The sequence below is a fragment of the Schistocerca piceifrons genome, chromosome 6 (assembly GCF_021461385.2).
Source record: "Schistocerca piceifrons isolate TAMUIC-IGC-003096 chromosome 6, iqSchPice1.1, whole genome shotgun sequence".
NCBI lineage: Eukaryota > Metazoa > Arthropoda > Insecta > Orthoptera > Acrididae > Schistocerca > Schistocerca piceifrons.
This window is the reverse complement of record NC_060143.1, coordinates 107,014,608-107,158,786: the sequence shown is the minus strand read 5'-3', so window position 1 is coordinate 107,158,786 and position 144,179 is coordinate 107,014,608.

The window sequence follows — 144,179 nt, the reverse complement described above, 5'->3', positions numbered from 1 at the left end:
TGGACGAGTGTGTCAGCACTACTAACAGCGACGCGAAGTTTAACTGCAAGACATTTGACTGTGATCCGTCGATCACCTTCAATGAGAGTGTCTGCACGTTCCAATATTGCAGGTGTCACAGCTGTGTGCGGGCGGCAGCCATGCGGGAGATCGGACAGCTTTGCACGACCTTTTGCGATGATGGCAGACGTCTCGCCCAACGACTCACCGTGTTTTTGTTCACTGCCAGGTCGTCGATGACATTATGCAAGCGCCTAAGATCATCTGCGATGCTCTGCTTTTCCACCAAAATAAACTCAGTCACATCTCTCCATTTGGAAACGCCTTCGTTACAGACGTAACTTTGAAGCCTACGTATAGCGCGGTTATCGTTCGGAACTTTGTGAAACTATGGGGGCTGAAAAGGGAGTATTCCACAACAAATGCCCCATTTTTCAACCGAAATTGGCCTAGAAAAATATGTGTTGCATTGGTTATTAAACAGTCCTCGTTTGTCTAGGAAGAATATGTGAGAATGCTTCTTTGGAAGATACCGATTTCTCTTTGTATGTGGCGAGAACTTACACGCGGATTTATTGCAGCAGCTGCAGTAATCACTACGTCTATTTTTCCATTGGCGGAGAACTCCAGTCTCTCAAATGTATTGGATGGTGTTAACGAGGGTGGAAGGAAATGAACTGCAACTATTTCGAAACGTTGTACATAGAGCTCTGCTGCTCTTGATACATTTTCAAAATTAAGTGCACTAGTAAATGGCATTGTACCCCGAAAATAGTTTATCCACCGCCAATAGTTCGACTATGTTGACTTTTTTACAAACGACACACCGTAAATTAATTACAGAATTCGTTATGACAAACCTGTTCCATGTAGACAGTGGTTTCACTGCAAATGAGACCAGACGAGATGGCTGAGTGGTTAACACACTAGACTCGAAGCTGAGAGGATGACGGTTCAAATGCGACTCCGACCATCCAGATTAAGCGTTTTCTTATTTCCTTAAATCGCTCCAATCAAATGCCAGCAAGGTTTCTTTGAAAAGGGCACGGCCTATTACCCTCACCGTCCTTAAACGTTCCAAGCTTGTGCTCCGTCTGTAATGACCTCGATGCCGACGGGACGATAAGGTGGATTTGAATCTGTTGTTGTGGTGTGATAATCGTGTGATATAAAGATAGCACGCAGGTTGTTCACGTACGATTCTGACGTCACATAGTTTCATCTGCATCGTTGGTTCACCGGCAAAGCTGTTCCCTAACACTCCACTATTGTACTGCTTAATATGACACTGTTTTTGGTATATTTTCACTGCACAAACTTTTCCCCATAAACGGAAACAGTATAGCTTAAATATAACAAGGCGGTCTTGCAGCGTGTGGATGAGTATCGATTATCGTTTGTTTCCAGCGATATTGGCGATACTGCCAGGCTCCCAATCCTTTGGGCCGGCCGGAGTGGTCGAGCGGTTACAGACGCTACAGTCTGGAACCGCACGACCGCTACGGTCGCAGGTTCGAATCCTGCCTCGGGCATGGATGTGTGTGATTTCCTTAGGTTACTTAGGTTTAAGTAGCTCTAAGTTCTAGGGAACTTATGACCACAGCAGTTGAGTCCCATAGGGCTCAGAGCCATTTGAACCATTCGAACCCAATCCTTTGTTTCACACTGGCACATCTGAAATCTGTTGCATTTGTTCTGGTTTAAGGCTACTGAAGAATTCTGAGTTTTTGAGTTCATTTATCTCATAGAGCTTATTATCACTATTTTTTTGCATTATGAATGAAAATCTCCGTCTGTTCCAAGATATCCGTAATTTTACTTTCCCCGATTCTCTGCAAAACCTGAAGGTTGTTTGCGGTGTCCAAAGGGTTTTCGTTTCTTTAATGTGTGTTTTACTGGTGATTTGTTATATTTCTCCAGTGTGTCGTAGTTTATTTGTTACTCAAATTTAATTCTAAAATTCCTGCAGGTAAATTTTTGAATCACAGAAGCGGCAAGATCTGTGTATGACGGTTTATATTGTCAACAGAGTCCCTCATTGATTGCTGATGATGCTGAAATTGCTTCTTACATTTGTGTTTTTGAATGACCTATCTAATTTATTAGACATTATACCAAGATAATGCATATTTACACATTCCACTGTAGGGGTACTGTGTAGTTAATTGTTGTTTCTTCAGTTTACTCTATCTGTTGTGACACAGTATTAATGAGCAAAGGATCATATACATTGTTTACTGCAGTACAGTTTACGGTTTCTACTTCTTGCTGGCGTTCTGTTTGTTAAAGTGGAAATCTGTCGGTTCTCGCATTCACTCCTGAAGATATTTCGATTTGTGTATATTACATTAAACCAGATAAGCATCTAGGTTTTAATGGCACATAACCAGAGTTTCTCCTGCACTGTGGCAAATATGCTAAAACATGGTGAGCCCGATTCTTCTCCAGCATTCTGCAAACACTATCCATTTCACGACTTACAAAATAGACGAAGATCATTGGGATGTTAAAACCAGGAAAAACCACCAACGAACCTCAGAGCTATCAACCTATTGTCCTTCTCAGTATGACGTTCAAATTACCTGACAGACTACGGGATACGTGTATAAAGTTGGAAAGAATCCTTTTGACCAAGCCAGATTCAGACCAAACCATAGCTATCTGGATCAAGGAATTTCATTGACAACTTACATAGATACTATTTTCCTGAAACAAGTCTGTCATATTTATTCACTCGTCTGCACCTTATGACAGCTTGTGGAGCGAGTGTGCTGTAATCTATCCGTTGCTCCGTGCACTAGCCTGGTGCAGAATAGCACAAACTCTTAACAATATGCTGACTGACAGACCATTTCAGATAATTACAGGCAGCAACACTATTGACCTGAAGACCCTCTACAATGGCCTACCTCAACGTTCAGTACTAGTTCGCCACTATTTAGCTTGTATACTGCAGATGAGCAAGCCACTCAGGCCAGCCTGTTCAATTACGCTGATGATGGAATGAAAGCAATACAACACAAACAAATCGACGTCACTGAGGATATATTAAAGAAAGACTTACATAAGATGGGACAATACTTTCGTGAATGGTGACTTCAATCGAACCCTAACATAACTGAATCCACTTGCTTTCATCTGAGTAACATCCTAGGCAACCGAGAACTTGACATGTTTTTAGATGGTGACTACCAGAGCCATAAGAAACATCCACGGTACCTTGGAGTTATACTTGACAGAAAGCTGTGATTGAAATACCATCCACCGGCCGCTGTGGCCGAGCGATTCTAGGCGCTTCAGTCTGGAACCGCTTGACCGCTACTGTCACAGGTTCGAATCCTACCTCGGGCGTGGATGTGTGTGACGTCTTCAGGTTAGTTAGCTTTAACTAGTTATAAGTCCTAGGGGACTGATGACCTCAGATGTTAAGTCCCATATTGCTCAGAGCCATTTGAACCATTTTTTTAAATACCATCCACCAAAGATTGCAGCTAAACTGATACCAAGAAACAATATTCTCCAAAACTTATGTGGTGCGAAAGGGGGTTCATCAGCTTCGACCTTACGACCATCCGCCCTCGATCTTATCCACTCAGCGGCAGTGTGTCCAGCCCTGTATGGATAAACAGTGAGCCGTGCCTTCCCGTTCGTGTTTGAACTGTCCGCCTCGTCATTGGTGACTTCGAGGTTCGTGGAAAGCGTTGCTGGGTTAGGGGGCGCTGTGGCCGTGTTGTGGACTGAAGTGCGTAGGGGGGGGGGGGGGGGGGGGAGTTCCAGGAACGCCGGCGCTTTGGACGGAGGGCGCCGGAGGTCCGGGCGAGAAGTGCAGATGTAATCCTGTCACGTCTTGTACTGAATTTTCCGCAGCTACCAGGCGCGCGGGTTGGTGTGGGTGCACTTGAACTTACGATTTTCTCTTGGCGACAGAGTTATTGGTTTTGCCTGGCGAGTTTTTCTGCCTCGGCGATAAACTTGTAAGCATGCGAATGTGAGACCTTAACAGTGTCAGACCGATTCGTATTGTTTATTTGGAACCATTGGCTCATCTCTTTGATGACCCTAATAATGACTACCAAGACAAGGATCTTAGTAGTTTGTTGTATGGTTGTGCCAGAGATATTACAGTTTTCCGTGATATTATTTAAAGGCTGTTAGGAAGTTATTGCAACGAGGCGAAGTGCCCGTGCTGTTATTGGAAGAATAGATTACGTTTTCAGTTCAGTGACTGATGGTTTATGTTACGGAAATAACTTATATGACTGTCGTTATTCGCAGTAGTTCTGAGCAGGGTTCAGTGAAAATTGTGCCGAAATCGGTTGATGAGCATTATGTGCTACAACCTGGGAACCAGGTCGTTGGGAATGTTGGTGTCCCTCCACCTGACGGCTAAAACTTTGCGCCGTTTTTGTCGCGCCAAAAGTTTCGAAGCATCTCTTCTGCGCATTTTTTTCGACGTTACCGTCATGGCGTCTTTGTGGCACTTAGTGGGACGGAAATACGAGAGGTGTTCAGTGAGTAATGAGTTACATACATTTCTCGACCAACTTTGGCTGAAAAACAACGCAATTTGTTGTGGAACGTTGTAGCTTCAGCCTCTACAGATTCATGAAGTTCAGATACGTAACCTTCAAACTGGCATCTGTAACGGAGGTGCGTTCCAAGCAGAGAGTTGTTATTATTAAGTTTCATTAGTAGAAAATGAGAGCATCACAGATATTCATAGGCGCTTGCTGAATGTCTTTGGAGACCAGTCAGTGAACAAACGCACGGCGAGTTGTTGGGCGACGTCTGTCGTCTCTGCAACAAGGTCGTGCAAACCTATCCGAGCTTCCGCGCACCGGATGATAATAAACAGCTGTGACTGCCGCAGCATTGGAACGTACGGACACTGTCATTTGAGGTGATCGACTGCCTATGCGTCGTAAAATTTCATAATCAAGTGACGTCGATGAGCGAACTATAAGGTTCTAAATGATTTGGTTGTTGAAAGCGGCGAGTCTTCACTAAGCTTTTGAAGATTCGACACTCAGATACGCTACTGCAACATCTGGTCTAAAAGTTGGCCAAAGTCGCCCAGATGCAGATTGTACCTCTTGCTGAAGCATGTATTGGCTTCTTCACGGAAGTCCAAAAAATGAGAACCACTGGTCGCTTTGGATGCCATTTGAAAACTCGGTCTCTAAAGAAAAGAGTCGACAGATGGAAGTGAACTAGTATTTTGAGGGCAGCCTGTGTCTTTTGCACAAGTACTATAAGAGCCAATCTGAAACCGTAAGTTGCCAGTATCTGGCGTCTCAAAACAGCCAGCAACAGCTTGCAGTCGTACCCTAATGCGTGTAAACATTGAAGATCGTAAAACAGTTTCAACGGAAATAGCTGTCTTGGTAATCATTATTAGGGTCATCAAAGAGAAATCAGTCGGAGGCTGTAAAACGATAACCTCTGAAGGGCCGATAATGCTATTGCCTACGGAAGATGATGTCGTCCCTATAAGAGAGCTGGGGCCCTCAAAATCGATGCTAGAGAAACATGAGTATCCACTCATGTGACGACAAGCGAGCATGTGCACGCGTCTAACGTCCACTTTACTCAGTGGTGCTGTAAACAGAGAAGCGGAAGACTCCAAAGAAGAGCAAAGAGGTTTAGTATGTTCCCTTAGAACTGATGGAGTGCGGAGAATTGATATTCACTGAAGAATGGTTCAAGTGTACGGAATGCACTGCACGTGCGTTGTATGCGCCAAGACGTGGAGCAAACGATTCAAGGAAACATGATTGGCAGATATAAGGAAATAAGAAAACGCTTAATCTGGATGGTCGGAGTCGCATTTGGCAGATGACGCAGCATCTGGGACACCACACCGCAACCATTGTCCAGCACGCTGGTGTCGTCATTGCTGAGGTCTGGAGAGTTGCGGTGGCAGCCATTTTCCGAGAGGTCGATATGAGCGCCGGAATTGCAGCGAACGTTCCCTGTTCTCCGTACACGTGGGTCAATGTGCGATTAGTCTTCGTACCCCGCACTACTTATGTAAGTAGGCTGTTTAGGTTTTTTTATTGGTAACGCCACCTCTGTATAAAAATTACTGACTGTGCTGTGTGAAGTCTGTGTCTAGTTTGCATTGTTGTCTGCCATTGTAGTGTTGGGCAGCGGCAGCTGGATGTGAACAGCGCGTAGCGTTGCCCAGTTGGAGGTGAGCCGCCAGCAGTGGTGGATGTGGGAAGAGAGATGGCGGAGTTTTGTAATTTGTCATGAACTGCTATATATATTATGACTATTAAGGTAAATACATTGTTTTCTTCTCTATTAAAATCTTTCATTTGCTAACTATGCCTATCAGTAGTTAGTGCCTTCAGTAGTTTGAATCTTTTATTTAGCTGGCAGTAGTGTCGCTCGCTTCATTGCAGTAGCTCGAGTAACCAAGATTTTTGTGAGGTAGGTCATTTGTGAAATGTATAGGTTAATGTTAGTCGGGGCCATTCTTTTGTATGGATTTTTGAAAGTCAGATTGCGTTGCGCTAAAAAAAATATTGTGTGTCAGTTTAAGCACAGTCTTGTACAATTTTTCAAAGGGGACGTTTCACTTACACTATCTGGTAATGTAATACACCCCTTTGTACTAGTTATTATTTGAGTCGGCTGTCTTATGACTGGTTTTATGCTGCCCGTCACGAATTCTTTTCCTATGGCAATCACTCCATCTCAAAGTAGCAGCTGCAGCCTTCGTCCTCAATATTTTGCTGGATGTACGTACTCCAATTTCTGTCTTCATTTAAAGTTTTTATTTTCTACAGTTCTCTCTAATACCATGGAAGCTACAACCAGATGTCTTAACATACGTCCTATCATCCTGCCCCTTCTTCTTGTCAGTGTTTTCCATATACTCCGTTCCTCGCCGATTCTGTGAAGAACCTCCCCATTCCCTGCTTTATCAGCGCACCTTATTTTCAGCATTCTTCCGTAGCACCACAGTCCGAGGCGGCGCAGTGGTTAGCACACTGGACTCGTATTCGGGAATACGATGGCTCAAACATGGGCCCCGCCATCCTGCTTTAGGTTTTCCGTGAATTCCGTAAATCGCTTAAGGCTAATTCTGGGATGGTACCTTTCAAAGAGCACGGCCGATTTCCTTCCCCCATTCTTCCCTCAACCGATGCGACCGATGACCTCGCTGTTTGGTTCTGTCCCCCAAATCAATCAACCAACTCAATTGCTTTGATTCTCTTCTGTTTCGGTTTTCCCAGAGACCATGTTTTACTGCCACACAATGCTGTGCTCCAAACGCACATTCTCAGAAATTTCTTCTTGAAATTAATGCGTATGTTTGATACGAGTAGACTTCTCTTGGCCAGGAATCCTCTTTTTGCCAGTGTTAGTCTGCTTTTTATGTCCTCCTTGCTCTGTCCCACATGGTTTATTTTGGTGGTTAGCTAACAGAATTCCGTAGTTTCATCTACTTCGTCATCAACAATTCTTACGTTGAGTTTCTCGTTGTTTCGATTTCTACTACTTCCATTACTTTCTCTTTCCTCTATTTACTCTCAATCCATATTGCATACTGATTACACTGTTCATTCCGTTCAAAAGATCCTGTAATTTATTTTCGCTTTCACTTAGTATACCAATGTTATCAGCAAATCTCACCATTGATACCCTTTCATTTTAATTATAATTCCATTCTTGAGCTTTCCTTTTGTTTCTGCCATTGCTTCTTCGTTTTGTAAATAATACATGAGGGGCGATAGACTCCACCCCTTTCTTCACCATTCTTCGTTTTTGGTCTTCTAGTTTTATTCTCTCTTGGTTTTTATACATACTGCCTACTACCCGTCTTTCGGTATACCTTACCTCTCTTTTTCTATGAATTCCGAACACTTCTTTCCAGGTCGACAGATCTTGTGAGCATGTCTTGATTTTCGTCGGTCTTGGTTCCATCCTCAATCGCAACATCAGGTCTCTCTGGTGCCCTTACCTTTCCTAAAGCCGAAATGATCATCTGACAAATCTCCGCCTCTCTTTTCCATCCTTCTGTATATTACTCCCGTCAGGAACTGCAATGCATGAGGTCTTAAGCTGATTGTTCGATAATTCTCGCACTTGTCAGCTCTTGCAAACTTCGAAATTGTGTGTATGATGTTTTTCCTGAAGTCTGACGGTATATCGCTTAATTTCTCAGTTTTGTGCCCGACTGACCGGAGTGTCCCTCCAGCGGCGACATTTGGGCATTCCCGCTCGTATAGCGACCACACCTTTTTCCTTAGGTAACGGCATTATAACTCCTTCAGCGGTTTTCATGGACATTCTGTGGCTCGATTGTTTTTGGATGAACTTAATAGTAAGATTTTTAAACAATATGGCATCAACGTGAAAACTTCCTGTATCTTATGCATCATCATCTTTGTATTTTCTTCGTATGCGAATTTGGCCTCCGTTCGGTTACTGAAGTTTCTGAACTAATTACTAGGTTGAAGAGCTTCCTTGGCCTAACTGATTCTAAAGTTTTATCGTCATACTTCGAAGGTGTGCCATCGCAACTAACGAGTACAACTTCTGAGCAAATTAAGTTCCCTAGTTGGTAATACTGCGTGGAACATTGGTTCTGCGTACTGTTTAACTGTGTAAAACACGTCAGTCTGCTCCGCTCCATCGACACTGATCTGGCTGCTCACAAACGTCGGTGTGGAATAGATTCCTCTTCGTACAGGTGTATGTGTGCGTTTATCCCCCTGGAGTTCGCAGTCCACTCAGTGTCCTGTGTGCTAATGCTCTGCACAGTGTTCTCCTCCGCCCCCCTTTCCTCTCCCTGGTAGCCGTGTGGGCTGCGGATTGCGATCGCCCCACGGGAACGCTATCCGCCGCCCCCGTCGCCCCCGCCTCTGCGGTCTGTCGAACAAGACAGCGACAGCTGCAGCTGCAGCCGCCAACTTGCTGACCCCTGCCGTCGCCGCTGCGGCCGCCGCCTGTTGTTTTGTTGTTGTTCGGCGGGTAAGTTGTCGCTCGTAGCCGCGCGCTGGCTGCCTCGGGGGACTGTGGCGATAACCCGCAAGCGTTTCCAGGGAACCTCCTGTTTTCTCGGAAACGACTCGGCCGTACCTTTCTTCTACAGCGCCCAAACCGGCACTGTAATCTCTGTCATATGCCAGCCCAAGCGTTTCTCTTTGAACGATACTCTGCCCCTCAACACTGCCACGGAGCTTTTCATTACTCAACTAGCATGCTTTGCTGTAGCTCAGTCTGCTGAAATGGAAAAGAAAAAAATAGAAAGAGTCCTCGTTTCTAAAACATACGGAAACTCCCTCGTCTCCTTAATCTTCCTTGCTCCCTTCTTTGATCATCTCCTCCTCTTTCCTCTCTCTCTGTCCGCCGCTTCCTCCCCCTGTGTCCACCTTCTTCTGCCCGACTTCTTCTCCATCTGCTCCAACCCTTTCTCTCTCCCCTTTTCTATCACCTACTCCTCCCCTTCTTTATCTGTCTTCTCTCTCTCTCTTCATCTCCTCCTTCACGCTTTCTATGTCCATTTTCTCCCATGTCTCTGTCCATCTCCTCCCCCCCCCTCCCTCTCTCAGACTCAGATTCTGTAATAATATCCTAATCACAAACCAATAACCCATAAATACAGCTATTCTCTTTGCAGGCAAAGTTTCACTATATTCTGTATTTGTCTAAAAGTTTATTACAGTAACATGTACAAATTCGAAGTAAATTGGAAAGATACACTTTGATATTTTTGGTTGGTTGGTTGATTCGTGGGAAGGAACCAAACAAAGATGTCATAGGTCCCATCGGATTAACGAAGGATGAGAAAGGAAGTCGGCCGCGTCCATTTAAAGAAACCATTCCGGCATCTGCCTGAAGCGAATGAGGGGAATCACGGTAAAGTCTAAATCTGAGATTTTTGTTAACAATGTTTTTCATTTATATGTTACTCTTCCACAATTAGATACTTTCTGTATTCAGAATATAAGTATATTAAGAAATTAGGCACCTCAAAACACTGACGTATTAGAATTTAACGTTGTGTAAAAATTTCAAAGCAATCGGTCAATAAGTTTTATGCGACACAGAGATCACTTCAATGCTAGGTTTAGGTTTGAAGCAATATATATTTTCTCAGCCGCTGGCTTGCTAGGCCTAACACTGGTGAGGATCTTCTTTCAGGGTTTACTCCCTCAGCCTCTGAAGATCCCTCTTCTCCACAAGGCAGTGGTGTCTTTATCTAATTATGCCCAGGGAGGAAGGGTTGCCTCACCCACCATCTCGACCATTCCGAAGATCTCCTTGTCTGCCGAAGGTGCTGTTAACCGCCAAGCTCTTCGCTGTAAACCCAGACGTGCGTTTCACATTCTGCCGCGTGAAGCTGGGTCCCTGCCTGAACTTAGCCATCCTTTCACACCGGCCTACTGATGTGGAGGATGCGCGCCCCCGCAGAATGGATGCACCAGGCAATAATTACGCATGTGGTTGATAGGAAAGGTGCCCTGTCTCCCATGAGCCGGGTTAATGGTTCTGTGTGATGCCACAACCACACCTTTTTCGTACCAATCCTAACATATGATTTAGAAACATGTATCCTACTAAACAAAGACCTCAGCAGTGTTCAAGTAACGGAAATGAGATTCATTAGAACTGTGAATCAAACAACTGAAAAAGACAAAATCAGGAATGAAGTGAATAGGAAAGTATCTGGTATAGATGGTCCTGTTACCAGTGTCATAAAAAAACGCAGGCTTCAGTGGTGTGGGCACATAATGAGAACGAGCAGTCAGTGATCAACCACAAGGTAATTCAACCCGAACCTCGTAGGAAGGAGACCATCAGGAAGACCCAGAGAACGCTGGATAGAGACTGTCAGATCAGATGTGGAGGAAAAAGGACACAAATGGGAAACTCTTCTGGAACAGAAGATGTATGAAGACAGAAGGAGATTGCGAGCGTTTGTACACCACACCCGGGAAACTGGAGTTGGAAAACGACGATGGTGGTGATACTGAAGATCAGGAGTTCATCAATTTAAGTCTGAGAGCTCAGCATACACGCGCATTTAGTATTATCAGAAAATATTGCCAGAAAACATTTCAGTGTTTCATTATAATGAAGCAGCTGGTAATTACAAAAAGTGAAAACTACAAGGAAAACATATCATTTAGGAAATAAATTCCCCATACCAACAAAACCTGCAGTTAATAATGTTTTATTCTGCCGAAACAATCTTCCCCGTGGCATAATTGTCTGCCGGATGTTATAATTCGTTGTTGTGTAAACCTCCTTTCCATGTATACAATGTACATGACGTACAGAACTCCACCAACAAACTTTCAAAGATAGTAGTACGGACCAAAAACAAGAATAAAATATATAGTAAACATGCTCTCTAAAATGCATACCTTAAGAGCTATGAGCACATACCGAATCTTCACTGCTATGAGACACATCCATCCGAGGCTCTTTGCTTTCCATATTAGTACGGAACGAGAAGAAGCAAATGAGTCCAGTAAACATGGGCTCTACCGTGAGGTGACGAAAGTTGGACGGTAGCCATATTCACATGGCGGTAGTATCTCGTACACGAGGTATAAAAGGGCAGTGCACTGGCGGAGCTGTCGTTTACACTCAGCTGGTTCATGGGAAAAGATCTACGACCTGTTTGTGGCGGGAATCAACAGACGCTGAGCGCGGGACGATAGCTGGAGCCGCAAATTCAGTATTCCGCGATCCACAGAGTCAAGAGTGAGTCGAGAATACCAAATCTCAAGCATTACCTCTCACTATGGACAACCTTGTGGCCGACGGCCTTCACTTAACGAGCGAAAGCAACGCTCTTTGCGTGAGTTTGTTAGTGTTAGCAGACAAGCAAAACTGAGTGAAATAATTCCAGAAATCAATGTGGGACGTTCGACGAACGTATGCTTTAGGACAGTGCGGCGAAATCTGGCGTTAATGCGCTATGCCAGCAAACGACTGACGCGCGTGCCTTCGCTAATAGCACGTCATCTACGGTTCTCGCTGTCCTTAGCTCGTGACCTTATAGGTTGGATCCCAGAGTATTGCAAAACCTTTTCCTGACGAGTCCCGATTTCTGTTAGTAAGAGTTGATAGTATGGTTTGAGTGTGATACAGACCCGACGAACCCATGGACCCAAGTTGTCAGTGAGGCTCTTTCCAAGCTGGTGGTGGCTCGTCTCCTGGAATGCACTGGGTCCTCTGGTCCAACTAAACCGATCATGAACTTCGTGTTCCCAAACAATCCTGGAATTTTTGTGGGTGACCATGTGCGTGTGACAAAAATTGGTTCAAATGGACCTGAGCACTATGGGACTTAATTTCTGAGGTCACCAGTCCCTTAGAACTTAGAACTACTTAAATCTAACTAACCTAAGGACATCACACACATCCATGCCAGAGGTAGGATTCGAACCTGCTACCGGATCGGTCACGCGGTTCCAGACTGTAGCGCCTAGAACCGCTTGGCCACCCCGGCCGGCAGCATGTGACACATTCGTGACTGGTCTGAAGAACATTCGAGAAAACTCGAGTGAATGATTCGCCAACACAGATCGCCCGACTTAAATCCCATCGAATATACATGGGGCATAATCGAGAGTCAGTTCGTGCACAAAATCCTGCACTGACAACACTTTCGCTATTATGGAAAGGTATAAAGGTAGCATGGCTCAATACTTCAGCCGGGGGGGGGGGGGAGGGGGGGGTTTGAACGACTTGTTAAATACATGTCACGTCGAAATGCTGCGCTACTCCGGGCAAAAGGAGGTCCGAGATAATTTAGGAGGTATCCCATTACTTTTATCACCCAGTGTAAAGTGCATAGCGTATGCACTATGGGCACTTCTACATCAGTGCTCGCATCTGACTATCGTGTTTAGGGTTTCCTGTGATTTCCCTAAATAGCTAAAGGCAAAAGCCGGGAAGGTTACTTTGAAAGGCACGGCCGACAACTTTCCCCATCCTTCCCATTTCCGATGGAAGCGATAATCTCACGTTTGGTCCTCTCTACCAAAACAACCAATCATCAGTGCTACTATGAAACACATCTTACCTATTCAACAACCGCCCACACCGCTTAAGGTATGCATTTTAGAGCTCGTGTTTGGTCCATACTACTTCCTCCCAAAACATGGAAAGCAAAGAGCTTGCACTAGAACATACGTTTTTCACTGTATGGAACCTTTACGTTGACTTACAAGACACCTGGACTCAATCACACATCTTCCTTTGGAAGTACATGATAAACGAATTATATTTTAACCCTGTAGACTCATGGGAAGAATTTTATGCAAGAATTCTTGCGGTGGCCATTCGTATTCACATCTCACACATATTTTATCAAACACAAGACGCCCTGTGCTCATGTTAATGGTGTTCGTTTAAAACATTTATTGTAACATTGATGAGAACAACATCTTATTGATACACAGTTGCATTGTTTTATTCTGAAGTGCACCCAGTTACCTCCTGACTACATCGTACTCACTAATTATGTGTTTCCAATATTTATTTGCTTAACGGCCTTTCTGACACTTGACTGCTTGACGAAATATATTTGTTGTCTGTGTCATCGTATCCGTCAATCTGGACACTGAATTTTTTAACACCCTGTGTATATGGTACATTGTAATCTTGAATACGTGGTTGAGCTTTAAAATATGCCAGATGGTGATGCTGTATTGAAACAGGTCCCAATAGAATGTATTTGATAGTAAGATTTGGTGGTATAATGATAATCTTCACAGAGCATATTGAAGCTGTGGAGAATAACTTAAAGACGATCTTTTGGAAACATTTCAGTTGGCGTTTGAGGAGTATCATTTTAGACAAAATGAAGATATACGACAGGTACTGTGATTCTGACAGATTGAGACTTGCTCTTAAAAACATCTTAACTCGGTAAAAATTTGAGAAAAAACCCTGAAACAGCTTTCGAGGCTTAATAAAATACCCGTCTTTCAGTTCAGTCTCACTTTCTGCCTACTTCTGAAATTATGCAATGATCTGCTGAATCACCTATATCACTCGCTTTGGACACAAAGTTGAATGACACCAGAGTGCACTCTGCAACACAGATATTGTTGTAGTCTGTTGCCGAAATATCATAAAATAAAGACGAGACAACAATTAATGTAACCACAGCTATCTTCCAAAGCTATAATTTTCCCATTTTTCCCAAATACGCAACCTCTGTTCTAAGACATAAGTAGAAAAAAAACCGGCCAAGTGCGAGCAGGACGAGCGCACTACAATAGGAATATAATTAGCACACTGAGGATTTCGTATAAACTTAATTACGTATACAGATAGTTCATCCATCCCCGAAATCAAGATTTTCGACTATTTTTTCCTGTTATCGGTGTCAATATTAGCAAGGTATCAGTCCTGGGAATTCCAAGAACGTATCGAAATCTGTACAGTACTTCCTGAGACTAGCCCGGACACACGAAAAGAGGCGAGCCAGAACATTATGGCCACCTACCTATTGTCAATATAACCACATCAAGGCGAGGAATAACTGCTAGTCAGACACACGCACGGTGCATGTAGTATCAGTGAGCATGCTGTCCGTGTTAGAATGAGTGGGGCGCGCAATCTGTTTGTATTTGACCGAGGGTAGATTGTGATGGTCCGTAGGCTACGTAAGAGCATTTCGGAAACTGCACGACTCTTTGGGCGTTTGGGGAGTGCTGTGGTGAGTGTCTTCTACACGTGGTGAGACCAAGATAAAACGACGTTCAGGGTTGGTGGGGTTGGATGGTCACCTCTCAGCACAGATGTCGGACGTCGTAGCCTGGGCAGACTGGTAAAACAGGACAAGCGGCAAACTGTGGTGAAACTAACATCAGGATTTACTGTTGGGCAGAAAACAAGTATGTCTGAACAGACGGTGGACCGAACACTCCTAACGATGGGCCTCAGCAGCCGACGACCCGTGCAAAGTGCCAATGTTAACACGACGACATCGGCAACTACGACTGAAATGGGCACGTGATCATAGGCACTGGACGTTGGCACAGTTGCAGAGCGTTGATTTGATTAATCCCGATACGTTCTTCTCCATGTCGATGGGAGGGCACGAATCCGTTGTCACTCAAGGGAAACAGCTCCATGACACCTGTACTGCGGGACAGAGACAAGCTGGTGGCGGCCCCATTATCCTCTGGGCAACATTCGCGTGGGAATCCAAGGATCCAGTGGAGCTCGTGCAAGGTACCTTGACAACCAAGCAGTATCGTACACTGGTTGTAGACCACGTACACACCTCCATGACGAACATGTTTCCCGAAGCGAGTGTCATTTTTCAAGAAGATAATGCACTATGTTACAAAGCCAGGAGTGTGATGGGAGGAACACATGGCGGATTCCAGTTGATGTGCTGGCCCTTCATCTCGCAAGATCTAAACGTGATCGAACACTTCTGGGATGTGATTGAGTGGCGTCTGAGCTCATGGTCCTCTCCACCGAATTTACGGGAATTAGGCGACTTGTGTGCGCAGGTGTAGTGCCAACTCCCCCCAGCGACCTACCGAGGCGTCATCACTTCAATGCCAAGACGAGTCTCCGGTGTCATCCCTGAGGAAGGTGGACGTACAGGCTAATAGGTAGGCGGTCATAATGTTCTGGCTGATCCGTGTATGTACCGAAAGGAGATTTAGTAAAATATGTTTCATTTACTTACTAAAACATGATTACAACTTACATTTAATGATTGCATGCAGTAATAGTTTTCTATTACGCTTTTGACTGATAATGAATCGAAAGTAAGTTGTAATATGGTTTTAATGCGATATAACAGTTTTGAGATTTTTTCCCTTTATTTTTACTGTGTAACCCTGCTTCTAGACAAAATTCATAACTTCAGGTCAATGGGAAATTCCCTACAAGTTTTTATGACTGAGTCTGTGAGTGCCAAAATGGTGAGATAAATGGCGGTGTGTTCTGATTGCATTGACTTAGAACCTTTAATGCTTTACACAGCCAAAGGGCCGTAGACATTAGCATGTGACATAAATTTCAATTTCATTCGGCTATATGTTCCTGAAAAAGAGGGTTCTTAACAGTCGGACGGATATAATGGTGATAAAGCTAAAACAGTTCCTGGACTTAGGACTTTTAATAGTAGGGTTCTCATTGCCTATCATACCTTTCAGATTGGAGAGCTATATAACAGAGATATGGCTAAATCCTATTTTGTGTCTACACTGCCATTGATATTAAGAACCAGGAATCCTAATAAACGTGATTTTCAACATTTCATGATTACTGCAGTGCACTATTGTAACAAAGATGCACACCGTCTTCGGGCCACAACTGGCCCATCGGGACCATCCGACCGCCGTGTCATCCTCATTTGAGGATGCAGATGGGAGGGGCGTGTGGTCAGCACATCGCACTCCCGGTCGTTATGATGGTTTTCTGTGACCGGAGCCGCTACTATTCGATCGAGTAGGACCTGACGGGAATCGGTGTATCCACTGCGTCAAGGCCGTTGCCAGTGTAACAAAAGTACACCGATAAACAAACAGCACAGCTTGATATGATAAGAAAGCTATGTCCGAAATTCATTAATAATGTGTGACGTCGTGATTGCGCTTGAAGCTAGTCGCAGAAGCACTACCCACTGCACAAGTGAGTACTTAGTCACTAAACAACGACCGACGCCCCCGATCAGTGACGAGAACAATAACGATTATAGAGAAAACATTCACACGCGAAGCCAAGCCATCGCCAGCAGACCGCTCGCCGTCGCCCCCCCCCCCCCCCCCCCCCCGCTCTCTCTCTCTCTCGCTCTCTCTCTCTTTATCTCCAGCCAGCCATCTGCCACGATCTGCTCCAGTGTCGTATAAATCTTCCCACTCCGCTACTGCGGTGTCGCCACGTGTCCAGACAGGCCTGCGAGCAGTGGGTACAGGATCATCGGTCGTCGCCCCGCCACGGCTTGAATGGTGGGAGAACACAGTCGCTGCACCTACAGCAGGGATGGTGGTTACTGCTGAAACAACTGGTTTTCCGCTATATCGTTTTATTCGAGCCAGTTTAACATGACTCTTAAAACCGGTTAAAATAACTGGCTTCTAAAAAGAACTGATTTACCGGTTTTTTGCCGGCCGGTGTGGCAGAGCGGTTCTAGGCGCTTCAGTCAGGGAGCGCGCGCCCGTTACGGACGCAGGTCCGAATCCTGCCTCGGGCATGGATGTGTGTGATGTCCTTAGGTTAGTTAGGTTTAAGTGGTTCTAAGTTCTAGGGGACTGATGACCTCAGATGTTAAGTCCCATAGTGCTCAGAGCCATTTGAACCATTTTGAACCGCTTTTTATTCCTATTAATTCCTGTAATAAACATAGAAATCGAACAGAGATTGAAAAATTTTGAGTCCCTTGGTTTCAAGATAAATAGTATTAAAATATAAAATTAAATGGGAAAATAAAATTTAGTCCATAAACTGTTTGCTGCTTTTCTCCAAAAGTGATTAATGGTTGGAGGCTGTAAAAAATTGCTGGTATTCTCCTATTGATTCCAAGATTTTTGAAACTCTGCTCAAAAATCATGTCATAATTGCGGATCATACCACTATTGAAGCATTACGAATAGTCAGTGCCGAAGGGTGAAAATGTACGTTGGAGGACGCAGTTTTTCCTGTTAATCTATCCGTTTTCATGGGGTGCAGGCAGATAAAGGCATATTATATAGATACAGGCAGCAGATCAACTCCTTCATGTTTTTATTGTATACTATAAATCAATCGTTAAGTTTATAATTTTATTATTGCTATGTGATAGAACTGCACTAGGTCCACAATGGGAATACAGCGGGAATGCAATGACAGAAGAAATGCGCATATCTTCAGTGATGCGTTAGACGTGATACAATTAAAATATAATTTTCATTGGAATACAGAGTGAACATAATGACAGATAGAATAGCCTTGGCAAACAAGCTTTCCAAAATAAAAGGAATTTACTAGCAGACAATCATATAAGCCTAGAAAGTAGAAACAAGTTTGCCAAAACTTTTGTCTGGAGTGTCTTAACATACGGATGTGAAGCGTGGAGTCCGGGAAAGACAGAGGAAAACAGACTGGAAGCAATGGAAATATCGATATGGAGAAGAACAACGAAAACAATCTGGGTAAATAGAAAAAGTAATGAATAGGTCTTAAGAGAAGTGAATGAAAACAGAACGCTGCTAAATTATATAGGAAGAAAAAAATAAAAAATAATAGGGCACATAATGAGGCACAACCAAACCCTAAAGAATGTATTTGAAGGAAAAGTTTTAGGGAAAAAACCAAGAGGCATGCCAAGAGCAACGTATTTTAATAACATCAAAGAAGCTATGGGGATAAAATCGTATGAAGAATTAAAGAGGATGACAATCGACAAGGCACTGCCTTTAGTTTATGATAATGACCATAATTTCCTTTTTCTTTTATTGTTTCGTAGAAATCATAGCCCAATCTTAAATCTTTTGAAGAATTGAATCATTGTACTTCATTGCACCCCCACGTAGTAATAATATTTCTGGACTAGGATCGGTGCGATTCTGCAATACAGCGAATGTCCGACGACAATAGTAAGTGTTACACATTGCACTTACACAAGTACCATAGGCTACAATTAGTACCAACAGGGACGTTATGTCCCAGCAATGCTGTATCAGTTCTTACCCCATGTGTTTGTTGGTAGTTTCTAGCGGCAATGTTATTAAAATTGCTCTGATCGCTATTCTCATTTTCTGTAACAATGCAGTATTTCAAGCTAATGCAAACGTTACGAATAAAAATTACTCCATTTTTAAAGAAAGGTTTACATACAAACGAAAAATTTTAGCTCTTCTGCTATGGCTAATTGATATTTCCGTTTTTTCCTCTGTTATTAGTAAATAATAACAAACGCCTTTCAATACCGAGATCAAATACCGAAAAATAATGGTTAATTAGAACTAAAACTCAGACACTGGTTTTAACCGGCCTGTTTTTCCCATCCTTAAACTACAGGCGGCACGTCTTTATTCACTCTATCTGCCGGAAGCACCACACGCATACCTAATAGAGAAGATCAGTATCTAAAGCATACAAAAAGTTCTACCCCAGTTTACGGGCGGGAAATACTTACCGGTTAAAACCAATACCATTATTTTACTTATGAATAACTAGTATTTTCGACATTTCTTTTCCATTGCTTCTAACAAGTATTTTTATTTGTTACTGCTAACCGCGTTTAAAACCGATGAGCCAGTTAGGACTTTTGATACTTTTAAAGATACCGGGACCTCGATATATCGATATTTAAAAAGAATATCACTATCAGCGTTCGATATATCAAAAACGTATGGATATATAGACCGAAAAAATATCGAGGTCCGGCCTATACAAGTATCTCCTGCACATTGTAAACAGGCTGCCGGTTTTAGAGCTGTATATTTAAGTAAGCAGCCTGATTGTCCCCCTTAGAGCAAGCACTGAAAGGAAAACGATGCACATTAACGCTTGGCAGTAACCGCTTTGCTAGCAATGGTAACTGCATGTAAGGGTCACAGTAAAAGGTGTCCGATTGTTCCGTCGTTCAGTTTCGTCACACATCAGATTTGACTGGAACGCTTCATGTCAAATTTCCAGTTTTTTCATTTCTACAAACGCCAGCGGCCTAGCAGTTGTAGTGTCAAAATAGGATGGTGAAGATAAACGTTGCAGGTTCTGTTAGTAGTGCCGAGCGCCGATTACGTCAGCATTTTCCCTCACAGTCTCCACCAACCGCAATGACCGGTCTTGTCACTTAGATTTATATTCGTAATTTTCACCAAATATTTTTAAAAACGCCAATGTGAAGAAGTAGCACACTAGTTACGTTAAAACTGTGGGCTATTCCTTCACATCGGAAATCTTGTTATTCCATTCACGCCGCCACCCCCCAATGCAATCACACTTCTTCTTTGTGCCACCTATTCTTGCCTTACACAGTGAAAGAGAAAGAATGGACTTGATAGAAGCTCATTAAGTGGTAAGACTCCTTCACACAGAAAAAATAAAATTATGTTGTAATACTATTTCAAATATATACCATACATTGGAAAAGTTATGTAATACAGAATGAAAATATCGGTATATCGAAACTCGATATCCATATATGCATATAGAATATCGGGAAAGAAAGTATCGCCGATAGTTACTGAATTTTTTGGGAAAGATATCGATATATTGATGTTTTATCAACAGCCTAGTACCAATTCGCAATAGCGGTGGCGTTAAAATTTTTGGTTTTTTAATATTTTTGCCAAATGAGTTGTGTAGAAACTTCAGTTGATTCTGAAAGATTAGTATCGTCTTTGAATGATACTCACGAAAAGATTCAACTTACACATCAGTACGTTATAGAAGGAGCTTTATGAATAGATTGGCCTGTAAATATTGGCCAATGCTTCAACTCATTATTGGAATTTTAAACATTTTCATATAACTATTCCTGGTAAATGCTGTATATTGTCTACAACCTAAATTGTTCATTTGAATATTTTGGAAGAGCATGTTTCGTTTTGTCAACAAGAATTATATTCTAATTGATATTAAAAGTAAAGATAAATATCTGACTACAAACTGGGTTTTCATACAAAATAATTGAAGAAAAAGAATGTTACAAATATTGGACAAAAGCTTATTGTTTATCTGTCATTTCCATGAAATAATAAAAGAGAAAGGGAGTTACGAATCCGTTAATAAATTAAATACCTCACAATTCGTTCATAGTTAAGAACAGAAATAGAAAGTACAGATCTGCTACCTGTGTTGGCATAATATGCTTTTATCTGCTTCTAACCCATGGAAACGGCAAACTTAACACGAAATTTCTGATTTTGGAAATAAGACGACGTCCACCGACCTGAATAAAAATCCTAAGAGATTGCGCTCGTATGTAAAATCAGGGAGTGGGTTAAAATCATCTATTCAATCTCTCAGCGACCACATCGGCACCGATAATTCATTTGATCTATAAAGGGAAAAGGAGGAACGTACGTGAAAATGTGGGAACGGCATGTGTCGTCTTCATATGGCCTGCATCTTTGAGAAATTAGAATTTTTATCTTGAGACAACGAAATACCTCGAAAACTACTCATCGGGTTACGAAAAACGGAAAAATATGTTTTCAATATTTTTGAAAAATGCTGTCTCGCGATACTAGTGTTGACGCCTCTGGCCCAACCCCAAGGTGGTGGGTCGAAGCTCAACTTTGTAATTTTAAATAGGAAGGCCCCATTATCGTTGCAGAATCTTATTCTGCGCAAAAAATTACGTAACCTTTGTATGTGTTACTTTTGTCGTTGTGCAATAGATTTCACGTTACTCTACAAATAACATAACTGAGCTCTAAACAGTCGTTATCTCGAGACAAATGGGGTTGATGTAGAAAGATCCACCAGATGTGTTCAGTAATTGTGAAAAAAGCTAGTCTGGCGTATGTCCTCTTGCCTCTTGCTAACAGGGTACTCGTGTGAGGTACGTCCTGTCACCTACCACCAGCAGGGTGCTGGTCTGTTAGAATTATCTCACAGAAAGTTCTCAAAAATATCGCCGCTCATTTCGATCTACTTATTTACCCGCAAATGGGGTGATTAGATACAACGGAGTAATGTCTCCGATATAATCAGCTCACATGCAATGGTGATTAGCAGTATCATGTTATCGCGTTTTGGTGGCACTTCATTATGAACTTCACTCTAGAAGTAACTGCACAAACAAAAGTTAAAGTAAGATCCGGCGATGCTGCAGGCAAAGAGACAGAACCGCCTCTCCTGATTAACCGACGATTGTACATGCGATGTAAGGTTGGCGATGTTTTACAGAAGCTCGAAATTTAGAGCGAACTTCAGTGCGAGATGCTTTTCACAGTTTCCACAACGAAACTCTGTCTCCAAAGCTGTCAGAAAATGAGAAGAGGCTATGGTCGTATATGAACTACAGAAAATACACCGACGGCATGACAGAATCATTTCCTTCACTGCGGAATAGCGAAATTAGTAAATACAGTTTTCTGCAATCCCTACACCAAAGAAGATGAATTCGAATCGAGAATTTCTCCCACCATAACTAACTTAGAAGGAGATATCTGCGGTGTAGAAAAGCAGCTTAAATCTCTTAATGAAGGCAGGTTCCCAGGTCCAGATTGTATATCCCTTTCTAGAGTATGCTGGTACAATAGCTCCGTACTTAACAGTCGCGCACAATCGCTTGCTCGACAAAACATCCTTGCCTAATGTGAATAAAGTTGAACAGGTCATATAAATGCTCGAGAAATGAAATAGGAGTAATCCGATGAATTAGAGGCCCGTACCGCTAATGTAGATTTGCAGTAGGATTTTTGTAAGGTAATGCCGTGTGAAAATATTACGAATTATCTCTAGAAAAACGATCCGTTGACACGCAGTCTGCACGGATTCAGGAAATATCGTTCTTGTGAGCCACAGCTAGCTCTTCTTTCTAACGAAGTAATGAGTGCTATCGACACGTGATCTCAGACTGATTCCATATTTCTATATTTACAAACAGCTTTTGATACCGTTCCTCACAGGCGCCTTCTAATGGAATTGCGTGCCTGCGGAGTATCGTTTCATTTGTGCGACTAGATTCGCGTTTTCCTGTCAGAAAGGTCACAGTTCGTAGTAATTGACGGAAAGTCATCGAGTGAAACAGACGTGATACCAGGCGTTCCCCAAGGAAGTGTTATTGGCCCTTTGCTGTTCCTATATTATATAAAAGATATAGGAGACGATCTGAGCAGCCATCTTTAACTGTTTTCAAATGATACTGTTATTTACCGTCGAGTAAAGTAATCAGAAGATCAAAAACTATTGCAAAATGATTTAGGCAAGATGTCCGTATCGTGCGAAAAGTGACAATAGACCCTAAATAATGAAAAGTGTGAGGTCATCCACATGAATACCACAACGAATCCGTTATATATCGGTTACATGGTAAATCACACAAATATAAAGCCTGTCAATTGAAATAAATATCTAGGAATTACTCTTACAAACATTTTACATTGGAACGATCACATCGATAATGTTGTGGGAAAGAGAAACCAAGACTGCGTTTTATTGACAGAACACTTAGAAGATGCAGCAGGTCCGCTGTAGAGACTGTGTACTTCGCGCACGTCCATCCTCTGCTAGAGTACAGCTGTTCAGTGGGAACTGAAGAAGGACATCGACAAAGCTCAGAGAGAGAGGCAACTCATTTTCTGTTATCGGGAAATGGGGGTGAGAGTGTCACAGAAATGATATGCGAGCTGGAGTGGCAATAATTAAAACAAAGGCGTTTTCAGTTGCGGCGACATCTGTTCACGAAATTTCTATCTCCATCGTTCTCCGCTAAATGCAAAAAAAAGAATAAAAATGGTGACACACAACTATATAGAGAGAAATGAAGAGTGTAATCAGAGCTCTTATGGAAAAACTGAAGAGGTCATTTTTCTCACGCGCTGTTAGATAATGGAGCGCTAGAGGAATAGCGAGAAAGCGATTCGCTTAACCCCCTGCCAGGCACTTAAGTGTGAATTGCAGAGTATTTGTGTAGGTGTGGGTATAATATCCTCTGATCTATTACAGAGTATTTGTGTAGGTGTAGGTATAATATCTTCTGATCTATTACAGAATGATGAGCTAGATGAATGAGATTTTCACTCTGCAGCGGAGTGTGCGCTGATATGAAACTTCCTGGCAGATTAAAACTGTGTGCCCGACCAAGAATCGAACTCGGGACCTTTGCCTTTCGCGGGCAAGTACTCTGCCATCTGAGCTACCGAAGCACGACTCACGCCCGGTACTCACAGCTTTACTTCTGCCAGTATCTCGTCTCCTACCTTCCAAACTTTACAGAAGTTCTCCTGCGAACCTGTTCGCAGGAGAACTTCTGTAAATTTTGGAAGGTAGGAGACGAGATACTGGCAGAAGTAAAGCTGTGAGTACCGCGCGTGAGTCGTGGTTCGGTAGCTCAGATGGCAGAGTACTTGCCCGCGAAAGGCAAAGGTCCCGAGTTCGAGTCTTCGTCGGGCACACAGTTTTAATCTGCCAGGAAGTTTCACTGTGCTAGATAGTCATCATGTTGAAACCTCAGCGGGTGTCGAAGAGAGATCTGCAACCATAACTGGTAGACAGTCCTTCAAGTTTGTTCGATATTTATCACTATTTAAGGAGTAGTCGATAAAGAATGGGCCAATTGGTTTGTCACCAATTATTCCACACCAAACACTCACATATTACAGACGCTCATATTCAACTTAACGTGACAAATATGAATTTTCCACATTCTAATGATTCCTGCTGTATCGATTAATCGTACCGTCGTTCGTGAAAGCCAACCTGTAGAAAATAATGCTCGAGCAAAGAAGCTACGGTCTGTCACTATGTGCTGAAGCGAACAGTGAAAAAATGTTATTCGGGTCTGTAGATCATTGCTATGAAGCTCCTGATGGTGAGAAATATAAAGCTGATGATATTTTCTATGGGAAACATAGACTGTCTAATTCGCCATTCACAAGTTAACTGCCGAGTGTTATTGTGGGGGTAATGATTCACTGGGGCTCATATAGCAGCTTCGGTATTCAAAAATGGTTCAAATGGCTCTGAGCACTATGGGACTTAACATCTGAGGTCATCAGTCCCCTAGAACTTAGAACCACTTAAACATAACTAACCTAAGGACATCACACACATCCATGCCCGAGGCAGGATTCGAACTTGCGACCGTAGCGGTCGCGCGGTTCCAGATTGTAGCGCCTAGAACCGCTCGGCCACCCCGGCCGGCGCTTCGTTATTCCGCACAGCAACTGTTTTTCAAAGGTTCTTTATTCGTGGTTGTTTTGCTCCTTCGATTGAGAACTGTCGAATAAACCGACAAAAATAAGCGCATGATCGCATCCTATATGGGGAACGTTGAGCGTAAAGGGTTACGGCATTATCGATATTTCTGCGATTTTCCTCACAGATGTAAACAATTTCAGTTTCCTCTTTCATACCAACGGCATGCATTCAAACTAATAATGCAATCAGGTTGTGATAGAACTTATTTAAGTGAAGAGGGCGACATGCAGGCAATGTATTAAGCACGACTTCGTACACAACGGTGACGAGAGGTGGGCTACAGTGTGGTGTGTAACTGTCCCCATAGGAAAGCTGGCCAGTAGCAGAAACAAGTTAACACAACGAATTGAAGGGAACGAAGACGCATTACAAGTAACGCAGCAAGAAACAGAGTCCAGCTATCACAATGTCATCCAGGAAGAGGGTCACTATACGAAGCACAAATGATGGTGTCGGTTCGACGAGGCTCCAAGTGCAATCAGGTTGAGTGGCTGCCGTTGGCTATTCTACATCGAAGAGGCTAATATCGTGTAGGGCCCCCGCGAGTACTCAGAAATGCCACAACACGTCGTGGCATCGACCCGACTAATGTCTGAAGTAGTGATGGAGGTAATTGACACCATAAATCGGGCAGGGCTGTCCGTAAATCCGTAAGCGTACGAGGGGGTGGAGATCCCTTTCTAGACAGCACGTTGCAAGGCATCCCACATGTGCTCAATAATGTTCACGTGTGGAGAGTTTGGTGGCTAGCTGAAGTGCTTAAACTGACAATAGTGTAATTACTATTAAAAACAGTCTTGATCACGATTTATTTAACAAGGTGACCGGTTTCGACCACTATTGTGGTCATCTTCAGACCATTGAGTAGGAACCTCTTTCTGTTGGAGAATCACTACTAGTGATTCTCCAACAGAAAGAGTAGTGGTTCTCCAACAGAAAGAGGTTCCTACTCAATGGTCTGAAGATGACCACAGTAGTGGTCGAAACCGGTCACCTTGTTAAATAAATCGTGATCAAGACTGTTTTTAATAGTAATTTTTTATAAGACATTGATCACTGCTGTTCCCGTAATGCATTCAAAAGTAATTGAGAATAGTGTGCCTGGAATCACTCTGTATCAATGCTAGAAGTGTGAGGTGTCGCTTTCTCTTCAGTCGTCGTTGGTCCCGTTCTTCCAAGGTCTTACTCCGGCCATAGCGATGTCGGAGATTTGATGTTTCACCGGATTCCTGATATTCACAGTACACTCGTCAAATGGTCATACGGGAAAGTCCCCACTTCATCGCTACCTCGGAGACACTGTGTCCCATCGCTCGTGCGCCGACTGTAACACCACGCTCAAAGTCAAACTGCCATTGTAACAGCAGTAACCGATCTAACAACTGCGCCAGACACGTTTTGTCTTATATAGGCGTTGCCACCCGCAGAGCCGTATTCTGCCTGTTTTCATATCTCTGTGTTTGAATGCGGATGCCTATACCAGTTTATTTGACACTTCAGTGTATGTCGTGGTGGCAGAGGGCACTAATAATCCAGAGACGCTGGAGTCATGGTTAAGTGGGCGCACACACACACAAAAAAAAGTTCAAATGTGTGTGAAATCTTATGGGACAGTCCCTAAGCTTACACACTCCTTAACCTAAACTATCCTTATGACAAACACACATACCCATGCCCGAGAGAGGACTCGAACCTCCGCCGGAACGAGCCGCAAAGTCCATGACTGCAGCGCCCGAGACCTTTCGGCTAATCCCGAGCGGCAGGACGCACACATTTGGGGCCCCAGATCCCGCACGACCGCAACCGGTGCTAGCAATTCTCCTACATGAGGACTGTGGGGGGGTATCGATACGTGGTACCACATCCATCACTCCTCTGTATCCTCACTGTTGTTGTGTAGATGAGCGAGTGACGATGGTGGGGGGGGGGGGGGGGGGAGTAAGCTGGATGCAAGTGAGAATGATGAGGAGACGGGAGCCGAAACTGAGGTCCGGGCAGAGCTCCCGCCAGTACCCCGGCGTATACCCCGATCCTGCGCGGGAACCCCAGCGAAAACAACCGGTAAAAGGGCTCGCACCCGCGTCCAGAAGCGGATCAGCAAACGAAGACGAAGGCATCTCTATGGCAGCAGAGGCATCAGCTGCAACACATGTGACTATACCCGGGAAGCGAGGGCGATCCCCAGACAATGGTGGATGTGGAGATGGCGACGAACGTGACAGGGCGTCGACTTCCACCAGCTCTGGGGCAGGTGTCGACGACGCAAAGCCCGCAGGAGCCGGACACAGTGAGGATTGCTGCGTCCAGGCAGGCACGGAATCTGAAACCACAAAGCCTGTGGCAGCATCACATAATTCGCATGGACAAACTTGGTTCTGTTGACATCTCAGCAATCCTCTCAGTCCCTGCAGGAGAAACATAGGCCATACAAGCAAATGTACAATGTCACCTCGCTCCCAGCGCCTGCATCTGCCATACAATCTGTAGAAGACTGAATCGTTGGTGTGGTACTTCCCCTGTATGGGCAGAGTGGGCGCTGCCTGCTGGGCAGGTGCAGCAACTGAAGAAAAGTGCGCTGGCACTTCCCATGTAACAGCTCCACTGGTGAAGGTCCCTCATGTGGGTGGGAGCAATAGGAAGAGAAGAAGAGCAACAGGGCCCGATCCTGCGTGTGGGAGACATGAAATTTGTCCATCTGTTGCCTAGATGTTCGTACAAAGCATTCATCTTCGTCGCTGTATTACGGGTGAAATGGGGCACTGGTGATTTGGGCGATGCTGGAGACGGCGTAAAACCGTTCAAACTCTCTGGCAACAAATTGAGGCCTGTTGTCAATCTCTTCAGGCAAATCCTCGAGACAAAACATCGACGACAAGGCTTCGATTGTGAAACGAGCCATATTAGACTGCATAGGAGACAAGCAGGAAAATTTGCTGTAACTGTCAATGAAGATGAGCCAACGTGAATTCCACTAAGGACCTGTAAAATCCAGGTCAAAACTTTACCAAAGTGCTTGAGGTTGAGGCATTCAAATAACATCTAAGGAGGGACTGAGTGATGTTCAGCACAGGCTTGGCATTGAGAAGTCAACTGTTCTGTTTGCACATCCAGACTGTGCCAAGAGCAATTACTTCACGCCAAGTACTTGGTGAGAACGATGCTCCAGTGTCCTTAATGTAGAAAACGAAACATGTCAGGCTGCAGAGACTGGGGTACTAGTACCCGTGTCTGGTCATTATTGGTGCGAAGCAAAATGACACCTTGCTGATCTGCAAGGGCCTGCCGATAGGCAAAATTGGCGAGCCACAGAGCTGAGAATCTGTCTGGATGAATGTGGCCAACCATTGTAGATGTAATTCAACAGAATCTGCAGATCACAGTCCGCTGCAGTGGCCTGGTAAATTTTCAAGTGATTAAGCGGTAAGCTATGGAGAGATCTGTGTCTTGTGCATAACTGTAGCAACAATGGAAGGTAACTCTGTTGGGAGCATTAAATTGATTGAGAATGTTGCCAAAAAATTAGTGTACTAACGACATTTATTTTTCTAAACAAAACATAAATTATATTAAATAAGTTATACATTGCACATCCCAAACAACTAACTGGTTATTTAATATTACAGTGGGTGGATCCCAGGTGGCAAAGGCTGTTTAACTAGGTGATAAGTGAACCAAGTACTCTGGCTCTAAAGATGTGGATAACGCAAGATGAATCGAGCTGACGCTGCGCAGACTTTGACTAATCAAATCTACTGAAGTTTTTCTGCATAGGTGCAGCTGAGAGCAAGTGGTGATGGAGATCTGTACGCCCTGTCAATGCCGGAGCGGTAATAACTTACCCTGTTTGCTTCGTGCGGCGACGTGACATGCAGCTGGTGAGATGTGTGCAACAGAGGTGAGCCGTGGAGGCGGTACCTGTGAATCGATCGCAGCCACGAAATAAATGCAAAAATCTCATGGCCTAGCAATCAGGCACACGGATTGCAATTTACTCTCTACCAGAGCCCTGAAATCACAATAGATTTCACTGTGTGTCATATCAGTTCGCTGGTCGCACCAATGACCAATTTGGCTCACTTATAAGACAGAGCGCACAAGGTTACCAAACGTCAATACTGGTAAACCAAACCCGAATAAGTGTGCCCTCGGCACACGAGAGGTCCAAGACGTTTGAAATCACACTGTCGGTACAGTAAGATCTCCACCACAGGCTCTCCAGTCCAAACTACTCACAAGTTAAATCAGTCTCAGGAGGGGTCCTAAGTACCAACGACACATGCCAGAGCTTCGACTAGAAGCGTTTACCAGACCAAAGTCCCACACTCGAGTGCTTTGCATCTCTCCAGCAAAAAAAATCCGTTTTCCCACAAAGCTCACGAACGACACCGCCCTCACACCGCCTTGAGACACTCTGAGAGCTCTAGAGGCGCTAAATCTCCCCTCCCATACAAAAGTACATGTGTCGAATCAGGGCAAGAGTTAAGAAATCTGTATCTCTGAAAAAAAAAGAAACAGCCAATTACTGACACTTTTAAGTTTTCACAGAGAGGAAATAGACAATTTTCTCGTAAGTCGTGTCGCTTCCGACAGCCACAAGTAAAGAGGTATAATCTCAAAGATCTTTATCCAACTCGCCTGTGCCTTGGAGCTTGTTAGTCCTAGCTAATCTCTATCTCTAAACGTTTATCGGACGCCGGAGTATCTTACAACCGAGGCAGCCGATGGAAGTGGTTTACTGGTGTATTTGCACTGTCGTCAAACATGAGAACATGTGAATTTCTATTAAACGTGGCTATGCACACAATGCCTGGTTTATGACTCCACTGCGTAGATGCATTCCTTCAGACCATGACCCCAGCCCATACCTCTGCTGGCGCTGCGGTAGGTAGTTCCTCTCTCAATAAATGGCCACCCTGTCTGCCCTGTATGGCTATTGGCTGGTCCGGCAAGATTTACTAAGGGATGGGCTCGCCGCCAATTGTTTTCAACTCCCAACAAGCCGTTTCTACAAGTTAAGAATCATAAAAATACCTCATGCTGTTAGTGCCCTACCAGGCTCCATCAGTGGCTGCTCAGGCCGTTAACTTCCTGGAGTCTTGCTCAAGGTGCGAGAGGTTTTAATGAAATCTGTAATAAATTTCGATATGCGAAAAATAGGTGAGAGAGTAACTTGTCCTCTCTCACTTCCCCCTATCTGCTGTTTGATTTCTGCGTGGGTAGTGTCTCACCTCAATATTGTTTGGTGTGGCACAAACCAGAGGAAATCATTGGAAATAGTAGGAGAATCTCATCCTGATAACCGATATACATGTGACAAACGTAACTCTGACAATCAGGATTGCCCATGGCTAGAACTCATCACAGCTTGAATTCTTCTAGTACAGAGGTCATTCTCTGTTATGAAACTGGAAGCCAGCAAGAGTACAGGTAAACATTGCTGTGAGTAGTATGAAGTACATTAGACCCAGGGGTCAATGCTACATCACAGATTTCCGTTAAACATTTGATATGTAGTTAAAAGGTCTTGCAGCAAGGAAATGTACCCATTCACGTCATACCCTGAGGTCAGAGATGTCTGATGTCCTATCATTTACAGTGTCATGAAGTATGAACTGTTATCTGCTCATTTATTTACCCCTGCTCTATCACTCATTTGGTCTCAAACATCAAACACATACATTCTCAAATTCTCTATGAACGAGGAAATCACGTGTGTAATCAATTTGTATCATTAACTAAGTTGTTAGAATTTGTGTACTGTTTTCTACAACATGAAAACAAATACAGGCACATAATCAGTGTCGAGAGCATTAATAAATGTGCAAAATAACGTGGACCTCACAATCAAGACAGTTCAATTGATACATACAAAAACGCTAAAAGGTGTTACATAATGATATTACAGAAAGGTATCATATCGCTCCCTCCACAAGGGTCCCTGGGGAGACAAATTTTACGGTTGAAAATGTCACACGAATTGAGAACATGGCAGTTATGCACATGTACAAACCATGACTGGTAGGACTGAAGAGCGTCAGTTGGCTCCAGAGTGGAATGGCCTCTCACTCAAGCATGACACAGTATAAGTGGCGGCAGATGTATCTGGCGTTCCCTCTTGTCTCTGCAGCATCCGGCATCTTCGGTAGCTTACAGTCTGCAGCTGGACCTTTGGCCTCATCCTGGTGAGACCGCAGTCAGCTGTCAGGGACTGGCATTACAGCATTGTATTTGACATGCAACGCACCCTCTGGCGTAGAAATCCGTTCAGTGTTAATGAGATATGGGACAGCCTACTCTTCCCATTCGTCTCTGCATCGGAACGCGCGCCTGCTGGAGCAGGACGTCGGATTAGTTCGCCTTTTGTCGATGGGACACGTCACTCCCGGCACCCCGCTGAGTCGGTTAGTCACAGAGTCGACTGTGGTGCCATGCGACTCGCTTGTCCCTCGACTAGCAGTCTGGCGGGTCGTTGGCCACTAGGGGGTTGTCGTCGGTGTGCAGTGGTGTCGCATTCTCTGCACTGACTTGAGACGTGTCTCCTCCACTGGGGGTGGATGACATAAGCGCATCAGCTGGCAGTGGCCGGTTCTGTCGCAGCGGGTGGTCCCCCACACCTGGGTTGCTACAGCTGACTCATTATGATGGCGTACTACATTCGCCCCTCGCTGGTTGGCATGGGTCGTGACGTCCAGTCTGCAGTGTTAGTTCCGGAGTCTGCACAATCCTCAAGTGTGGTCAACTGCCGTATTCTCTCACAAATGTCATTACATCGATATAATCAATTTACAGAAAAAATAATGAAGAGTTAAATATTGCCCTTGCTAATTCCCCATACACAATATTTTGCCGACGACACTCACACAGCGCTGGCAAAATTCCACCACGAGGCAGGCTACACTGCACGACAGGTGATGGCTCTTATCACACCTTGTCTTAGTTTCGACACGCGCCCAGAGCGTGGACCGCTAACACCATACGAAACACATCCGAAAATCGAGATGCACATGCTCTATGACACGATTTACCATCTTGACACCACAAAAAACACAAAGTGACGTACATCCGTCCCTTGGTAAATATACAAGAAACCACAGAAAGTAAACAAACAATTTCATTGTCCGTGGTGATACTTGTGAAAGCTCTTCAGCGAGAATGCTACGACAGAGTACAATGCTCAATTGCGGTCAAATTACGACAGATATCCTCGCTCTCCTGGGAGTGGAAATAGGACAACAATTGTGAGGTCTAAAGAAATAATAGCAGTACTCAGTCGTTTTGGGTACTCAGTATTGCAACGTCCCTGGTTTGGCATGCCAAAAAGTGCCAGTGGTTGATGAGATATAACTTGCAATGACATTTTAATTCAATTTGCCACCTAACAATGAATGTGGGCGTCTTGATGTCACAAATACACATCTTGTTTGACCATGTTCAACAAGAACTCATTCTGAAAGCTAATGAAAATGACAAACAAAATAACACCGAAATAGTACAAATGGAAAATTACGCTAAGCAACACAATATCAACATAAAATTACGTTAAACAGTTCATCCATGGAGACTATTTACATATTGCACCTTCTCTTCCCGTGGCAGTTCTGTTGTATCTTCGTACTCTAACAGGTTAATATCGCTCGTTCCGATAGCTTCTATTACGTTGTTTTGAGATGAGTCCGCAGCGGCTGTGTGTCAATTCTGCGATGGGTTAGGCGACCTCATTCCCACATATTCGCTACATTGATCATTCCGTTGACCTTGACCGTTGTATGTCCTGCTATTGCTTTGATATTGGTCCCTAGAATCCTCTTAGCCCTAGTTCGAGTTCTGTAGCTCTTTCCAGTTTCCGTTTCGTTGGTAGTTGTTCTTGTTGTTGTGATTATAATTTTCTCGTCTTCTTCTATTTTCCCATGATGACTGGTTATTCCCATTGAAGTTTGAATTTTGTTTCTATTCGATCGATGTTTTCCCTCATTTCGTCCATCGTCATTCATCTCTGGCGAATCTGGCCAGTTATGATCAATATTTCTACTTCTTTCCTGCGAGTTGTGAATTTCATTCAAGTAATCGAGTCCGCACAGCACACTCTTGAAAGCTTCGACTGAATCGTTGCATCTGCCGATGAACAGTTGCCGGTAACGTAAAGTTAATTTAATGTGGCAGTCCCTTATAATTTCCTTGGGACGGGACGGTTGATCCAAGAATCAGTTCTTCTGATCTGGGATTCGAAGAATTTGACAGAACTGCAGATTCATGACGCTTCTAAGTCCTTTCCTAACATGATACCCTGTTTTATCCTTTCCTGTGTGTCTTGCGACCAGAATGTGCTAAGGAATACGTCCTTAAACTCTTGGTAGGAGTGACAACTCTTCGCAACTCCGCGCATATGTTTTGCAATCGAGCCTTCCAAGAAACCACAGATAAACTGGAGTTTTGTACTTCAGTGACCAAGATTCTGGCAGCACGTGATCGTAGTATGCCATCCAGGTCTTTGAATGTATTGCGTTGTTTGCCTCCTTATAGACTTGAAAATTCTGGATGGTCAAGAGAAGTTTGTGGTCGAAAGGTTCGACGTATCCGCAGTACGAATTTCCCCTCTCGGCTGCATGTGTCCATGCCCAAACGAGCCTCGTGCACTGTTGTGGTATCCCCTCGTGTTCTTGTAATAACGTTGCTGACCTTCGTAGATGTGTACAATTGTTTTCCGGCTCGGTCTCTGACATGTTATGTGTTACCGATGGAGCGTGTACTCGTATTACAAATTTCGCCGCGCTAGGAGGATATTCCTGTTGCATTCGCCCATGTGGAAGTCGTGTCTCCTCATATAGCGGTTCCGAGAGTAGGAAAACATTTTCTTCACTTCTGTAATGCTCTCTATGGTGCTCTACCAGACGAGAATGTGTGTACAATCGCGCCACCCGCTCATGTGCCTGCCGAACGTCGTTAGCCAAATCGATTTGTTGCGCGGCGTCTCGGGTCTGCTGATCTTTAACTACAGAAATTTCGGCCTGTTTGATTTCTATTTGTTTGATTCGCTTGCCAGTCTCACTCATTTTTTCCTGCTTTTCTTGAACTGTTTTTTTTTCTTTTGGAGAGTTTCAAGTGTCTGATTTGTCTTACACACCTCGGTTCTTGCCAGTTTTACTTGTTCTTTTGCCACGGATGCGTTCTTTCGTGCTAGTTGTGCTACCAATCGCGCAATTTTGGCATCGCGCTTCCCCTGGTCCACGACCTCTCACGTTTCTGTTGTCCTTTTCTTGCAATTCTCTAGCTCTTCTTGGATTCCTACGATCTCATTCTTGAGCCCGTATATACCGTCTTTTACCGCTCTTATGACTAATTTTTGTCTTTCCTCCTTTTCCTCCTGTCTCTTTTTCGCTGCCTCTTGTCTCTTCCTGTCTGCCTCTTGTATGAATTGCATGAGAGCCTCAGACTGAGATCCACCGCTAACACCTCCAGGACTAGATGAGCAAGAGTCCATCATTCTGTGACGTTTCGTTCGTGATTCTGGTCTGCTAGTCTCACTGACGGCGTGTCTCGTACCAGCAGCGCCTACATTTCGTTCTGCTGTGGTCTCCCGTTCAATTTCATCACCTGACTGAGACATGTCGTCATACTCTGCAGGTTCTACCTTCGACATTTCTGCCTGATCTGCAACTGCATTTACTTGAGAATCCAGTGTAATATCTGCCTGGTTACCGCTAATAATCTGACATGGATTCAAGGTTACCAAAACACAATTCCTTCCGTTACTCTGTAGTAAACGTTCAAAAATGGTTCAAAAGGCTCTGAGCACTATGAGACTTAACTGCTGAGGTCATCAGTCCCGTAGAACTTAGAAATACTTAAACCTAACTAACCTAAGGACATCACACACATCCATGCCCGAGGCAGGATTCGAACCTGCGACCGTAGCGGTCGTGCGGTTCCAGACTGTAGCGCCTAGAACCGTGTAGCTTTGCTTCTTGTAAGCATGCACTCTAATTATGACCCAAACGAATTTAAACACTACACATTCCTACGCCACACAGACTCTACTCTAAATTACGCTCCTGTGAGGTACTGATTCGTAGTTCATTTTTGGCTCTGAGCACTATGGGACTTAACATCTATGGTCATCAGTCCCCTAGAACTTAGAACTACTTAAACCTAACTAACCTAAGGACAGCACACAACACCCAGCCATCACGAGGCAGAGAAAATCCCTGACCCCGCCGGGAATCGAACCCGGGAACCCGGGCGTGGGAAGCGAGAACGCTACCGCACGACCACGAGATGCGGGCGTAGTTCCTGACAACGAATTCAAATAATAGCACACCTGTATACGCTAACAAACAAAAAACTCATTCTATCGTAACAAATCAGCACAACAACGTTCGCCATCAGAAACAATCAAGTGACACAGAAGTCGCAACCACAACATGGAAATACACACATACAATAATTAAGTATTAGTACTATGTCTTAGAGCCAGCAACGCGAATCTACTCTAACGAGTGCGCCACATTAAACATGGCGAACAGAAGCTTCACTAGGCAACACTATCTACAATCTAATGGTCACAGAAGGTGCCATAAATTTAAAATTCTGCGCAAGGCATGTCAAACTGAATAACTACTCTAGATAACGCGATCTGACAGTCACAGAAGGTAGCATCAATCCGAGATCATGGCATGGGGCGCCACAATGAAAAGAAACTCTGGTGGGACTATTTACTTGACTGAGAATGTTGGAAAAAAGTTTAGAGTACTAACAACATTTATTTTTTTAAACAAGACATAAATTATGTTAAGTAAGTTATACATTGCATACTCGAAACAACTGACAGATTATCTAACACTACACTGGGTGGATACCAGGTGGCAATAGCAGTTTAACTAGGTGATAAGTGAGTCAAGTACTCTGGCCCTAAAAATGTGGATAACGCAAGCTGATTCGATCTGACGCTGAGCAGACTTTGATTAATCAAATCTACTGAAGTTTTCCTACATAGGTGCAGCTGAGAGCAAGTGGTGATTGAGATCTGTACGCCCTGACGGTGCCGGCGCGGCGGTACCTTACCCTGTTTGTATCGTGTGGCGACGTGACTTGCAGTTGGCGAGATGAGTGCGGCGGAGGTGAGACGAGGAGGCGTCATCTGTGAATCGATCGCGGCCACGAAAGAAATGCAAAAATCTCACTGCCTAGCGATCAGGCAGACGGATCGCAATTTACTCCTACCTGAGCCCTGAAATCACGGTAGTAGTGTGTGATACACCTGTTCGCTGGTCGTACCAAGGACCAATTTGGCTCACTTATATGAAAGAGCGCACAAGTGTACCAAACGTCAAGTCTGGTACACCAAAACCGAATAAGTGTGCCCTCGGTAGACGAGTAGAAGTCACACTGTCGGTACAGTACGAACTTCACCACAGGCTCTTCAGTCCAAACTACTTGCATATGATGTCAGTCTCAGGAAATGTCCTAAGTACCAACCACACATGCCAGAGCTTCGAGTAGAAGTGCTTACCAGACCAAAGCCCCACACCTGAGTGCTTTGCACCTCTCCAGAAAAAATATTCCGTTTTCCCACAAAGCTCACGAACGACACCGCCTTCACACCACCTTGAGCCAACAACAGAGCTCTAGAGGCGCTAAATCTCGCCTGCCACACGGCAGCATATACTCATGTCGAATCAGAGAAAGAGTAAGAAACCTGAGTCTCTGAAAAATATAAATAAAAAGAAACTGCCAGTTACTGGCTCTTTTAAGTTTTCACAGAGAGAGACTAGACAATTTTCTCAAAAGTCTTGTCGTTTTAGACAGCAACAAGCAGACAGGTACAATCTCAAAGATCTTTATCTAAATCGCCTGTGTCTTGGGGCTTTTTAGTCCTAGCTCTGAGGTGTAATAAAAATTCTATCTCTAAGCGTTTCTTAGACGCCGGAGTGTCTTACAACCGAGGCAGCCAAGGGAAGTGTTTCACTGGCATATTTGTACTGTCGTCAAAGATGGAAACATGCTAATTTGTATTACACGTGGCTCTGCACACAAAGCCTGGTTTATAAGTCCACTGTGTAGATGCATTCATTCAGACCATCACCCCTGCCCAGGATTGTGCTGGCGCTGTGGCAGGTAGCGTGGCATTGTTCTGCTGGAGACCTGTCTCAAGAAGTGGCCACCCTGTCTGCCCTGTACAGCTATGGGCCTGTCCGTCAAGATTTATTGAGGGATGGGCTCGCCGCCAATTGTTTTCAACTCCCAACAAGCCGTTTCTACAAGTTAAGAATCATAAAAATACTTCATGCTTTAAGCACCCTATCAAGCTCCATGAACGTCTGCTCTAGGTGCATCAGGTTGTAATGAAATCTATAATAATTTTTAGTATGTGATAAATAGGTGAGAGAGTAGCTTGTCCTCTCTCTTCAAAAGGCAATTCATTCGCCAAATGCCAGGCAAGAAGGAAGTGAGGATGGCCATCCATGTTGGCCTGCTTAGAAGTGGGCTGGTACACAATCTGATACTGACTACTCGACAAGAGACCCCCACCCCGCGCAGCTCTCGCGCCGTGCGAGTTGGGATTGACTGAGAAGGGCTCAACTTTAGAGCCTTATGATCAGCCACCAAGTAAAATTTACTGCCACAAACGTACTGGTGGAATTTAGAGAGTCAATAGACACTTTCGACAGCCCCCTTTCCAGTTTATGAATAGTTACACTAAACTTTGTTGATCTTCGAAGCAAAAGGAATCAGCATGTCGACATAACCAAATTTATGTGACAAAACGCAACCAGTGATGTAAGAGGAACCATACACAGCCAAGCCCACAGGATGGGCTGAATCATAATGAACAAGTCACCGATCACTAAGCAAAATATGTTTCAACCTTCGGAAAGCAGACTGACATTCTTGCGACCAAACAAAAGGAACGTGCTTCCTGCACGGGAGATACAATAAGGCAGCAGTACGATTGGCGTTAGGAATAAATTTCATATTAAAATAATCGTTCATACAGGACAATCGTACAAACATACTGTCATTTGCCCTTCAGACAGGCTCTTGTACGGACGACGTAGTAACAAGCATTCCTGCTTAAGAGAAACAAGGAAGAGATTTAAAAGCAAACAAAGCACCAGGTGCGCATGGAATTCCAATTCGGTTTTACAACTAGTTATCTACGGCATTTTTCCTTACTTATGCTGCATTTATCGTGAATCTCTCGCCCAGCACTAATTCCCAAGTCACTGGGAAAAATCTCACGTGCTCCAGTACATAGGTAGGGTAAAAGGAGGAACCTACAAAATTATAGACCAATATCCATAACTTCGGTTTTCATGCAGAATTCTTGACAAAAATATCAGTTCGAATGTACTCGTAATAACCTTTTTTGAGCTTGAGAACCTTATATCCACGAATCTGCATTGTTTTAGAAAGCATCCATCGTGCAAAACTCGATTTCCCTTTTTCTCACATGATACATTGAGAACTATGGATGAAGAGCAATAGGCTGATTCCATATTTCCAGATTTCAAGGAAGCGTTTGACACAGTGCCCAATTGCAGGCTGTTAATGGAGGTGAGAGACTATAGGGAATAAGTTCACAGATATGTGAGTGGCTTGAAAACTTTTTGAGTAATAGAACCCAGTATGTTGTCCTCGACCGCGAGTGTCCATCAGAGACAAGAGTATCGTCAAGAGCGCCCCAGGGAACCGTGATGGGACCGCCGTTGTTCCCTGTATACAGGGATAGAGTTGGCAGCAGTTTGCAGTTGTTTGCTGATGATAGCGTGGCGTACAGTAAGGTGTTGAAGTTGAGTGACTGTAGAACATACAAGACGACTTACACTAAACTTCCAATTATTGTGATGAATGGCTGATAGCTCTAAACGTGAAAAAATGTAAGTTAACATAGTTGAGTAGGAAGGACAAACCTGTAATGTTGGGATACAGCATTGCTAGTGTCCAGCTTGACACAGTCAAGTCGTTTAAATATCTGGGCATAATGTTGTAAAGCGATATCAAATGGAACGATCATTTGAGATATCTGATAGGGAAGGCGAATGGTCGACTTCGGTTTATTGGGAGAATCTTAGGAAAGAATGTTTCAGGTGTAAAGGAAGCTGATGCGACCGATTCTTGAGTATTGTTTGGGATCCGTATCAGTTCAGATAGAAAGGAGACATCGAAGCAGTTCACTGGCTAATAGATTTGTTACCGATAAGTGCGAACAACACGTAAGTGTTACGGAGATGCTTCGGGAACTCAAATGGGAATGCCTGAAGGAAAGGCGACGTTCTTTGCGAAGAACACTATTGAGAAAATTTAGAGGATCGGCATTTGAAGCTGTCTGGGAATGATTCTGCTGCAGACAATATATATAGCGCGCAAGGACCACATAGATAAGATGTGAGAAATTAGGGCTCATATGGAGGCCTTATAGACAGTCGCTTCTCCCTTGCTCTATTTCAGGAAAGGAAATGGCTAGTACTGGTAGAGGGTATCTTTCACCTCGCACACTGCGGTAGCTTGCGGCGTATATACGTAGCGGTAGATGTAGATATAGTACGTGAGCTGCCTTAAAACGGACTGCAATTCCCGCATGTTGCGTGATGGTGGGAAGTTACGGATACCAAGGAAATGACTGCTGCGAGTGAACAACCTGGGTATTAATGACATCTCCTAAGTGCTCAAGTTCAGTCTGAAACAGTACACATTTGTCACTGTTACAATTTGAGACCAGATACGGACAACACTTGAAACAGAGTGCAAATATTGCTAATGTGTTCTTCAGGAGTGTGAACTGAGTCGACAATGTCATCTAAAAAATTCGAGCAAAAAGGAACTTATGCAGTCAGCTGCTCCAGAAATATGGCGGATGTGGAAGCAGTGCCAAGCGGCAATCTCGAAAATTTTAATAGGCCAAGATGAGTGTTAACGATAAAGACCTCTTGCGACTGCTCATCTCGAGAGATTTGCGAGTAAGCGACGCGCAAATTAATTTTGGAACCAAGTTTTCCTAAAATCGGAACACAACCGGAGTCTGCCGGATGGCTTCTTTAGTATAACAAGAGGAGGCAGTAACGGGTGCTGTGACCCAACAGTCTTGCAAAGCAGTACGTTCTTGAGCTATCTGTTCTCGAAGAGCCTGAGAGACAGGGCGAGCTTAGCAAAACATTGCTGTGTGTTGCCCTTTACTACAACATGGGTAGCCAAACTACCCTCAGAAAACAAATCCTGAAATTCTGCACGTAACTTAGCAAAATTGACCCAAGGAACAAAGGAAGAAACAGGAAGTTAATTGTACTGAATTCTTAACACAAACAAATCAAAAGTGTCTACACCAAAATCATTAATGCAGTCGTGGGACGGAATCCCTATAAAGGCCACTGTGTTCGTCAAATTTCAGAAAGTTGCAGAAAGACTATAGGCTGAACTTATCCATTATGGATATTTTAGAACATAATGCTGTATACTGGCGAAGTTTCTCTGTCACAGTGTAAATACACTAACAGAAAAAGCCGCCCATACTGTCGCAAATCAGCACCCATCATTATGCTAGAAATAGTGGTGTAACTTCCAGAAAGCCATCTGCCAATTGACCTGAGAGGGTTCAAAAACCGGTTTATGGAATAATAATACCAATTCAAACGAGCGACTGGTTGAAGTTTCATGTATATACAGGGCTGCAGGTGGCTGAGACAGAAATGTCTTGGCCGTTATACATTGTCGGCATATGACGCGATGTGTTCATCTTCGGTTTGCTAAGCAGTTCGTAAGTGTTACGGTGGAGCAAAGTCACTGAAGCTCCAGTGTCAGGGTGCAAATAGACTGACTCTGTAGTTACAGACAGAGACACTAACAAATTTTTGTCCTCACGTAGCAGTGCAGGTGAACTGGCAGCCTTGAACCGCTATTACACTGTTGTTTCGCACTAACGACACTGTGGGGCTTTAAAATTACTTTACACACTGATGTGTGATATGTTTTCCCGGCGTACAGAAATCTTGAAGAAAAAAAATGGGACTCAACATCTTAGGTCATAAGTCCCCTAGAACTTAGAACTATTTAAACCTAACTAACCTAAGGACATCACACACACCCATGCCCGAGGCAGGATTCGAACCTGCGACCGTAGCAGTCCCGCGGTTCCGGACTGCAGCGCCAGAACCGCTAGACCACCGCGGCCGGACAAATCTTGAAGATTTCTTGGGTATTCGGCCGGGTGGGGTTGTCCAAAAGGCGCGATATTTCGGCAAGCCGACTTCTGTTCCAAAATGCTAGAACCACCTACATTGTGGGCGATGGCAAAGCGAATCATTGCATCACTGTAGTATTTGCCACACTCGCAACAGAATCTACATTGTCTAGTAAGGCCTTACGTATCACTCACCCACTGACGATACGTCTGATCTTATTGCTTATGTAACCTCAAGAACTTTTAATGAGCAGCGGCCACTTACACCCCGTCCTCGTAATACTTTGTAAGCGCTTGTAAGAGACGATACTTAGCCACTCCCGCAACGACGAAGATATAAGAATTTACTTTATAAGTGATGCACTGTGATGTGCGCGTTGAACTGTGCGAGAAGCTCTTTCCAGTCCTCCTTCACTCACAAAATGACGGCACATACGTAGGCGGTGCAAGCGGCGGTGTTGCGGTTGGGTCCAGCATCTTGTGTGAAGTCATCTGTGCCGTCATGAAGTGATTCATCACTTCAAGCAGTTGCGTCATTTGTTGACTATGAAACTGAATAAACTGAGTTAAATCAACTGCTAGTGGAACAGTAGGCGATTCCGGGTTAGTATGAAGCAGTGCACCAACACGAACAGCGAAAACCAAATACAGCATAGAAAGAGCAAAAAAGGGCTGCAATAACGTAGAACATAAAGAGCACAAGCAAGGCATACACTTTGTACCCACTAAAGATAACCAACCGAAAACAAAGCCAATCATTAACAGCAGAAACCAGGCAAAAGACTGCAGAACAGGAAGAAAACTAATCGGAGACTGCCAAACACCGGCTCGCAGTGTAAGTCGTCCACGACTTCATCTACAACGGTAAGAAGAAGCGAGCTACAAAGAGGTGCGGCAACTGTCATCGTAGGGAAGCTAGACACGAGCTGAAATAATAAGCGAACAAGTTATCACAACCAATAGAAAAGTTACTTAACTTGTATTTCTCCAAGCGGACGAAGATGTGTTACGAACAATATGGCAAGAAACGGAGTCCACATATCACAGTGTTAACCAGGAAGAGGTTCGCTGTACGAAGCACGAGTGACGGAGTCGACTCGAAGAGGCTCCAAGAGCAAGTGGGTTGAGTAGCTGCCGCCGTGCTATATTGCAGCGTAATCCAGAACCCCCGGAGGCATGGCAGTGGGCGCACACCATTGGGTCCACCAGATCCTGCATGACCACTATCGGCGCCAGGCGAAACTTGCTGTTCCGTAGCCACGAGGCTATGGGGTGCTACTGATATGTGATACCATACAACGATATTAATTCAGTAATATGTAAATGAATGTTTCAAAACAGCTACATGTAGAAAACTGCAAAACAGTGAGTCATTTGCCACAAACGTTTGTGTTTATGTTTATAATCCAACGCAATTTTCTCGAGATAATGCCAGTTTAATAAGTAAAGGTTGCAAAATACTAACACGAACGGATAAAATGGTAGAAGCCGACCTCGGGGAGGATCGGTTTGTATTCCGTAGAAATGTTGGAACACGTGAGACAATAGTGACCATACGACTTATCTTAGAATATAGATTAAGGAGAGGCAAACATACGTTTCTAGCATTTTTAGTCTTAGAAAAGTCTTTTGACAATGCTGACTGGAATACTCTCTATTTACAATGTGTGCAGAAAGCAGATGGCAGTTACACGAATCGAGGGGCATGAAAGAGAAGCAGTGGCTGTTAAGGGAGTGAGACAAGGTTGTACCCTATCCCCCATGTTCTTCAATCTGTATATTGAGCACGCAAAGGTACCAAAATGAGTTGGAGTAGGAATTAAAATCCATGGACAAGAAATAAAAACTTTGTGGTTTTCCTATGACATTCTAATCCTGTCAGAGACAGCAATGGATCTCGAAGAGCAGTTGAACGGAATGGACAGTGTCTTGAAAGGGGGATAAAAGATGAACATCAACAAAAGCAAAACGAGGATAATGGAATGTAGTCGAGTTAAATCAGGTGATGCTGTGGGAATTAGATTAGGAAATAAGACGCTTAAAGTAGTAAATGAGACCAAAATAACTGATGATGGTCGAACTATGGAGGGTATAAAATGTAGACTGGCAATGGCAAGAAAAGCGTTTCTGTGGAGTGTAGCCATGTATGAAAGTGAAACATGGACGATAAATAGTTTCGACAGGAAGAGAATACAAGCTTTCGAAATGTGGTGCTACAGAAGGATGCTGAAGATTATATGATTAGATCACGTAACTAACGAGGACGTACGGAATAGAATTGGGGAGAAGAGAAATTTATGGAACAACTTGACTAAAAGAAGGGATCTGTTGGTAGGATATTTTCTGAGGCATCAAGGGATCACCATTTTAGTACCGGAGGGCAGAGTGGAGGGTAAAAATCGTAGAGGGAGACCAAGAGACGAATACATTTAGCAGATTCAGAAGGATGTAGGTTGCAATAGGTACTTGGAGATGAAAAAGCTTGCTACCGATAGAGTAGCATGGAGAGCTGCATCAATCTAGTCTTTGGACTGAAGATCATAACAATACCGCCTTGGAGCCCTGCTCTGTTATTTGTCTATTACAGCCAACGGCAGAAGTATAACGCACAAAAGCTACGTATTTTTTCGTGTAGAATCAGATTCTATAACAAAAATTGGATGTTCCTATTGAAGATGATCATCCCATCGCCTTGAGGTGGTTAGAATTGGTAATGCCGCGTACCATGTTTACAAATAATGAACAGGTATTTTTTGTTTCTTAATCTGATGCATGATTTGTGAGATATGTTGTTGTTTCAAGTTTAAATCGCACCCTGTATATTTATCTTATCAGAATGGCGCCAAGTACACAACTGACGCATGAAGGTAGGATACGTACAAAAACAGTCAGCAAACTGTAGAAACGGCAAGTGGGCATACAAGCGAGGTTTGGACCACCTCAGATGATGACTGAGGTATGCATATGTCGATTAAGCAGAAGTATCTGCTGGTCAACCGTTCACTACGCGAGGATGTGTGCAACGGAACCGGCCTCTGACGTGTAGAGAATTGTCTCAGTTTGTGACAAAGTATATAAATACGTAAAAGAATACACTCTGAAAAAAAGTGTCTGTTACTCCCATTGGTAACTGCATACCGAGTCGCGCGCTCCAGCCGAAACTCCACCAGCCACGACCTACCCCAAAGTAGATGACGTCACAGCCCTGCCTGTGTGAAGCTATAGCACTCTGTGACCATTCTCTCCCTCTCTCTCTCTCTCTCTCTCTCTCGCTCTCTCTCTCTCTTTCTGTCTCTCTCCACTTGGCGGATCAGCGGCCCTGACCTGCCGTATAGTTCTGTGCAGTTAGAAGCAATATGTTACCCGTGTTGCACTTGTGTGGAAATTTGTGTCTTTATAGTTTACAAGCGAATAACTGAAACAATAGGCAGACGCCGGTCCAGAGTGGGTGGAGCATTGTACCTAACGGATAGCATACCTAATAACATACGATGTTCTGTGGTCAGTACTTCAGTCTTGTTGGCTGATTTTAGAATCACTTGTAGAAATATGCACTAAATGAATTTCTGCCATTTTCTGCCGTTTTTGTGGTTGCTAGAATTGAGGTATTTGCGTTGAGCAGGGTTTGCAAAAGTTTTTTGTTGTGCGTATTTAAGCACTGTATAATATATTAAAGCTACTTTGAATACATAGTTAATTCATCAAGCGTAGAATTTCATGTTGAGTTAAGTTCAGTATACCTTTAGAATTATTTATATTGGATGGACAAGAACTAAACCGACAAAGTTTCAGGGGTGGCAGCGTGCATCAAAACAAGACAAAAGGTCTCGTTAACATGGGCTCTATAACGCACACTTTAAGACGTAAGAGCACTTGTCTAGTAGCGAAGAATTACAAGTGCTCGTAGCTCTTAAGGAATGCACTTAAGAGCCCTTACTTACTGAACTATTTTTTCTTGTTTTTGGCCTTAGTACCACCTCTGAAAGTTTGTCAATGGAGCTCTTGTTCAGCCTCTATAATACGTAGACATAATGAATGCAGGTAAAATGAGTTACAAGACAGCTGTAGGTGGTGATTTCTTCAGTCTCACAGCAGGTATCACTGCATTAAAACAGCTTCCTTGAGTGAATTACATAGAAGGAAAGGATCCCATGGGAAAATAAAGAAAAAAAAGAAACTGGAAATTTGTGGTAAGTTCCTATGGGACCAAACTGCTGAGGTCGTCGGTCCCTTGGCTTACACACTACTTGATCTAACTTAAACTAACTTACCCTAAGGACAACACACACACCCATGCCCGAGGGAGGACTCGAACCTCCGACGGGGGCAGCCGCGCGGACCCTGGCTAGGCGCTTAAGACCACGCGGCTACCCCGTGCGGCCATGTAAAACATACGATGAAAATACTATAACAACAGAATATTTAAAAGTCTTTTGAATTTTTCTGACATATTGAAGAAAAAATTGTCTAAATGTGCAAAATATTCAAACATGTAGAAAGAAATCTAAATTCAAACGTACTTAAAGCAATGTCATACTATTGCACTAAGTCGCCCTCAACATTCGTTGTCAAAAATCAAACCCCTGAAGAGGGTGAACAACGCTATGCCAATCTACCGATTATGACATTAAAGAAATCACCAATTACAGATGTCTTACTGTTCTTTTACTTCCATTCATTATGAAGTGTAACACTTATGGCAGTGGGAGTTACAAATGTCTGTGCGAACACGTGGATAGTTAAGCAATACTTTGTCGGTTACGAAAAATCTTGTACCTTGACAGGTGAAACACTCAAGGTTGTTTAGGATAGTATTATTCAGCGAGTGGGAGTCTAATAAGTGAGTTACATTGACCGTCTCATAAGGATAAGGGGCTGATTGGCTAATACTGCTGTGGGAGTTGTTTCGTATTAGTGTTTCAGCTGCTGAATAATGAATTAGCGCAGTGAATAATGCTCTGTGGCAATAATACTCACTACGGTGTTCCGGTGTAATTAATTCTTGATTTTACACGAATGTCAGGCAGTTACTCCATTCGCCTTGCAATTTCGTGATAATTGCACTTATCACAGGCCACTCTTTGATATCTTCACACGCTTTTGCATTAATTTTCACATACACATAACAATCCTCATCACAAACCAGTTGTGGGTGGAACGCGTAATCACTGTACGATGTAGGTACCCCACTAAAAATGCTTCACAATAATCTCTTTTATCGCGATTGACAAATTGCTAATGGTCAGTCCGTGAGGTCGGGACATGCTCAGTCCACGTTAAATATTACAGGCGGCCTTCCGCAGTTACACCACGTCCTGCCCGCAAAGAGCGCTCTTAGCGACTTCTGCCCCTGCACACTGCCTGCACTCCACTAATTACTGGCGTATCTCTCTGGCTCTCGTGGCTCTCAGCTATCGATATGTGGCCCACCTGGACCAGTGTGAAGCAGAACTACATTTATGCTTACGTAAGGGGCTCCGGACTTACAAAATGAAGATTTCTTATCATGGAACATGCTATACTTGGAAATGAACTGAGTTCATATAAGAGCAGATGTAGAGTAAAATTGCGAAAAAGAAAAGATTTTTTTGTGTAATCTATTAGACTGATTTTTTAAGAATAACATTGCACAGTTCCAAAATCAGAATAAGGCTAGAATTATGTTTTAGGAAGGTCTGTTTTGGCGTCTGCACCTGCCACGCAACCTCTTTCTGTGCTGAGATACACACCTTCGCTACGCTAAAAATGTTTCGGGCGTTAATTTCTCATTTACACAATCCAAACCAACTGCGGAGAGCTCATAAGGCTGAGAGAAAGATTGTCTTCGTTTGTTCCTTTGTTCACAGCGTTGTTTTCTTGAATAGTACGTGCTACAAACTTATTTCAGTTTTTAGTTTTGCATATAACAACCTGTTTTTCTGGAAATGGGTCGTAACAGTGGAGGTATATTCAAAATAGTGGGGAAATGTCGAATTTCAAGTGTAAGAAGCACAGCAAATTTAAAAACCTGTATTAAGGATGCTGCTTCTAAGTGAGCAGAGCAATTTTCGGTGAAGTCACTGACTTCATCGGAGAAGAAAATTGGAGAAGGAATTGATGATGCTGTGTACACCCACAAACGCTGTTTGACACTTGCTGTTTTAGATGTTATAAAACAAACTTTCAGGTAGATGGCCAATCGTGAACTGCTGAAAAGGCGTGTACATAGGAAAACACAGCTACAATCACCTTATATGGATATGTTGTCAAAAACAGTATTTGCATCCTCAGTTGTTGTGAAGATAGCTGCATGTGATGCCCGTCTAGTGTTCAAATGTGTGTGAATTCCTATCAGATCAAACTGCTGAAGTCATTGGTCCGTTGACTTACACACAACTTAAACTAACTTATGCTAAGAGCAACACACACACACACACCCATGCCCGAGGGAGGATTCGAACCTTCGGCGGAAGAGGCCGTGCAATCAGTGACATGGCGTTTCTAGCCAGGCGGTCATTCCACGCGGATGTCTAGTGTTCAGTAGTGGAAATGTAGGTAGGATTAAGTGCCTGCAGAGACTAGGCTTACACCCAGGTGCATTTACACTGAAGACACTCTGAAGCATCGATGATGCGCGGTTCTAGGCGCTTCAGTCTGGAACCGCGCGACCGCTACGATCGCAGTTTCGAATCCTGCCTCGGGCATGGGTGTGTGTGCTGTCCTTAGGTTAGTTAGGTTTAAGTAGTCGTAAGTTCTAGGGGACTGATGTCCTTAGATGTTAAGTCCCTTAATGCTCAGAGCCATTTTTTTCTTTTTCTTTTTTTTTAATGATGCGCGATTGGACAAAGCTCAGGCAGGAGAGGAAAAAATGAAAAGTTGGCTACGTAATAGAGCCAGCGAAGATGAGGAAGAGAATAAAGACTATGGATATGGACACCATTAGTCACTAGAGGTACAGCAGTATTGTCGAAAATTGAAATAAAAACTGCAAATGCGAATTGCTGTAAACGGACTTCTTTGAGCTGTAATGTACCGTTTCTCAGGAACTACAAAAGTTAACATCCTGAAATTTGGTGGTAGCTCTTAAGAATTACTTATTAACAATCCTGTGCAGCACTAACTATCAAATTCCACTTTCATTGGTTGATTAGTTTACGAGCAAAGGTACATTAGAGAAACGAAGGTAATCCAAACTACAGGTTCATCTAAAATGCATGTCGATGCGCAGTTTCAAACAAAAATTGCACAGAATATCAAGCGCTATGCTGTTCAAAGTAGCCTCAAGTTTTACTACTTTATCTCTAATGTTTTATGAGATATATCTGTTTAAGTAGAAGAATAAGGAAACTACTGCAGCACATAAAAAGTGAACCCATCATTTAAAAGTGGAATAACTAACTGTAGTAAAATTCCATTACGGAACAGGCTTCAGGAAAAAGTGTGAAAAGTGTTCCAATGTGCGACACTTACCCCTACAGAACTGAACAATTTTAGAGTGAGCAGTTGGATGGTCTAAAATTTAGTGCCATCTCTGTCTCTCAGGGCGCCTGAACTAACGCTAAAAATAGTGTTAATGCATCACCAGCTATTCAGCACACATTCGTAGAGATTTCTTTGGCGATTGCAGGAGCCCTACGTATTGGACAATTTTCGCCAAAGCCGGCAATATATTTTTTTCTTTTTTCTCCATTCATGAAATGCACTGCGGCGGGCCAGCTTGTTCTTCGATCTTTATTCCCTTGTTCAGCAATGGCGCTGGCTGCGGGAGAACAGTGTGGGCGTGGGGAGGTGGTGGTGGGGGGTTGAGTGGGGCAAGGTTGTTGGCGGAGTCATAAATTGTAGAACAGTTGGAGGCCCGAGGCACTACCAACAAGTAGTTCGCCCTTTTTTTTGCGCTGTCTGACGCACGGCCCCGGCGTAATGGAGCGAGAGGGGCGTATCCACAGGCCGGCAAATGCGGTGCCGATTAACTTTGCAGCGGGCAGCGCGGGGCATACGGAACCAGAGCCACCGGCTGCCGCACCGACTCAACTTTACGGGACCTCCCATTTGGGTGGCGGTGCTCTGAAAGAGAAAAGAAGAGGGGGACTGATGGTGGGGAGGCTGGGCGAAGGCTGTGGCGTGGACGTAGGGGGCGGAAAAGAGGGACAGCGAGAGGCGGGACGGAAAAATTCAACTTTAGAAGAAAGAAATATATACGTGTGAGTGTGTGGGTGGCGGCACGTTGCGGAGCGGGCTGCCGCGCCAGTTGCGGGGGTTAAGTAACGCTCTCACGGCGCCGGCCATTATCGCCGTGAGTTATGGTGGACGCAGTCGGCGTTTCGAGGGCCATTACAAGGCGAGGAACAGTCGTCGCGCAGACGCCAGTCCCTCCCTCTTTCGCAGGCCCTCTGACACCCTTCCTGCACAACGCCTTGACACCCACGCCGAAATCGCGACCGGCTGTCTAAACTCGATAATCTCCTACCTCGCGTCAAGTGAGAAACTTGCAGGAGAGGAAGTTTCTGTATCACTCTGCTCTCTGGCCACTTCGCCTTTCGTCAGTTGAGCACAATAGCAAACTTGCACTTGCCGTTTTTTTCTACCATTTTTATAACTGCCCTCTTTTACCCCCATCCCATCACCAACACCCTCCCGCCAACGTGTTTCTCTCTGCGTATACCTGCTCCGTACCAAGCCATAAGAATTGTCACCACTCTTCCTTTGTTATGACATTTCCTCTTTGTGATATTACACTACTGGCCATTAAAATTGCTACTCCACGAAGATGACTTGCTACAGACGTGAAATTTAAGCGACAGGAAGAAGCAGCTGTGATATGCAAATGATTAGATTTTCAGAGCATTCACACAGGGTTGGTGCCGGTGGCGACACCTACAACGTGCTGATATGAGGAAAGTTTCCAACTGATTTCTCATACACAAACACCAGTTGACCGGTGTTGCCTGGTGAAACGTTGTTGTGATGCCTTGTGTAAGGAGGAGAAATGTTTACCATCACGTTTCCGACTTTGATAAAGGTCGGATTGTAGCCTATCGCGATTGCGGTTTATCGTATCGCGACATTGCTGCTCACGTTGGTCGAGATCCAATGACTGTTAGCAGAATATGTAATCGGTGGGTTCAGGAGGGTAATACGGAACGCCGTGCTGGATCCCAGCGGCCTCGTATCCCTAGCAGTCGAGATGACAGCCATCTTATCCGCATGGCTGTAACTGATCGTGCAGCCACGTCTCGATCCCTGAGTCAACAGATGGGGACGTTTGCAAGACAACAACCATCTGCACGAACAGTTCGACGACGTTTGCAGCAGCATGGAGTATCATCTCGGAGACCATGGCTGCGGTTACCCTTGACGCTATCACAGACAGGAGCGCCTGCGATGGTGTACTCAACGACGAACCTGGGTGCACGAATGGCAAAACGTCATTTTTTGTATCAATCCAGATCCTGTTCACAGCATCATGATGGTCGCATCCGCGTTTGGCGATATCGCGGTGAACACACATTGGAAGCGTTTATGCGTCATCGCCATACTGCTGTATCACCCGGCGTGACGGTGTGGGGTGCCATTGGTTACACGTCTCGGTCACCTCTTGTTCGCATTGACGGCACTTTGAACAGTGGAAGTTACATTTCAGATGTGTTACGACCCGTGGCTCTACCTTTCATTCGATCCCTACGAAACCCTACATTCCAGCAGGATAATGCACGACCGCTTGTTGCTGGTCCTGTACGGGCCTTTCTGGATACAGAAAATATTATACTGCTGCCCTGGTCAGCACATTCTCCATATCTCTCACCAATTGAAAACGTCTGGTCAATGGTGGCCGAGCAACTGGCTCGTCACAATACGCCAGTCACTACTCTTTATGAACTGTGGTATTGTGTTGAGGCTGCGTGGGCAGCTGTACCTGTACACGCCATCCAAGCTCTGTTTGACTCAATGCCCAGGCGTATCAAGGCCGTTATTACGGCCAGAGGTGGGTGTTCTGGGTACTGATTTCTCAGGATCTATGCACCCAAATTGCGCGAAAATGTAATCACATGTCAGTTGTAGTATAGTATATTTGTCCAATGAATACCCGTTTATCATCTGCATTTCTTCTTGGTGTAGCAATTTTAATGGCCAGTAGATTAATTGTGCATCGGCTCACACGAGAGGACTTTCTTTTGTTTTTCTCTACTTTTTGTAAGACATGTGTTACCTAATTATTACGTTCGGAAGGCCACGCTCTCATTTTATTGGCAGTTGGCTATCTCCATAGAGAAACCAACCACATACACAAAGCAATCAAGCAAGCGTTTTGCCGTCCTCTGCAAGCGATTAGAACCGAAGGAACTTTAGTATGTGGCACAGTGGGTAGGACTGTGGCATCGTCCAAAGAACCCGGTGCCATACCAGAGTCGGCAACTCTCATCGATACTGCATCGACGAATGGGAGGCGGTGGCGAAGCCAAATCATCTTTCTGAGCTCCACAGCGCCACCTCATGGAGGCCGATATATCAGAGAAAGCTGAGCCCCAGTTCATGACCTTTGATAAGCAGACACCATCAATTAGTTAGGAGACAAGAGTGACTCACGTTCCTGATGGAACTGCCCTTTTGAACACGGAGAACTTTCTAAATGTGCCGTACAAGTGGCTTTAATATTCAAAGACAATTCTAGATGTTAGGCATATCCTACATCTTGATCTTCATCATTACTCTGTAATCCACAATCAAGAGCCATCGACCCACCTAGAGGTATCACTTCTGTACAGTTCAGTACAGTTCCGTACAGAGCACTGGAAAAATGATCACTTAAATGTTACTGTGCGAGTTCCGATTTCTCTTGTCTTATTGTTACGATAATTTCTCCCTACGTAGATGGTGGCCGACCAAATACTTTCACACTCTGAGGAAAAAGTTGGTGATTGAAATTTCATGACAAGGCCCTACCACAGTGAAAAACGCCTTTGTTGCAGTGAATGCCACCCAACTCACGTATCACAACAGTGGCACTCTCTCCTGTATTTCGCGATAATACAAAACAAGTTGCTCTTGTTTGAACTTTTTCGATGTCCTCCGTCAATCCTATCTCATGTGGATCCCTAACTGCCCAGCAGTACTCCGGGAGAGGGCAGAAAAACGAAGTGTAAGCTGTCTCACTAGTAAATCTGTTGCATCCCCTAAGTGTTATGATAATAAATTGCCGTCTTCGGTTTGCTTTCCCCACAGCATTATCTGTGTGGTCGTTCCAACTGAAGTCAATCTAATTACACTTCCGAGGTACTTAGTTAACTTTACAGGCCTTAGATCTGTGTGATTTATCGTGTAACTTAAAATGTAGCGGAATCCTTTTACTGTTCATATGAATGGCTTCGCACTTTTCATGGTTAGGAGTCAACTACCCCCTTTAGCATCATGTTTCTTGTCTAAATTATTTTGCAATTCGTTTTGATCATCTGATCACTTTTCATAACGTTAAATGACAACATCATCTGCGACAATCTTATAGGGCTGCTGAGATTATCTCCAAAGTCGTTTATGTGGATCAGGAACAGCAGAGGGTCTATAATACTTCCTTTGGGAACGCAAGATATTACTTCTGTTTTACTCGATGACTTTCCGTCAGTTTCTACGAACTGTGACCTTTCGGGAGGAAAAAATCACACAACCAGTCATACAACTGAGACGATTCCTGTGGTTGTAAATTGTATAAAGTTAAGTAAATCTTTTTATCATTCTTATAATATACAGACCTAATACTTCATATGTTGTAGTTCCGATCGGCCATACAGCAATAAAAGAATGGACAGTTATGACTGTAAGTTTCAGTTTCATCAGAACCTCGACCATGCTCTTCACAGTGGTTTCCAGAGTTTGTATAGAGATGGAGATGTTGCTACAATAAATGATCGTATGGCACCGATGGCTGGGAGTCGCCACCTGGTGAAGTTCGACCGCCGAGATGCAAGCGTTTCCAGTGGACGCCACACTGGGCAACTTGCACGTCGGTGGTGATGAGGACAACACAACATACACTCCGCGATCGGAGAAAAATCTCCGACCCAGCCGGGAATCAAAGCTGAGCCCACTGCACAGCAGTGTGATGGGCTGATCTCTGAGCTAATTCTCTGTACGTACAGTTACACATTCATGGTGTGGGATATTTAAGGAGCAGTTCTCTCCACAACGGCAGTGATAGAGTGACAAGGAAACAATCACAAATCAAGTTTCGGGATAGGTGGCAATGGTCGCAGCGCGGAACTCAAACAGGCTCGATATCTTCGTCTAGCCAGGATCGTGGAGAGTAGAGGAGCCAACAACGATGCTGCGAGTTGAATGTGCAGGTGAGGCTCGGAGCGCTTCTTTCACTGTCGCTGAGTCGTGCCGGGGGCTGTGCGAACGGCGAGGTTGCAGCATAGATGCACTCGAACTCAGCAGTGCACTTAAATATGGAAGACACAGATCCACTGACACACATTTATGTAATTCCTTGAAGCGTTTATTAACTATTCTGCCAACAGTTACAGTACTTACATTCGGCGACTAATTTCTAAAATTACAGGTTCATTCTCAATCCTGGCCTACTTGAGGCTCGCACACAGTGTCTGATCCTAACAACAGACGTCGAACTGGCAACAGATGCTTTATAAATGTTTGCAGCACGAATGTCACAAACCACACGTGCCTCTTAGCAAGCCAATATCAAACTGACAGTTTGATTTTGACTTGTTAAGAGCCGTGTATGGATTGTGGAATTCATGCTGCAAACGTTTATAAGGCATGTGTTGCCACGTTGATTTTTATTAGAATGGAGAAACAACTCCAAGATGCAAATTGTTACTTTTTATTCATTCGATGACTAGTTTCGGGCCGATACCCGTTTTAGATTATCATAACAAAGTGTAAAATGACGTTACAGTGCATACAGGTAACTCCGAGGTATTCCTATGCACTGTAAATGTTCTTAAAAAAATTTTGACATCTTCGGAAATGTCGTTTTCGACTATGTTGTGATGATTTGAAAATGGGTCTCGGCCCGAAACTAGTCATCGAATGAATAAAAAGGAAAAATTTACAACTTGGACTTGTTGGAATAAAAGAAGTTGGTGACCCAAGGTACTCCAGCATGCTGGACTTTGATGTTTGTTGTTAAGATCAGACGTAGTGTGCCAGGCCTGAAAATAAACCTGTAAGGGTTCGAAACTAGTCGCGTAATATAAATACTGCAACTGTTGACAGAATCATTAATAAACGCTTTAAGGAATTTAAAAAACGTTGCTGGTTCTCTGTCACAAAAGGTTACAATTGGAGAATTTACATAGTAAAATATAAAAGCGTAGGAGGAGAAGTGTTCGAATAGGTGATAGGGTATGCTCTGTTTAAGAAATTATGTTTGTATGCGCCGCTAGCGTGTGGGGAGACAATGCAGTTGCAGACGTAAGAGGTCCATCATTCGCTGTTGTGGATAACAGAAGAGTACGCGGAGCAGACTAACTAACTTCACACTGCTGCAGACCTATATACTGTTAAAGTGCGCGTCATATATCTTGGCGGCCGAGTTTAGGTTCGTTCTGCGCATCTGACGTCACAAAACACAGTCAGCCAATGAACGAAGAACGACGTTGCCAGATCTCGACTGCAGTGCAGAGCACGGACGAGTGTCTTCAGTTTTACAAACGTTCAGTCATAAATAAAGTAATAGAACAAAAGCAATGTCTTGATAGCAGACTTTCTTTTATAGAAAGTTTGGAAAAAGCATTCTTTATACCAATTGCTTCATATTCTACTAATTAATTAAACCAAACAAGCAATAAGACTCCTAATTCAGGCGATAGCAAGGAAACGTGTTTGTTTCAATCTCACGAACTGCTTTTTCGCAATAAAGACGAGCGGTAATTGTTTATTTCCTATTGTACTTCGACGAAGCGTGAGTAATTCATAGTCATACCAGCAGTGTTTATAAGTAGTTGCGTGAGGTGTTAGAGTCCTTATGGAGTTACTCTGTCCCATGAGCTGAGATAGCAGAACGGTTAAGGTGTTGGGCTGCGAAGTGAAAGGTTATGTGTTCAAACCTTGTGCAGTGCTTAGTATTTTCTTTATTTAAAAACAATATTGGAGTGCCTTACTTCACGAATTTTATTCGTTTGAATGAAATTTCTAGTGCTTTGCCTCTTCATTAACTTTTTCGCTGCTGCAGACACGTGCTCCCCGCATTCCGTGCTGTGCGCGATTTTGTCATCACTGCACTTCTCGCCTGTGCAGTCACATGGTGTTCCCACTGCTTTGACACAAAAAAACTATTTGGCCAAAATATTTGATTTTTACACGTCTTCTTGACTGATACCTTACTCCCATAAATGACTTTATTTTGTTTTGATGTGCAGCATTAAATGTAGTAAACCATTGCACGAAATTTTGAAGAGTTTGCAGAGGTAAAAGTTCATAGCATATACTTTTCGTATGGTCGATTTTAGTTGCCACAATGTTCAGAATGAAATGTGGACAAGATACCTAAATTTCATATAATATTTACTGTATAACAGTATCTCATTTAATTTAAGTACCATATAGGTGTCGTATGTAATATTGAGAAATATTCCGTCTTTCGCGACTGTAATAAAAGTTTTATTTAAACAGGGCGCGTTTGGCTTTATTTTAAAGCACTTCCATCGATGAAAGGTATGGCACATACACAATGGTATTCATGTTCAATTTCTTGTTTTTGTTCCACAGTCGCAGTTTTACCAATGGTATTGAAATATATCCCTCTTCTGCAACTGTAATAAGCGACTTATTTAGACCAGACGCGTTTCTCTCTTTTGAAGCATCATAAGAGGACTGTATTTTGTGTCCTCCATTGCCAAGCCACCTTTCGTAGTTTTGTGCTGCGGTAGCACAATATTTCAACGTTTGTGTTGGCTCATCAGTGTTTTAGAAAAATAAATGCTGTTTGTGTGTGCCACACACAAAATTATATTTGACATATCTCTGAGCACTTCACTGACAGACGGTATATTCAAGTCCTAATGTTTTTGTAAGTCCACAGTTTTCTTTAATGTGTTTTGTCTACTTCCTTTTGATTGATTGAACTGCTTTAAAATAAAGCCAAACGTGCCCAGTGTAAGTAAAACTTTTGTTACAGTCGCGAAAGGTGGAATATTTATCAATATTACATACGACACTTATGTGGTACTTAAATTAAATGAAATATATAGGTATCTTGTCCACATTTCATTCTCAACATTGTGGCAACTAAAATAGACCAATCGGAACGTATACTCTATGGACTTTACCTCTGCAAACTCCTCAAAATTTCGTGCAATGGTTTACTGTATTTAATGCTGCATAATAACTGCGTTGAACATCGAAACAAAATTAAGTCATTTATGGGGGGAAGGTATCAGTCAAGAAGATAGGTAAAAATCTAATTTTTGAGCCAAATAGTTTTTGTGGAATCGAATGATAAAGAGTGTCAAAGCAGTCGGAACACAATGTGTCTGCACAGGCGAGCAGTGCAGTGACAAAATCGCCCACAGCGCGGAATGCAGAGAGCACGTCTTTGTAGCAGCGAAAGGGTTAATGCGGCCGTGGTGGCTTTACTTCATGAACTGCGCGCTCCCCCCTAAACGCAAGCTTGCGAACTATGCTATACTATGGCGCTGCTTCTCTTGGCGCGTGCGTCGTGTGCAACTGGCAACGCAGCAATCTCCCGCGTCTAGGCGGGCATGCGCGAGCCGCCAAGATAAAAGAATTGAACTATAGGTGACTACGTCTTTGGAGGCCCCACATGTCACGTCGCGTCGGTATTAACGTGCAGATGATGTATGCGCAAATGCGTTCCTAAATTCACCCCTGAATTCGCTGCCCCTTTGATGTAGCTGTCTGGTTGTAAAAGGACCGTAAAGATAAGAAATTTTCCAGAAGAGTACTGAAATTCTCTGACGATAATGTGAAAGGTTCGTGCTTTGTTGCTGCAAAGCCGTGCGTGTTGTCACATGATCAAAGCTTGCGACGCAAGTGGACGGACGCGGTGGAAGGGATGTCAAATCAGTGTGAGGCGGAAGATAGCAGTGGAGGGATGATCTCAGAATGCGTGCCAAGTACTGAGAAAATTAACATTTGGGGCAGCATGTAGATGGTGCAAGAAAGGCGCACCAATATCACACGTAAAATATTTAAACGAGAACAGGGTGAGTCAAAAAGGATTTTACAGTTTTAGAACGACACGGAAATTTATTGAGATAACAGAATCGGGAGATGTAAAGGTGACATTTTGCAGCAGACATCCTCAAGTTTGCTTCACGTAGTGCATCCGTACCCCATTTCGCCTCCACGAGCGACAGCGTATTGCACAGGTAAAACGGCTACTTTAGTGGTATCGTGCATCTGGGTACGCTTGAAAACTATTTCCACATATCGGTAAAGATGATCGACATGAGATGGGTCACTACCATCAAGACGGTGCACCACCTCATTCTCTCACGGAAGTTCGAGGCTTCCCCGATAATCGGCCTCCGGCTCGCTGGACTGGCCGTGAAGCACCAATCGCATGGCCACCTCGCTCCCCAGACTTGCCACCACTGGATTTCATTCTCTGGGGCACCATTAACAACCATGTGAATATTCCTGCCCCATCAAAAACTTCAGCTGACATGAAAACCCGAATCTACGATGCCGTTGCACAAGTTACACCCGATTTGCTGCAACGATTGTGAGAAGGAATTAATCACCATTGAGATGTTTGCCACTTCACCAATAGTAATCACATCGAACCAAAGTGACACTCAGCATTTTTATGTAAAACTTGAGGTTGTTTGCTACAAACACATATACCAATTCTGGGAGTTATCTCAATAAATTTCTATATCATTCCAAAACTGTAAGGTCCTTGTTAACTCACTAGCATTGATGTCAGTGAACGGTAAAATGTTTAACACGATTGATCAAAGGTCTTCAGTAGGCACTAGTATTGCTTATGAATAGATGGTGCTGTACAACTCAAAACGACTAGCTGTGCACTTCATTAATTTAATCATCTTCCATCAAAACCTCAACCACGAAGGGAGAAACGCACTGACACAGGCATCACCGCCATGTTGCAGTAAAACAGAGTGCATCGCTGCCACGATATCTTCTAGTACAGAAGGTGACTCAGGACACACTTTTTAACACAAATTCTGCGGGATTCAGGGCTCAAGAATGAACACTGTATGTCATAGATTTTCTCGGTAACATTTCGTTTTGTAGTCTGATTAGATCACAGAAAAATAAAGCACTGCAAAAATACAAAGACAAAAAAGTTGTCATAAACGTTAATATTCGGTTCTTATAATACAGAATAACATTTAGAAATGACGCAGTTGATTATCTGTACAACAAATTGTACTAACAAAGACAATTGACCCCCCACATAAACGAATGAAACGTATTGCGGATAAATAAGCATGAACACTATTGTTTTATGATTACATGATTTCATAAAAATCACTGAAGTTAGTCGCATCCATAAAATATACAGGAGTATGCGTATGGAGCGATGTAAAGTGGTACGATCACATAAAACTAATCGCAGATTGTGCACATTCCAGACTGAGAATCATTCGAAGAATCTTGGAGGATTATAGTCCATCGACAAAGAAGGTAGCTCAAAAACCCCTCGTTCGACCAATACTTGAATATCGTCGTCAATCTTGGATCTTTACCAGAAAGGATTAATAAAGGAAATAGGAAAGATGCAAAGTAAGCAGCAAGTTCCGTCACAGGTTACTCCAGTGACTGAACTGCCAGAGAGCCCTTTTGCCCCACAGTGTTATTTTCTGTTAAAGTGCAGAGGGCGTAGGTTACTAGAAAGGTCCACCAATATATTTTCCCCCCACGTGTATCTCGTGAAAAGTCCATGAAGGTAAAAGACTCGAACTCACACCAAGATGACCAGCAATCGTTCTTTCCCTGAACGATTCACCACTGGGACTGTAAAATGGGAAAGTGATATGGTACGCAAAGCACCCTCCGCTATTGCAAAGTGGCTCGTGGCGTATAGGCGTAGATGTAGAAGTACAAGTTCACATTTCGGAACTGCATGAGGGTCTTCTAGGGATCGCCTTAAAGTATGTTCTTCATCTTCCTACGTTCCTTCCTTTAATTAGAATATTCCCACAAGGTCCCAGTTGCTCTTGTAGTTTTCTTTCCAGCTTTTATTACTGCCTCCCTCCTCACATCTCCCCCCACCCTTTCGAACGCAGAACGTACTTTTCCTTGTATACACCCCATCATTACCTTCCTATGTCAAACCTGCCGTAACATTTATCGTACATGGGCATCACAACAGGATTTTTCATTCTTCTTCTTCTTATTTTTGCAATAAGGCCTTCTGGGCATCGCGTTAAAATGTTTCTTCGTTTTACAATGTTCTTTTCTTTCACGTAGTTTTTTTTTCCATGTTTCTCTACGTGAAGTTTTTCTTTCTTCACCCTATTTTGTGTTTTTTTTTAAATTTCTGCCTAAACATTTGTTTCCAGTACTTGCTCTCTTAATTTGTTTTTTTAAAATATTTCTTGATCTCCTAAATAGAGGTAGCTGTTGTCTCCTTTTCCCCAAACACTTTAGCAGATCTTTTTGATGTGCCTATTGTTATTGTCATCCATTCTGTAAATACATCCCAAGAGTAGATACATCCCCAGTCTTGTTATATATATATATATATATATATATATATATATATATATATATATATATATATATATATATGTGTGTGTGTGTGTGTGTGTGTGTGTGTGTGTGTGTGTGTCTCACCACGTACTGTAACACATATGCATTTGTGGAAATGCTTTAAATTGCTTAAAGTTACCTAACGACAACAACAAACATAAGCAAGTTATGAGGCGACTACCTCTTTGTTACATATATTTCTCGCGTAAATCTTGTACTGGTTATGAAAAACTACACACGAAGTTACGATGCAAGTAACACAAATTCATTATGTTTCAAACACCGCCAACATTAAAAAACATTGCTTTGAGATGCGTCTGTCTTTCTATTGTTAGTTGAATTTTCGTGACTCAATATGTTTTCGAAGCCAAGCACAAATTTCAGCTTATAGAGTGGCCCCTAGTATTGGAACCACCCTTCGATCGCATATAGGACGCTGGTGCCACCTATTCTTGAGTACTGCTCGAGTGTTTGGGATCCATACTAGGTCGGACTGAAGGAAGACTTCGAAGTAATTTAGAGGCGGGCTCCTAGATTTGTTACCAGTAGCTTCGAACAACAGGCAGGTGTTAAAGAGATTCTTCGGGAACTCAAATGCGAAGCTCTGCAGGAAGTCATCGTGCTTTTCGAGGAACGGTATTGAGGAAATTTAGAGAACCGCCGTTTGAAGCTGACTGCAGAGCTATTCTGCTGCCACCAACGTACATTCGCGTAAGGTCCACCAAGATAAGAGAAATTATGGCTCATACGGAGGCATACACGTAGTTGTTTTTCCCTCGCTGTATTTGCGAGTGGAACAGGAAACGAAATGACCAGTAGGGATACAGGGTACCCTCCGCCAAGCACCGTACGGTGGCTATCTGACTAGCTGAGTATGTAAGTAAATGTAAATTGCGTAGGACAGTGACCAGACAAACCTCTCTCCCTTACAGCAGATACTGCAGTATCTACCAACCGGCCAACGATTCGTGCATTACCAGCTGTGCTCTTGCGCCATTGAAACAGTGCTGAGGCTGTGGCGCAGTCCGGAAGCGGCCGTTGCGTTGCTTGCATGGTCACTACTGGATCTACGTTTTTGGCCGCCACTCGCGGCGAAGTGTGATGGCGCAAGCTGCCGCCAGCACACTATTCGGCAAAGATGTAGCGCGAAGATCGACAGTACGCGCTGGATGAAGCGCCCCTATCACGAGAGAGGCCAGAGACACACCGACAAGCAACATGCCGCCAACGCTCTCTCGACAACAAGTATTTAGGCCGCCGCCGCTGACCGGACGGCCTTGCTCGACTCACTGTTCCAGTTTGGCGTCTGTCAGTCACCTCGCGGAGTGTGTACTCGTATAGTTGATTTCAGGTTACAACAGTACATAGCAACCAGGTTAGTGACCATAGCGGGACCAGCATGGAGACTAAAGTTTTTAATAGCAGGATTACCGATACTGTCTGCAAGAGGACTATTACTGATAATCTTGTAACATAGCACGTGGACTCTGGTCCAGTTAAGTAAATGTTCATGTGAATAGAGAACCGTATTAATCCACTCGCGGATTTGTGTTGCAGATAAAGGATACCGGCCACTCATAACAACATCCTCTCCATTGCTTCCTTACGGTACAAGACGACGCCACTACACGAAGCACAGCACTGAGACTGCCAGCAGCTTCACCGTCCATTAGTTCTGGCTGCGTGAGGAATCGCTTGAATACCCGCAGCATTCGCCATCTGCGACGCCGCTGAGAAGCGTTGTTAATTTGCTACGTCTGAATGGAGCTAGAGGCGGGTTTCCGCCACATTTCCCGTACCTAAGATTTATCGAACGCTGGAAGGAATTCCGTGGACAATTTTCCCACTTCGGTTGATGATCCTCCTTCCGGACGCCCACCATTTCGCTTTGTGATGTGGCACCAGCGCTTTCCGAGGTGACCTCGGAAGTAGCTGCTTGCGCGGCGATTGCAGGCTGGCGCGTGGAGAACAGCTTTTCCGGCCCCGCGTAGCGACTTTCGCATCTGCCCTCGCGTTTTCCTGCCAGAGAGACGTGACTGCGCGCGCAGCCGCGGAAAGGTCAGTAGAGATCGCGGCCGGGGCGAAATGGCACGGCCGCCCCGGAATTCTTTGTGGAGTGGACTGACATTAAAGAGTCATGCGCCCACCAGCGGCTGCGGCGCTCCGAGGCTACAGGGGCAGCGCACACCGCAGCAGTGTTTTATGTAAGTGGACGTGGCAAGTGGAGAGGCTTTTAAAGGTCTTACTTAAGGGGCTTTCTCAGGGGACACACTTCACAGCAGTACATGGGCACTATAGTGGTATTTTCCTCATCTATATAAACGATTTGGGAGACAATCTGAGCAGCCGTCGTAGGTTATTTTCAGATGACACTGTCGTTTATCGGTTAATAAAGTCATCAGAAGATCAAAACAAATTGCAAAACGATTTAGAAAAGATACCTGTATGGTGCCAAAATTGGCAATTTACCCTAAATAATGAAAAGTGTTACAGCACTCGCATGAGTGCTAAAAGGAATCCGTCATTACACGATAACTCAGTGAAATCTAAAGTCCGTAAATTCACCTAAATAACTAGGAATTACAATTACGAACAACTTAAGTTGGAAGGGACACATAGAAAATGTTATGGGGAAGGCTAACTAAAGATTGCGTTTTATTGGGAAGATACTTCGAAAATGTAACAGATCTACTAAGGAGACTGCCTACACTACGCTTGTCCGTCCTCTTTTAGAATACTACTGCGCCTTGTGGGATCCTTACCAGATAGAATTGATGGACGTATCGAAAAATTTCAAAGCAGGGCAGCAAGTTTTGTGTTATCACGAAATAGGGGAGTGAGTGTCACCGAAATTATACAGGATTTGGGGTACACATCATTAAAACAAATGCGCTTTTCGTTACGTCGTAATCTTGTCACGAAATTTCAATCGCCAACTTTCTCCTCCGAATGCGAAAATATTTTGTTGACACTGACCTACATAGGGAGAAACGATTACCATGATAAAATAAGGGAAATCAGAGCTCGCACGAAAATACACTACTGGCCATTAAAATTGCTACACCAAGAAGTAATGCAGATGATAAACGGGTATTCATTGGACAAATATATTATACTACAACTGACATGTGATTACATTTTCACGCAGTTTGGGTGCATAGATCCTGAGAAACCAGTATCCAGAACAACCGCCTCTGACCGCAATAACGGCCTTGACACGCCTGGGCATTGAGTCAAACACAGCTTGAATGGCGTGTACAGGTACAGCTGCCCATGCAGCTTCAACACGGTACCACAGTTCATCAAGAGCAGTGACTGGCGTATTGTGACGAGCCAGTTGCTCAGCCACGACTGACCAGACGCTTTCAGTTGGTGAGAGATCTAGAGAATGTGCTGGCCAGGGCAGCAGTCGAACATTTACTATATCCAGAAAGACCCGTACAGTACCTGCAAAATGCGGTCGTGCATTATCCTGCTGAAATGTACGATTTCGCAGGGATCGAATGAAGGGTAGAGCCACGGGTCGTAGCACATCTGAAATGTAACGTCCACTGTTCAAAGTGCCGTCAATGCGAAAAGAGGTGACCGAACCGTCTAACCAATGGCATCATCCCATACCATCACGCCGGGTGATACGCCAGTATGGCGAGGACGAATACACGCTTCCAATGTGCGTTCACCGCGATGTCACCAAACACGGATGCGACCATCATGATATTGTAAACAGAAACTGGATTCATCCGAAACAATGACGTTTTGCCATTCGTGCACCCAGGTTCGTTGTTGGGTACACCATCGCAGGCGCTCCTGTCTTTGATGCAGCGTCAAGGGCAACCGCAGCCATAGTCTCCGAGATGATACTCCATGCTGCTGCAAACGTCCTCCAACTGTTCGTGCAGATGGTTGTTGTCTTGCAAACGACCCCATCTGTTGACTCAGGGATCGAGACATGGCTGCACGATCCGTTACAGCCATGGGGATAAGTTGCTGTCATCTCGACTGCTAGTGATACGAGGCAGTTGGGATCCATCACGGTGTTCCGTATTACCCTCCTGAACCCACCGACTCCATATTCTTCTAACAGTCATTGGATCTCGACCAACGCGAGCAGCAATGTCGCGACATGATAAACCGCAATCGCGATAGGCTACAATCCGACCTTTATCAAAGTCGAAACGTGATAGTACGCATCTCTCCTCCTTACACGAGGCACCACAACAACGTTTCACCAGGCAACGCCGGTCAACTGGTGTTTGTGTATGAGAAATCGGTTGGAAACTTTCCTCGTGTCAACACGTTGTAGGTGTCGCCACCGGCGCCAACCTTGTGTGAATGCTCTGAAAAGCTAATCATTTGCATATGACAGCATCTTCTTCCTGTCAGTTAAATTTCGTGTCTGTAGCACGTCATGTTCGTGTGGTGTAGCAATTTTAATTGCCAGTGTACAAGATATTCTGATGATATGTTAGTAATGGCAGCAAATGAAAAAACTGTAAATTAAATGCTAAAAGACGAGAATGACGCTTGTATGGAATATGGTGAAAGAATTAATACAAGTAATAGCATGAGACTGGGTATCGGCACGGAAATAAGACCAGCAAGTACTGTGATAGGACAAGTTATAATTAGCCAACAGTCATTCAAATACACTCCTGAAAATTGAAATAAGAACACCGTGAATTCATTGTCCCAGGAAGGGGAAACTTTATTGACACATTCCTGGGGTCAGATACATCACATGATCACACTGACAGAACCACAGGCACATAGACACAGGCAACAGAGCATGCACAATGTCGGCACTAGTATAGTGTATATCCACCTTTCGCAGCAATGCAGGCTGCTATTCTCCCATGGAGACGATCGTAGAGATGCTGGATGTAGTTCTGTGGAACGGCTTGCCATGCCATTTCCACCTGGCGCCTCAGTTGGACCAGCGTTCGTGCTGGACGTGCAGACCGCGTGAGACGACGCTTCATCCAGTCCCAAACATGCTCAATGGGGGACAGATCCGGAGATCTTGCTGGCCAGGGTAGTTGACTTACACCTTCTAGAGCACGTTGGGTGGCACGGGATACATGCGGACGTGCATTGTCCTGTTGGAACAGCAAGTTCCCTTGCCGGTCTAGGAATGGTAGAACGATGGGTTCGATGACGGTTTGGATGTACCGTGCACTATTCAGTGTCCCCTCGACGATCACCAGTGGTGTACGGCCAGTGTAGGAGATCGCTCTCCACACCATGATGCCGGGTGTTGGCCCTGTGTGCCTCGGTCGTATGCAGTCCTGATTGTGGCGCTCACTTGCACGGCGCCAAACACGCATACGACCATCATTGGCACCAAGGCAGAAGCGACTCTCATCGCTGAAGACGACACGTCTCCATTCGTCCCTCCATTCACGCCTGTCGCGGCACCACTGGAGGCGGGCTGCACGATGTTGGGGCGTGAGCGGAAGACGGCCTAACGGTGTGCGGGACCGTAGCCCAGCTTCATGGAGACGGTTGCGAATGGTCCTCGCCGATACCCCAGGAGCAACAGTGTCCCTAATTTGCTGGGAAGTGTCGGTGCGGTCCCCTACGGCACTGCGTAGGATCCTACGGTCTTGGCGTGCATCCGTCCGTCGCTGCGGTCCGGTCCCAGGTCGACGGGCACGTGCACCTTCCGCCGACCACTGGCGACAACATCGATGTACTGTGGAGACCTCACGCCCCACGTGTTGAGCAATTCGGCGGTACGTCCACCCGGCCTCCCGCATGCCCACTATACGCCCTCGCTCAAAGTCCGTTAACTGCACATACGGTTCACGTCCACGCTGTCGCGGCATGCTACCAGTGTTAAAGACTGCGATGGAGCTCCGTATGCCACGGCAAACTGGCTGACACTGACGGCGGCGGTGCACAAATGCTGCGCAGCTAGCGCCATTCGACGGCCAACACCACGGTTCCTGGTGTGTCCGCTGTGCCGTGCGTGTGATCATTTCTTGTACAGCCCTCTCGCAGTGTCCGGAGCAAGTATGGTGGGTCTGACACACCGGTGTCAATGTGTTCTTTTTTCCATTTCCAGGAGTGTACATTGGATGCGCGATCAATGAAGGCATGAGATGTCACCAGGAGGCGGAAACGTGGATTACTTTAGCTAAATTTAGTAGGAGGAGATTGCTATGTGGTAAACTACATAAAGGTGTGAGGAGTCACAGACTCTGAGGCGAGGGGTTGAAAACAGGCTAGAAGCATTTGAGTCTTTGACGTGGTGGTTAATGGAGAGAATAACCTGGATGGAAAGAGTGTGTAGCGAAAGAGCGTTGCAAACGTCAGCTGATGGAGAAGCCTGTAGCAGATTACAAGAGAAAGGACGAACTGGATGGGACATTCGTTGAGAAGGGAGTGATTCCTAACAGATGCTTTGGACAGATTAGTTTTGTGAGAGGTAGTTCAGAGGAAGGAGGAGACACAAGACGATAGACGACATAAAGGGAAGCGGAAATTACGCGGACCTGCACAGGAACGCGGGAGACAGGACAACATAGAGAGTTACCGTGTGTAAACCTGCCTTTTGGCAGAACAGTAATGATGATGCTGATAAGACTGTCCTGTATGGCTCCCTCTCTTGGGATTGATATAAATCTATCAACAGAGACCTTCCATCGTTGTGTGGCTAGTGTCCTCGGAGTGAAGAGCAGAGAGTGCAGGAAGACATCTAGGCACGTCGTGTCCTCTGAGACGACGAAGGAGCAGCCTCCTTAAACTTAGTATGCAAAGCCATCAGCTGCAGAAAGACGGACGTGTCAGCGGCAGGTCGACGGAGACGCCGGCTTAATTAAGAGGCGCCGGTTCCAGGCAGAGGCGGCGGCGGCGGCGGCAGTGGATGCGGCGGCCGGGCAGTACAGTGCGGGGCAATGTGCGCCGAAGGGGCGGGACAGGACCCACCGTGCCGGAGCGACCTTAAATCTCACCTTGTTATGCAGATGAGCGCCGCACAATGGGCGCCGGCACAATGAACACGAAACAAACACGGTAATTGGGTAATCTGCAGGGAAATGTCTGCGCCGGATAAGGGCCGCTCCGACGCGACGTGCAGGCCACGCCCCCGCCCCTCCTCGTCTAGGCTGCAGACCAGGTAGGGCGCTCCACCCCCGCCTCTGACGCTGGGAGGCGCACCTACGGGCACTGCACAGTCCACTCGTTGGCAGACCGCAAGTGGTCTACCAACTGAGCCACTCAAGTACGACTCATGGCTTAGCCATGTCTCCGCAATATCCTTTCTTTCAGGAGTGCTAGTTCTGCAAGGTTCGCAGGAGAGACTGTAAAGTTTGAAAGGTAGGAGGTGAGGTACTGGCGGAAGTAGAGTTGTGAGGACGGGCGTGAGTCGTGCTTGGGTAGCTCAGTTGGTAGAGCACTTGCCCGCGAACGGCAAAGGTCCCGAGTTCGAGTCTCGGTCCGGCACACAGTTTTAATCTGCCAGGGAGTTTGAAAACATCTGCAGTAACTGTGCTCCTCGCCACTATAATTGCAACACCAGGAATGCGGCATGCAACGACCGTCAAATTGGGAGTATACTACACTCTTTGATACTAGCAGTTCGCTGCAACCACACAGAGCAGATACTGGTAGTGACATCTCTGTTCAGTTGGGAATGGTAGTGGAAAGCGAACACGGCGGGAAAAGTGGCCACTGATTATTACACAGGGAGAAGCGGAGACACCTCTGCGTCAAGTCAGGATTACTCTTGGGAACCTGCGAAGCAACAACGACGCCCGTGAAAATTATTAGACGTCAATTACACTCATCAGCCAAAACATTTTGACAACCTTCTTAATTACTTGTTTTTCCATCGCTGCAACGAAATACATCACTAATTCTGCGTATCATGGATACGATATTTTGTTGGTAGGTTTGTGCAGGTATGTGCCGTTAGACGTATACGCACAGGTCATTTAAGTCACGTAAATAACGGGCCGTTGATCTGCGTACACGGTGATCGCGCCCGATAGAGTCTCAGATAGGTTCCATAGCATTAACGCCAGCCGAATCTGGTCTTAGAGACATCGACGTGAGTTCACTATAATGCTCCTCAAACTACTGTAGCACGTGTCTGGCTCCGAAATACTGACTGACGACATTATCGTCGGGATAGACATCAAGCGCGAAGGGTTGCAAGGGGTTCGCAACTGTCAGCGTTTCTTTGATTGCTACCGCGGGTCGCAAGCAACCGCAGAAGCATTTGTCCCGTAGCGTGACACTGCTCCTACCAGGTTGCGTCCGTGTCGCAACGTTCGTTTTGAGCCACGGTTCAGTTCGATGACGGTCTTTGTGGAGTTGAACATCGACCTAGTGTCGCAAAAATGTGATTCACCCGAAGAACCGACATATTTCCAATGATCGATAGTCGAATTACGATGGTCCCGTGCCCACTGCAATCATAAATGTGATGTCGTTCGGGCAACATGTGAACACGCAGATATGGGCTGCTGTGGAGCTTCTTGTTCAGTGTTCTGCAACTTACGATGAAAGGTGTGTGCCGAAACACTTCTGCTTGCACCACAATTGTGCTCTTTCGCCAGAGATGCTTAAGATAACCATTTATTCTCCTTCACAGAGCAGATAAGCCTCTGAACAAAAATGGCTCTGAGCACTATGGGACTTAACAGCTGAGGTCATCAGTCCCCTAGAACTTAGAACTACTTAAACCTGGCTAACCTAAGGACATCACACACATCCATGCCCGAGGCAGGATTCGAACCTGCGACCGTAGCGGTCACGCGGTTCCAGACTAAAGCGCCTAGAACCGCTCGGCCACACAGGCCGGCTGAGCCTCTGAACTCCATGTCCTGTGAAGCGTCGTGGCCATCCAACCATTTAGCGCCTAGTTGTTGTTTCACTGTGCTATCTCTTTCCGCAGATGCTCACAACAGTAGCACGTAAATATTGAACGAGATTCACCGTTTTCGAGATACTCGTTCGGAGCCTCTGCGTAATAATACCTTTGTCAAAGTCGCTTATCTCAATGGATTTCCCCATTTGCAGCCCATATTTTAGCTAGTGTCTGCTCTGCTTACATACTTTTGTTTCCGCTTCATGGGCAAGCAACGCCACCGAGTGGCATCCAACGTCGCGGTGGGCAGTGGTCATGAGGTTTTAGCTGATCAGTGTATTTATTCGCAATGTTTACAAGTCGCTGCTTTTCTGCAGCAGCCTCAGCTGTTGATAATTCAGCTGCGTGCTGGATACTAGCTGACGTCCTTCGAGTCACCTCGGCGTTTCAACGTCCAGGGGATAATGTCAGCGGTCAGGGTGGCGCGATGGGTGCCGGCCAGCTGGTTGGCGGCTGCCCAGCGCGAAGTGGTTCTGCTGAGTGCGCTTAGTCTCACTCCGAATTCTATGATGACCCTTGATGACCCATCCGCGGTCTACAGGGTGTCAGTAATCCTTCGGACGGTTGATCCCCTCCCTACCACTGATAGGTTTCAACACCCGAAGGCGCCTGAATGTTGATCTGGAACGTGGATCCCAGGAGGCGCTGTTGCTAGCTCCCGCGTTGAAGTCTGGTATTGGTGGCACTCTGAGATGAAGTGTCTGCGGAAGACAGTCAATTTCTCCATCAGTAAACAGTAGGTGGCGAGCGGCATTAAGTTCATTTGGTGACGGTCGTCATCTTATATCGGTTACTTCTGTTACAATGGCAGGTTATCTAGATTTAAGTCACTTTGAACGTGGGGTTATAGTCGACGCACGAGCAATCCGAGACAGCATCTCCAAGATAATGATGACGTAAGGATTTTCCCGTACGACCATTTCACGAGTGTACCGTGAATAACAGGAATCCGATAAAACATTAAATTTCTGACATCGCTGCAGCCAGAAAAAGATCCTGCAAGAAGGGGACCAACGCTGACTGAATAGAATCGTTCAACGTGACGGAAGTGCAACCCTTCCGCAAATTGCTGCAGATTTCAGTGTTGGGCCGTCAACAAGTGTCAGCGCGGAAACCATTCAACGAAACATCATCGATGTCTGCTTTCCTAGCCGAAGACTCACTCGTCTACCCTCGATGACTACACGACACAAAGCATTACTACTCGCCTGGGCCCATCAGCACCGACAGTGGGCTGTGGGCTGACTGGAAACGTGTTGCCTCGTTGGTCGAGTCTCGATTCAAATTGTATCGAGCGGATGTACGTATACGGGTGTGGAGATAACCTCACGAATCCGTGGATCCTGCATATCAGCATAAGACTGTTCAAGATGGTGGAGGCTGTGTAATGGTGTGGGTTGTATGCACTTGGAATGATATGGGAGATTGATACGTCTAGCTACGACTCTGACTGGTGAAACGTACGTAAGCATTGTGTCTGATGACCTGTATCCATTCATGTCCATTGTGCATTCCGACGGATTTGCGATACCTCACACTTTTGAAATTGCTACAGAGTGGCTCCAGGGAAACTCTTCGGAGTTGAAACACTTCCGCCGGCCACCAAACTCCCATTATCTGGGATGCCTTGCAACGTGCTGTTCAAAAGAGATGTTCACCCCCTCGTACTCTCACGGATCTATGGACAGCCCTGCAGGATTAAGTGTGTCAACTCCCTCCAGCGCTACTTCAGACATTAGTTGAGTCCATGCCACGTCGTGTTGCGGCAATTATGGGCTATCGCTGGGACCCTACAAGATATTAGCCATGTGTATCAGTTTCTTTTGCTCTTCGGTGTACATTCACTACAGTAGCATAATCATGTTATCGTGTGTTGTTACAGTGAATGTCATCGATCCCAATGATTAGCTCATCACAAGAGCTGGAGAGCTAGAGTATCAGAAGGGACGAATGTGAGGCTATGACACAAACCTCGATTTGTAATGACCGAATCTGTCCTTCTTTGCTACATTCTCTTAAGAGGATGTCAACTGTTGTGTGCTCTTATGAAAACGATATAGCTTCTTGCAACATGACTCAAGAGCTCTCCAATATGCTCCTCTCGCATCCTTTGGTTTTGCGCCCTCTTACTCGGCAGACACTGTGATTGACCTGACCCAATCGCGGCATAAAGCCTCGCTCCCTGTTTCCTCCTCTGTTTCTACCGTGACCTGAATCTTCCTGACGCAAGTGAGTGAATTTCAATAGTTTTTTCTAATTTCCACCCCTTACTATTCTGTACCATAATAGTAGGTTTTATCGCGAACACTGCGCCCATCGAGAGGAGGTCGAAGCAGTTGTAAAATACAGGGCCATTGTTGTCAGTGGGTTTCAATGAGGAAGCTTGTTCCTTTTTTTCTAATAAAAAATGTTCTGGTTTCATATCGTCGGATGTAAGGTTGTCATTTACATTATTTTTCTTAACTCTTTTACATATAGAACAACACTTCTTTACAATATCAGTGCTTTAGTCTGTAGTTCCTTGTCGTTTCTTTTGCTGCGTTAGTATCTTCTGTGAATCAGTAATGCTAACATGGTGTCCGACTGAGGAAAGTGGTCACATCACTTCTCGGAAAAAGTGACGAAGATGTCAATTTTTCCCAAGAACCTTACTTTTAATCTGTTTACTCCCATAGAGGCTACTCCCATGTAGGACACACAATACTACTGTCTGACAGCCACATCCTTCTACATCCAAAGCTAACTTCCGTCATTCCACCCCTTCGCATTTTCAGTTAAATAACCATTGTTATTTAAAATCATTTATATTCTCTTATAGCTGGCCGGTGTGGCCGTGCGGTTCTAGGCGCTACAGTCTGGAACCGCGTGACCGCTACGGTCGCGGGTTCGAATCCTGCCTCGGGCATGGATGTGTGTGATGTGATGTCCTTAGGTTAGTTAGGTTTAAGTAGTTCTTAGTTCTAGGTGACTGATGACCACAGATGTTAAGTCCCATAAAGCTCAGAGCCATTTGAACCATTATTCTCTTATACTTAGCGTAATATCAAACTCCGAAAGAAATCGGTGTGCTGCAGCCACTTGCTATTTATTCAGATACTAGGGCGTAAAGATACCTACAAAATATGTCCATAAATCAGACCAATAAATTTCGGACCCCGTTGCGCTGTAAAATACGATTGACGCTGTACAGAACGAAATGATGCTTTCTTCCACAGCAGCAAAGCAATTTCATCTTCCGCGTGATACGCTGGAAAGTAAATTTCTGGGGGAAAAATTGACATGCAGTTGATGGTAAAAAGGTTATGGTAAGCTTATGGAGTCTGTTTGATAAAGAAAGATAACAAGAAACACTTGATGCATTTTTGAAATGGAAAACCGATTTTACGGAATTACAGTGAACGATTTGTGGAGATTACATTCCATTCGGCGGAGTGGAATAAAATACCGCGTTGTTTTAACAAGCAATTGAATACGGCACGAAAATACAGCACCCTAATATTACTTTTAGGATGCCTACCACAATGGCTGGAAGACAGGTTTTTAACAAACTCAAGGTAAACTCGTTTTTTTATATCCTTAAAACAGTGCAAGAAAAATAATTTCATCCTGCTCATCGTATTTATAAGGTGTTTGATGCTATTGACAGTTTAATCCAAGAGAATAAAATAGTTTGTTCTTAAAGGAGACGCCAAGCCGCTGGCGTTACATCAGTCAAAAGAGGCTTGCTGTTTTCTTTCAAAGTATCTTTATCGACACTGGCTGATTTACAAAATTAGATTGGGGAAAGTGGCCAGTATGTAATGCCTCGGAAACTGAATACTTCTCTTATTCATTGTATACTTTTTCGCTTGTAAGTATTCATCGTGGTAGTTGTAAAAGACTCAAAGATAACAAAAACGCCGCATCAGGAAGGAATTATCGGAATGGGACGGAAATCGGTACATATTCAGAGAAACAAATGATTGCACTTTCAGAAAAATTGGATGGAAAACATCCACGAATGGAGTAAGTCAATAACGCATTGGTCCACCTTTCGCCGTTATGCATCCAGGTATTCGGCTTGACATTGATTAATACAGTTGGCGATTGACCCCAGGACGGTATCGATTGACCCCAGGACGGTATCGTGCCCTATTATGTCCAGTTGGTGCGTTAGATCATGAAAATTCCAAGTTCTATGGAGGGCCGTGCTCATAATGCTGAAACGTTCTCAGCTAGAGAAAGATCAGGTTACCTTGTTGGCTGAGGTAGGATTTGAAAAGCACGAAGAAAAGCATCAGAAATTCTCGCCATATGTGGGCTGGCATTATCTTGCTGACAAACTGCTTATTGGCTTCTGTCTCGGGTTCTTCGGCCGACGTTCTTCTGATGATTTTCCTGACGTTTCGCCAACACGAGTGGCTGGCATTGTCAAAACTTCAGCCTCCATTGCCGGTGGCCAACTGGAGCCGAGTTCGCTGCAGCAGGCTATATGTACCTGGCGCGCCAACGTCCGAGGGCTTCTCCGCCGTCATTTACGGTGCGGTTCTCCTCTTGCTACCTGCGACGGTCGTTCGCTGCAGTACGGGAAACCAAGACCCGTTTACCTTAAGGCTTTCCTCTTTCTTGTAGAAGCTGTTCGCGTATTTTTGTATTTCTACAGCTTCTCTGAACAAGCGGGTGTGATAGTGCTTCTCTACAGCCAGAACTTCCGTGTCGATGAATTTTATTACGTGGTCGGTCTCACTCAGTGCCTGCTCTGCCACGGCCGATTTCTCCACCTGCCCCAACCTGCAATGTCGCTTATGTTCTTTGATCCTGGTGTTGATTGATCGTCCAGTCACTCCGACATAAGCTTTTCCGCATGTGCAAGGTATACGGTATATTCACGACATTGCAAGTGGGTCCCTTTTCTCCTTTGCCGATCTAAGTCGCTCTTTGATCTTTCTTGTCGGTTTGAAAATCGTCTTTACGCCCTGTTTGCGCAATATACGGCCGATTCTGTCCGTCACTGTGGGAATGTATGGCAGGATGTCCGTACCCGACATTTATTTTTCTGATTCCTTCCTTCGCCTAGTGTTTGGCTCTGTTATACTTGTAATATAATTTTTGGAGTACCAATTGCTTCTCAGAACACTTTACAAGTGTTGCATTTCGCGTCTGAGGTGCTGCGGCTCACATATTCGTCCTGTTCGCATTACGAGCGTATTAATCATGCCTCTTTTGTGGCTCGGGTGATGGTCACAAGGGATGGCGAAAACCTGGGACACAGCGTGTATCGAAAACCGACACACACGGACCGGTACCGGCACTAACTATCATACCAGCTTTGACAATGCCTGCCACTCGTGCTGGCGAAACGTCAGGAAAATCATCAGTTGAACGTCTGCCGAAGAACCCGAGACAGAAGCGAATAGGCAGTTTGTCAACAAGTGGCCAAGAAAGTCTTAACAATTTTGTATTATCTTGCTGGTACGTAAACCTAAGGTGGCTTGCTATGAAGGGCAATAAAACGCCGGGTAGAATATTGTCGAAGTGTATTGTGCTTAAGGGAGTTGCGTATGACAACCAAAAGGGTCCTGCTATAAGAAGAATTGGCATTCCAGACCATGACACTTGGTTGATTGACAGTGAGGGCGTCTCCAGACGCGTCTTTGTCCTGAAACTGCATTGCCTGGAGTGGAATTGTCTTCAGTGATGAGCCCCTCCGAACTGAGCCGCGAGGACAGTGGAAGACGTGTCTGGAGACTCTCCTTACAGCAGTGGGGTACCAGCCTGACTGACTGTACTGACTGGACTGAATTTGTCACGATATCCCTTAGGTGGAGGTCCAGCAACTCTATCAATTAATTATCAACCGAATAACTTCTTTCATAAGGGTCACAGATGGTAGAACGTGTTATTGACTTTTCCATTTTGTGAAGATCTTTCTCTTGAATAAATCATCCAACTTTTCTAAAATTGTATAATTATTTGTTTGTCGTTTCATGTACATAACATCCACCGAATTCCGTCCCATTCATCCAATCATATAATTCCTTTGCGGTGCATCCGTTTCTTCCTTCCCCCCTCCCCCCCCCCCTCCCCTTTGCTCGTGGCAAGTGACGCCACCGGCAGTAGCTGCTAAAAATGGTAGGGCAAACCAGGCAGAGAATTTGCCATGGAGACCTATGCAGAAAGGCCATAGAGATTGTAAAACAGCCCAGGAATTTCAGTAGGAAGAAAGATGGCGTGAAATTAAATAAAATCTTAATTCCGGTGCTGAAGAAGATGTGTTTCTGCCTCCCACCATAGGGCGATGGCAAGGACAGACGACGACAGTCGACAACGGGCACTTGCGCTCGGGTATTCAAAACATGTGACGTGACGGGGAAGCACGTCGGAAATTTGTTCCACTTGGTAGCAGGCCAGGGTGTGGATCTGACACTTAAAAAAGCTACGATCCAACTTGAAAATGTCCTTCTCGGACCGGGACGAACATTGGGTTTTAATCTTAAATCCTTTCGACCACGGCTCAGTAACCCGGAACGTATTGTTAATTGTGATGCCACTACTCGTCTTTCAGGGTCAACCGACACAACATATGCATATAGAAAGGATCTATGTAAAACTGTCGAATAAGCCCGGTATTCGGAGAAAGTCACGTCTTCTGTACGGAGTCCAATAAGACAGTCTATGGAGACCTCATCCTCGCAGAGAGAACGGACAGTGGAATCTCCTATCTCTACGTGCTGCCATTGTGCTTCGAGCCACAACTTGAAAATGGTAGCAGCGATTTCATCTTCCAACATAGTGATGCCTCTACACATTTCCGAAATAGTCCAACAAATTACTTCATTCAGACGCTGCCACGTCGTTGGACATGGCCGTTGACCTGGCGCTACTCGGGTGGCGAACACGGTCGCCGGACATGACAATTGCGGTATTTTCTTGTGGCGCTACATCAAGGCTGGTGTTTATGCTCCACCTCTAGCACGAACCTCGAAGTCTTGCGAGACTTCATCACAGCTGCTGTTCTTACAGTCAGCCTTGATACGCTGGGTCGGGCATGAACAAGATTGGGCTACCGATCAGATGTGTTCCATGAGAGAGGGTGGACACATAGAAGATTTATCAACATTATATAAAACTTTGAGAGTTTGTATTCCTGGTACTATCCTGTTTGTTACACGATTCTTGGTCACTTTCGTGCATTTCTCTTTTTTTTTTTTAGTTTTAAATGGGCTTAATTAACTTTTGTATGAGAATCAGGAGTACATGAATGCATTAAGACTGCAGTGTGGGCTAATAACCGTAGGCAAATTAATCAGTTAATTGGAGATAGGAGAAGCAGTCAAGCATGAATATCTTAGAAACTTCTGCAACGCAACAGAATTGAAAAGATTCCAGTTACCGTAATTCCATCGGAAAAATGTAGGAATTATTGTGGGAACCTGTTTACTGAAAACCGTCCAGAAGTTCAAAATGGTTCAAATGGCTCTGAGCACTATGGGACTCAACTGCTGAGGTCATTAGTCCCCTAGAACTTAGAACTAGTTAGACCGAACTAATCTAAGGACATCACAAACAGCCACGCCCGAGGCAGGATTCGAACCTGCGACCGTAGCGGTCTTGCGGTTCCAGACTGCAGCGCCTTTAACCGCACGGCCACTTCGCGTCCAGAAGTATTTGATAAAAACGACGACGCGTTGTCTATCTTGGATGGATCTTATGAAAAGAACGAAATAACTATGCCTTTAGCGCTTATGACTGTGAAGAATGGACGAACGTCAGGTCTAAGTGGATGGCCCACCGAATTATTCGAAAGAGGACCAGTTACATTTCCGGATTTAATGGTCTGCTTCCTAAGGGGTGAAACAGAGGAATGAGAAACATCATACATATCCAACATACACAAACAGAGTGGCTTGAAACAATACTCAAACTACAGAGTGGTAAATGTAATAAATTTAATCTGTAGGTTACATGGAAAAATTGTGAATCGAATCACAGATTTTGGATGAAAAAGAACAACTTTCGGAAAAGGACCATCTAGTATCTGTATTTCTGTATGGTTTTCACAGATCGTCGGAAAGCCAATGACAGCATTCCCCCCGTAAATTTTTAACTGCAATTTTAGAGAATGGAGTTTGTCGTTTACAAGTTGAAGCTGTTAGTGCTTTATACCAGGTGCTTCAAAAACGCTTTTAAAAATTTTGGGGGAAGGTTCCTTACTCAAAAACAAAGAATAAGTTCAGATACACGTATGTCCGAGAATCCTTCGTTTTCGAGTTATTAAAGAAATATTACAAGTTAATTAATTGGAGTTCATCAAGACACAAACTCATAATAAATGCTGGAAATACCCTCCTCGAGCTTCTAGACACGCGTGCACTCATCGAATCATGGACTTTCGCACGCTTTCAGACACTCTCTGACCGTTTCGAAAGGCATCGCAGCCTACCATGACACATCAATGAAGAGTGTCTGCATCCTGGTGGTCAGCTGCATGGAAGAATTGTTTAAGATGTCCCCAGTAATAATAATCCAAAGGACTGAAGTAAGGGGAATTTGAAGGCCATGGATCAGTTCCTCCTCTAACTATCCATCTCTCACGGTAGGTACCAGTCTCTGCATTTCGAACACTGACACTGATATGTTCTTGAGCTGGATCATACACAAACCACACGTTTCTTTTTTTCTGTTGGTGGGGGTTCAATTTCAAGTAGGTCTACAAGGGTTTGGACAGCCACTGTAGGACACCCCGGGGGAACGTATGGCCCTACCAGACAATCACCTGTTATTCCACCGCATATATTAAACTGATACTAACGTATAGCTTGTACTGTAGCCTGAGTACTGCGATCGCCCCATATGTTTTGGTTGTGGAAATCTGTTACTCTGTCTCTTCCAAGCGTTGCCTCGTCTGTGAGCAAAACGGAAGAGACAAACAACGGACTGGAAGTTTGTGCAACAACCCTTCGGCGAAAGTTCTCTCCTTCTGCGTGGCCGGGCAGACATAACGCGTTGCACACGTTGAACATGGCACCGTGGCGTGAGCTCCTGGCGAAGTACCCTCCATGCTGAATTTGGCAATGTACCAAATGGGCTGATACCTGTATTTTCCTTAACAGCTACATCTACATATCTACATATATACTCCGCTAGCCACCAAGCGGTGTATGGCGGAGGGCACAATTCGCGCCAAAGTCATATTTCCCCCCCTCTGTTCCACTCGCGGATCGCGCGGGGAAAAACGACTGTCTGAACGCCTCAGTACGAGCTCTAATTTCTCTTATATTTGAATGGTGATCATTGAGCGCTTTGGAAGTTGGTGGCAATAATATACGCTCTACATCCTCGGTGAAGACCGGATTTCGGAATTTAGTGAGTAGCCCCTTCCGTTTAGCGCGCCGTCTGTCTGCAAATGTGTCCCACTTCAAACTTTCTATGAGATTTGTAACGCACTAGCGATGGCTAAATGTACCAATCACGAATCTTGCCGCTCTTCTTTGGACCTTCTCAATCTCTTGAATCGTATCCAACTGGTAAGGGTACCATCCAGAAGAGCCATACTTTAAGATTGGACGAAATAACTTATTGTAAGATATTTCCTTTGTTGAAGGACTGCATCGCTTCAGGATTCCACCAATAACCCGCTATCTAGAGTTCGCCTTACCCGTTACTTGTGTAATCTGATCATTCCATTTGAGATCATTTCGAATAGTCACACCCAGATACTCGACGGATGTTACAACTTCCAAGGACTGGGCATTTAGTTTGTACCAGTTCATTGATGGGGATTTTCGCCTTGTTATACGCAGATGGTTACACTTACTAATATTGAGAGATAACTTCCAATCATTACACCACGCATTTATTTTCAGCAAATCCTCATTGATTAGTTCACAACTTTCGTGTGATTCTACTTTCCTGTAGACTACAGCATCATCGGCAAACAGTATAATGCCGCTGTCAATACCTTCAACCAGATCGTTTATGTAAATCGTAAAAAGCAGCGGACCTATTACGTGCCCTGGGGCACACCTGAACAGCCCCGTAGAACGTGCTGTTCCTGGTCAGACGTACAAGCAACTTGTGGTCTTCCTCGATCAATAGTCTGTGTTGCCGTGGATCTTTTCTCGGTAACGCCACGACGGACAGCACCAATGACTCGGCTGTCTTCGGTCTGGAAACGCCTTCGGATAAAGCCGTATAGCCTCGAGTCCATTACCACTCGTGTGGCCATACACAAGAGTCATCTCTACCTGCTCGTGAAATGAATATCCCGCCATGTACAAACGTAATAGTCTCAGCTAACGCCCTACCTATGGTTCATGTACACAATGGACTTGTTGAAGATAGGTGAATGACGAACGTAAACAAATCTCCATGGCAAAAAAACGTCGTCTAGGATACAATGAATCAGACGGGTGCACAGATAAGGGAAGTTGTTTGGTTGAACATGGATAACCGTTCAACGTCGGCTTGCATTAACACATAAAAAACGGAGGATTTTCTGGCATATATTTCTCTGAATTTTTTTCCTTCTCTTGGTACGGAACCCGTCCCGAAGGTTTGTCAAAGTGTTTGTGGAAGATTCTGTATAGTGACACAACTTTATAGAACTGAACAGGGAAACTATCTGGTGACATTACAGTGACTAGATGGTAATGAAAATTGTATGCGCTAGCATCTACATTATTTAAAAATATACGAGTACTTCAATTCTGCCTGAAGGCTATGCAGAAGTTCCTTTCGTAGTGTGGCTGTGTCTACAAATAATGACAAGCGATTCATTTTAAACTTCGCTGATGACCATTTTATTTTAGCAGGGGATGTGGCCGACATAAATTACACAGATAGAAAACGGCACAGAGAATGGTGTAAATGGGATTTAACCATTAATTTACGGGATACGGAGTAGCTGGTTAGTGGAGAACTGGATCAGGACCTGACGTTAGATTCTGTGGTAGTAAGGTCTGCGGACTGTTATAAATATTTGGGAGTCATTGTTAACAAAAATGGACCCAGTGAAAGCGAAATTAAGAATCGCGTTGGCCAAATTAGAAAAACAACCTAATAGTTAAGTGGAGTTATATGGATAACACATAGGTCAGGATGGTGCTTTCTGAATCATAAAGCTATGTGGATAGAAATAAAAATGGAAGTATTTTACTGCTCAGTCTGTGTCCGAACTTCGGACGCAATTACTCGTATGTTACAGGACCGTTGCTAGACAAGTTGTGCACAAGCGGCAAGAATTATTTCCTAAATATATTTAATCCAGACAGTAACCATCGAGAAGGAAATAGAAGAGGTAAAACAATACCGCTTGTACCAATCGGCGGTACAATGTTAAGTCTGTTTAAAACACGGTCTATTATCGAAATACGTAAATGCTTGTTACAAATCTTCCCACTATCAGCTGTGTAGTGTCGACCAGGTGGGACAACAGAATAACTAGCAACATCTGTAATAAATTTGAGCAATAGCCTACATTTAAAAAAGATATGGAAATGGAGTTATGTGAAGCAATATTCCTGGGGCATTCTGAAGCGGAGTGTAATGTGTATTATTTCTTCTTTATTAAAGTATTTATGTTCCCTAATTGTACGCAGTTATGACTCAGCCTCTTTACCACATTTTTTTTGGTAAAATTTTCGACGTCGTCTGGAGACGTGGACCTAATGTATGAAATGCTGCGACTGTGAAGGGAATTGAGTGCACAGGGATTTTAGCCTTGAGTTGCAACAAAATTCCGTTACACAAATTCCTTCCTTCGTCCACATTCCTGAAAGATGAGTCCCGCTATGTTAGCACTGAATCAGAAGTAAACCCAGTCCCTGCAGCTCCTCCTATTCCGCCAGGAAATTCGTACAGTCACAGCTCATCGTCGTCATAATCATTATCATCATCATCATATATCGTCTGTTTTGCCAACCCCAACGAAACCGCCGGTACCACGTGCTAGGAGGGAGAAACATTGTGCTCGTTATCTGAGATCACCAGTTCATCTCATGCTTATAGGACGGAAGAGAAAATTGTATTTTGAAAACTCCCAAAGAAGGAAGGGAAAGGGTTGCAGAAATGCCCTGGATGTTGAAGAGAAAGTTTCAAATCCGTCTTCATCATCACCGAAAGCTGAGTCGGAGAAATAAAACATACTTTGTGGAGTCTTCAACATCAAATATGATGAGGTTAGGTTACGTTAGGTTAGGGTAGGTTAAATTCTTAAAGGAATAAGAATGGATAAGGTACGATTAGTGCAATATGTCGTTTCATGAAATTTGCGTGGGGGCTTCTGGTCGTAATGAATTGCGCTGTCGGAAGTACATGTAACAACTACCGGAACAGTTATAAAGCGTAATTTTTTATATTGTTTATAACTGTATGACGGATTATGATTCACCTGGCCGCATTTACGAATGCATGACCATGATCTATTCACCGTTACAGTTCAACAAGCGTACTAAAATAAAAGCAAGGGATGTGTTAACTCACCGATGAAATTTACATCGTTTGCTTTGCAGATGACAAGTTATCAGTACAGGACACCATACATATGGTCCTGAAAACAGAATAATGTAAAATCACTGTAAGAAGGAAACCAGCAAAAAATTTTTAGGACTCACTTTGTTAAATCTGCTACAACGTAAAATAGGTTTACCTCTTACAGTTTTCAAAAACAAAAGCCACGCATGATGGTACAGACGTGCCGAGAAATGTTTGGGTATAAAAACAGTGTTTCTGCATAAAGGTGAACATATAATCTATAATTTAACTGCAAACACTGAATTAACGACAAAAGATGGAGATCCAAAAGAGGATATTTACAATCCCTTTGAGGCCTCATAAGTTGAAATGATTCATCATATTATTTCGGAGAAAAAGTGTAAGTTTGGAAAAAGTGTAGCAACATACAATGAAGCGCCAAAAAAACTGGTACAGGCATGCGTATTCAAATACAAAGGTGTGTAAACACGCAGAATACTGCACTGCGGTCGAAACGCCTATATAAGACAACGTCTGTCTGGCGCAGCTGTTAATCGGTTACTGCTGCTACTATGGAAGGTTATCTCGATTTGAGTGAGTTTGAACGTGGTGTTGTAGAAGGGCGCACGAACCATGGGACACAGCATCTCCGAGGTAGGGATGACGTGGGGATTTTCCCGTACCCACGTTTCAGGAATAGAGTAATCCATCAAGTCTCCGACATCGTAGCATGAACGGGACCAATGAAGAGTGAAGAGAATCGTTCAAAGTCACAGAAGTGCTACCATTTAGAAACTGCTGTAAATTTCAATGCGAGGCCATCAGCAAGTGTCTGCGTGCAAACCATTCAAAGAAACATCATCGATATGGGCCTACCCTCGATGACTACACGACACAAAGCTTTACACCTCGCCTGGGCCCATCAACACCGTTATTGGACTGTTGATGACTGGAAGCATCTTGACTGGTCGGACGAATCTCGTTTCAAATTGTATCGATCGGATGGACGCGTACGCATATGGAGACGACCTCACGAATCCATGGACCCTGGATCACAATACATTGCACCATTTAGATTGCCATCAATAAAATGGGGGCCAATTATCCTTCCTCCCACAATGCCGCACCATACATTAATCCACCAAGGTCGCTGATGTTCCACTTGTCGCAGCCATCGTGGATTTTCCGTTGCCCAGTAGTGCATATTATGCCGGCTTACGTTACCGCTGTTGGTGAATGACGCTTCGTCGGTAAATAGAATGCGTGCATAAAAATCTGTCATCGTCCCGTAATTTCTCTTGTGCCCAGTGCCAGAACTATACACTACGTTCAAAGTCGCCGCCATGCAATTCCTGGTGCATAGAAATATTGTACGGGTTCAATCGATGTTGATGTAGCATTCTCAACCGTCTTTGAGATTCCCGATTCTCGCACAATTTGTCTGCTACTGATGTACGGATTAGCCGCAACAGCAGCTAAAACACCTACTTGTGCATAATCATTTGTTGCAGGTCGTGGTTGACGTTTCACATGTGGCTGAACACTTCCTGGCCGGCCGAGGTGGCCGAGCGGTTCTAGGCGGTACAGTCTGGAACCGCGCGACCGCTAAGTTCGCAGGTTCGGATCCTGCCTCGGCCATGGATGTGTGTGATGACCTTAGGTTAGTTAGGTTTAAGTAGTTATAAGTTCTAGAGGACTGATGACCTCAGAAGTTAAGTCCCATAGTCCTCAGAGCCATTTTTGAACAGTTCCTGTTTCCTTAAATAACATAACAATCCGGTGAACGGTCCGGACGCTTGGATTATGTCGTCCAGGACACCGAGCAGCATACATAGCACACAGCCGTTGCGCATTTTGATCATAATAGGCATACATCAGCACGATGTCTACCTTTTCCGCAATATGTAAACGGTCCATTTTAGCATAGGTAATGTATCACGAAGCAAGTACCGTCCGCACTTGCGGAATGTTACGTAATACCACGTACTTATACGTTTGTGACTATTACAGCGCCATCTATCACAAAGCGGAAAAAGTGGTCCAACTAAAACATTCATATTTCTTTACGTACTACACGAATATGTAATAAAAAATGGGGGTTCCTATTTATAAAAACGCAGTTGATATCCGTTTGAGCTATGGCAGCGCCATCTAGCGGGCCAGCCATAGCGCCATCTGGTTTCCCCCTTCAAGCTAGACGAGTTTCGTTCTTTGTAGTTGTTTCGTTTGACGCTTATTTCGTGAGATATTTGGCCCGGTCACTATCAATAGACCACGCTGTATAGTTCAATGAATGTCACCATGTATAAGGAGTCCGTCATTTGTGTATTCGACTATCGTGTTTCCCGTGTTTTTAAACGTCGCGAATCATTTTGGGCAAAGCTTCACATGAGTCCTGTGGGAATGATGCGGAGGGCCGCTGTGCTGTGGGAGCACAGTGAGGAGATACAGACGCCGGGGCCCTGACGGAACGGCGCCTGATTGCCGGTAGCTGCACGCGGCGCAGAGTAGAGCAGAGCAGCAGGGCAGAGAAGCGATGGCCGCCACCTGCTCCACGGGGCTCGTTCGCGATGTGATTGCAGGCATCAGTCAGCTGTCCGGCCGCCCTCACGCTTGTAGAGGCGGAGCTGCAGTCGGAGAGCGGAGGCCAATCGGACATCAACCGTCCACCCACGCGGGACGGCGGTTCTCCTCGCTGTTGTGATTACCTTCCCGTACCAAAGGGAGACACGTTTATGTCATGTATTTCTGCGATTTAATAAAACAGTATAATTCTTTCTCGCATCTTAGCTTTCAAAATACCGTCACTTTCCAATCTTCCGCCAGAAATTCCTCTGGGACATACCTCTTCTCACTCGCGCTACCCAAGTTGTTTTCTGGCGCCCTCTCCTTCTCCTAGTTAAAACTTATTCAATTATCAGCTTAGGCCATCTGTGCTCACCTAACTGGCGTACATACCCATAAAATCCCTGTTGTTTTTCTACAGCTGTATGCACTAAACTGGTGCACAGCTTCATTCTCTTGCGTATGTTTTCATATTTTTTATAAATTCCATTTCCAGCGACCATAAATACCACTTTATTCTTTCTCACTTTGCTGACACATACACTGAAGGCCCGAACAAACTGGTATACCTGCCTAGTATCGTTAGGGTGCCGGCTAGCACCCAGAAGTGCCGCAATATCACGTGGCATGGACTCGACTAATGTGTCAAGTAGTGCTGGAGGGAACTTACACCATGAATCCTGCATGGCTCTCCATAAATCGGTAAGAGTACGAGGGAGTGGAGATCTCTTCTGAACAGCACGTTGCAAGGCATTCTAGATACGCTCAATAATGTTCATGTTGGGGGACTTTGGTGGCCAGCGGAAGTGTTTAAAAACTCGGAAGAGCGTTTCTGGAGCCACTCTGTAGCAATTTTGTACGTGTGGGTTGTCACATTATCCTGCTGGAATTGCCCAAGTCCGTCGGCAGTTGATGTTACTACAAGATGTTTCACTGCATGACAGAATGGCGATGTACTTCTAACATGATGGATTTCCGGCACATAGCTCGCGTGTGGTTGAAGCGATATTGAATAGCATATTTCATGACAGGTGGATTGGTCGTCGAAGCACCATACCATGACCCGCACGTTCACCGGATCTGACGTCCCCGTATTTCTTTCTGTGGGGAACGTTGAAGGATATTTGCTATCGTGATCCACCGACAACGCCTGACAACATGCGTCAGCGCATTGTCAATGCATGTGCTAACATTACGGAAGGTGAACTACTCGCTGTTGAGAGGAATGTCGTTACACGTATTGCCAAATGTATTGAGGCTGACGGACACCATTTTGAGCATTTATTGCATTACTGTGGTATTTACAGGTGATCACGCTGTAACAGCATGCGTTCTCAGAAATGATCACGAAGTTACATGTATCACATTGGGACAACCGAAATAAAATGTTCACACGTACCTACGTTCTGTATTTTAATGTAAAAAATGTACCTCTTACCAACTGTTCGTCTAAAATTGTGAGCCATATGTTTGTGTCTATTACAGCGCCATCTATCACAAAGCGGAAAAAGTGGTCCAACTAAAACATTCATCTTTCTTTACGTACTACACGAATACGTAATCAAAAAATGGGGATTCATATTTTTTTTAAAGAAACGCAGTTTACATCCATTTGACCTGTGGCAGCACCATCTAGATGACCAACCATAGCGCCATCGGTTTCCCCCTTCAAGCTAAACAAGTTTCCTTCTTTGTAGTTTTTTGTTTGACGCTTATTTCGTGAGGTATTTGACCCGCCCACGATCAATGGATCGCCCTGTATATATATATAAAAAAAAAAGGTTATACAGTTATAAACTGCGGCGTGCACACACTATTCAACATGTAAACGTCACTACATACTTTCTTATTTAGCTTATGACATGTTCGATAGGCCTGCCATCATTGGGGTTGCCGTGGGGCAGACGAGTACCGAAATTCTGCATGTCCCGCTGAAGTGTCGGAACATCAATGCTGTCGATGACCTACTGAATGGCTGTTTTCAGCTTGGCAATGGTTTTGGAACTATTGCTATACTCCTTGTCTTTAATATAGCCCCACAGAAAGGAGTCGCATGTGTTCAGATCCTAAATGTATGGCAGTCAACCGAGGCCCATGCCAGTGGCCTCTGAGCACCCCATGTGGCGAAACAATCGCTGTGTCGTTTGAGAGATACAGAGGCGGGCGAGTGTGCCGGGACCTGCCCCAGTTCATTGCTAGCAACGCCACGTCACCATAACGCGTCTGTGAGTAGCACACAAGTATTTCACCATAATTAAGAATGAAATTAAAAGTTAAAGTTACTTTTTTAACTTTGTCAACATATGATTCAGTGTAATAATGTTTAAACCGTCAAGTATCAGATTGATTAGGTCAATATTTTACCTAAATACATCGTTTTAAGAAAAAAATAAGTGGCGCTAAATAATGAAGCTTGAAACCCAGAAATGTGCAGATGTATGTCAAAATTAACTGGTGCAAATCTTAACCTGATTAAAGTAATATTTTGGTCATAATCCAAGTCCTTCAAGAAAATTTTAAGGCGTTATATACTAGACTTATAAATGTGAAAATTTGTATGACGCTTCAGTTCAACATAAAAATAATAGCTACGTGACCCCCATTAAGCTACTTATAATAGTTTCCGAGTACTTTACTGAAAACTAAATTTGGAACAAGAATGTCATTGTTTGTAGTGGATTAAGTATCTGTTATGTTAATGCTAGAAAGTTATGGTTACAGCACGCTATGAAACCTATTAAATAATACAGGCATAACAAGTTTCAGGACGTTGATGTTAATAACAACCAATACAAGGTCTCTTAAAGTTGTAGTTCAGAGGACATGTTCTACTGTCAGTTCCATTCTAAAAATTCTAGAAGGCAAAGTTTTAAGCCGGCGAGCTAAAACTTTTTCTGTGATTTTAATCAACTTACCTACATTCATACAAAAATTACGAACATTCTAAATTGATTCATAACATTGTTGTTAAACATTGTGTGTCGAAGAAAGCGGTCGTTTAGAGATTGCTACCGTGGGCAAAGGGCGAATGACAGCAGATGTTCCCTTGACCAGCCCGAGAGGCAAGACTAGGCTTCACTTCGCACCCAGCTGGTACGTCCGCTAAACCCGCTGGGCCGAACAGGTAATTAGGATTGTGGAAAGGGCCAAATAGGTTGGGGTCAGTTTCACCTTCTAATTGTAATTTATTGCAATTTAGTAACACTTTTACAACCAAAGCGTCACATAGCCGAACCTTTACCGAATGCAGTTCTATTACGGCCTCCAAACAAGAAATATTAGCAAATCAATAAGATAAAAATCCAATTAAGATAGCAATAAAACAATAAAAAACATCACTGCAAAGTAGATAGAACAAACATATGCAAGGTGCAATACATATGGCTGAATGCCACAGTTAAGTTTCAAAATTTTGGAATATATTACCATAGACTTTTAAAGGCAGAAGGCCACGATGTTTAAAAACAAGAAATCTTAAATATCAACAAGATAAAAAATGCAATTAAGGAGGCAAATAAAATAAATAAAAAAATTATCACGGCTAAGTGGAAAGCCTCAAGGCAAAGCAGATAGAACAATCATATGCAAGGTGCAATACCAATGGCTGAAGGCCACAATTAAGTTTCAAATTTTAAGATATATTACCATAATTTTTAAAAGCAGAAGGCCGCAATGTTGAAGAATGAAAGATATATTTAAGAATTAATTTTGCAAAATTCTTAAGACAAAAGGAAAATAACCATAAGCCTTAAATTTTAATCAGCTGAAGAGAGAGAATTAAACACCGGTGGCACTCAGAAACTTCCAGGGAGGTCGGTCTGCCCTCGTTCACTTTGGCGAGACATGTGGTGAGCCCAACTACACTTGATCCGTCGGAACCCAACCACGGGACAACCACTGACCGACCGACACAACGACTTGCTTCCCATCAATCAGTACATGAGAACTCAAACAGAGATGGTTACAAACGTGATAATCCACAGTGGAGTGTGTATTAGCTGTCAAAATTACACACCATGTTGGGCAGCGGCAACAGGTGAGGAAAGGACGCTGCCTGAAATTACGTTAGTGGCCAGGGCAGGTAACCGGAACACTAACGGCCACTAGGCAGAAAATTCCACTGGTACACTTGAATTTGAAACTCGGTGATATAGTTAACTTCACCCAAAAGAACACTGCCTGAATTTACGTCAGTGCCCAGGGCAGGTAACCAGAACTCTAAGGGCTACAAGGCAGAAAATTCCACTGGTTCACTCGAATTGTAGTCAACAAAAATAGTTAATTGCACCGCATGGCGGCTAAATTTCAGCAGTAGAAACACTCGGTGTTGCTCACAGGAAAACCTCCCCAACAGAAAACCACCGAAACGAACCATCACAACATGATCGGACGTGGGTAGTTGAAGCCACTAGTTAATTTTGACGTCCTGGGTCGGTGAACCACGAAGCTTGTAGAGATCGGACAGCTCCACACACGCTCCGACACTGCACAGGGGCTACCAGCGGACCCAGACGACTACACCGCGCGGAGACAACTTCCCTCGTCCGCAACAACCGAACGACTGCCTGCAGACCCCTTAGCCGGAAACTATATGTACCAAACCAAAGATGGTACACGGCACAAATATCGATACACATCACTGCTGCCACATGTAGAAGGAAGAAGAACCACGACGTAACCGCAAAAAGGGTGGGAAACCAAACACAGATAGCAAAGTTAACGAAAACGCATAGTTGGGAGTGAGCACGGCTCACCAGCCACTGTAAGATTCGCGTCAGTCAAACGCCAGATTCCTCGCTGTCTCCGAATTCGCGAGGACTGTGCATCGTCCTGGATCGCTTAGATTTCGCAAAAGTAACTGTTAGTGTGCCATCCGTAATGTTAACAAATCCACGTGGCAATAGGTGACATTTATTTTCCACTTTTTGGTTATTAGTAGTCAGGGCGCAAGACAATTTAGTAGGAATTTACCGTATAGGTCGCCTCTGAAGTGCTCATAGTGCTGTTTAAGACAGAGAGATTTCCTGTCAGTATCAACATAATGAATATTGCAATGCTGCGGGTGTGAAACTTTACCAAATACACGTATCACTTGAAACTAAAAAATCTTCATTTATAATCATAGTCCTGATCCCGTTGAACAAATGGAGAATAGAAACATTTCTTTCAATGGGCTGGATAAGAATGTGGACTTGCACAGTGGGAACTATCGTCAGTATGTTCTGCATCGCTTTCTGGCTGACCACGTAAATAGTTGCCCGGCTCTCGTAAAAGACGAACAATAATTACAACAATTCCAATTTCCTCATGTAACTTATGATTATCATTATTCTCATCAACCCGCCGCCCCACACCCAGACCCAGAATACGGCCCCCAAAGTGCTTCTCCAGGACATCAAACACTCTCATGCTTCGATAGGGTCGAGCTACGTCTTGCGTGAACCACATCGTGTCGAAATCAGGTTCACATTAGATAATGGGGATGAAATAATCTTCCAAAACCTTTACGCACCGTTCGGCAGTCACCATACCATCAAGGAATTCCACACCGATTATTCTGCGACTGCACGTTGCACAGCACAGAGTCACCTGTTGAGGGTAAAGAGACTTCTCGATAGCGAAATGCGGTTTCTCAGTCCCCCCCAAATGCGCAGATTTTGCTTAATGACGGACCCATCCAGATGAAAGTGGGCTTCGTCGCAAAACCAAACAATGCGCTTACAGAGTCACAACATGCACCGTGGCCAAAGGTGCAGTTTGAACGTCCTGACGCAAGCTGTTCAGAAGTTATGAAGATTTTATTTCATATAGTTCAATAATTGTCACCTTGTTCGTATGCAAATCCACGTTTGACACCATATTTAACAAATAGTAAGGAACGAAGTTTTAAGTTCTGGCGTGCATGCAGTCCCCAGTAAATGACGGTGCCATGCCAGCATAATTACAGAGTCCACTGAACTGCGTAGCAGTGTGTAAAACGACGGATGTAGATTTTTTTCTCTACATTATTCTTGTCAGCAACTTCGATGTCCTGTTAAAGTGAATCTGTGATACTTCTTGCACCTATCAGCTCTCGCTATCTTCAGAATGGCGTATATGATTTTTTTTTCGAGACTGACACATTCTGCACTCAGTGTCGATAGTCTTTTGGTTCCCATTTCCCCAACAATTTTAGAAATTCCGACGAAATGCTATATGTACGGTCTTCCTTTTTTGATATTAACTCTTCCAAAGCTATCTTCTGGTAAACCTTCCGGGATGTAAGGTCGTGGTCCATGAAACCCTTCAGCTCCTAACGTTTCGTCCAGAGCTGCGCTAGACATCTTCAGAGGGGGGGGGGGGGGGGGGGGGGGGTTTCTCCTCCGGTGAGTCGAAGATGTCCAGCGTAGCTCTGGACGAAACGCTAGGAGCTGAAGAGTTTCATGGACCACGACCTTACATCCCGGAAGGTTTACCAGAAGATATGTCATCCGGTCGTGAAAGCTTTCATACTCTTCCAAAGCTATTTTGACATTCGCACTCTAATACGGGATCTCCTTTCTCGTCCATATTGACTTCAATTTCTTCTATCACGTCATCAGGAAATTCCTTCCCCTCATAGTGATCTTCAATGTTTTGTTTCCACCTATTACTTCCCCTGTTTAACTATGAAATTGCCATTGCACTCCTAATGATGTCGCCCTTGCTGTTAATTTCACCAAAGGTTGATTTGGTTTTTCTATAAGCTGACTAAATCCTTCCAACGACAATGTCTTTTTCCATTTCTTTACATTTTTCCTGCAGTTACTCCGCCTTGTTTCTCAATATTTCTTATTTGTTTCATTCTTAAGGGACCCATGTTGCTTTATTTCCGTCTTACCTTGTAGAATTTCACATTTTCTTCTTTCGTCGATCAATTGGAGTATTTAATAGGCTAACCAAGATCTCACAGCGAGTGCTTCCTAACACCTGTGTTTCTCGTCCCAATAATTGTGATTGCTGTTTTAATATGTCCATCGGTCTTCAACTGAACTGCTTCTTCTGGGATTACTTACCGCAGTATCCTTACCTTCAGGGAACTTCAGCCACGTCTCATCGTTCTTCACTACTTCAGTATCCTTGCTGGTCCCACACTGATTTTTCCAAACGATTCCCTTAAACGTCATTCCACTCTCCGTCATTACTAGATAGTGCTCTGAGTCTATGTCTGTTCGTGAGTGCGCTTTGCAATACAGTATCTGATTTCAGTCTGTATCTCAACGTGATGTAATTCATCTGAAATCTCTGTGTGCCTTTTGCAGGTATACTTCATCCTCTTGAGACTCTAAAAGAGTGTTCGCTAGTAATAGCTGAAGTTTATTGCTGAAGTCGGTAAGCCTTTCTCCTTCATTCCTACCATCAAGCCCATATTCTCTGGTAAACCTCTCTTTTACTCTTTCCTCTAAAACTGCATTCTAGTCCCCAATGAATATTAGATTTCATCTCCCATACGTACTGAATAAATTACCCGTACAGTATCCTCACATACTTTATCACTTCATCTTCTGCTTCCAATGTCGGCATTTATACCTCACCTATTGTTGTTGGCTTTGGTTTGTTGTCGATTATAATGATAATAATCCATCAATAAACTGTTTACAGTAGCTCACTCTTTGCCCTACTTTCCTATTCACAACGAATAATACTCCCACTAAGCCATTTTTTGCTGCTGTTGATTACCCTCTGTTCTTATCATCAGATATGCTTGTCTTCTTTCCATTTTACTTCGTTGATCCCCATTCTATGTAGATTGAGCCATAGCATCTCCATTTTCAGATTTACTAGCAAACTTCTGACATTCAACCCCACCTCTCATAGACTTTACTCTTTCATTCATTGTTGCACTTGTCCTTTATTTTTTTTTTTCGCGGTTACCTCACGTTTGGCTGTTCCTGCCTGGAGATCCGAATGGGGGACTAATCCGGAATTTTTCGTCAATGGAGAGATCGTTATGGCACTTTTTCTAGTTGCAGACTACGTGACCTGTGGATACAATGAGGTGACAAAAGTCATGGAAGAACTCGTGATAGCATGTCGGACCTCCTTGGCAGCTCAGTGTGGCATGGGCTCAAGAAGCCGTCGGAATTCCCCTGCAGAAAATTGGGCCATGTCGCATCTATAGCCCCCCATAATAAGGAATGCGTGGCCGGTGCAGGATTTTGTGCACGAACTGATCTCTCGATTGTGAGAGAGATTAGTGTTTAACGTCCCGTCAACAGCGAGGTCATTAGAGACGGAGCACAAGCTGGGATTAGGAAAGGATTGAGAAGGAAATCGGTAGTGCCCTTTCAGAGGAACAATCCCGGCATTTGCCTGAAACGATTTAGGGAAATCACGGAATACCTAAATCAGGATGACCGGAGACGGGATCGAACCGTCGTCCTCCCGAACGTGAGTCCAGTGTGCTAACCAATTCTAGATTTTGACCACATATATGGTCTATGGGATTCATGTTGGGCGATGCGTGTGGCCGAATCATTCTCTCGATGTGTCCACAATGTTCTTCGAACCAGTCGTGAACATATGACATTGAGCACTTCATCCATAAAAATTCCATCGTTGTTTGGTAACATGACGTCCACAAATGGCTGCAAATGGTCTCTAAGTAACCGAAAATGACCCGGTCCGTTCCATAGAAACACAGCCCATACGTTTACGGAGTCACCACCAGCTTGCACAGTGCCTTGTTGACAGCTATGATCCGTGGCTTCGTGTGGGGTGTGCCACACTCGAATCCTTCCATCAGCTCTTATCAACCGAAATGGGGGCTCATCTGATCATGCGGCTATTTCCCGCTCGTCCAGCGTCCAACCGACATGGTCACGAGGCATAGAGAGGCGCTGCAGTTAGCAGATGCAACTGCTGTTAGCAGACACACAGACGTCGGTCGTCTTTTGCCATAGCCCATTAACGCCAAATTTCGCAGCCCTGTCCTAACGGTTACGTTCGTCGTAAGTCCCACATTAATTTTTGGTGTCATTTACCGCAGTGCTCCTTGTATACTAACACTTACTACTCTTCAAAAACACCGTTGCTTTCAGTCAGTAAGCGAAAGCCATGTGCCACAGCGGTGTCTGTAGTGAGTGGTAAAGCCTGAATCTGGTATTCTCGGCACACTCTTGACACTGTCGATTTCAGATTACTGAATTCTCTAACAATTTCCGAAATGTCATGTCGAATTTGTCTAACTCCAACTAGTATTCTGCGTTAAAAATCTGCTAATTTCCGTCGTGCAGTCATAATCGCGCCGGAAACCTTTTCACAGAAAGCTCTTGAGTAAAAATGTCAGCTCCACCAATGTAGTGTCTTTTTGTACATTACGTACGCGTAATACCGCCATCTGTGTAGGTGGATATCGATATCCAATGACTTCTGTCACCTCAGTGTGTACCTTAAGTGTCCATAATTCAGTGCTTTCCATCGCCTTCTGCCTCTTTATACCGTTGATTATTTCTTATTCATCCTTCATTTAGGGGCAGTTTCCCACGTCAAGGGCAAGAGAGTGCCCTGAATTCCTGGTCACTTCTGCGGCCTGTTTTCGAAGGCCGTTGGCAGAACGAGGGTTACTTCTTATGCCGGAAGTTTCCGGCTGCGACTGCTGATGAATTTTAATCAAAATTTAATCAGCGGGTAAGGTCGAAACTGGGACCGAGTACGTTTTCATTGTTAGTCAAAGGCGTTATTCCTACGCGATAGGTTCTTCGTCATATACATTGAATAAAATTTTTAACGATATCAGCCGTCTGCTGGAGTAGGTAAGACGCTGTTGGCCAATTCAGCAATCACGGCTTTAAGACCAGAGCATGTACAAACAGTGACCGACTGAATTAGATAGAGCTGTTGTGTTAGAAGGAGAACGCTCTTTTTCTGTCAGAGAATGAAGTAGTTTGAAGTTTCACCTGATTATGGTGTCGGCCTAGTACTGCTTCCCGGTGCCTAGTTTCAGTGCAGGGAGGGAAAGACGCGTGACGCAATGTACAACTGTCGCCCAGAAAGTAATACACCCCATTTTTCTTCAACAGTTATTTACGGAATACAATGAAACGTACACTCAAGAGAGAATTATGTTATTTCTATCTCCCTACTTTTCCACGTAATCACCTTCCATTTCTACGGCCTTCCTCCAGCGAGACACAAGGGTGTGTATGTCCTCTCGGTATGACTCACCGTTCTGGTCACGAGGCCATTTCTTCACTGTGCGAATCACCTCTATTTTATCCCCCAAATGTCTTCCACGAATGATATGCGTTAATGGAACAAACAAATGGAAATCTAAAGGAGCTAGGTCAGGACTGTAGGATGGATGGGGTAACACTGTCCAACCGTGTTTAGTAATGTGTTCCTAAGTCCACACCTTATGTGAGGCTTAGCGTTATCGTCTAGAATCAAACAATGCCCAATACAGCGACCTTCCCTTGTCGTGATCAGACGTGGTCGACAGAACTTTTATTACAAGTATACCTTTCCTGACGTTCTCATGCTGTCCAACATCGGACCACTGTCACATTGGAAAGCGTCACAATTTTAAATAAGGCATGATTCGACCAGTCAGCCAAACGGAGATTCAGAATGTGGCTTCTTTGAAACCCTATCAGGTGTAGTAGATCAATAATGTTCAGTATGACCAAACTGAGTATCAAAATTCCAAGGCCATGGAACGCATCAATACATGAAATTACAACGTAAAAGTGACATCAGTTAAAAATAAAATGTTTATGAACATGTAAAATTCTGCGTGGTTTCTGTTGTTCTATGTCGTGTCTCCCTACCACTTTCGCGCAACGACGCTCTGAGCGTGTTTTTTAGGGAATTGACTAGTTTGAACCTGGGACCTGTTGCTGGTAAGGAGACGCCAGACCACACATGACATGTAGAGTTCAGAAGAGTTCAGGGAGACTAGCGATGATATAATCAAATACTCAATGATTTCAGCGTCAGCTCCACTGCACTCCCTGTAAAAGAATCTTAATACTAACTAAATTTAGTGGAAGGGGTTAAAGACTTTCCTATTTTCAGTTAGCTGGTAAAATAACGTCGAAAAAGCAGTTAAGTTTACCATTGGAAATTTTATTCTACTCACAAAACATTGTTTATAAATTGCACTAGTGATAAAAAGAAATGTTTTAATACAGGATGATAAAAACCAACTGCGTTCAACAAAAATGTGAACTAATATTCGCTGAATGGGTTTCCAAGTTCTACAATGGACCGAAGGATGATCTATGCCATATCACATCTGTTGTCTAGGTTTAAATTAAGTTTCACAAAAGAGAAAACTATCAAAATGGTCTACAGTGACCCTCAATTATCTTTAACTACTTATCTAACTTGTCGTAAATTACAGTGGGTGATGTGGCTTCTCAATAATTATATAACAGAAAAATCATCGCGTTTCAGATTTTAACTTATGTAGCAAATGAGAATACCATGAGCTTCAATTGACGATCGACACCAGTTTTACATAAAAAGGAGATGTAACAGATGAGACTTCTGCAGTTCTGAGTGAAGCCTTATGCCCTCAAAAATGCGGCATCGCGTGCGTTCATTACCTTGTCGGTGTTTGTCAGGGGGCGGCGGCCGGCGCAGCTCCATACAGCTCGCCGTCTCCGAAGCAACTCCCTACTAACTTCTCCTTACTACAATTTACCGAAGTTGGTTTAAAAAAAAACTTTCTGACTGTGTTTTCATCTGACCAATCAGGGTCTCAATGTTAACCTTAAGCTCTGCCTACAAAAGTTCTGTCTATCCAATGAGAAACGTTATACTTTTCGTGGTGGGGCAATGTTTTTAAAGTTTGCAACTTAACAAAGACGCGAAAAAGTCTCACGCTAAAACTTGCAGCTGGTGTGGCCCTTTTAGTGTTATCGTAAGATCTATACTGTTCTTCTGGAGGGCTCTAACTTTTAACGACAATGATTTTAACGTTTCAACGTAACAGAGACGCGAAAAAGTCTCACGCTAAAACTTGTGGCTGTTGTGGCCCTTTTTGTGTTATCGTAAGATCTATACTGTTCTTCTGGAGGGCTCTAGCTTTTAACATGGGCTGGGCGGTGGTCCTAGCGGTTACTTTTCGTGGTGGGGCAATGTTTTTTAGGTTTGAAACGTAACAGAGACGCGAAAAAGTCTCACGCTAAAACTTGCAGCTGGTGTGGCCTTTTTAGTGTTATTGTAAGATCTATACTGTTCTTCTGGAGGGCTCTAGCTTTTAACATGGGCTGGGAGACGGTCCTGGTGGTTAGCTGGCGACGTGTGTGTCCGTCCCGTATCGTAGGGCCTTCTAGCTTAACACAGTTCAGCTCTCGGCTTCTGTTCTCGTTTCTCCCCTCGGTGTCTCTCTCACGGTGTGAAGGTATGACATGCATTTAGGCATTCTTGTGTTAGTCTGTGGTATTCCATTTGCTCACTTGTTACTCGTATTACTTTGGTTAATTTAATGTCACGATTTATTCGGAGCTATGTGACATACTACTGGATTTGCTTATCAAGTCAGGCTTTTCATGGAAGGTGTTCGATTTGCCTGACACCTTACAAACCCGAAAAAGTCAAACCATAAGTTTAATTAAACGCAATCAACAATACAACAAGAATCAGCTTAAACACCTCGACAGAATAGAAGGAGTGACTCTTCGGTTTCGATTTGAAAGCACGTGGATTACTGCTAAGGTTTTTCAATTCCTATGATTGGTTACTGAAAATGGATGCAGCAGTATACTGCAGACCTTTCTGCAGAAGAGTTACGGAAGTCCGATCCAAATGCAGGTTTGATTTCTGCCGAGTATTAACTGAGTACAACCTGCCTTATTCTTGGGAATAAACTAAAATTGTTAATAAGAAATGACACCAAGGAATATATACATATATTGGGAGGCCAATGTCAGACTCGTGAACAGGGGTCGCGAACTTACGCCACTTATTGCCCGAACCGCCAGTTTCTCAGCCAAAAATATTCTTTTAGATTGGGAAGAGCTACGCCAAAATATAATACCATACGACATAACCGAATGAAAATAAGCAAATTTTCGTCTCGAACGAACACTTACGTCAGACACTGTTCGAAAAGTAAAAATGGCAGCATTAAGTCTTTGAACAAGCTCCTGAACGTGGGCTTTCCACGACAGTTTACTACCTATCTGAACACCTAGACATTTGAAATGTTCAGTTCCACTAATCATATGACCTTTCTGTGAAATTAAAACGCCAGGTTTTATTGAATCGTATGTTAGAAACTGTAAAAACTGAGTCTTACTGTGATTTAGCGGTAGTATATTTTCTACAAGCCATGAACTTATATCATGAACTGCGCTGTTTGAAACTGAGCCAGTCTTGCACACAACATCCTGCACTACAAGCTAGTGTCATCAGCAAACAGAAACATTTTAGAGTTGCCCGTAATACTAGAGGGCATATCATTTATATAAATAAGGAACAGGAGTGGCCCCAATACTGATCCCTGGGGAATCCCCTAATTCACTGTACCTCTCTCAGAGTGTACATTACAGCTATTCTCAACACTGTCAATAATGAACTTTTTCTGTCTGTCGCTGAAGTAAGAGGTGATCAGTTGTGAGCTACTCCAAGTATTCCGTGATGGTCCAACTTCTCTAGCAATATTTTGTGTTCAACGCAATCACACGCCTTTGTTAAATTAAAAAAAATATGCCAAACGCTCGAAACCTTTTGTTTAACACATCCAGTTCCTCAAAGAGAAAAAAGAATATGCTTTTTTCAGTTCTTAAACGACTTTTAAAGCCCAACTGTACATTTGATAGCAAATCGTGTGATATAAAATGATCAATTATCCTTACATACACAGCCTTTTCAGTAATTTTAGCAAACACTCATGGCATAGAAATAGGTCTAAAAGTGTCTACATTATCCCTTTATCTTGTTTTATACAGCGGCTTAACTACTGAGTACTATATTCGTTAAGTAAGCTGAACATTCCTAAAGGAAAAATTACAAATATGGCTATATACAGGGCTAATATGTGCAGCACGGAACTTTAATATTCTGCTAGGCACTCCATCATATCCATGAGAGTCGTTTATATTCAGTGATTTATTTATTTACTCAATCTCCCTCTTGTCCGTATCACAGAGGAATATTTCAATCTGGGAAAGGCATTTTCCAAGAGAGTTAATATTTTTTTCTTTAATTCACCAGCAATGCTCAGAAAACGATTGTTAAATACTGTACATATCTGATTTATCAGTAACAGAAATATTTTCACTACGAACTGTCTTTATATCGTCGACCTTGTGCTGCTGACCAGACACTTCCTTCACAACGGACCATATGGTTTTAATTTTATCCTGTGAATTAGCTATTCTGTTTTCGTGCCACATACCCTTTGCTTTCCTAACAACATTTTTGAGCACCTTGCAGTATTGTTTGTAGTGGGATACTATAGCTTCATTGTGGTTACTTATAATATTTTGATACATATCCCGCTTTGATCGACATGATATCCTTACCCCACTAATTAGCTACACAGGCTCCCTTTTACTACTAATATCCCGTTTAGAACGTTCTAATGGAAAGCTGCTCTCAAAGAGCATGAGAAATGTGTTAAGGAAAGCGTTATATTTGTCATCTATGTTATCGGCACTATAAAGATCCATCCACTCTTGTTCCTTGACGTTGCTCAAAAACTCTCTGTTGATGTAGGATTGACTTTGTTGCATGGTTTGTAATTATATGTGACCATTCTTTGAGCAAAAAAGGCTTTTACTGTTAAAATTTGTGCGTTATGATCTCAAAGGCCATTTCCCCTTTTACTAAGAGAATGCCTTGCTAGTGATGAAGAATGAATAAAAATATTGCCTATGGCTTTGCTACTGTTCTCCTGCACCCTAGTTGGAAAAAACACAGTTTTCATCACATCATATGAATTTAGAAGATCTACCAACATCCCTTTTCTTTCACCATCACATACAAAATTAACACTGAAGTCACCACATATAACTAATTTCTGAAGTCAGGGGACCTATAAACAACAACAACTAGAAGTTTAGTTTCACTAAATTCAACTGCCCCTGCACGACAGTCAATTATCTGTTCAGTGGAATGCCGTCATACGCCTATGGACTCAAATGAAATACTGTTTTTTACGTACATGGCCACTCCCGCACCCCGCAAGGAACTCTATGAAGAAAAGCTCATCTGTATCTTGGTAAAGGAAGCCTCTGAACTGTCAAATTATTTAAGTGGTGATCCAATATACCAATAATTTCAGAGTCAACATCTATAAGCAGTTTACTAACTTTAACTTTAATACCTCTTATATTTTGATGAAATATGCTAATTCCTTCTCTACTTGGAACCACTTTCTTGGACACTAAGATTGTTTGATTGATGAAATGTTTGGAAAGGGGTTTGGAACGCAATAAAGCAGAAGAAAAGATATTCTGTTTTGATGATATAAGAACTCCCCATTTTGTTTGCGTTGTATGTAGAGGTGTGAATCTAGTGGTCAACTGTTGAGCTGACTAATCTGTTACGGTGACTAATCACATTTTATCGTCGGGATGTGGGTGAAGTGGAGAGCCCGTACGAAAAATATTAGATTACGAAAAGCCCAAATTTGACTCTGGAACTGAAACATACTCTGGTTAAGAGGTTTAATTTTACGGAAGTAACAGATATTTGTCACTTCAATCAGAGGAAACAAGTGTACCAGTGTTGATCATCAGGTTCCAAGGACTGACACAAATTTGGCAAAGGTTACAAATCGAGTATCTTTCGAGATTAAGGGTGTTGTTTTGAGTATCACGGAGAGAACTACCAGCAATCGAAGGGATAGTCGAACACGGTGGCGTGTATGCAGTAAGGAGCGTCTGCGCGTGTAACCACAGACTACAATGGCACATCGTCAGAGTATGGAGTTGTGGCCACTAACTACCGAACGTGGACGTGTTGCTCTTCTAGAAAACTAACAAAATTGGAACTGACTGATCCTAATAAATCGGTCCCAAAAGATAACAGCATAATCCCAAGATTGTCACTATTTTGTAATACAATGGTAAATGAATGTTACTAGATCTGTTAGTTTGTTGAGTAGTCGTTATCTGGTTGGTCCTGGACGCCAGTTACAAACAAGTTTCGGTATCCTTGCACCCTGAAGCACCTATGGTTTGAATTACACTCTCAGCACACCATGGGTAAAAGCTGTCGGTGGACCGACAGCTTGAATCGTTAGAAACCGGCAACATCACGACTCGTCTGACTATACTACACGCCCCGAGTCGTCTGCTGTCCCATTTCGGTGTTGTTTCGTGCGTTGTAGACGTGCAGTTACATGTACGGCTACGACAATGGCGCTTTTACGGCTGCCTGATTCTAACTGTCCACTGTATGCAGTTCACTTCACGATGTTCGCTCAGAAACTGTTTGACGTGGAAACCTAGTGTCACTGGCCAGAAGTGATACACTTCTCTTGTTGCCGTCGATTAGTATGTATTCATTTTGTTTATTGTATTTACACGTCAAGTTCCGTAGGACCAACTTGAGGAGCAAATCTCCAAGGTCATGGAATATGTCAGTACAGGAAATTACGACATAAAAGTAATAGCAGATAATAATAAATGTTTATGAACCCGAAAAAAGTCAGCCCACAAGATTAAGGAAACGCAGTCAACAATACAATATGATTCAGCTTCATTTTTCAAGGAACTTCTCGAGAGAATAGAAGGAGTGACCCATCAGGAAACTCTTCAGTTTCGATTTGAAATACCGTGGATTACTGCTAAGATATTTGACGATTGTTGTCATGCCGTTAGGTAGCGGCCTATGGTAAACCTATCCTTGCAGACAAGTTTGACAGTCACACTGGTACACCAACAAATCAGACAACTTCAATGAAGGTGCGGTCATGGGTTCGCCAAAATACGGTATTTAGTTTCTGCTCTGTTGTCACGTCTCCGCGTTGAACATTCTAATTCCACAAATACGACTGTCACTTGCACGCCAATTCTCTTCCATGATTTATGTCAACTGCCCAGAGTGCCAACTCCGCACCATTCATAGCGTCCCAAAGTGACCACAGTGTACGACGAGATTATCAAAGAGCCTGCCTAACACTCATTGCTTCCTTGTTGAATATTAATAATCATAAAGTGAAAAATCTTAAGACACATTTAAAATACACTCCTGGAAATTGAAATAAGAACACCGTGAATTCATTGTCCCAGGAAGGGGAAACTTTATTGACACATTCCTGGGGTCAGATACATCACATGATCACACTGACAGAACCACAGGCACATAGACACAGGCAACAGAGCATGCACAATGTCGGCACTAGTACAGTGTATATCCACCTTTCGCAGCAATGCAGGCTGCTATTCTCCCATGGAGACGATCGTAGAGATGCTGGATGTAGTCCTGTGGAACGGCTTGCCATGCCATTTCCACCTGGCGCCTCAGTGGGACCAGCGTGCGTGCTGGACGTGCAGACCGCGTGAGACGACGCTTCATCCAGTCCCAAACATGCTCAATGGGGGACAGATCCGGAGATCTTACTGGCCAGGGTAGTTGACTTACACCTTCTAGAGCACGTTGGGTGGCACGGGATACATGCGGACGTGCATTGTCCTGTTGGAACAGCAAGTTCCCTTGCCGATCTAGGAATGGTAGAACGATGGGTTCGATGACGGTTTGGATGTACCGTGCACTATTCAGTGTCCCCTCGACGATCACCAGTGGTGTACGGTCAGTGTAGGAGATCGCTCTCCACACCATGATGCCGGGTGTTGGCCCTGTGTGCCTCGGTCGTATGCAGTCCTGATTGTGGCGCTCACCTGCACGGCGCCAAACACGCATACGACCATCATTGGCACCAAGGCAGAAGCGACTCTCATCGCTGAAGACGACACGTCTCCATTCGTCCCTCCATTCACGCCTGTCGCGACACCACTGGAGGCGGGCTGCACGTTGTTGGGGCATGAGCGGAAGACGGCATAACGGTGTGCGGGACCGTAGCCCAGCTTCATGGAGACGGTTGTGAATGGTCCTCGCCGATACCCCAGGAGCAACAGTGTCCCTAATTTGCTGGGAAGTGACGGTGCGGTCCCCTACGGCACTGCGTAGGATCCTACGGTCTTGGCGTGCATCCGTGCGTCGCTGCGGTCCGGTCCCAGGTCGACGGGCACGTGCACCTTCCGCCGACCACTGGCGACAACATCGATGTACTGTGGAGACCTCACGCCCCGCGTGTTGAGCAATTCGGCGGTACGTCCACCCGGCCTCCCGCATGCCCACTATACGCCCTCGCTCAAAGTCCGTCAACTGCACATACGGTTCACGTCCACGCTGTCGCGGCACGCTACCAGTGTTAAAGACTGCGATGGAGCTCCGTATGCCACGGCAAACTGGATGACACTGACGGCGGCGGTGCAGAAATGCTGCGCAGCTAGCGCCATTCGACGGCCAACACCGCGGTTCCTGGTGTGTCCGCTGTGCCGTGCGTGTGATCATTGCTTGTACAGCCCTCTCGCAGTGTCCGGAGCAAGTATGGTGGGTCTGACACACCGGTGTCAATGTGTTCTTTTTTCCATTTCCAGGAGTGTATATGACACTGAATATAGCCCAAAGCAATTAATTAAAATTTGTACCAAGGCCAGGATTCGAACCCGGATCTTCTGCTCTCTGTGCATACGTGTCAACCACTGCACCACCCTGGCACCGCAGTTAATACTTTCGCGTGGGTGACCCTAGTAAATCTCCCTCCCTACCAAATGCTCGAATTCACGTCTCAGACCATCTTGGTGTTCGCCTTCTTCACTCGTGTCAGTATTGCAGAGGATCTCCAACATTGAAGTAGCAGCTTAGCATTGAACGAAAAGGGGATAAACCTACCTGTGCCTCAAGTGTAGGTGACATATTAATCATATGAAGTTACATGTTCTAGAGACATATTAAGCTTCAACTGTACCTTTAATAATGAATACAGGCCACAGAAATTGATTAAAATTAGCTAACTAGGTAGATGCCCTACCCACTGTACCACCGTGTCACCGTAGACAACACAGCTGCACAGGTGACCCAAGTGCGTCTCTCTCCCTAACACAAACTCCAATTCATGCCTCAGACTATCTAGAAGTTCCCCTTCTTCACCAGCATCAGTATTACAGAGGCTCTCCAACATTCTAATAGGCTAATCTTTGTAGCTGTATTAGCCGCAGTGCCAGGCTGGCGAGGTTGTTACTGCATCTGTCTAGTTAGCTGGAGACCGGACTTCGTACAAATTTTAATTCATTGCTTTGACCTGCATTCATTACCACAGCTAAAGGTGATACTTGACATGTCTACTTTGGTCTTTCTTAAAATTTCTGCTAACTCTTCTTCATTGTTTGCTAAACCTCTGTCTTTCCATGTTGTTATGTAAATTAGCAATCCATTTAGCGTCCATTGATTTTATTAACCCAGTGGATAATGTTGATAGCGGGAAACTGCAGAGAATTACGGGGAACAACGATGTTCATAACACTTAATAAACATTTCAAAAAGTCCATACAAACACACGACTATAATTTTAGATATAAATGGCACTCTAACACAGCCTATTGCCACAAACAAAGGAGTAAGATAAGGTGCAGCATTTCACCCACACTTCTTAACGTTTACTTAGATGATGCAATTACGAAATGGATGAAGTTTTTTAATGGGGGAATTAAGATTAACTGTCGTTCTCGCTTGAATTGTCTTTTATACGCAGACGACGCCACACTGCTGGCGTGTAACGAGGATGACCTACAGAGAGGAACCCATTTATTAGGTAAGGTTTGTGAAGAACACTATGTCAGAAGAGAAAAGAAGACAAAATCGATGACTTTCAGAGGGAATTACCCTGTACGGACAAGTTTGGTAAAACATGTGGAATAACAAGTACATGTCTAAAAATGAAACGAGGAAAGAAACAAGATTGCAATTAGACAATGGCAGTTACAATCCTTGTATATAGAAATTAATCGTGAGTTATAAGTAAGCATCAAGAACGTCGCATACAAGCAAGCAGTAAAGGGATGCACAAGAGCCAACCGATTTAGAAATTGGAAAAGAGCTGAACGTATTTAACATTCTCATCGAAATACAACAAAATAGAAGAAACGGGAATGAATATCTCGATAGAATGAGCAGAGAAAGATTGCCTCTCCATATAACAAGGTTTAATCCAGTTGGGATAAGGAGTCAAGGAAGACTGAGGAACCGGTAAGTACCGTAACGGGCAAAATAACAGAAAATGGCATAATGCTTGAAGTAAATATGACGATCATTTTAATAGTCTCTGCAACGTATAATCTAATGCGATGAACAGTTAAAATCATTCCAAAATACTTGCATACCCAAAGAATCACATCAACTAACTCCCTTTTTGTGTTTGATACGCTGATCTCTGTTAGTTGTACAACCAATATACCTAATTTTCCATGATCTTCTTCAGTTCTAGAATTCACAGGTGCCTATTATTTTCTTGCCTTTACTGTTGAAAGTTCACTTTTACGTTACATATTAAGTTATTGGCAATACCTCCATAGTAGAGTTCCTAAAGCTTGAATTCATACGTGTATTAATAAACATCTTTCAGAAGATATTTTTTTGCTACTATCTGCCTGCCTTATTTGATGTTGCCCAAAATAGCATCACCTAACTTATTTCGAGTGAAGTCCCCTAGACTTGCTTTTCTTTTATTGATGATGTAACCTATTTTATACATTCCCCTCCTTGGATCTTCCAGAATCCCATTGTCATGCAAAACCTTGAAGCTATAGTTCCTCTCTCTCAACGTTAAAGATTTTTCGAAAGTTGAGAAATAATCACGATTCGCTCAATAGATGTATGTTATTCCTCTAAACTTTGTACTTTTCGTTCAGACAACAGACCTCTCACAGGTATGAAGCGACGTAAGTTACAGCATTTGTGACAAATCGTTGCACCTTGTATTGATCTTACCTGTCGGTTAGTTGGTTTTATGCATTTTCTGTTACAAATGCTGTTGGTGCTTAACTTTGATCTAAATACAAGTCATCACGACTTTATACTAGTCATCCTCATTTTATACCAGTAGATAGTCTAATGTCTGATTGAAACTGATGTCAGTAATGTGACATAAAGCTAAGGTGCAAATAACTGATTTTCACAAGTATTTGGAAGCCTTTAGTCATAGTCTCTTTAAAATAAAACTTTTCAAAACTCTCTTCGGTTACCTTTACCGATTACTCTTTATAGAGATTCAGTAAAATAGCTGAAAGTCTTCACTCTCGTCTGACTCTCTTTTCACCTGCCGCCAAGTTGTCATGCCGTCGACTTTTATAACTTCAGCATGATTTCTTGCAAATGTTTCAGTCACCGTTTCGTAGTCTTTCTGATAACTAACGAATTGTCGGACGGTGTATTCCATTCTAAATCACTGGAAGATATTTCTAAGTCAACCAAAACTGTACGTAGCAGTTTGTTTCTGCACGTCTTCTGACACCAAACATATCTGACCCTGCGTCGGTTTCTACCGGTCGTAGGTAATCCGTGTTAGTATTTTTCAACCATGACTCATTAAATTGATCGTTCGATGATGCTTTAACTTCTTAGATAGCCCTCTCACGCTGGTATTAGCGTGTTAAAGTCTGATAGAACTTGCACGGAATTGGGATCTATCTTGTTTCTCATTGATGTAGAAGAAATGAGGAGTATAGTTTTGTTTCTTCGGACGATAACGTTATTTGCTTTGTTCTGAGATGGAACTTTGATTTGCGTATTTGTTTATTATTTTCATATTAAAATTAATCTTCTTTATGTTGCTGGACATGTGTAAATTTTGTATTTGTGAAAATTTTGTACATACATATTTTAACTAGTGTGCAATGCCAAAAGGAACTCATATCGGTGTAAAATCACAGGAACCATGAGTTGAAGACAGTCGAAAAACAATGAAGTCGAGAGAGAAGTAATGGGGTTTGTACGACTAATTGGTGGCACGACGCACAATGGGCTGAAAAAATTGCAATAGAAGATACAAAGGATTAGTTATCTGTATGGGAGTTGGTGTAAAGTGAGTGCAGGTTGGCGGTCGAGTGGTTGTATAGAAAAAGAAGTACTACATATGAGTATGTGCTATGTTAAACTTCACATCAACACGATTACTGCCCCGAAAGGAGGAAGTACAAGTAGTAACACTGTGAGCACTTAGTATGTCTGATGTTTAATGTCTTTACTAACATACGCACTGAGTGTGTGATCTTGTGTACACGGAACCAGTGTCTTTGTAAAGGTTATTCTATACGAAGAAGGGATGATTGGTACACCAACCGGTTTCCATAATTGTGTAAAAAGAGATAATCGCTGTTGCAAAGTTATTTTTGTTAGGCTTCTTCAGATTTTGTAAAAAAAGAGGAAAACAAGGCTGTAATTATACACAATAACAAGTTAGGCTGCGTGGTTCTAAGCTGCACATTTAGTAATTACACAATATTACAACTTAACAGGCATGGTTCTAAGTTTGTATAATTACATTATCGTACATCCTTTTCTCTCACAAAATCTTAGGAAGCCTCAACCAGAGGAAACGCGTCATTTGTAATAAAAATAACTTAGCAACCGAGACTGTCTCTTTTTTATAACTATGTTTCTGTGTATTTAATATTCATTCCGTCTGATCATCCGGGCACAAAGTGATCTACTTAAATTTAATACCCAAAAAGCAACTATGTTATAGCGAACTGCCACTCATGTAGCACAACCAATATTTTAAACTATGAATTACATGATATTCAAGAATGCGGACTCGCCATATTAGGTACAGCTTCACAGACGGCAGAGATTGCATATCGACCGCCATCAGAGTTTGCTATCAGACAGGGACAGCTCTTCATCATACATCTTTGCTCAGCGAAAATCAGAGACGGCAAACAAAGTTGTGTAGTTACTATATTGACTGTGGCATGCCCAAGTTTTGGACTCAGCGAATCATGATATTTATTTACAGGCATTCTCGCAGGCGAAATTTTACTGTCATTAGCACGGTCGAGTGGTGCTCCGTTCACTGCATCTCCATTTTATAGATCGCGCAGACAACACATTAACAGATAAACATCTGGATACACCAAACTTCTTAGTTTTCATCTATATTCGCTGAGTTTAATCAAAAATAGTTCCAAGACACGGTTTCTAACTATGGTTTTCCGGATGTTTCACTTTGCTGTAAGGCAAACGTCGGAACTGGATAACCCCTCCCAAATTCTGATCACCTGATATTTGACCGAACCCCCCCCCCCCTCTTCTCCAGTGAGTCATTATCTCTAACAAACGGCTCTTTCTCTAGGGATAAGGAACGGTAATTAATTTAAAAAAGGGGTGTTACAAGTTTAGATGTTAACAGACCAATACATGCACTACATGAGTTGCGCAGAAGTATAGAACCAACTTGAGAAAAGCGAGCTTGAACTAAAATGCAGATGAAGTCAAGATTTCGGGTCCTCATTAATGCAAATGTCGTCGTGATCTCAACAGTTGTTTGTGTAGTTGTGATTGCATTATGCTAGAGGTAAGGGGATTCTAACTTGGGCTACTTTTTAGTGCTCTTATGGCGATGCATCCGTAACAGAGAGACTCGAAGTGTTTGGTGTTTCAAGATGCAGCATACAGAAGATTTATAACGCGTACAGGGAAAGCGTAAGACCTTCACGTTCTAAGTCATAGCGAGGACGAACATGTGTGTAGAGTGATCGTGAAGGACGGTCATTGAAGAGGATGGCGACGAAAAATGAGGGCCACAGCCGCAATGGACACTGCAGAACTGATTGCCTCTGTCACGAACCCAATCAGCAACAAATCAACACGAAGGGAGACCCATAAGCAGGGATTTGCAGGGAGAGCTGATATTTCAGAACCATTCGTCTGTGATGCTAATATCCGTAACAGAAAAATATGTTGCCAAAGCCTTTAAATCTGTACTATGGCTGGAGTTTGGGGATGATTTGGGCAGTCGTACCACAGTATGCCATGAAGCCGATGGTAACTCTGCGAAGTGGCATTACTGCCAAGGAGTATGTGAGCGTTTTGGATGATCAGTTTCAACCTGTGTATTATGTTTGTTCCACAATGGTGATGTTGTGTACGAAGACGACAGGGGTCCTGTCCACACAAAAATGGTTCAAATGGCTCTGAGCACTATGGGACTTACCATCTATAGTCATCATTCCCTTATGACTTAGAACTACTTAAACCTAACTAACCTAAGGACATCACACAACACCCAGTCATCACGAGGCAGAGAAAATACCTGACCCCGCCGGGAATCGAACCCGGGAACCCGGGCGCGGGAAGCAAGAACGCTACCGCACGACCACGAGCTGCGGACCCTGTCCACACAGTTCGCATCGTCAAAGAGTGGTTTCATGAGCACAAGGCTGAATTATCGCCATTCCCCAGGCCATCAAAGTCTCGAGAAATCAGTATTATTGACCCATTGTGGTCTATTCTGGGCGGAAGAGCTTGGCTCTGAGTACTATGGGACTTAAATTCTGAGGTCATCAGTCCCTAGAACTTACAACTACTTAAACCTAACTAACCTAATGACATCAAACACATCCATGCCCGAGGCAGGATTCGAACCTGCGACCGTAGCGGTCGCACGGTTCCAGACTGTAGCGCCTAGAAACGCTCGGCCACCCCGGCCGGTGGCAGATGAGTCCTTGATCTCTATCCGCCTCCGTCATCTTTACATGACCTTGCCTCTGTTTTGCAAGAAGATTGATGTAAGATTCCAGTGAGAAGCATACAGGACCTGTATTTACGCATTCCGTTAGGACTATAAGCTTTTTTGAATCCTGAAGGGTTGCCGACACCATACTAGGCGCGGTAATGAGTTGTATCCGTGGTGCGTCCGTATTTTTGTCCACCCCTTGCACATTCATACGCATTGCATACAAGAACAAGCACTTTTTCTTATTTTTACCCGGGAGAGAGTTCAATAATGTCTTAGAAACAGAGAATACTTCCAATCGCTAAATTCTGAGGTAGGTTATTGTGAGGTTCTGTCTGGTTGTGGGAAAAATGCTGGAAGTTGAACCCTTCCCATTTATTATCAACTGTAAATTCCTCTGACCAACAACCAGCTGATAACTACGACTCAATAATGAAACAAATCTAAAATGGCCCTTTCCACTCTTTGGCGTAAAGAACGAAAAGCGGGAAAAAGTGTCAATCTTAACTGAACTTAGTGGCTGGCCGTAATCTAACGACAAACTTTAGTAACTGAAAACAAACTCGATAAAGAGAAAGCATCTACGCAATAGCTTGTGGCTTAGGAAAGGAATACCTTCCTCGTCTATGATGTCTGTGGATACTCACTCGATAAACTTCAGTGTTCATTAGCGAAATAAGAAACACAACATCAAAATAAAACGTAGTTTGCTGATAATTCTCTTTTTTGGCACTTGATTCCTCTGACTTGTTTTATGTAGCCCATGACGACTTCCTTCCTTGCTGAATGTGTACAAATTATGGCCTGCACTAACAGTTTTTATACCTCTACAGCTTCCTCTGCCTGTGCTGGTCTGCTTTTTATGTGCTTCTTGCTTCGTCCGTCGTGTGTGATTTGGCTTCCAAGTTAGCAGAATTCCTTAGCTCATCTACGTCGTCGTCCATTATTTTCGTGTTAAATTTCTCTGCTTCTCCTCATTACTTTCGTTATTCTTTGGTTCACTTCCAAATTACAGTGTGCACACATTAAAATTTTCTTTCCATTCTATAAATCTTGCAATTCTTCCTCCGTTCACTGAGGATAGCAATGTCATCAGCTAACGCTGATGTTGATATTCTTTCATTCTGAATATCAGTCACCTCTGCTCGACTTTTTTTTTTTTTTTTGGTAAGGCTGATAAGGCTGCATTCCCATCTCTCGCCCTTCTTAAACTGAGCAATTCATTCCTGGCCTTCCATTCTGTTGTTCCTTGTTGATTCATATACCTATTGTACATAACATGTCTTTCCTTACAGCCTGCACATATTTTCCTCAGAATCTCGAACCACTTTCACCATTTTGCTTTGTAGCCTGCTTGTCCCACGTCGACGAAGGTTTGCTTTGTCTTACGTGTTGGTTCCGTTATCGAGTACAAATGGAGAACTTCCTCTCTGGAGCCTTTACCTTTCCTAAAGCTTGTAAGGTGACTTAAGAGATCTACAGTTTTCTTTCTGATTCTTCTGTATATCATTCTTGTCAGCAGCTTGGACGCATGAGCTTTCCAGATGAATTTCGTTCTTACCAGCAATTGCTATCATCTGAATTAATTATGTAATATTTTTACGATAGTCTGATGGTATCTCTAGTCCCCTACATCTAACACACCAACATGAATAGTCTTTGGTTGCCATTTCCACTAATGCGTTTATAAATCCCAAAGGAATGTTATTTATGCCTTCTGCCTTATTTGGTCGCAAGTCTTCCAATGCTCTATCAAATTCTGGCTCTAATGCTGGATCCTATACTTATTCCAAATCGACTTACCTTTATTCTTCTGCCTCGTCAGGTGACACTTGCTTCACGTTGTAGAGATCGGTCAATGTTTCCTTTCCACCAATTTGTTCTTCCCTCTGCTTTTAACAGTAGAATTTTCCTTGCACTATTAATATTGACGCCCTGGGCCTTACGGTAACTCCATTGAAGATTATTTTGACTTTCGTATGTGCTGAATCTGTGGTTCCTACGATAATTTCTTTTTCATATTTCTTCAAATTCTTTTTGTTGCAGCTATTACGCCTTAGCTTCCCTGCGCTTCCTATTTTCTTTCTTTATTAAATTCGTTACACTGCTGTATTCCTGTATTTTTCTGAACAAATTTCTTCTTCCTTCTTTTGTCCATGAGTTGAAGTATTTCATCAGTTACTCAAGGTACCTTCGCAGTCACCTATTTTTACCGATATTTGCCTGTCCACAGCTCCTATGATTGTTCTTTTCAGAGACGTCCAGTTCTCTTCATCTCAACTACCTGCAGTACTTTACCTTACAGCGGTACCTACACTTTCGGAAGAAAACCGCAATACCAAAAATTAATTGTTGTAGAATAACGATATTTCCGGAATCCATTTGTCTAGGTAACATATTTAAGGGATTGACACCGAAAGAACATTGGTTAATGAAACCAAGATAGCATTGCAAATGTCAGATGTTGGTACATCTATAACTGATGTAACCACCAGAATGTTGAATGCAAGCATGGAAAACTGCATGCACTGTGTTGTACACGTGCCAGATAGTTTGTGGGATGGAGATCCACGCCTCTTGCACTTGGTACATCAATGTTGGTTGACGACAACGCTGGAGTTGTAACCCGACGATGTCCCATATGTTCTCGATTGGAGGCAGGTATTGTGATCGAGCAGGCCAAGACTACATGAAGACACACTGTAAAGCATGTGGGCTTTCAACAGTGGTGTCTGGGCCAGCATTATCCTGTTGAGAAACATCCCTGGAATGCTGTGCGTGAATGCCAGCACAACGGTTCAAATAGCCAGATTGACGTAGAATATTGTAGTCGGGGTGCAAGGGATAACCACGTGAATGCCCCTACCATCATACGAAATCAAGCTCCAGATCATAACTCCAGGTGTAAGTCGGTGTATCTAGCATGCATACAGGTTGATAGCAGGCCTCCTCACCAACACGCGGCCGTCACTGGCACCAAAGCGGAACCAGCTTTCATCGGAAAACACTACGTACCTTCACCCTGACCGCCAATGAGCTGTCACTGGACACCACTGAAGTCTCAAATGGTGGAATGGTGGTGGTTTGGGGTCAGTGGAATGCATGCTACAGAGCATCTGAACCGGGGCTCTGTTCGAAGTAACAAATTTGTAACAGTTCGTTGTGCCACTGTGGTGCCAACTGTACTCAAATACGTGTTGCGGATGCAGTACGATGCGGCAGAGCCATACGCCGAACACAACTGTCTTCCCTCTCGGTAGTACGACGTGGCCCTTTGGAACCCGGTCTTCTAGTGGCCGTTGAGACCCGTGACCACCGCTGCCAGCATTCATCTACACTGGCTACATTCCTGCCAAGTCTTTCTGCTATTTGTAGGAATATCCCCCTTCTAGTAGTTATACACTACCGGCCATTAAAGTTGCTACGCCACGAAGACGACATGCTACAGACGCGAAATTTAACCGACGGGAAGAAGATGCTGTGATATGCAAATGATTAGCTTTTCAGAGCATTCACACAAGGTTGGCACCGGTGGCGACACCTCCAACGTGCTGACATGAGGAAAGTTTCCAACCGGTTTCTCATACACAAACAGCAGTTAACAGACGTTGCCTGGTGAAACGTTGTTGCGATGCCTTGTGTAAGGAGGAGAAATGTGTACCATCACGTTTCTGATTTTGATAAAGGTCGGATTGTAGCCTATCGCGGTTGCGGTTTATCACATTGTGACATTGCTGCTCGCGTTGGTCGATATCCAATGACAGTTAGCAGAATATGGAATCGGTGGGTTCAGGAGGGTAATACGAAACGCCGTGCTGGATCCCAACGGCCTCGTATCACTAGCCGTCGAGATGACAGGCATCTTATCTGCATGGCTGTAACGGATCTTGCAGCCGTATCTCGATCCCTGAGTCAACAGATGGGGACGTTTGCAAGACAACAACCATCTGCACGAACAGATCGACGACGTTTGCAGCAGCATGACTTTCAGCTCGGTGACCATGGCTGCGGTTGCCCTTGACGCTGCATCACAGACAGGAGCGCCTGCGAAGGGTGTACTCAACGATGAACCTGGGTACACGAATGGAAAAACGTCATTTTTTCGGATGAATCCAGGTTCTGTTTACAGAATCGTGATGGTCGCATCCGTGTTTGGCGACATCACGGTGAACGCACATTGGAAGCGTGTATTCGTCATCGCCATACTGGCGTATCACCCGGCGTGATGGTATGGGATTCCATTGGTTGCACGTCTCGGTCACCTCTTGTTCGCATTGACGGCACTTCGAACAGTGTACTTTACATATCAGATGCGTTACGACCCGTGGGTCTACCCTTCATTCGATTCCTGCGAAACCCTACGGTTCAGCAGGATAATGCACGACCGCATGTTGCAGGTCCTGTACGGGCCTTTCTGGATACAAAAAATGTTCGACTGCTGCCCTGGCAAGCACATTCTCCATATCTCTCACCAATTGAAAACGTCTGGTCAATGGTGGCCGAGCAAGTGGTTCGTCAAAATACGCCAGTCACTACTGTTGATGAACTGTGGTATCGTGTTGAAGCTGCATGGGCAGCTGTACTTGTACACGCCATCCAAGCTCTGTTTGACTCAATGCCCCGGCGAATCAAGGGAGTTATTACGGCCAGAGGTGGTTGTTCTAGGTACTGATTTCTCAGGATCTATGCACCCAAATTGCGTGAAAATATAATCACATGTCATTTCTAGTATAATATATTTGTCCAATGAATACCCGTATATCATCTGCATTTCTTCTTGGAGTATCAATTTTAATGCTCAGTAGTGTATTACACGACCTCAATCAAATTGAGTCCAGTGTTGATAATGGCGTCTTTGTCGGCATAAAGGAATTATTCTTTACTAATTCCAACTCGTCACGTCCAGTCTCAAAGGTAAATATTGCTCGCGACCGTTACAGCGTCTGTTTGAATCAAACATGATCTGCAACCTCATAGTGGCGCTAACGGTCCACTCTTATGCGACTGGCGCGAAATTTGAGTAGGCGTCATGTTTCAGCTGCAGAAATACACATACCAAATTTCGTTTAGGTCGTAAAACTCCTTTTTTGTCCTGCGACGTTTTTTCGGCCAGGCATACACTTAGAAAACTTCAAACGCATCTGGTTATTCGTCAGCACTTGCGTATCCCATCGCTCCACGTGGATTTTGCTTTACGATAACCTTAAACGTCAGCCAATTATGATGTGAGTCTATATCTGCCCCTAAGTACTCCTTACAAAACGCTATCTCGTTTCGGTATCTCTATCTCGCCGTGATGTAATCCAGCTGTTTGCTTCCCGTGTCTCCAGAGTTTTTTTCAAATGTACCTCCTCCTCTTCGTGTTTTGAACTGCGTATTCACTATACCAGCTGAAGTTTACTACGGAAATCTGTTAGTCTCTTTTCCTGTGTCATTTCTAGTACCGATCCTGTACTCTCCCGTAACAACATTTGCGTTCGATCTGACGCTTAGCTTTGGAGCCCTTGCTGGCTTGTTGTATGCTAAGTTGACCACGGATTCAACAGGTTCACCGGCGGAAGATTGTCCCATGGATATACTGTGGAAGTGGCTGTACGGCGGTGGTGCTCCATAATACTACTGTTTTGCAGCTTGTGGAATAAGCGTAAAGTAGAAGTTTTGTGAATATTATGCTTTGAGGCGTTGAAAAACTGTTTCCCCGACGTGTCAAACTCCAGTATAGCTGTTGCATTGGACTCCCCATCATGTGCAGAATTTTAGTCGGTTTCAGTTCAGGCATTTTACTGTGGTTTGGTCATGTATAAAAAAGTTATGCCATCTTGGAACCGACGTAATGTGATGCGGTGACATTTAGCAAAACAGGCCGATCTATCAGCGACGACATTCGAGAAGACAGCTATTAAAAGTGCTGACTTGATGAACTTCATGTAATCATTCTCGAACTTCTGGATTGCTGAAGTTGTAGTCTATTTTACACTGTTCACGTTGATATATGTTTGAAATCGATCTTCTTCAGGAGTTGAGTCTACCGAGCTGTTACAAATCTGACTTTCAGGCAAGGTTTCATTGCATCAGTGTATTGCTAAGCTATCCATTGTTTTCTGCTTCTTATCTCGGAAGGTAAATTTATGAGACTGTGGTAAAGTAAAAATTATCTGGGCGCTAGAAACAATATTTTGCTTCATTTAAGAGGAAAATTCATTTGAAATGTGACAACGTGGAGGAATGAGTAGAGGCTGGCCGCGAGCTGTGTGCTTGAGTATACAGCGTTTTCATGAATCTGACTTATAATCAACCTGAACAGTGTGTGCTCATGTAAACTTATATGTTGCGGAAATTTGCTTGGGCGATGTAACGCCATAACACTCCTGGAATTGTAGAGAATTGTAACGGCCACATTTTACGGCTTTCAAACCATGAACGTTGACTATACATTCAGAGTTCACATCCCGTTATGATTCTGGAATAAGGGTATCAGTACTTATTTTTGGTTAAATTTGAAAATTTTCTGTATATACGTTTACAAGAAATATCTTGTGTTTCAACTGGCACCCAAACTCAATCTGTGGCTCCACCCTTTCCTATGTTCCAGCATCCAGCACCTTCAGCTCCTTGGTCTGCGACTGCGTTCTAATCCCCCTTGATGATTTGGTAATCCTGCAGCAGGAGTGACCTACCTTCTGTTTACTATTATTTAAATTTTACACGTGACAGTGTTATGTATTTGAGTGAACGTCCGAGTGAATATATATCGTGAGCTCAGTTCGGCAGCCGAATTTGAGCTTATCGATGGGAGGACAGTAACAGAGAAAAAAAAGTGTAGCTCTCGTTACCAAATAAAGTAAACCGCCGTGGTGCCTAGCTGTGCCAACAGAGAGTGATTCGTGGATGGAGAACTCGCAGACGTGCTCACGGATTTAAAATGCCCGCAGCCGGGCCGCGAGTCCCAGCTCGGTGCGCTGTGCCAAATGAGGACATGAGGGCAGCCTGAGTGCGCGTTCAAAGTTGTCTCGAGACGGCGGACCAAGTCTGGCCGGCGACCCGCACCGCTGCAAAGGAAGCCGAATTCAATAAAAACTTAGCCCGGCCGTCTGGGGCTGATTTGGCACAACCGGATCACACGGCGCCAGGGTTCGGTCCGCCCTGCCCCTCCCCTCCCAGAAACTAAATCCCGAACTTTCTCCCTCTCTCTGCCGCGCGCGCGCGGGCTCGGCCCTGCAGCGGGGACAACTATTTAAATAACTCGTACAAAAGACCGTCCGCGGTGCCGGCGAAGAGGGCGCTAGAATTACAGTCTTCCAGCAGGCACAACTGTTACTGAAGCTGTACGGCAGAATAAATAGATACAGCTTTCGCTAGTGTCGCTGTGCAGCTGGTAACGTAATGCAATTTTTAAGACTGATTCGATTTCCGTCTGCGCCGTTCAGAAGAATGGACAGAGGGGCACCAGTGTCCTGACTAGCTGTGTCCTTTGTCCAACTCTGAAGAACTATTCACGCTCTATACACCGGACATACTGTTATTCAGTTGTGCACTTTGTTTATTCAGTAATTTTTCTGCTTCGAATGTAGTTGATTACCCCCTGCCAACAAAATAGACGAAGTTGGTTCATCTACTTCTACATCTACATCTACAGATACTCAGCAAATCACACTTAAGTGTCTGACAGAGAGTTCATCAAATCACCTACACAACAACTAAATTAGAATTATATTAATACTAGACGGCTGCAGGTCATCAATGTTATCCATATAAGTATATACACAACAAGTGTCTGTTATGCCATTCTCCAACTCCGCGTGAAAGAAACAAATACCTATATCTTTCCGTGCGATCTCTTGTTTCCTTTATTTTATCACGACGATCGTTTCTCGCTCTGTAAGTCGGCGTCAACAAAATATTTTAGCCTTAGGATGAGAAATCTGTTGTTTGAACTTTCATGAAATATCCCGCCGCAACGAGAAACGCCTTTCTTTCAATGAGATTAATCGTAAATCCTGTATCATGCCAGTGACACTCTTTCCACTGTTTCTCGATAATACAAAACCTACCGACCTTCGTTGAACTTTCTTGATGTACACCGTCAATCCTATCTGGTAAGAATCCCTCACCGCACAGCAGTACTCCAAGAGGACGGACAAGCGTAGTGTAGGCAGCCTCTTTAGTAGTTCTGCTAATAAAACACAGTCTTTGGTTCACTTCCCCCACAACATTTTCTATATGTCCTTCTCAATTTAAGTTGTTCGTAGTTGTTATTCCTCCGTATTTAGTTGAATTGGCGGCCTTTAGATTTGATTGATTTATCGTGTAACCGAAGTTGAAGGGATGACTTTTAGCACTCATGTGGATGACCTCACACTTATTTAGGGTCAACTTCTAATTTTAGCACCATACAGATATCTTATCTAAATCCTTTTGCAGTTGGTTCTGATCTTCTGATGATTCTACTGGACGGTTATCTGCAAACAACCTAAGACAGCAGCTCATAGTGTTTTTAAATCGTGACTGTTTTCACTAGTCAGTAATTATCTGCATCTTAATCATCACTGGTATCATAATTATCTTCAATCCTACCACACTCACCATGTGGTAAAGCCTATACATTTTTCGATTTACTTGGTGTCCATAAATTATCTTTACAACTTAAATCTTTAATACACTTAAAACCATACTAGATACAAACAGATAGTTTTCAACATGTGGTGAGATAACTTGTTTTGCTTCCCAATTCATACACATCACTGTGTGCATTTGTAAGTGGCATCGATAGTGTCTAGTCGGAATTCAATTTCTCTCCACCTACGATTCAAGGTCTCCAGGGTCTCATATTCAAACGCTTTGCGAATGCTTGCCTTCAAGTCCTTTATGTCTCTAACCTTGCTTCGGTACACGAGATCCTTTACTAAACCCCACAGGAAGAGGTCTAGTGGTTTGAAGCCATGGGTTCCTGGTCTGTGTGAACCTAGCACAGTGTTTTCTTTTGTGACACGTTCTCATTTAATCAGGTTTTGAAGCTCAATTTTGCGTCAGAATTGCGTCATATTGAAGGTAAAAAAGATGCCCTTATGAGTTATCGTATTACATAATGAAAATTATTTGTTAATATCTAGTATATTTTTAAAGTTATTAAAATCTTAGTTTGTAAAGATATTTTATGGAAACCCTGTATTAGAGCCTTCAGCTACATGTATCCCTGAATAACCCGGAGGTTTTTTAAGCTAATCTAGTCACGTTCCGTTAAGGTCTTATCTTGCTTATTTCAACTCTTGTAATCCAGTAGAGAATTTTATTTGTGCGTGTCATCAAAAATTTGGTCAACTCTGCTTGTTTCTGGACGATAATTGTAGAACGTTCTTTCTGGACAGTAGTCTTCGTTGATGATTTCCTTCTGCAGTGGTATGAAAAGAAGGTCTCCAGGGTATGTTTCTGCATACATTAATAATAACAATTAGCTGCAGGATTGCATATTCTTTTCAAAATACTTTATCGCCAACTTGCTACTACGACTTAAGATTTACAAACCACAAGAACAACTCCATTACAACTCGCTTTACACGGCAACTGCCTCTCGGCAAAACGTAACACACATTCCAAGTGAACAAGAATAAAGACAAAAAAATAACACTTGCAGTACAGCGATATTATAAGCATTAATCCCTAATGATTTCTCGACATCTAAATCTCCTATTCATCGTTTCTTCTTACCATTGTTTTCAAAATTAATTTACATAAATAGCATTAATGGTATGTTATAAAGTAATTATGTTTCAAATTAACTTAAAAACTAGAAGACTAATTATATTTACTGAAAATCAAATTCCACGGAAAGTCGACAGCTCATCTCTATAAAAAAAAAAAAAAACCATGAGAGTGAGTTATGTTGTTAGGTATACGATTCGGATTCTGCTGATCCGTGTCATCAATTTGCGAGTATCGGATTCTGCAATATGTGAAGGACAGGAGCATTTGCCAGTGCCATTACAGAGGTCAAGACGGAAATTAAGTTATGCAGTGTGTACAGTTGCGAATTTTCTCCGTAATAGGAACAGTGATGTTTGGAAAAAGTTCGATACTGTAGGCCAGGCTTCGTACGAAAAATATACAGGATCGTACAATGCATACAAAATGATTCTGTGCCTGTTTATTTCACCATCACCATGAGGAAACATACGTGTTGCGTAAAACGAGTAAAGGAACTGTTAAGTCCTTACGGCCAAGAGTATGCTACTGCTTCGGTCATGCCAACTTGTGTTTACGGGCTAAAGTTGATTTCTTCAACTTTTTCGAAAGCTACTGCGATTTTATTTTAATTATTAATCACTTCTTCCTCATCTCCCATTTTCCTATACTGTCCTCGATGTGTTTACCAGGCGTAGAAGTATGAAACCCCAATTTCCCTATAGATGATGATAGCCGTCTTTGTAGGGCCCGTGAGACTGCGTGTGCAGCGCCGTCTGCTTCCTGTAACGGCTGACGACGAATGTCAACACACAGTAACCCAAGTTTCATACATCTGTATCTGTTTCAGACTCGTAAAAATGTCGAGTTTAGAGCCTACAAAACACGATTTGCGGACAACATTCGTTTTCTGTTATCATTTGAAGGAAACTGCTGCAGAATAGCATAGAATACTTGTCGAAGATTTCGGCGAACATGCTCGCGGGAAAACACAGTGTTTCGAGTGGTTCAAAAAATTCAAAAGTGGTGATTTTGACTTGAGAAACGACGAGCAAGCCGGCCGCGGTGGCCGAGTGATTCTAGGTGCTTCAGTCCGGAACCGCGCGACTGTTACGGTCGCTTAGTGCATGGATGTGTATGATGTCCTTAGGTTAGTTGGGTTGAAGTAGTTCTAAGTTCTAGGGGACTGACGACCTCCCATGTTAAGTCTCATAGTGCTCAGAGCTATTTGAACCATCTGAATGACGAGCGCGGGAAACCGTCGAAAAAGGTGCAAGACAACGAATTGCAGGCCTTATTGGATGAAGACGATACTCGTACTCAACAGGTACTCGTGGAACAATTGAATATGATGCAGGAAGTCGTTTTTCTTCAGTTGAAAGGTATGCGAAAGGTGCCGAAAGTGGGAAAATGGGTTCCGCACGAACTGAATGAAAGACGGCAAGGAAATCGACAAAACACTTGCGAAATGCTGCTCGCCAGATACAAAAGAAAGTCGTTTGTCCATCGAATAGTGATAGGTGATGAGAATTGAATATATCTGGAGAATACTAAGCGTCGTAAATCATGGGTGAATCCAGGCAAACCATCGACATGAGATGAGAATTGAATATATCTGGAGAATACTAAGCGTCGTAAATCATGGGTGAATCCAGGCAAACCATCGACATCCACTGCAATAACAAATTCCTATGGAAATAAGACAGTTTTGTTTTTGGTGGGATCAGAAGGGCGTCATCTATTATGAGCTGCTAAGACCCGGTAAAACCGTTATCACTGATCGCTACGAACAGCGAATGATCGATTTAAATCGAGCATTACGTGAAAAACAAGTGGAATATGAAAAAGGGCAACAGAAAGTCATGCTGCTCCATGATAACGCTCTATCACACACGGCAACATGGGTCAGAGAAACGATCGAGGCGTTCAGTTGGGATATACTGTGGCATGCGGCTTATTTTCCACACTTGGCTCTGTCCGATTGTCACCTGTTTGCATTACTGGGACACGCTCTTGATGAACCACTCTTCAATTCGTAAGGAAATGTACGAAAATGGCTCGCTGACTGTTTCGCTTCAAAAAAAGAACTGTTTTTTTGGCGTGGCATTCATAGCCTCCTGAGAGGTGGGAGAAATGTAGAAATAGCAGCGTAGATTATTTTGAATAAAATATTGTTTATCACTTTCAAACAACAGATGTGTAATTATTGCAGACGAATTCCGGTTTCATACTTCTGCACCTGGCATGTGAAGATAACTGACAGATATTCCTTAAATAGAGATAAAATATTGTGCCGGCAGGCCACCAGGCTACCGACCAGTTACGTGAAGTGCTGCTCAAAAATCCCATGTACTGTATGCATAAATCTATAGAGAGCATTTTACCTTTTCCTACAGCTCACTCAGGTGAAATATCCTCGGAACTTCAAAGGACCCTGTACCCGAGTCTGCTTACACAGCTTAAACCAAATCGGCGAGTCTCGTCCCACGCTCTCACCTTGTTTGATTTACAGTCGGAGTCGATCTACCTTACTCTTTAAATCTCGCTTTCTCCTGAAAAGGTAAACTAGAGAATGGCCTCGTTCGCAAATCATCTACAGAAAACACTTTAGTACGAAATTTCCTCATATAGTCGTTTTTCTAACGTCTTCTACTGCTGTGATCTTAACTACATTGAATGTATTAATTTTGTGCGTACGGACTGAATTGTTTAAATATATTTAAATTTTATAATTATAGTTTAGCCTACGACCTTGTCACAGTGTTAACACCGGTACCCGCCAGATCACCGAAGTTGAGCGCTGTCGGGCTGAGCTACAACTTGGATCGGTGACCATCCGGTCTGCCGAGCGCTGTTGGCAAGTGGGATGCACTGAGCCCTTGTGAAGCGAACTGAGGAGCTACTAGATTGAGACGTAGCGGCTCCGGTCTCGTAAATTGATATAGGGCCGGGAGAGCAGAGTGCTGACCACAAGCCCCTCCATATCCGCATCCGACGACGCCTGTAGGCCTAGGATGACACGGCGGCAGGTCAGTACCATTGGGCCTTCATGGCCTGTTTGGGTGGAGGTTAGTTTAGTTTAATTAATAGTTTAGCAGTGTGAGGAACAAAAAAATTTAATATAATATTGTTAACAGCTGAAATCGAACCCAAACCTATAAAATATCTGTGAAAGTACTTTTTTCTTTTTAATTTTTCAGATTACACAGGTTATTTTCCCAGTAGCAGATGCTTTATTTCATGTCTTTTATAAGTAGGTTTGAGGGGCGGGATGGGCAAGGACCATGCTCTCCGGCCTGGCCACTGTGTTCCCATTTCCTGGCAGGAAATAGGCCAGGGATGAGGCAGAGAACATCACAAGTGTTTCTTTTATTTAATTTGATTGACAAAAGAAATAAAATCCAACATTCATTTGGCAGCATATATTCATGTAATTTTTCAACATACAACAGAGAATATCTCTTGTGGAATAAACATAAATGTAGTGCCAACATCTAAGGCTATGTTGTTTCCCATCAAATTACTGGTAAGAGAAAAAAAAAACGTAAAAGAAGAACCATTTGCTGAGAACAAAACAAGGACCGTGCACTTCCGGCAAGCAAAACTCAAATCTCGCTACACGTGCGGGAACATGAATGGATACAGGTGAGTAGATAGGATGCTTATGTTCGAGTGTCCTGTCAGTGTGGTATTTAGACGTATCAGGGGTCCCATATCACTCCGGGTGCACACGCTCCACACCATTACAGAGCCTCCACCAGTTTGAACAGTCCTCTACTGACATGCAGGGTCCATGGGTCCTTGAGGTTGTCTCCATACACGTAATCGTCCATCCGCTCATTACAATTTGAAACAAGACTCGTCCGACCAGCCAACATGTTTCCAATCATCAACAGTCCAGTGTCGGTGGTGATGGGCCCAGGCGAGGCGTTAAGCTTTGTTCAAATGTCTGTGAAATCTTATGGGACTTAACAGCTAAGGTCATCAGTCCCTAAGCTTACACACTACTTAACCTAAATTATGCTAAGGACAAACATACACACCCATGCCCGAGGGAGGACTCGAACCTCCGCTGGGACCAGTCGCACAGTCCATGACTGCAGCGCCCCAGACCGCTCGGCTAATCCCGCGCTGTTTTTGTTAAGCTTTGTGTCGTGCAGTCATCAAGGGTACACGAGTCATCATATCGATGATGTTTCGTTGAATGGTTCGCACGCTGACACTTCTTGATGGCCCAGCACTGAAATCTGCAGCAATTTTTCGGAAGTGTTGTACTTTTGTCACGTTTAACGGTTCTCTTCAGATGTCGTTTTGCCACATTCCCGATATTTCAAGGTACACTTGTGAAATGGTCGTACGGGAAAATCCCCACTTCGTCGCTACCTCGGAGGTGCTGGGTCCCATCGCTCGTGCGCCGACTATAACATCACGTTGAAACTCACTTAAATCTTGATAACCTGCCACAACTGCGCCAGACACAAGTTGTCTTATACAGGCGTTGCCGATTGCAGCCTCGTGTACGGCCTGTTTATTTGAAAACGTATGCCAGCACATTTGGCGCTTCGGTGTAGGTTGATGAGACGAACGCCGTCAACAGTGACCGCTATTCTCCGTTCCAAAGGGAGGGACTTCAGGAGGGACATCACTTCCTCTACTCGTATTACTCTCCGGGTGAGAATAGCCGAACCGGAGCCAGCTTCATCGGTTATAGAATAATAGGTGTCGTAACCATAAAATTCCGGAGAAGACGTGAAACTCTCTTCTTGCAGGAACGCAATATCCACGATAGCTGCGTTTAACGTGTCCTTCTGAATTTGAATCTTATGCGGTGTCGGTATACCATTTATTTCAGTCGTCCCAACTAGGTATGTTTGTACGTTCGTGAGTAAGCGTAGGTCACCGTCACAGGGCATTCCCTCGCCGATTCTCCCAGTAGACCCCCCACACGCCCAAGTATCTCATCAGTCTCCTCTGACGCGTTGCTTGCAAGGACTGTGGACGCCTCTTCCATAACTGCATCACTTTGGTGTCCTTCCATTTCCGTAGCCCAGTCCCCCACCATACTTCCAACCACTTCCTGGAGATAACGGTTCGCAACAGCGTTACTCTCGTGTGTGCTGTCTGTCATCCCCACGTCCACACTCTGTACGCCAAATGGGTTATCCCGGTCCCCATCTCTCTTCGCCTCGTGCGTCACCGATTCGTGATCCATAGTGTCACCAGGAAGCGCATCGGGGCTATCTTGTCGTCCGTCGTCCACTCGTGGCCGATGCTGTCGTCTGCAGAATGGAATCTTCGCTTCATCCTTCTTTAATGCACGTTGATTTCGGTGTCTCCACATCCTTAGGCTGGTCGTCGCATCTGTCGCTTATTTCGTTGTGGCCAACCGGTTCTAGGCGCTTCAGTCTGGAACCGCGTGACCGCTACGATCGCAGGTTCGAATCCTGCCTCGGGCATGGATGTGTGTGATGTCCATAGGTTAGTTAGGTTTACATAGTTCTAGGGGACTGATGACCTCAGAAGTTAAGTTCCATAGTGCTCAGAGCCATTTGAACCATTTTGTTGCCGATTTCCAGAGCTCCTGGACCCGTAGAGGGCACTACCACCTTCACTTCCAACTGTCCATGGGTAATCTGTGGCCACAGCTCGTAGAGTTGGTGCAGTGGCTGCCACTGGAGAGCTGGACGATGGAGGTCCACCCCATTGACGTTCATGGTCTCCATTGGTAGCCACAGCTGCTGCCCGCCTGAAGTTCCATAGTGCCTCCACGTAAGTCACCGGTGGTGTCATGATACGTTGGGTCGGGCTAGAGTCATCCCATGGCAATTGTACCAGTCGTTGCTGGGTACAGGTTGGCCGCGCGGAGTGGCCGCACGGTTAGAGGCGTCATGTCACAGACTGCGCGGCCCCTCCCGCCTGAGGTTCGAGTCCTCCCACGGGAATGGGTGTGTGTGTTATTCTTAGCGTAAGTTAGTTTAAGTAGTGTATAGGTCTAGGGACCGGTGACCTCAGCATTTTGGTCCCACAGGAATTCACACACATTTGAACATTTGATAGAGGCTGAGCATACGTGTTCCTCTTGCCCGCACCCAGAAACCCGTGTGTGGTTGCCCGTCATGGATTGTGAGCGCTTGGGATCCCCTCATGTACAAATATAACAGAAAGTGCTTCCTGAGTCCACACCGCATTAAGAATGGGGTATGTGTCAAATCTCACCCATTTTTCAGATACATGTGCCAGAAATGTCTTGTAGAGGCGAGTGCCATTCATCACTACTTCCGCTGGAAGCTCAAACGGGAACTTGAATGTGCATATGGTATGTATCACCACTCCCTCATGGTCGACTGTGACTGTGGCACTGTTCACATCAGATGGCAGTATCGATAACCGCCCTTTGATCGTTGTAGAAGTTGTTTGAAAGGTGGCTCGTGTATAAGCTTCACATAGACAACGATGGATACAGTGGGTAAATGTATCCCCATCATTTCTCGCGGACCTATTTTGACGTCATCGCTCACAAATACTTTTATTGCTTGAGCCTTCGGTCGCGAGTGATCGTTAATGAAACTGAATCTTAACTTCGACATTCTGTACCAATGTTATTCACAACTCCTCAAACGGGCTTGGATTTAACCGACGTAAACAGCTGAGGCGCGCACTCCGGTACGAACCAATGTTTGCACGTTCCGAGCTGTGTCACTGCCGGAGGCTAACTGCACAATTGATCGCCCGGCCACAGTGGTCGTCACGAGTGCTGGTCCTCTAAAGCGCCTGATACACTACGTTTGCAAAGTGCTGTACGTGCATTTTCAAAGAAATATACTGACCTGGTGCTGTTCGCAACGTAGCTCTCGGGGTCACAGAAGAGAAGCCGCAACAGAGCCTGCGCAGTCGAAAGCAAACCGCTGCGTCCATTCTCTGAGTTGATCGCAACGCGGCTACCTGACATGTCAACTTTCGATACCGGTTTCTAGGTGTCCTAGAGAGAGCGCTACAAAACATGTGTTATCAGCACGCACTGGAAGAAAAATGGCGTGCCTTAAGTGCCATTTTTAGCTTACATTTAAAGAGAAATCGCATGTGTGTATACGTACATGTTCACAACTATATACACTTATGCACAAACAAAAAAAAATATATACTGGTACCGTTCAGTCATTGTGTTGATACATAACAAGTGTCATGCCCTGCTGTCGTGAATATAGTGACATCGCCGTGCATCCTCAGCTATACTTTAAAATTCGTGTAGCCGCCCTCCATACTACACTGATATAGCTCACTTATACCCCACAACAGACCTCCACAGATAAACCAAAGCATTATGACCACTGCCCACCGAGACGTTGGATGCCGCCTGATCGCACTGCGGCTACGTGACGTGATAACAAATGTATGCAAGTGGAGCAGATAGTAACGGGGGTTCACACTAGCAAAGATATGGGCTGCAAATGGGGAAATCCACTGAGACAAGCGACTTTGGCAGATTATTATTACGCAGATTCTGTGAACGAGTACCTCTAAAATGGCGAAGCTGGTCGAAGTTCACGTGCCACTGTCGTGAGCAACTATTAAAAGAAGTAGGAGCACAGTGAAACCACCACTACGTGCTAAAGGGTTGGACATTCACTACTCTTTACAGATGATGGGGTTTGGAGGCTTATCTGCTCTGTAAAGCAACATAGATGGTAATGTGTGCCGTCTACATCTACATCTACATGGATACTCTGCAAATCACATTTAACTGCCTGGCAGAGGGTTCATCGAACCACATTCACAATTCTCTATTATTCCAATCTCGTATAGCGCGCGGAAAGAATGAACACGTATATCTTTCCGTACGAGCTCTGATTTCCCGTATTTTATCGTGGTTATCGTTCCTCCCTATGTAGGTAGGTGTCAACAAAATATTTTCGAATTCGGAGGAGAAAGTTGGTGATTGGAATTTCATGAGAAGATTCCGTCGCAACGAAAAACGCCTTTCTTTTAACGATTTCCACCCCAAATCCTGTATAATTTCTGTGACACTCTCTCACCATATTTCGCGTTAATACAAAACGTGCTGCCTTTCTTTAACTTTTTTGGTGTACTCCGTCAGATCTGATAAGGATCCCACACCGCGCAGCATAAACAGGACAAGCGTAGTGTAGGCAGTCTCCTTAGTAGGTCTCTTACATTTTCTAAGTGTCCTGCCAATATAACGCAGTCTTTGGTTATCCTTTCCCACAACATTTTCTATGTGTTCCATCAAATTTAAGTTGTTCGTAATTGTAATACCTAGGTATTTAGTTGAATTTACGGCTTTTAGATTAGATTGATTTATCGTGTAACTGAAGTTTAACGAGTTGCCTTTAGCACTCATGTGGATAGTTCAAATGGCTCTGAGCACTAGGCGACTTAACTTTTGAGGTCATCAGTCGCCTAGAACTCAGAACTAATTAAAGCTAACTAACCTAAGAACATCACACATATCCATGCCCGAGGCAGGATTCGAACCTGCGACCGTAGCGGTAGCTCGGTTCCAGACTGCAGCGCCTAGAACCGCACGGCCACTCCGGCCGGCTCATGTGGATGACCTCACACTTCTCGTTATTCGGGGTCAACTGCCACTTTTCGCATCATTCTGATATTTTTTCTAAATCGTTTTGCAGTTTGTTTTGGTCTTCTGATGACTTTATTAGGCGATAAACGACAGCGCCATCTGCAAACAACCGAAGACGGTTGCTGAGATTGTCTCAGAAATCGTTTATATAGATAAGGAACAGTAAAGGGTCTATGACACTACCTTGGGGAACGCCAGAAATCACTTCTGTTTTACTCGATGTCTTTCCGTCAGTTACTAAGAACTGTGACCTCTCTAACAGGAAATCACAAATTCAGTCACATAACTGAGACGATATTTCGTAAGCACGCAATTTCACTACGAGCCGCTTGTGTGGTACAGCGTGAAAAGCCTTCCGGAAATCCAGAAATACGGAATCGATCTGAAATCCCTTGTCAATAGCACTCAACACTTCATGTGAATAAAGAGCTAATTGTTTTTCACGGGATCGATGTTTTCTAAACCCATGTTGACTGTGTGTCAATAGACAGTTTTCTTCGAGATAATTCATACTCTACCGCAAAGAGCACTACGCTGGTGCATGTACAAGTCTCGTGGAGCACACCATTCTTCCTATAATCTTCAACATGTAGCTCCGCAGCCGACCACCTCTACGTGTTCACATGATGGCTCAACAACATCGTCAGTTACGAATGCAGTGGGCACGGGACTACCGGGTTTCCACCGTCGATCAATGGAAACCTGTCGGCTCTTCGGGTGAATCACATTTTTGCTACACTAGGACGCTGGTCGGTTCCACACACTCCATCACCGAGGTGAACGGCGGCTCGAAACGTGCGACGCGGCAGGGACTCAGGCTGGAGGGAGCAGTATTATGCTATGAGAGACATTCTCCAGCGCTTGCATGGAACTTGTGGTAGTAATCGAAGACACGCTGATAGCTGCGAACCACCTGCAGCGCTCCATGCTTGATGTTTTCCCTCACTGCGATGTCACCTTCCAGCAGTAAAATTGTCCGTGTCTCGGAGCCATAAACGATCTACAGTTGTCTGAAGAGCACTGTAGTGACGACATTCTGTTCTATAGTTGTTTGACGAGCGTTATAGTGACCACATTCGCCTGATATAAATCCTATGGCACTCATCTGGGTGGCTATTCGGCGCCATCACCACGTACGCAGATCAGCGGTCCGTCACTTACGCGATTTACATGACCTGTGCGTTGATGATTAATGCTACATTCTTCCACAAACCTATTAACAAACTGGCGGATCCCTGATACGCAGAGTCAATTATGTATTTCGTTGCAGAGGCGGCCAGACAAGCTATTAAGCACGTGGTCATAGTGTTTTGGTTCATCAGTATATCTGACGCGTTTTCAGTTAAATGGGCAGCGATGGAAACTAGAAAGTCGACAATCTGAGGATATGGACTCAGTGAGTTCACAGAAGACCTCACAGAACCCGATGGCGAGTATACTGAGCTCATTTCTGATCTCTAGTAGCTCCACTTTTAACCCACATTAACTCATTTTCATTATGGCCATAGTTACGCCTTTCTGTCATTGTCTTCAAATGAGGTGGACATAAAAATTTATCAACCGAGTTATATGTCATAGTTAATTGTTAAAATCGGTAGATATTTTCTTTATACATAATGTTACTTGTGTTATATTTTATGTTCATCACTTCTTTCAGACTTGTGGTATTAAGAAATTTCATGCGTTGTGTGTGGGTGTGTGAATTCCTAAGGGACCAAATTTTCATGCGTTATTCAAATCTGTCTACAGTAGAGACATTCTTAGCACCACGCGTCACGTGTGCTGGAATGCTGTTGAAATTGTTCGTCAATATTTAATTAAGTTTTAGTATTTAGTTACTTATCTTGAAGTTTATTTGTGTTAATATTTGCTGTAAAAGTAACTTATTAATGGATTTTACTTAATCTCAGTCTTTCTTCCTGTGTTATTGACTCGAGTGGTCTGTTATTTGTGAGTGTGCTTACGTCGTTCGTCCAAGCCTCATGCCTGAATAGGGTGTTTACATTTTGCTGCGTGCACTGCAGCTGTAGCGGTTATAAAGCTAATTACTTACAAACTTATTTGTGCACTGAATGAGATTTTCACTCTGCAGCGGAGTGTGCGCTGATATTAAACTTCCTGGAAGATTAAAACTGTGTGCCCGACCGAGACTCGAACTCGGGACCTTTGCCTTTCTTGGGCAAGTGCTTTACCATCTGAGCTACCGAAGCACGACTCACACCTGGTCTCACAGCTCTACTTCTGCCAGTATCTCGTCTCCTACCTTCCAAACTTTACAGAAGCTCTCCTGCGAACCTTGCAGAACTAGCACTCCTGAAAGAAAGGATATAGCGGAGACATGACTTAGCCACAGCCTGGGGGATGTTTCCAGAATGAGATTTTCACTCTGCAGCGGAGTGTGCGCTGATATGAAACTTCCCGGCAGAGTTCGAGTCTCGGTCGGGCACACAGTTTTAATCTGCCAGGAAGTTTCTTATTTGTGCACTGTTCTACAGTTATTAATTCTAATAGTTTTCAGCGGTGTTTCGAGCTGTTTGTGGCGAAATAACGATTTAATAAACTTTTGGAAACATTCCCTCGCTTAGTTTTTTAGATTTTTCTGTGCGTTAAAGACGTTCAGTTAATATCGTGCTTTTGTTTCCAGCTGACGTTTCTTACTGTTTCTAGTGAAATATTTCAGTAAAATTCTCATTCAGTGTTTTAACTTCGTTGTGTGTTCCACTGGCCGTTTGAATTTTTCTGTTTTAGCTAATAATTTTTTGAAGTTTTGTTGGTATTGGTATTAGCTGTGGTCTAGTTGTATTAACAAAAAGTAGTTGCTTTCTTAGTAGACAGAGGATTTCGAGACGGCTACTGTTAGTTCTACAAATAGTTCTACTGGTGTAACTAAACTTCGGTAACGTAGACATATATTTTTTTCAGAAAATGTAAAATATCACCATGAGTGAGAAGTGTGGGCTCTATCGTAGGTTTGTGAGTAGTGGGCTACGGTGTGGGATTTTCTCAAAGTATTTTCATAGGGGGGAATGCAGTGGGGAAGCCAGTGGGGATTCTAGTGCGATCCTCTCCTGGAAATGCAGAATCTGTAGTATAAATAAATTGATAGAGGAGCAGGAGCCCTTCAGGTGCAGTTACAACGCGCAAAGGAGGAACTAGATAGGTTGATGAGGGTGAATGGTGGTGGGGAATGGGAACTCGTAGTCGGCAAGAAGGCAGCTAGGAAGAGGAGGTACTCAGACGTTATACTTAGCGTAATTTCAATAGATTTGATCAACTGTCAGAGTTGAGTGGAGAGGAGCCTCTTGTAGCTGTAGATGTAGGGAACATGCACCACTCCTCAGTAGTTTTGAGGCCTAGGTCAGCTGCATAGTCTAACAGAAAAATGGAGGTTCTGCTGCTAGGTAGTTCGCACGGTAGAGGTTTGGGCCAGCAGATGCAGGAAGTGTTGGGGAGTGAGTACCGGGTCGCCAGCACTGTGAAGCCTAGTGGAAGATTGGCTCAAGTGACTGACAGCATAGGGGTGTATCAAGGAATTTTACGAAGCAGGATCAGGTAGTGATAGTGATCGGAGCAGGAAACAGTCTTGATAGGGACGGGGAATACGATGTAGGTGGTGACATGGTAAAGATAGCTACTCAAACTGGTGGCACTAATGTGCATTTCGTGCAACTGTTTCAGTGTCATGATCGGCCTCACCTTAATGCGGCTATTAGGCGCGTTAACGTGGGGTTGGGAAGGGAGCTGATGGCAGAGCGCATGGGTCACATCTCAGTGGTGCCAGTACGGTCTATCAGTAGATCAGGATTAACTAGGCATGGCCTGCACCTCAGTAGATATGGGAAGGGTAGGATGGCAAAGCTTATAGGTGACAGTGCTGAGGATGGTGGCGGTGGTGGTGGTAGTAGGATCATTCATGGAAAAATTCCTATAGTAGTTGGTGTTAGAGCTGCACCTTTTTTAGACTGAAGTCAGCCGAAAGGTATACATGCATAAAAGAAGTCCCGCTAACTAAGGGCTCACCTTTTGACGAAGTAATGTTTCCTAGTACAGAAGGAATTAGCATATTTCATCAGAATATAAGAGGTATTAGAGATAAATTTAGTGAACTGCTTATAGATGTTGACTCTGAAATTATCGGTATATCAGAGCACCACTTAAATAATTATAATAAAATCAATACCATTAGCTGCTGACGGGCGTTGATATACATCGACGGGGACAGTTGAAAATGTGTACCCGGACCGGGACTCGAACCCGTGATCTCCTGCTTACATGGCAGACGCTCTATTCATCTAAGCCACAGAGGGCACTGAGGACAGTGCGACTGCAAGGATTTATCGCCGGCACGCTCCCCGTGAGACCCACATTCTCAACTTACAGTCCACACACTACATTCTTAGTGCCCCTGCCATTACACCCATTACTCGAGGCAGACACTCCACCGAGTCCTCTAAGAGTTTAGGCAAATCGGAAGGTCATCAGCCTGTTAGCCTTAAGCGATATGAAGATGGCATCTGTTCTTTCGGACATGTCCGAAAGAACAGATGCCATCTTCATATTGCCGGCCGTGGTGGTCTAGCGGTTCTAGGCGCTCAGTCCGGAACCGCGTGGCTGCTACGGTCGCAGGTTCGAATCCTGCCTCGGGCATGGATGTGTGTGATGTCCTTAGGTTGGTTAGGTTTAAGTAGTTCTAAGTTCTAGGGGACTGATGACCAGAGATGTTAAGTCCCATAGTGCTCAGAGCCATTTGAACCATCTTCATATTACTTAAATAATTTGACATTTCAGAGGCTTCCTTTTCCAGGATACAGATTAGCAGGCTGTTTTTCAGGGAGTTCCTTGCGGGATGAGGGAGTGGCTATGTACGTAAAAACAGTATTCCATTTGAGTCCATAGACGTATCATAACACAGCACTAAACAGATTTTTGAATGTTGAGCAAAGGTAGTTGAATTTAGTGAAACTAAACTTCTAATTGTTGTTGTTTATAGGTCCCCTTCTGCTCATGCTAGAGAGGTTTCTTGAGTCACTTTGTACGAAGTACCAGAAATTAATTATGTGTGGTGACTGCAATATTAATTTTGTATATGATGGTGCCAGGAAGAGGTTGTTGGTAGGTCTCCTAAATGCATGTGATCGGATGCAGACTGTTTTTTCCAACTAGGGTGCAGGCGAACAGTAGCAAAGCCATAGACAATATTTTTATTCATTCTTCATTACGAGATGGGCATTCTTTTAGTAAAAGGGTGAATGGTCTTTCAGACCATGATGCACAAATCTTAACACTAAAAGGCTTCAGTACTCAAACAAATGTCGTATTTAATTACAAACTATTTAGGAAAGTTAATCCCACGAGCAATAGAAAGTTTTTTAAACCTTGTCAAGGAACAAGAGTGGCAGGTTGTTTATAGTGACGATGACATAGATAATAAATATAATGTTTCCTTAACGTATTTCTCATGCTCTGTGGGAGCTGCTTTCCATTAAAACGTTCTAAACGGGGTAGTAGCAGTAATAGACAGCCCGGGTGGCCGACTTGTGGTATAAGGATATCTTGTAGAACAAAGCGGGCATTATATCAAAATGTTAGAAGTAGTCACAATGAAGCTACAATCGCCCATTACAAACAGTATTGTAAGGTGCTTAAAAATCTTATGAGGAAGGCAAAGTGTATGTGGTATGCAAACAGAATAGCTAATTCTCAAAATAAAATTAAAACCATATGGTCAGTTGTGAGGGAAGTGTTTGGTCAACAGCACAAGGTCGACGATATAAAGTCAGTTTGCAGTAAAAATATTTCTGTTACTGATTAATCAGATATTTGTACAGTATTTAACAACCATATTCTGAGCATTGCTGGTGAATCAAATAAAAAATTTGTTTCTACAGGGACTCATACAACTTTCTTGACAAATGCCTTTCCGAGATAGAAATACTCTTCTGCGACACAGACATGAGCGAGACCGAGTCAGTAATTAAATCACTGAAGACTAAGGACTCTCATGGTTATGGTGGAGTGTCTAGCAGACTACTAAAATTCTGTGCTGCACATGTTAGCATGTTAACAGAAATGAAATGTTCAAACGTACCTACGTTCTGTATTTTAATTTTAAAAAACCTTCCTTTTACCAAATATTCGTCTAAAATTGTGAGCCATATGTTTGTGACTATTACAGCGCCATCTATCACAAAGCGAAAAAAGTGGTCCAACTAAAACATACATATTTCTTTACGTACTAAACGAATGTGTGATAAAAATGGGGGTTCTTATTTAAAAAAAATGCAATTGATATCCGTTTGACCTATGGCAGCGCCATCTAGCGGGCTAACCATATCGCCATCAGGTTTTCCCCTTCAAGCTAGACGAGTTTCGTTCCTGGTAGTTTTTTCGTTTGATGCTTATTTCGTGAGATATTTAGACGGTCACTATCAATGGACCACCCCGTATATTCCTCACTGTCATTTCTTGTTAACAATGCTAGCTTATTCCAACGAATAAGCAGCTTTCACTCGATTAATACTCGGCAGAAATCAAACCTGCATTTGGATCGGTCTTCATTAGCTCTTGTGTAGAAAGCTGTGCAGTATACTGGTGCATCAACTTTCAATAAGCTGCCATTCGAATTGAAAAATCCTAGCAGCAATCCACGCGCTTTCAAGTGGAAACTGAAAAGTTTCCTCACGGGTAACACCTTCTATTCTGTCGACGATTTCCTTGAAAAATTAAGCTGATTCTTGTTGTGCTGGTGGCTGTGTTTACTTAAACTTATGGACTGACTTTCATCGGGTTCACAAATATTTATTTATATCTGTTATTACTTTTATGTTGTAATATCATGTACTGACAAGTTCCATGACAATGGGGATTTGGTCCTAAAGTTGGTCCTACGGAACTTGATAGGTATAGAAATAAAAAATAAAAACCAAAACAAAGCGAAGCTGTACCACTTGTCTCTCGAAGAGCGCTCAGGAAAAACATATACTTGAATCTTATCGTGCAGGCCTTCATTTCTCTTATTTTATTATAGGTGGACACCAACAAAATATTTTAGAATGTGGAGGAGAAAGTTGGTGACTGAAAATTGGTGATTATTCTCGCCGCAACGAAGGAAGTATAGGTTGTACTGACTACCACGCCATCTCGCGTATCGTGTCCGCGTAACTCTCTCCGATACTTCGCGGTAACACAGAACGAGATGCTCTTTGAACTTATTCGATTTGGTCCGTCAGTCTAATGTGAAGCGGATCCCATACTGTGCAGGAATACTCTAGAAGATGTTAAGTGTGCTACAGTATATGTTAAAGACATAAAATTAAATACTTGAAAATGGCATAACAGGCTGAAACCTAGAGTGTATTTAAACAATCAATAAAACGGTCAAATGATGGTGTTTTCCCACAAAAAAATTATATTGCTGTTGCTCAGAAACATCAAACATCTGTTTACTCTTAGAAGAGAACAGATAAGCGTAGTATAGGCAGTCTCTTTGGTGAACTTCTTACGTCTTGTAAGGGTTTTGCCAATATAAAGCAGTGTTGGCTCGTTTTCCCCACATCATCTGTGCGTCGGTTTCGGATTCAGTTATTCGTAATTGTAGTCCCTAGTTATTTATTTTAATTGACAGTATTTATATTTGTGTAATGTTCTGTGAAATTTAACGGAGTCCTTCCAGTATCCATGTCTATCACCTGACACTTTTCATTACCTAGTCAGTTGCCACTTTTCACACTGTACAGTAATCTTATGTCAATCGTTTTGCACTTACGAAAGTTGGACCGAAATTAATTTCTTTATGGTGATAGCGTAATTAGTGCTTAGTGTTCGTACGCAACAACAGCTCTTCTGCCTGAGAGTGTAGTACACTGGGCCGAAGCTGCTTGGAAGTTGGAGACCCGGCTGAAATAAATGTATTGCGGATAACAGAAATAAAAGGTATTCACTGAGATTTTATTCTGTAAGCGTATTTTTACTTAAATATAAAATATTTGCTCAACATGATAGATTTGAATTTGGGTAGAAATATGGGGAACTTGAAGAAGGTGTTCAACAACTGACTTCGATAATCTGCCATCAGCACCAACGTTTTATTTGCCTTTTGTTCACTGAAACAAACTACTAACAGCCCGGTACAAATATAAAACGTGTAATAGATAAATCACAATACAAGAAGTTGAAACAATGTTTTAAACTTATTTTACATTGTCGATATAGGTACAATAAACTAGCCAAGGGAACCTGACAGGTTATTAACAAACGAAATAGAAAATGCAAAGAACTCAACATAGATTGGGAAACATAGAGCTCGAGATAAGCGTGCATATATAACATATGCAAAACAAAAGAAGGGATGTGTACATTTGATGGTATTTCTGAAACAACAAATAAGTTGCACTTGTTGGTAGGGTCACCTTCAGTTTCACAAGGTTTTACAGTAAGCTTTTTTACTGTCCTTTGAAGAAACTACAGGAAAACAGAAAGTGGTCGACATCTCCTTACTTATTCCTTTAACAGTCACCGAAAGGACTGTCCATGAAGTCTATACTATGGAAACGGAAGGTAGTTGAACCACGGTTGGTGAGAATTCGTACCAGGATAATAAACAGCCTCCTGCTTTCATCAACAATATAAATCAGTTAAGTGAAAAAGACTGTCTTATTAGCCTCCCTGTAATTTACTAAAATGCTGGGATTTTGATTTTAATCTTCTGCTTTCTGGTGTATAAGGAGTTGGTGGTGTTTTTCGGAATAAGTGAAGACACAACATTGCGACCACCTGCTTAACAGCATGTTACAATTTCATGGCTTAGTGGAGTGTTGATTCATATTAGGAATGAAGTACAACAGCGATTCTATGTGGCATGTATTCAGCAAATCCTTGGTATCTTTTCGGAGGAATGTGACTCTAGATCTCTAGTTGCAAGTCACATACTTCCCGTAAATTAAAGACTGGTGGTGTGTGAACGCTGCCCTGGTGCCCTAAGGTGCCTCAGATGTGTTTAACCAGATTCAAATTAGGTGAATCTGTTGCCGAAGACATCAAAATGAGATCACTATCATACTTTGTATATCAATGGATTCTTGCCTGATGACAAGGGAAATTATCATGTTGGAAGTGCCATCGATGTCGTGGAAGACGTCATGCAGAAGTGATGCAGATGGTCCGCAATAATGTGCACGTAATCGACAGCTGTCATGTGGACTTTGATTACTACAGAGGTCCCTCTGAAGCCAAGATGAATGTATATACAGCAAAACACTCCTCCATTGGGCAGCGTCCGTTGCGTTTTGCCTTCTTCTAGCAACCGTTGGTCCATCGACCTGGTGTAACAAGAAACGTGATTCGCTCGACCTGGCCAGATGCTTTCTCTGATCCACTGTCCGTTTCGATTGTCCCATGAATACTGCAGTCGTGGTTGGCGAATTTGTTGGTTCAGCACGGGAACAGTCAGGCATTGTCTGTTGCGCAGCCGAACGTCCAGTATTATCCAAAGAACAGTGTGCACCGGAACACCTTCGTCTGCACCATCACTCCACTCAGCGACATCCTGCCCTCGCCCGCTGCCTGGCTGAGCCGGCCTCATCCGTCGTCGTGCATGCGCCCTTCAAGTGCGACCCGCGATCAAACTTCTGTCTCCAAATGACAACAAATAACTGTTGTTACAGAACTCTGTTGTCACAGGTAACTGCCTACCCTGTTTTCGACAGCGTGCAACATTCCGATCTCCCGTTGTGTGAAGAGGCAGACTGTCAAAGAACTTCTTTCCTACTCATGGCTGTACTGTCCATAGATGCTGACCACAGTAGCACGGAGTAAAGTAGATTATCTCCGCCGTTTCCGAGATCCTCGGCCCCGGAGCTGGGGTATAATGATCAGCCCTTTGTCAAAGTCGTTTATGTCATTGAGTTTCGCCATTTTCGGCCGGGATCTTCGTTCGAATGATTCTAAACTCTACTCCGCATCTCCCATATACACTCTAAGGGGAGAAAAAGACAGACCACGAAGGAATTATCCTAATAGCACGGAAATCAGCAGATGTAATATTCATGTACAGACAAACAAATGATTACAATTTCAGAAAAATTTGATGCCTTACTCAAGGGAAAGTGTTTGACAGATTGGGCAAGTCAGCAACTTGTTGGTGCAGCAGTTATTTGGTTTGGCATAGGTAGAGTTGTTGGACGTCCTCGTGAAGGATACTTTGCCAAAAGCTGCCAATTGGCGGGGTATGTCGCCGGAATCCCGTTTGGCCGGTCCTGCACATAGAGCTCCAAGCGTCCGCAATCGGGAAGATATTTGGGGTCCTTGGTGGCCAAGGTAGGGTTTGGTAAGCAAGAAGACAAGCAATAGAACTCTCGCTATGTGTGTACGGAAATTATTTTGCTGAAATTTAATCACAGGATGGTTTGCCATGAAGGGCAACAAAACGGGGCGTTGAATGTCACCAACGTACCGCTGTGCTGTAACAACGAAAGCGGTCCTATTGTGAAATGAAATGGCATCCAGATCGTAGCCTTCGTTGTCGGTCCATATGATGGTTGACAGTCAGGTCAGTATCTCACCGCTGTTTGGGACGTCTCCAGCCGCGCCTTCTGCCTGGAATCTCATTGTTTGGAGTAGAATTGCTTTAGTGTTGAGCACCCATGACCAGGAAGGACAAATCTGGTGCGCCCCATGTAGCGGTGGAATACCAATCTGACCATGCCCGCCATACGGCCCTACAGCTAGGTGTGATGGTCTGCGATGCCATTCCTCAGGAGGACATCTAACAACCCTGTCAACGAATGGCAAGCCGAATAATTACTTGCATAAGGGCCTGAGGTGGAACAATTTGTTACTGATTTGCTCAATTTGCCTCCTGAATAAATGATCCAACCTATTTTGAAATTGTAATCTTGTACATGTACATCGCACTTGCAGATTTACGTCCCTTTCGCGTAATTACTTCGTCATGTGTCGTCTTCTTTTTGTATTAGAGTGGAGTTCTCTTACGTGTCACGTGCCCGTAACGGCACTGGGCGACGTACAGTCTTCCAGTGGGCATTGGTCGTCATGTTTTGGCTCATGAGTGTCAGCGCCTGAAGAAGTAAATATAATCAATGATTGCGTAGTGTACTTCGAACCGTAAGGTTTGCGTTTCTCGTAACAAACAAAGAATGAATAAATGAATGATTTTTCAGGGTGTCTTCTAAGAAAACTGTCAGCAAAGTACTAAGTTTGCCGGTAGAGGTCGGCCTTACTTCGTAAAGTGGTGAGTAGTGGTATTTTCTACGTCTTAAAGAAGACAACAGTTTGACTTTCTGTCGATTATGAGAAAATTGGATAGTGAGACTGAGATCGGAGTGAGGAAGGATGAAGAATGATATCGGCCATCCCTTTCAAAGAAACCTTCCTAACGTTCACCTTATGCGCATAAGAAAAATCTCGGGAAACTGGAGGTAGGATGGCAGGACGTCCGATGTTATCGTTACTCGATGTAATTCACAGCATTTGCCGAAGTAAGGGAAACTTCCTAGCTATATATTGCAGAGGATGAAAGAAGCTAACAGGAGAGGAGTTGGTTTTGCAGAAATTCCTTCGCAGCTTCTGTCTCTCAGAGAGCACCTGACTCCTATGCTACCAATTGATAATACGTTTGCTGTGAACGATGTTCTAGTTGTTACATAGGGAAGACGGGAAGAAGTTTAAAGAAACACATTATAGACCATGTTGACACATTTAGATTCAGAATCATCAACAAATTCATACATTTACACGCTTCTTGAACGAAGACCAAAGCCAAAACCTTCAGTACTGTCCATATTGCAATAGAAACTGAAACGCTCGATGTGGTACAATTGGTGGATATTTAAGCGGTCAGAAAATCTGCTGAGTGATAAAACTGAGTTTTATAGTTACAACTTTTTCAAGCAACATAGCAGAGACTCCTAAATGCTTAACAGTTTTGGATAAAGAGTAAAATCGCTAGTCATACTGGTTTACAAAAGTCAGCGGTTTGGTCTCATGCCACAGTATTAAAACTGACAACAGGTTTCGGTATTACACTCGTCATCAGCTCTAATGAGTGCAGCAGCGACACGTACGCCAGTTTCACACCTAATACACTGACCATGTGCCTACGTGTTGCTGCTACAATAATTAGATTTGATGATGGCAGCAAAGCAGAAACCAGTAATCAGTTTTAATAAAGTAACATGTGAAGAAGCCATTTACAATTATAATATAATCACATACAAGAGTCAGAGGTCCTCTTCACAGGTCCACTCATCTATTCTCTACAATTAACATGAATTAAACCATTGTTATATTAAGAGTTGAGTAAATTTATGTCATTAAATGTAGTAACAAATTTTGTGGAACGTCTTCGTACATTGTTTGGTTTGTTGAAATATATTGTTTACATCGAGTAGTATCCCCTGGTAAAGTTGTAGCCCACCACATTTCCTTCCAGTAATAAACTGATTATTCTTAGATGCCTTAGTATGTGTCCTATCCACTGGTTCTTCCTTCAACCCATAGTTACTCTACCCCCTTGATAGATAGACACATGTACCCTGAGCCAAAAATTGTTACACAATGACTTTGCAAATCGATGTATGTTGCCTGGCTACTTTAAAGGAGTTAGAGATAAAATCACTATTTTACATTATTTTACAAACCCAGATATGTGGACAACACTTCAGTGATTACCTGGACTAAAACCATATTTTATCATTGACATTGTTGATTGATCTTCGTGGCAGTAGATCAAATGTCTCGATGAAATCTTAGAACCACTGAGTTTTACATCTACATCTACATCTACATGATTACTCTGCAATTCACATTTAAGTGCTTGGCAGACGGTTCATCGAACCACAATCATACTATCTCTCTACCATTCCACTCCCGAACAGCGCGCTGGAAAAACAAACCCCTAAACCTTTCTGTTCGAGCTCTGATTTCTCTTATTTTGTTTTGATGATCATTCCCACCTATGTAGGTTGGGCTCAACAAAATATTTTCGAATTCGGATGAGAAAGTTGGTGACTGAAATTTCGTAAATAGATATCGCCGCGACGAAAAACAGCTTTGCTTTAATGACTTCCATCCCAACTCGCGTGTCATATCTGCCACACTTACACGTTACTATAGCTATTCCAGTAAAATAGTTATTCGAACAACCATCATCGTTTATTCATTAACATGCAACACATTCTGGAACTTTTTATATCAAATATGATTTTGATCTCACCTACCTACGGTAGCAGTAAAAGTGAAAGTACAAAAAACATTTCTGTCAGAGTTCCAAACGTAAGTGACCAGCCGAAAACTCTATATGTGCAGCAACCGTCACTGAGCAAAATAAGCTGAGGTATTCATACGGTCTTAAGGGGCAGCTAAGTTCCTCTCCTGAGAGGAACAGTCCCACCGTGTTGGTAAATATAACGGGGCCATCACGGCGACAAATTATTGGAGCTGAACGCGACAGCAACATCTCCCAGCAACAAGGGGTTGCCACTAATTGGACACTTGTTGCTCGCAACATTTCCATGCCAGGGCTATGACAACGGAACTTCTGTTCGCTCCCCAACTTTTTCCTTCTCCTTTCTGCTGTGCAAGGCAGCCAATAATGATCAGTCGTTTCGAATTACGTTACTTACGTCTAAGTAATGATGAACTAACTTTCAGAAAGTTGAGAGACTATCTTACTTCGATAACTTACTACCATATATTCTACCCCATGAAGAAACATATTTGGACTTTCTGAATTTCAATTTGGAATGAGGTTTATGAAATGTCACTGAAAATAGTTCCGTAATACACATGGTTTCTACTATACCGTGTATTATTAGGCATGTAATTTTTGTTGTATTGTTGGTCAGCTATTCGTAAGCAGTGTTGTTCATCTATTACTGGAGAATATAAATAATCATTCAAACAGACGCCATGAAAATACATCTGAAAATCTTTGACTTTAAAACGAAAAGGTGTCAGTTGGTTATGTCGGTTGGTTACTATTTGGAAAAAAGGCATCTTAATGCTGCTTTCTTTCAGTTTTTGACAGTGAGTTTCTGCCAAAGTCACATCAGACTATATGGGGTGAACAAGGAACCGGAACTCAACTAAAGGAAACGCCTGCTGTAAGGATGTGAATTCAGTTGAGCATGCTTGGGACAAGCTGGAACTGTTCATCATCACAGAAATAGCCGTCCTCAAGCTTGTTCAACTTGAGGACGGCGTGTTTCGATGTACATGATCGAACATACCGGTATCGAATGCTGCCTAGCAACATATTTTGGTTTTACCGACATGCAACCACTTCCGACCAGACTGCGTTTATTTTTTGTAATGGTTTGGTTTTTATATCACAACAAAGTAGTTTTGCTTTAGTTTAAGATCGCTTCTCTCTTATTTTCCACTCTCCTCGAATCCAAGCCCTTTCACGATTTCTGTCATACGGTGACCGCCTCGAAACGTTTCTGTTATGCACTAGCTCTTACCTGTAGCCACACTTTATGATGATTCAGTAAGCTAGTAACTTATAAATATCTTGGTATGTGGTGGTGTCGATATGTATGTGTGTAAGTACAAACCTATGCAGTGTCGGAATAAAAGTAAGAAATTAATGTTTTTCTATTTTTTGTAGTGTGCTGAACAACTATTCAGTTTCACAGGAATTTCGTAAAATTGTAAGAAAAACAGCTTTGGTCACTTAATATATTAACGATTACTTATAAGCAAATCGGTATACCATAGTCACAGTGAAATCTATCACGAAAAAAAACACAACAAATTTGTAAACAATTGCATAATTTGTGATCAGATTACGAAAGCTAAATTAAAAATGAGATTTAAAATAGCAAAATATCTATTACCTACAACAAAATTGACGCCTGTCTCGAGGAAGCAAGTAGACCACTTAAATAAAATGTGGACATTTCAAAATTATTAAAAAGCTTTAAACTGATGATGAACGAAAGTAAATAATTTCTAGTTCGGTTCAATGCAAAATATATAACATTTACACTTGCAATAACGTCAGCTGCCATCGCACGTCTCCCCGTTTTGGTAAACATAGCTTGTGATGTGCGCCTCGCCCTCCAATGCCAAAACTTCAAGACTCCCCTGCCCCATGGCATGACAATGGGGCACACTCCAGAGCGTTCCAGCTGAAAGGGTGTATCTGGAGGGCAAGGGAGGGAGCATGCATACATCCTTAGTGCTACTGATGTTATGTGAAGGAAAGTTGCTACTCGCTACGAAGCCGGGAGGCCGAGTTGCAGATAGGCACAACGAAAAGACTCACAATTGTAGCTTTCGGCCATTAAGGCCTTCGTCAATAGTAGACACACATACGAACATGCACACACACTCACGCAAACGTAACACACACACGACTGCAGTCTCAGGCAACTGAAACCACACTACCAGTATGTGTGTCGATTGTTGATGAAGACCTTAAAAGCCGAAAGCTGTAATTGTGAGTCTTTTTGTTGTGCCTATTTGCGACTCAGCATCTCCGCTATATGGTGAGTGGCAACATTCTTTCTCATAATATTGTTACATTCCATCCTGGATTTTCCATTGTTTGCTTAGTGCTACTGAAGTATCTATGCATTATAGCATTATATAAAATTACATAATACAACATATTTAATGATATTAACATGGTGTATGTGCACCGATGCAAAAAAGATCTTCCATTCACTACTTCACTCTCTTAGGGCTCGATTTTCTTTTCTTTTTACTTTCTGAAGTAGCTTACGTTCTTCCTCATGGTTCCACCTCTCTCCATAACAAAATTTCATCAAAATGGGTTCAGCGGTTTAGTCGTGAAAACGTAGCAAACAGAGTTGCTTACGCTTTTATAATATTAGACTGGAATACAGCCTCACATTTCAACGTACTACCAAGTAATTATCAGGTGATACTAGAAACAAAATAGATGACTCCCGCTGGCAGAAGCGATCTTCGAGTGGCGACCTAGTAACTGGCGGTCGCAATTTAGGTGACGACACTTACTTGATTTTTTTGAACAATCCCGCTGTTCCGGTGATAGTTATGTACTATTTCGACATGAAAATAATGTAGTATTGGCAGTGATCTTCGAACATAACGCATTTACTTCCGTCATTCAGCTTAGGCTTAAGTAATTTTTTTAGAAATATGGCAGTATTGCCCAGTATCTTGGAACATGGCGACTTCTTACGCCGTTCAAGGGAAACTTGCGTATTTTGACAGCTACATTGTGACTCGCTGCTTCATTTTAATGCTCACTTAAGTACTGAACTGTAATTGGCTGGATGGATGACTGGGTAGGTAGAGAGGGGAGGGCAGAGAAAGAGGAGGATGACGTCATACTTCCAAGGTCATCGATAACATCGTGAGGTAAAAGTGAAAGATCGATGATGATGTCATACGTTTGCCGCTGACATGTAGCAAAGAATATCCACTGCGTGAACCATCCTAGCGTTTGCTCTAGTCTCTTGCTGAAAACCATAAATCCTTGATCACGGATAGAAGGAAGGCTAGAACGATAGCAATTAATAGAGGTGTGTTACAATGGTCCAACCTATCACTTACGTTGTTCATTCTGTACACTGAGCGAGCTGTAAAGGAAGCCAAAGAAAGCTTTGAGGTATGCCAATGGCACTGTAATTCTGTACGAGACAGCAAATACCCGAGAAGAGCATTCAGACGGAATGCAGAGTGTAGTGAAAGAAGGATAGAAGATCCAAGTCGCTCTCCAAACTTCACCCCTCTCCTCTCCCCCCCCCTCCCCCCCCCCCCAAAAAAAAGAAGACACGTTGCACGGAATCCCACGTTTTCTCACTATCGCCAGCGAGAATCGGCCTAAATTCACGGAAACCCAATGCCGTTGGATGCGGCTCGTTGGTAAAACCGGTTCACGTCCGATCAACGAAGTTAAGCAACCTTCGGCCAGTCTATTACTTGGATGGGTGACCGTCCGGGGAAAACAGGATGCCGTTAGCACTACGGACACGCAAGTCGCAAACGTCGTGTCCAATTGAAAGACTAGAACTAGGCTGCGGCGCCACACGAGATTTCTTTATTTATATGTTTTACGCAAATGCAGGGAAAACCTGCCAAAATTTTCCATCCATGGCCTACAGAACGTGGCTTAACTTGCGTGAGGTGGGAACTGGCTGATAGGAGGATACTACACGCCACGACGCGGAAGTGAGCCGACGTATTTGACTGGATGACAGCGTCTGGAGTAAAGGACACTTCAGTCTCTCACAGTGCACGGTGCGGCGTTTGAAGCAGCCCAAGCGCTGTATCGTGTGTGATACACAGGCGAGCGAGCTCACTGCTAGTAGCGCCACGTCACCTTAACGCGTCTGTGCGTAGAGAACAAGTATTGCACCACAATTAAGTATGAAATTAAAAATAATAGTTTATGTTTAAAACTTTGTTAAAATATAGTTTAGTTTTATAATGTTACAAATACCAAGACTTTATGTTCTAGACTTAATAGTTTATATAAAAATGCCGTTTTAAGAGAAAAATAAGAGGCGCTAAATAATGAAGCTACAAAGCCAGAATTTGGTCAGAAGGTGCAGTTAGAACTCATAAATAAGTGATGCAG